Consider the following 103,008-nt stretch of genomic DNA (forward strand, 5'->3'; position numbering starts at 1 on the left):
AGACATTTTTCAGTGGTCTAAATTACACTTCTTCTTAATGCCCCAAATCATAAATTACTCGAAACAACCTGGTACCTGAAGTGCCATCCTCAGGCCTGGACCTCCGGCATTCGAAATCTTCCCGCAGTAGAAGTAGCTTCTTTCCATGGTATTTCCCCCCTTCTTCTACGAACTGCCCTCAGTTTTCACTTGTGTAGGGAAGGTAGGACCGAGGCCTGTCCAAGACCGCTGCTAGAGTCGCAGAGAGTGGCTGCGAAGTACGTCTGCCAGCGGAGCCAGTCCAGGAAGGAGATTCCCTCTGCTGGACCGAGTCAGGAGGGGCAGGATTGCCGCTGGAGCTGCGTTCACGAATGTCGTCTGGAGCCATATGCGCAGCCTGGGAATAACGACAATGGAGACAGAAAATCCAAGTCCCAAGCCCTGATTACAGCTCTGTAGACTACAGCTTTGGTGCCAGAAGATTTCATTTTTAAGCCACCTTGATTTTCAGTCAACTTGTTTTAAAGAATACTAAATAACTATTTCTAGCACATTTCTTACGAAAATTTTTCCCAGAGCAGAAAGCCCAATATTCCCATTCATTATGGGCCCAGAGGATGGCAGATAATGAACAAACCTGCCACTTAGTTTAGGCATTAACATCTCCACATTAAAACCAGGTTTCCAGTATTCACCATCATTTACCCCCAAACAGGCCTGTGTCAAATGTGTATTATTAATAAACTGAGAATTATAAAATGTCTCTCCCCAAACCAGCACCAGATAATGACCTAAGATGTTTTCAAAACAAAAAATATCTTTGCAAAATTGGAAACACAAAACATTCTAAAGTTCTGAATTTGGATTTCAACCAGAAGTTAAGCAAAATAAAAGTCTGCACAAAATCACCGTGTGCTCAAATTAAGTCTAAAACCAAGCAAATGCTGTCCCAACAGGTCTTTTATGGACAACGGACGAGATCCAGTTGGGGGGAAAAAATTAGTAAAAGAATTTCCTTCCAAAAGGACCACGTAATTTCTGTAGGCTTCTTTCGGCATGTGTCTCCAAGGCCTGATCAGTAAACACTGTCTAGTCGCCTCTCAAGGAAGATACAGATACAAGCAAATGGTTACGTGTGTTTATTTTCAACTTTTAAAAAGATATGTCATTTTATATGCAAAGTAGGCGTGATTCCTAGCACCAGAAGAAAAGCAGGGTACCTTCTCTATGTTTTACCTCCAGACACTTCCCCTTCACATAGGAGTTGTCCAAATCACTTAAATGTATTCTTTGGAATTTCTCTGACCATGGCGAACCTTTACAAAAAAAGGTTCCCTTCCATTAACACTGGTACCTTCATTATAAGTTAACACTAGAACAAAACATATTTCATAATTTTTTATTGATGGCATTTATCCCATGGTTTAACATGTTAATTATACTGTAATAAACATGGCTTTAATATTAAACTTTTCCTTATTATCCAAAGTCACCACAGTCCATTTCAGTAAATATAAAAATATATGCTTAATACTTTGTACAATACTGGTTTTTGGTCCAAACAAAACTGGATCAGAAAAGCCAATAAATTCACTTTAAGAATCCCCAATTTTTTTTTTAAAGATTTCTAAATGGATTTAGGCAACTTTGAATAATGGGATTTACATAATAAAATCTGAGACAAGACTAAACAAAGAACAAACAAATTTTCTAACACAAAATTAAAATTTCAAGTTCACAGATTTATGTTATGCCAAAAAAGTACAGAAACAAAATTGTATTTACACCAGTTTCATAATAAAATAATGAAAAAGGCAAGACAGGTGATAGGAGAATGAAAATATAGAAATAGCATATAATTATTAAATGGAGAACGCACTAGATCTAATAAGTCCTTAGCATGGACCATTCTTTAATCAGGCTTCCTCTATCAGAAAATTTTAGTGCACAATACACCCGACTCACTCACTTCACACATACACCAGCACAAACTCAGCATAGAAATCATTCACTTCCACATTCTCTAATCTATACAGAATTCCTCCCATATAATTACAACGACGCATCCCCCGGCGCGCACCCGCGAGCGCAGCGCAGCGCGCACACGGAGAATCCCTACAAAGCCACCCACCCCGGCGCGGCAGCGGCGCCCAATCAGGGGTCATGTGCTGGATCCTATTTCTGGGGCCAAATCAGCCGCCGATCTAGCGATTATTGTTTCTTGAACGGGGGAGGAGGGGGGGAGGGGCGGGGCGGGGGAGGGGGCGAACTCAGGAAATCGTCAGGCAGGTCTGACCACAGCCAGCCCCACGCACAGTACGGCCGGGATCTGAGAAGCAGGGCACCAGCAGTTGCCAACGTGGTGTGGGACACACCGCGACCTTTATTTCCTGCGCCTGACCGCAGTCTTTATCTTGCGACCAGGAACCGAAGTTCCGGAAGAAGAGAACATATTTTTCCCGTTTGACCTGTGAAAAAGAGGGACTGCGTTACATCACCCGGCGCTCCGGGACACTTCAGCGTCCGCATAAGGCGACCTGCGACTGGGGGCGGGCAGGCGGGGGCGGGCGTGTCACTGAAGGAAACGCGCTCTCTGTACCCGTCTGTCCCCGCGTACCGCACAGCGGCCAACACTCGCGTCTCGCGGAACGAACGCAGCGCCCGCCCCGGGGCCGCGCCGAGCACCCCAACCCCGCTCCGCGCAGGCGCGCGCCCGCCACGCCGCAGCGCCCCCACCACCCCCAGTCCCCGCCGCGCGGCCTTACCCCACGGTGAACGCGGCCGAAGACTGGCTGAACGCGAAGGCCGCGGAGCCGGAGGGCTGCGCCGAGGCGGCGGGGGTGCCGGGGTTCGCCCCGAACGTGAACACACCCGACGGGTTGTTGTTCGCGAAGTTGAAATTGGTGGTGCTGCTGCTGCCGAACTGGAAAACTGAAGAACCTGCGGCGGTTAAAGCAGAAACACTTCACTAAGGTCAAAATGCTAGTTTTCTGGTAAGGACTCGGACCTTGACATAGAAACACACGGGAAGGACTAAGCGGTCTTACCGTCACTCGACAAAGTTCAAGTGAGCCGTTCGCTGCACCGACACACGGAACATACTCCGACACCCTCGGACGAGGGACCCAACTGAGCCGTGCCCAAGGAGAACAGGGTAGAAGAGACTTCCGGTGAAGGACAGCCGAATCAACACACGCATTTAGCACTAACTTCTTCAAAAATTATGTTAAAATAAGAGTAAAGGGAGTTTTACGAAGATGGGGGACAGAGAGGAGACAACAGCAACAAAATGGAGACGCCGGAGGGCTGACTGGAGCCAAGTACTAAGCTGGCAGCCGGGAAAGCACAGGCGCAGTTCATTTACACTAGGCATACCCAAAGGCTTGGGTGCCAGGGGCCTCTGGAAGGGAGCATGAAGGTGGGACTATAAAAAAAGAAAAAGGAGGAGGAGGAGGATGGGAGAATATCTGTGTGAGGAGCAGGAACCCAGGTCACTCCTCCCCAATACCACGGAGACTTTTCTCCTCTACCCCAACAGGACAGAACTTCAGTCTCTGGACTAGGCGGCCACACACAAAGGCCCGAACATCCTACTGAACACAGAAGGATTAAAAGTAAGCTGACGTTCCGACTACGGAGAGCTGCAGCCTTCCTCCCTGACTCAGCTCCCAGAGCACAGGCCATCGGGAGTTTGCACACTGGCAGGACACTGGGAGTAACCTCCGGGGAGTCTGACCTTCTGAAGGAAAGACCTACTGATACCAAGATCCAGGTCTTCCTAAGGAAGCAGGCCCATCAGATGAACCTACAGTGAGATTCAAGATCTATGAGCTTCTCCATGCACAAAGAATTATCAAGTGGTACTGAGGTATCTCACACTTGTAAAATTATGAGTTGGACAGGAAAAGATGTTTGCAAACCATGTATCTGATGAAGAGCTGATATCCAAAATATATAACTTCTACAACTTGGTAGTCAAAAAGCCCAAATAACCTGATTTTAAAAATGGACAAAGGACGTGAACAGACATTTCTCCAAAGATGACACATACAGCCAAGAGACGTGCAAAGATGCTCAACATCACTCATCGTCAGGGACGTGCGCATCAGAACCACAGTGAGGTGCCACCTCACACCTGTCAGAAGGGCTAAAATCAGCAACACAAGAAACAACAGGTGCTGGTGAGCGCGTGAAGGAAAACAACCCTGTGCTCTGCTGGTGGGGATGCAAACTGGGGCAGCCACCGTGGAGAACAGTGCGGAGGCGCCTCAGAAAATAACTAAAAATAGAAATTACCCTATGATCCAGCAACCCTGTTCTGGGTATTTCTCCCAAACATTTAAATCAGGGCCTCAAGGAGACATCCAAACTCCCGAGTTCACCGCACCATTATTTACTAGAGCCAAGATGTGGACGCAACCTAAATGTCCGCCGACTGAGGAGATGAAACAACAGGCGGTTCGTACACAGGAACACTGTTCAGCCTTTAAACAATATGCAAGCGCCTGGCTGAAGCGGGAGGACGTCATGCTAAGTGGAATAAGCCGGACCCACGACGGGTACTGCATGACTTCTCTTACATGAGGAATCCAAACTGCCAAACCACAGAAGCAGAGAGAAGGGTGGTTGCGGGGTGGGGGGGTGGGGGAGGTGGGTTTGGGGTGTGTGTGGTGGGGAGGGGGGGACTGAAAGAATGGAGAGGGGCTCGCCAACGGGTGCGGAGCGCAGTTACACCAGAGGCGGGGTGCAGCCGTTAGCAGTACGACAGGGGCCTGTAGTTAACACTGCATCGTGCACTTAATTTGCTGAAATGATGGATCTCGTGTTAATTATTCCTACTACCATTTAAAAAAACAACTGTTGAGTGGATAGCCAAGAAGCCCCAGACAGTTGAGGAAAGTATTTCATAAGAAACACCAAGAGCCAAAGAATAAGAGAAAAACAATTTGTAGAAATGGATTGAACCACAATGTAAAGGGAAGAAAAGGAAACCCCACATCTCATCATTAATATCCTAAAGAGGTAACAGGTAACAATTCTGAAATAAGAACATTAAGAATATAAAAAGGACACACCCACAGGATAAAAAAGAACATCTGAAATTAGGAAAGTAAAATCCTGACCAAAGGGGAAATAAAAGATAAATGGAAGAAATCTTTCCAGAAAGGACAGAAGGGACAAAAAGGAAAAAAGAACAGAAGTAAAAGAATGTGGCAGAAAAATCTTCAAAGAAGTAATTCCAGAAAGTTCCCAAGAATGGACATTCACAAAAAGACAAACTAAATTCTTCACACAGTCAATGGATAAAAATGGATCCAGATTAAGGAACATCCACCTGGTTAAGTCAGAACACCGAAGCCAAAGAAAAGATCCAGTGAGATTCAGAAAGAAGAAATGGGTCAAAAAGCAAAGATCAAGCGCTTACTTCAGCAGCACACATACAAAAGCAAACATCAAGAAAGACTTCCAGAGCAACTCTGAGAGATCCAGAAAGTCCAGCATGGAGAAATCCTTTCACAACTATGAAAATTATTTCCAATGAAACTTGCATTCAACCAAAATCTTACCAAACACAGGCACAGAATAAAGATACTTCCAGAAATGTAAGGTCTCAAAATTCTCTTCCCTGAGGACTTAAGAAATCACTGGAAGATCTGCTCTCTCAAAACAAAGGATTAAGAAAGAACAAGACACTGACATCCTCCAGCAAAGAGAGGAAGCGAAGGGCAATCTCCAGAACGGTGAAGAGAGATACCAAGACCACAGTTCAACAGCAAGCCTAGAAAGCCTGGTAGAAGGAACGGGTGAGAAGATTCTGTGAAAAATTTCCTTCCAATACTAAACAACAAGCAGCCAACATATATGGAAAGATTGAGAAGCAATCTGTATGACTGGGAGAAGAGCTAAAATTATAACTAATGACAGGTACAAAGAAATTCCTAACACAAACCGGGATCACTGGTGCTGGAGAAAACAAAATTTTGTATAGAAAAGCAAAGCGCACTGTACCATACGGCCCCTGCATACTCAGAACTGATCTAAGCACACGGCGGTCCCTGGCAGAGGAGGACTGCGGGGAAGGGCACCGGCGTGGAGGGAGGCTGCACTACGCCACCCCACATTCTGAGAAGAACCCATACGTCCTGATTAAAATGGCTAACACAGGTCCCAGCGGAAATTCTGCTACCTGTACTAACTGGCCAAGTACTAATATCCAAGATACATAAAAAATTCCTGCAAATCACTAAGCAAAAGTGAAAAAAAAAGGCCAAAAAAACAATTCACAGGGGCACCTGGGTGGCTCAGTGGGTTAAGCCTCTGCCTTCAGCTCGGGTCATGGTCTCAGAGTCCTGGGATCGAGCCCCACAGCAGGGAGCCTGCTTCCCCCTTTCTCTCTGCCTGCCTCTCTGCCTACTTTGCGATTTTTCTGTCAAATAAATAAATAAAATCTTAAAAAAAAAAAATTCACAGAAAATGAAATCCGGTAGACTCAAAATATGAGAATCTTCATACAATGTAGTAGGATGCGAACGGGCACACTCCGTCAGGATATGCCTGCATTATTTTCTGAAGTCTAAGATTTGCACGCATACCTTTTAGTTTGGCCATCCCTCTCCCGGGTATGTACCCTTGAAAAGTATGCACGTGTGCCTCCAGGCACATATACAAGAATAAGCAGAAGCGCATTTCCCGACTGGTAATAGAAACAACTCGGACACACTCAGCAGCAGCGTATGGATGAACTGTGCCACGTTCACAACCTGACGGACGGTGCGGCAGTGACTGAGCACAACACACGCGCCAGCACGGGTGAGCTCTGCCAGAGTGAAAGCCACACGAATCCGGAGATTGAACACAGTGTGGATTCCATTACACAGAGTTAAAAATAAGGCAAAATGATATTCTGTAGAGCCTCACAGGTCAGCAGTTAGCTTTAAATAAAACCCCAGGAAAGGGATCGCCACGAAAGCCCAGACAAGTCAGAGCAAAGGAAAGAGGTGCGTGAACGAGCAGGGAGCCGGGGGCGCGGGCGGGGGCTGCTGGCAGAGGGCGAGCTGCTCGTTTCTGTCCCAGGCTTTTCTGTATGAAGTCGTATTCCACGGTCAGAAAACCACACATCCTACAGTTTTGAGGAAATATATCCTCAGAGTACAATGTGATTAGCCGTATTAAGCAGGTGTGTGCATGCACACGTGCGCACGCGCACACACACACACACACACACACACACGGGAATGTTCGTTTAAATATGCAAGTCAAGGATCATCAAGCAGTGTCCTGGGCACCTGGGGGGTTCTGTTCCAGGAGAGAGCTGCAGCCGCGGGGAGGACTTCCCGAAGGAAATCCAATCACAATGAGGACTAGAAAATGCGGCTGAAATCTAGGCTGGGGTGCCCCTAAGCTCAGATGGGAGAAATGGGACAGAACCGATACCGCACCTCAAAGAATAAGAAATAACTACATTTTAACTGCATGGTTAATGCCTTAAAGTGCTTCACTGTATGAAAGTTGGGAATGTTGTTTCTAGGGAAGTCCCAACACATACTTTTCTATTCTGCCAAGTACAAGAGACATTTAAAGAAATACGACAGGGGTGCCTGGTAGCTCAGTCGCTGAAGTGTCTGCCCTCAGCCCGGGCCACGATCCGAGTCCTGAGATCAAGCCCCGTGCTGGGCTCCCTCGGCTCCCCTCTCTCCCCTCCCCCCGCTTATGCACATTAGCTCTCTCTCAACTAAAATCCTTAAAAAAGAAAAAGACATAAAAATAAAAATAAAAAAAGAAAGAAGACACAGGCACAGTTTCAGAATTGAGAAACCATTCTGTCTGAAGACACGCAGAGCCCAGGGGCAGAGCAGACACAGGCCCCATGAGCGGGGCGCACTCACCGGAACTCGGAGCTGCTGCGGAGCCAAAGGCGGACTGACCCGGCTGCTGTCCGAACACCGGAGGCTGGCTGCTGCTGGACACGGTCCCGAAAGTAGGTGGTGTGGGCTGAGGGGCAGCAGAAAACAACGCTGCTGACGAGGACAGAGCTCCAAAGCCTGGGGGAGTGGGCTGGCTGGCACCTTGACTCTGTCCAAATGTCGGGGTTTGGTTAACACCAAATGCTGGACTGGCAGATGGCGCCGAAGGTCCCGTGCCAAATACAAAGGAGGATCCTAGAAGCCCAGAGAAACACCGATGTCACCTGAGAGCCACCTCGAGATAATCCTCAAGAAACTGCTAGCAAGTCAGCAGCAAACTTGAAGCTTCCTATCAGACACTTGTCTTGGAGCAAACCCCAGCAAGGCCAGTTTTGATAATCACGAAGAGCACAGTCCTCGCCCATTACTCAGGGAGACCATACAGAATTCGCATCAGCAAAGTGGCTGACGAGCCAGCGTCCCCACCTTCGCAGCCACATTTTTTGTCAGGCAGAGAGAGCGATCCAGGACAAGCGATCTCTCGCCCGACTACCTAACCTGCAGCAGAGGCCACTAGCGCTGTCCCCCGTACGTGCTACCAACCGCGGGCTCACGCCGAATGAGAGAGTCCCCAGTTTCTGGTTACTCAACCACCCAACGTTTCAAAAAGAACACCTGGAAAATCTAAAGCGGACACTGAAACTAGAAAGCTCCCCGCCACGAGTTCATGATATTAAACCGAACCACCAAATGGACGTGATTCCAGGCAGCGAACGGCGACAGCACGCTGGGGGCAGCCGGCCTAGCGGCACCTGTCTCTTCTCGGGTCCCCGCCAGTTACCTGCCGGGAGAGGACAGTCCCAGCCCGGCCGGCTACAACACGTCCGCTTTCCTCGCGTCACCGTACCTGCAGCGCTGGATGTGGTCGTGGCTCCGAAGCTAAAGCCGGAGCTGGCGGTGCTGTGGCTGCCGGCTCCCGGCCCAAAGACAAACGGGGTGACGGCCGCGGCCGCGCTCGAGGTGGTTGCGGGTTTACTCTCTTGAGAAAACAGCAACGACTGAGACGCGCCCGACTCGGCCGAGCTCCCGAAGGCAGGGCCGCTCCCAGGGTTGCCGGCCTGTCCGAACACAAAGGCAGTCCCAGGCGTGCTGGAGGCGGCGGCAGAGCTCCCGAACATGCCCCCCGCGGCGGCCGGGGCCGGCGCGCTGGACGTGGGGGCGCTGCTGTTCAAGAAGGTGAACGACGGCTTCGCGGCCCCCGGATCTGCAGACACGGGTGACGGGACACACAAAACTCTGAGGACACGGAACCACAGAAAGGCACTTCTTCCTACCGTGCAGTCTAGCCAGTCACTGGAACACAGAACCACTAAGGTTTTTTTTACATAAATTCATCAAATGGACGTGCTATATTGAATTTTGATGTAAGCAAGTATGTCCATCTTTTCTTTTACGGCTTTTGGACTACGTCTTAGATCAGATAACTTTCAGCATTCAGATTAGTAAGAATAAAAAATATCCCTTCAATCCCACACTGGAGGCTACCTCTGGACACCTGTTCAGACAGCGGGAGACAGCTCTCCTCTCGATTTTGCAAGAGATGTTAGCAAGACCCTCATCTGTCCAACTGCATCATTTACTGACCAGGTCGTCCTCACTCACTCGTTTATAACTCCCCCCTTAGGACACACTAAATTTCCAAGTACATGTGCATTTCTTCCCTCTGCAGTTACCTCTCCTAGACTGTTTCAATTCCTGCGGCTTCACAGTATGGTCTGATACGAGTGGAGCAAACCTGTCTGCGTGCCTGCCCTGTTCTCCAAAATCTCTCGTGCATTCTCCCTTCCAGGTGAATTTTAAAATGAGCTTAGCTTGTGACACTCCATCGAAATTCCTCTCAGAACTGAAACGAAGGCTTCCAGCTCTGGAAGGAGTCCGTCACAGCTGACACGGCCCAGCACCAGAAGACAGTCTACAGTGCTGTCCCGGCACCGTGTGGGGACAGATGGCGCGGCGCTGGGCACGGACTACCACATGCAGCCGCCCGATCGCTATGCTACACACCTGCAACTCATGTGACAGGTGTGTCAACCACAGTCAACTACACACAGAGCGAGAGGACACCGAGGACACTGCGAGGGACAGTGCTCTCACTCGGGAACAGGTCTGAAATAGGTCATTTGCGCAGCTATTTCTTGCTGATTTAGAGGAAAGCTACTGGTTGTATATGAGCCTGAAATCACCCACCTTCCTGAAGATTTTTTTTTTTTTTTTTAAACTCTCCCAATGAGGTCTCAGTTCCAATACTGTCTCTGTACAGGCCAGCCGCGATATGGTATGGGTGTTAGTGTGATTTACAGAAAGTGGAGCACACTGGCTCACTTTCAAGTTCATTACTGGGAGGTTAAGAGTGTCTGTTTCAGTGGAAAAAGTACAGTGATACCACAATTACATCTAATTAGACCTAATCGTGTTTTTACTCCTTTCCAAATTGTATATAATGGAGTATTTACTTTCTTTTTTGGAGAGTGTTTTGAATGTCCAGACAATGGACCCAAAAAAAAAAAAAAAATCCACTGATTTCCTTTTTTTTTTCAAGGTAAATTTTTCATTTCGTGTTTCCAGTGTATGTTCAGAAGTGTTCACAGGCATTCTATTTTTTGGCCTGTCTGAAAACATCTCTATTTTGCCCTTCAGCTGGATATAAAATTGTAAGATCAAGACCATTTTCACTTTTAGGACGCTGCTCTGTTTCAAGCACGTGGTCTTACAAATTCAAAGTCTGATGGCAAAGAGCTTTCCTCTCTCTGAAAGCATTCAAGATTTTGGCTTTAGTGTCCTACAACCTCACTGGTCCTGGCTAATGAGTGGGCCGTTTTCATTTTTAAGGAGAGGTTTTCTCTGCACAAAGGAAATGTTCTTCTGTCACTGCTTTCATACTTCTCCCGTCCTGTTCTCATCTGCTAAGCAGCCCTCCTGCAATGGCACTTGAGGGCTGGCTGGACCCAGTCTCTCTGCACATCTGTGAAACTGAGTTCTATGAAATCCTAGTTCACTAATCTATCATCTAAGGTTTTTCTGCTGCTCAGCCCACAGAAGGATTTCATTTCACCAAGCACGTTTTCTCAAAGTTTTTAAAATACTCTTTCATTTTTCCTTCAGGATACTAGTTTTCATAATCCCCTGTTTAGAGACAAATTATATTTGTTGTCTATGCTCCTTAAATGCCTGATGACGACTCGTTAACTGTATCTGTGAATGAAGGCCTGTACATAAAGAATGAGTTAGAAATATTTCATGAGCTTACGAAGGCAGGCCTACGCTCCTGAACAGGAGGCCAATCCCAACTGTCAAAGCTCAAACAGAAGGGAGGAGCATGGACAGACGTGCAACCCTGCGGGCTTGCCATCACAGCTGCAGAAACCTCTTCACCTCTTGGGGTATGGAGCAGTGAAAACTGAAAATCCTATGCTCCTTTCCAGAGAGCTGTTCCTGGTCTCGCTCAGCTCTGTTCAGTGTAAACCACTCCCTGACCTGCTGCATTTGTCCAGAGATCAGAGACGCCTCGTTGTTTTAAAAAAAAAAAAAAAAAAAAGTTTAATACTTACCAGCCGTAGTATTGGTTGGTGTTCCAAATGTGAAAGCGGCCTTTGTTGGCTGTTCCGATTCCTTCTCAGCTGGTTTCACCACGCTGAAACTAAAGGTGGACTTTGAAGAACTCTCCTCTTTGGTCTGCTCTGAATTTCCAAAGGAAAACACTGATGGACACTTTGGCTCTTCACTGTCAGCTTTCTTCCCAAACACCAGAGAAGTGGAAGTGACCTGTTCCTGCTGCTTCTCTTCTGTCCTTCCCGGCACGAACAACGAGGCAGACGGCGGAGGGGCAGGCTCTATGCTGCCAAACGTGAACCCTCCTTTGGCGGCAGGCGTTTCTTCTTTTTTGGCTTCTGACGTCTTACACGTGAAAGGAGCCACGGAAACACTCTTGGTTTCTAGGGTTCCAAAGCTGAAGCTGCTCTTGCTCTCAGCGGTCACTGCGGTGTTGGCAGCAGCAGGGGTGGGGTTAATAACACCGGGACCAAAGCTGAAGCCCGCAGCCGAAGACTTAGGTAGTTCCTCTTTCTTCTCCTGCTGCCCGAGATTAGACACGCCAAACTGAAATGGAGCTAATGAAGCCGTGTTACTTACGCCCGAAGGAAGTCCAAACTTAAAATCGTTCTCACTCTTACTGTCTTTTTTAGCTTCCTCAGGTTTAGTTTCAGACGAAACTCCAAATTTAAAATCTCCTAATGGTTTAGGAAATTTAAAGCCTTCACTCACGGAGTTTGGAGACTCAGACTCTGAGGACACTCCGATTTTGAAGCCTCCCTGATCTCCAAACTTAAAATTTCCAGTGCTTGTTAAGGTCTGAGAAGGTCCAGAAGAGGATGATGGGATACCAAATTTGAAGGATGAGGATGCTGGGTTTGAAGATGAGGAAGATGTGCCAAAGCCTTCAAAATATAAAACACAAGTCACTGAGTTAACGCCATCCTCGCAAACAAAATGTCCCCCTGAAAAACAAACGAGTACCTCTGGAGGGGCACCGGGGTGGCTTCAGTTGGTTAAGCGTCTGCCTTCAGCTCAGGTCATGATCCCAGGGGTCCTGGGATTGAGCCCTGCATTGGGCTCCCTGCTCAGAGGGGGTTTGTCTCTCCTTCTCCCTCTGCTCGTGCGTGCCCACTCTCTAATACATAAATAAAATCTTAAAAAAAAAAAAAAAAAAAGAACTAACTCTGGAAAGGCCTCCTTTGAAGAGTGAAAGGCAGTGAACACGAAGCAGCAGCCCAATGTTCGGCAAGAGAATTCCATCTCGCTCCTCCCAACTATACGGACACGCCACCTTTCATCCGTGATACCGGCAGGGATCCAACAAACCTGGTAAGGCAGTGTTGGTGAGGAGTCGAGGAGGAACAGACACTTTCTACAGGACAAGTGGATGGGTAAATTAGCACACAATCCATGGAAGACAACTGTATTTACTAGAAATTACGAACACATGTGTCCTTTGACCCAACAATTCTACAGCTAAGTATTTATTTATTTATTCTGTAAAGAAAGGCAGACTGACGCATGCAGCACGTCACTTGGATGCATCTGGAGTCTTGAAGCTTCACTACCCTACACGCTCCTAAGAATGGACCTTGAGAGCTTGCCTGGAGGTTCTAGCAGGGGAGCGCAGCTGCTCTATATACACGCTTGAGTTGAGAAGGGCCCTCCTCTATCTGGGAAGGTCGTCCTCTTTGACCAGAGCACGCAGCTTTCGGACGGATGTACGTGGAGCCGTAGGGAGGAAGGGAGCGCCAGCCAGCCAGATCAGGGGAAGCCACCCCGGTGATCAATGGGGTGACAGCACAGCCAGATCACCTTCACATCCTAGGTCTTTATTTTACTTTCTTTTTTTCCCCTAAGTCTTTATTTTTATTTTTATTTTTTTTTTAGATTTTTTATTTATTTATTTGACAGAGAGAGATCACAAGTAGGCAGAGAGGCAGGCAGAGAGAGAGGAGGAAGCAGGCTCCCTGCTGAGCAGAGACCTGGATGTGGGACTCGATCCCAGGACCCGGAGATCATGACCTGAGCCGAAGGCAGCGGCTTAACCCACTGAGCCACCCAGGCGCCCCTAAGTCTTTATTTTTAAAGATAAACTCACAGACATGCAAAATGTCATATGCAATCCCAGGCAGCTATGAACCAAGAGAAAAGATGTGTCCAAGCTAATCCAGGATAAAATCAAGGGGGCAGAAAGACAGTATGGTACACAACATTTTCTAACAAAATAGAGGGAAATAAGAACACACAGAATAAGAGTATATTTGCTTATCATGTGTATGAAGAAACTCTGGAAGAATTCTGAGGAACTAACCACCAGTTATTCCCTCTGGTGGGTGAGGAAGGATGGAAAATGAAGCAACGGGGACAAAAGACAGACTTTTCACTAGGAATCCTGTTATAGCCAGAGTTTGACATCTTGTGAATAAATTCATTATCAAACATTAAAAAAAAACATTAAAAAAGTTCAACCTCAGAACACCAGAAGACCTGCATAAGCAGAAGCAGTGCTTACAAACAAATAGTACCATGTTGACAAGATCAAAGTCTTGGTTTCATAATGCTTTTCTGTAGCTTAGAAACTAGAAATGAACAGGAATCACTGGCGTGCCAAGATATTTATCCATCAACCCGGCTTACCCACGTATAGAGACAAAGCCCTCTTATCTTCAAATCTACCTTTAATGATGACCCATTCCTTTCTTTCGCTAAGAAACTTACCTTAAAAATTATCAAAATCTGAGAAGCAAGCAGCATTCCACATGGTCTGTAAATACCTCAAGTGATATTAGACGGAAAGCTAAAACTTGAGGTGCTAAAGACAATAATGAACTCGTTCTCACTTCTGCCTCACAGGCACAGACTTGAAGGTTTGATGATTACAGCACAACAGGGAGAGGGCACGGAAAGAGGACCACAAGGTTCACAGCTACACAACAACCTCAAGTGGACTGGAAAATAGGGACCTCAAACACCCAAATGCAGAGTTTGGGATTTTATTTATTTGATCTATTTGAGAGATAGCGAGTAGGGGTGGGGCAGAGAGAAAGAGAGAAAGAGGGAGAGAGACGAAGTTTCAAGCAAACTCCACACTGACTGTGGAGCCCAACACTGGGATCGATCTCCCGACCCTGAGCCAAACCAAGAGTCAGATCAACTGAGCCACCCAGGTGCCCCCCAAAGGCAGTGTTTTTCAAACCAGCTGCATCCCTTTAACCATGTAATTAGTTGGGTGGGTTGCAACCAGCATTTTTCTTCTAAAATGAAAAAGAATAGAAATAGGGCAACTTAAACAAACTAAAGAGTAAGTACTGGTTTGTGACACTTTCAATCAATCATACAAATATGCGATACATGTGGTGGGTCACACTGTAAAAGCTTCCTGCTTGGTTTCCAGTCAAGAGAGTCTGGAAGTCGTTAGTCCAAGACACGGTACAAGCTGATTCAACTTGGCATTCTTTCTTTAATGCCCTCATGGTCTCGCCTTTGAGGCCCTCTCCCTTATTGGTAACAATCTTTCTCAACTCTCCCTGACTGCTATTTCAGATCTAAAATTTCTGCTCTTTCCCAGCTTTATCAACCTTTTTACTGAAATGTATCTCATATGAAATATTAAGTCACAAAGGATAATAAAGACTTGAAAAATGAGGCCTTCAGTGACAGTTCAGCATAAACTGTTTTTAGAGGTTCTTCCTTTGTATTTACAAAACAAAATTATTAAGAGACTCCTTTCTCTGGAACATTCTCTGGGAAACCAAAGCCCAAATCCAGATTACTTGGTTCTCAGGGTGTAAATCGCCAGAGTCAGGAAACTCATCTAAATCCCAAAGGGCTGTTAACAGTTAGAAACAAGTATCTGCAATTCTCTCAGACTCAACGCAAGATAGAATAGTCAGTCCCTTAACAGTTGCAGGAAAAAAAAAAAAAAAGATAAAGCAAAACAAAAAAACAAACAAACAAACCAAAACAAACCCTCACTGCTGACCAGGCAGTCACCCAGCTTTACAGTAACTCAGATGTGAGACTGAAGTTATCTGCAAATATTTCACTTTAAAATGGCAGTACAAGGAGGCACTGCACCGATGCCTTACCTTTAAACTCAGATTTTGTGCCTGGCTTTGCACTTTCGCACGCCACACATTTAGTAGCATCTGCTTTATTCTGTACCAGGCACACTTCACAGTCCCAGCTGCCCTCGGGTTTCTTGAACTTGTCTAACCCCAAGCAGCTTCCAGAAGACAGAGAGGTGGGGACAGTGCTGCTACTTGAAGCAGGTACCGAACTTCCTAAAAAACAGTAAGGAAACAAATTCTAATTCACATTATGTGAATATCTTAAGATACCACTAAGTCTAAATGTTCAATTAGTGTAAAGTGCCAGAAATATAGACTTTACACTCTTAAAAACAATATAGACATATCAGAATTCTTTTAATCTTACAAACAAGCAGCTCACACTCACCTTGCCCAGTGATGAGCTCTCTTAACCCGAGTTTTGAATAATCATGGTTTAAAAAAAAAACACGTGCTCAGAAATCAGAGACTGAAAGACTAAAATGTCCTTAAGAATCTTTATCAAATCTCTTCGAACAGCATAGCATTTTGAAATCTAAGATATAAACTGTAGGCAATAGTCTCACACATAAAATACATAGCCACAGACCACATCAACTGCACGATTTCAAAACCCAGGCCTCTGCCTTTGAAATGACCATTTTTACACAGAAGTTCATGGCATTGGTTAGAACCTAGCTATTTAACAGACATTTATTAAGTACCATAATATACCACAGTTCTAAGGACGTGGGGATGAATGAAACGCCGCTTAACTTCTCAAAGTGCTAACGGTCTACAAGGGGAAAAAGTACAACATAATGCGTAGTAGCACCATCGCCAAGATGGAAAGTGATGAATGAAGGAAGAGCTGACTAAGGAGCAGGAGAAGAACGGATTCAGAAGGGTCATTTAAATCTTCAGCAGAACTGGCAAGTCCGTGGGGAGCAGAGGGGGCCCGGGAAGGATGGCCCCGCGAAGCCGTCGTGAAGCAAGTGTGTGATGAGGGGTCATTCACTCCCACGTCTCCACCTGCTGTCCTGTCGCCTCTCCCAGGCACCTGGTGTCTGTTCTCCCATTAGGTTCCCCTCCATCTTGCCACGAAAACTGCTCCCCGAGGCTGCATCGTCGGTCCACCGTCCTCAAAAGTCTCAGGAGCAACCAAGCAGTACCTGCAGTCCGCAGCTCTGCGGTCTCCTTTGCGGGGGCAGTGCCCCCGGCCAGCAGCGTCTTCCTGTTTCTCCTGTTTCCTTCACTTGTTCTGAGCCTCCTACTGCTCCCCCGAGTCAAGCAGCCCTCAGCTCTTGCTTGAGTAACGGTCTTCTTACTGCGACCTCTGCCCTTGTTCCCCAAAGTCCATTCTTCTAAGAAGCAACCAGTGCCATGTAGTTTGGGGATTTCCTCCTCTCTGGCTCCTCCTCTAGAAGATTAACTGTTCCAGGGGCACCTGAGTGGCTCAGTGGGTTAGCCTCTGCCTTCGGCTCAGGTCATGATCCCAGGGTCCTGGGATCGAGCCCCGCATCGGGCTCTCTGCTTGGCAGGGAGCCAGAACCCCCACCCCCTGCCCCGCCTGCCTCTCTGCCTACTTCTGCTCTCTGTGTCAAATAAATAAAATCTTAATAAATAAATAAATAAAGATTAACTGTTCCAAAATTTCGTTCCTGCCCCTCCCTTAAGTTAACAGAGTTCAGTTTTGAGCCATCTTCTCTATTCCCACCAACCCCTCAGTTTATGTAGCCTCTACTCCCATGCCTTATTGGAAAACTATAACCTAATGACTCCCAAATCTGTATTTCCAGCCTGGAGCGCCCATTCTAGGATATCCAAAGTCCTCACATTATTTGTCAACTTCACAGCTTTAACTTCACAACTTCAAAACCCACAGGGCTTCAACCATACATTATTAGACATCCTGGTTTGACTCCATTAGTATCCGTCGCCGTTACCTTTGCCCACATGTACTACTGATACAACATTCTCATCTGTCCTCCGGTATCCCTCCAACTTTTGCTGTCTTCAGATCTACCCTCCAAAAAGCCACCAAGCAATCTGTCAAACACACAACTTTAACTGTATCACTCCTCTGCTTAAAATGATGGCTCATCATTTACAGGATGAAGCTGGGATTTCTTTAATAAATGTACGAGCTTCCTTCATTCATGGCTGACATTACTTTTACTTCCTAACATTACTTTACTTCCTAACTCAGTTTTACTCTCCTAATCAACTCAGAATTAATTCTGGTTTCTTGTTTGATCAAAGACTTGCCTTTTTTTTCTTTTTCCCCCTTAGGGGAGAAGGAGGAATGACAGATGGAAAAGGAAAGTTATTTCAGAATGAAGACTCTGAAATCTTATTCTTGCGGAGATGTGCAGTAAGTATGAGAAATACGGCTCACTCCTTATGTTCAGACATAGGGCAGAGGCTAACAAATAAAGAACTTGCAGTTGTAGACCTAAAACTTCATACCCATGAATAATGCAATAAAAAGGGAAGCATAATTCCCAGGGCATCCATAAAAGGTTTTACTTAGTACCCAGGCTGCCATATACCTAGACCAAACAATTCTATAACATTATTACAAAAACAGCAAGGAGTCATTTCCAGTTGTGAATCTCAGTAACTTTTTCAAATTTGAACAGAGACACAGGAAAAACTCAAACCTGACTCCTTTTTTCTCACTGCCAGGTTAGAATTTTTTTCATTCATGATTCAGTAATTTACTCTCACTGCAGTCTCTCTGGCAGAGAACAGAGAGGTACAGGTATCACCATTAACAGTCAGCCTCTCATAAAGTGATACTGACTACCCTCTGTGAAAAATTCTCTGGAAATGACCAATTGCCATCCTCACTTCTAAGAGGGAAAAAGACGAAGTGCTGTTTCGTTCTGGAGAACAGTCTGAGAAAGGCTGCCCCTTCTAAGATCTTTCAGCATCTGTACTAGTCAACTTCGAAAATGACCGTGACGAGCAGGAAGGTTCTGATACAAATGGATGCAAAGAAAGCGTCTAAGCATGTACTGGGCTGGTTAACGCACCGCCCCGGGGAAGACGCAGACCCAGCCCCAGGCAAGTCACTGTACCTCAAGACGGCTCAGAGAAATGAAGGTGCACGAGGAAAGGCTCAACCAGCCGCATTACACGGAGGTGGTTGTTAGCACACAATGAATTTAAATGTCCTACTCAAACAATGAACAAAATTTTCCCAAAGAGCCACACACGTACCTGGTTTCTCAGACACACAGGACACACATTTACTGTCTTCGCCATTATTAAAAACACAGCATACTGGACACTCCCAAGAGCCCACGGGCCTTTTAAACTGCTCTGCAAACCCTAAGGCGGCAGTGGTCACAGTGCACGTGGCAGAGGCAGCAGCCGCAGCCGCAGTCACCGCGCTCTCCGGAGCCGTGGGCAGCGTAAGGACTCGCTTCACACCGGTCCCGGGCTTCGGGGTTTCACAGGCCACGCATTTTATCGCCTCAGGTTTATTCTGCACTAGGCAGGTATCACAATCCCAAGTGCCTGCTGCCGGTTTAAATTTGTCTCCGAACCCCGTCCCTGAAGAGGGAAGAGCTGATCTGTCACTTTTACTCGGTGTTCCAATTCCAGTTTGTTTCGCAGTCTCTTTGGGCGGCAGCTTTGCCGCCTGACAGGCGGTGCACTTGCTGTCTGTAAGTTTGTTCTGGAGTAGACAAGTATCGCACTGCCACGACGGTCCAGCTTTTAAACTTTCCCCAAACCCGATGCCACTAGAAGAAAAGCTACTTATTGCTGGTCTTGTATAAACAACTGGGCTTGTGGTAGGAGGCTGAGCAGCAAGAGAATCTGCCTTCGGTGATGCAAAACCTATAATGAGGGAAAGAGGAAAGTGTTAAGCAAAAAAAAACAAAACAAAACCAATGAACAAAAAACCAAACCATCTGGTAAGGTCTAGAACTACAGAAAGGAAGACCCAGTCTACCCTCGTGGAGGATGAGCTCATGCTACTCAAAGACGCCTGTGGAACGTTACCAAATCCTAATTCAAATAAATTGCCTCACATAGTTCTCCAATATAATCACAGAACCTTTCCCATTTTAAGTATACCTTTTCCGTAACCAATGAATGTACTCAGACAATTAAGTTATTCACATAGAACCATGGAGTAACAGGAGTTGAGAAAGTCTTGGTACTACCAAAACTGCTGTCATTGAATTGAATCGATTCATTCCAGCTTTACTCATGGGAATGACCTTCCAATCCTTTACTTTGGACCAATTAACCTTTGTTGTACATGTACCAACAAACCCAGTGACCTGTTTTTCCAGCTTTTAACACAAAAGGAAAATAAAATTGGAGGGTAAGAGGATACAGAAGACTGTTTAGAGATTTTCTAAGGCTATGATTAATCCAACCTCGAGCTAGTTTTAGCAAAAAGGCAACCATACTTTAGTTCCTCCCGGTGGTCTAAAATGTACCATCTTGTTAATGATTAATCTGAGTCACTAAGTTTGGTGCAATTTTAACAGTAACCATCTTAAGGTGTTCTAGATTTCCTTTCCTTCCTCTTTCTCAGGTTTTCCTAATTTCCCTCAAAGAACATAGGACTCTTCCAAATCTTGCTAAAGAAAACTGAAAGGGAGTAGGGCTGGGCACCACGAATGCGGAGCATAAGCTACGTGAGGATGGAGTGTAGGAACGCGACGCCGCTCTACCACCCCTCAGCTGATTCTAGCCCAGGCGCTCTGCAGCTCCCCCAACTGTGCCACATCGTCTAAGTCACCAGGACTCCTGAAGGCAGTACCCTCATCTCTAAAAATGACAAAGCCAGACCAAAAAAACCTAATCCTCCTAAATCTTGCTGTGGAAGCCCACCTTATCTGCAAATTCTTATTCAATTAGACATGTCTATCTGCTCAGTAAAACCAAATTCTCTCTGAGCAACCACATCATGTTATAAACATGTTTACATCGCTATAGCAGACATCCTAATCGCAGTCGTAGATGTCCTGATTCCCAAACTGAAAACTTACTGAGGACTTCTAGTCACTGCCTTCAAGTTACTTCTATGAGCTCTCGAATTTCTTTTCAAGTGAGCACAGTCCCTTACATATACCTATGTTGGGATCAGCAAATGTTTTCTTTCTTTCATTGCCCAGAAAGAACTAGGCAATGATCTGAGAACGAGGCAATTCAACATTACCATCAGAGAAAGATATGCCCAGGTGTATAATCAGGTTTATTTACTCTTTTCCCCCTCATATTGGCCTATCGCTACTAAAAGGCAATTCATTTTCTCCTTCTACACTTCCCTCTTCTTCTCCTGCTATACTTGCCTCTTAAGAGATCTGAATTCTAGGGCGCCTGGGTAGCTCAGTGGGTTAAAGCCTCTGCCTTCGGCTCAGGTCATGATCCCAGGTCCCTGGGATCGAGCCCCGCATCAGGTTCTCTGCTCAACAGGAAGCCTGCTTCCTCCTCTCTCTCTGCCTGCCTCTCTGCCTACTTGTGATCTCTGTCTCTGTCAAATAAATAAATAAAATTTAAAAAAAAGAGAGAGATCTGAATTCTAAAGGAGAGTTTCTAAGATACTTACTTTAAAAGACTTTCATCTGACTATGACTACTTTCAAGTCAATCTCCTATCAAACTAGCCATAATTTTTTAAACACCTAAAGCATACCATAGACAGCATTAAAATAAGACCACAAATTTGTACTTAAGATTTTAGAGTATTTTCAAAAGCAGCTGTTAACTTACCGGGGCTTTTGAGAATATCTAGGACACTTCCCTCTTTCAGGGTTTTTGCAGGTCTAAAAGCGCCCTCACAATCTTCATCTGGCTTCTTCTTACAGCTTGTACTATTCACTGCACTGATATCTTGAGCTGTAATTTTTTTAAATGTAAAAGACATTATGGCAAGCAAAAGCACTGGATTGAGTTAAATGTATTAAAAAGATCTCTCAAAGCCAATTTGGACTAACTTCTAAAGTATCATGAAAAAATCACTGCAACTCAAAGGTAATGAATAAATTTAAATGAATAAATTTACTTAAAATTTAAGGGTTAACCATTATAAGACAGTAGAGACAGTATATCCCATTCTATACTCTGTGTATTTTTCTCCTCCAAAAGGGCAGAGAGTATACACTGTACATAAGATCATCCCTCACCCAGGGAACTAACTGGTAATCAAGAAAACCGCACTGAAACACTGAAAAAGAGATGGCAATGGGAGCAAGCTCAGAAACTGCATGAAATATGTTTCTGATTACACAACAATTTACAAGATTGATCAAAAAACCTTAACAATAAATTCCCAAACTGAGCCAGTTCTTTCATCTCTAGAAATTCATCCTATGATTCAAAGTATCCTTCAGTTTTCCGGCGCCTGGGGGGCTCAGTCAGTTAAGCATCTGCCTTCAGCTCAGGTCATGATCTCAGGGTCCCAGGATCCAGTCCTATACTGGCCTCCCCGCTCAACAGGGAGTCTGCTTCTCCCTCTGCTCCTGCTCACTCTCTCAAATAAATAAATAAATAAAATCTTTAAAAAGAAAAAAAGAAAGGATCCTTCAGTTTTCATACTGAAAACCTGGATAACAGATGCTAATTGTCTGAGAACATCAATCACAGAACAGTGATCACAGAGCAGCAGGGTGCCATGCTGTGTGGCCACAAAAATCATCCTTAAATGCAGTTATAGGTAAAGACTATAAAGTCCAAGAGACTTTGAATGATACATCAAAAGACTAATAGTGGCTGATAGTGATGACTGCCTTTTATTGCTGCTTCTTTTTAGGTTTCCTAAACTTTCCAAAATAAACATATTCTTATACTTAAAATAAGAAATCTGTATTTTCAGTACGATACTGGCTTTGTGGTTCTATTTCTAAGGGAGAAAGTTTTACAAATGAAGTATGTGTGGGATTGTTTCAATACAACTAATAGGTGTGTTTCCAGGCAGGAGAGGGAGGAATTAGAGAAAAGAGAAACAAGACTGGTTATAAAATGCTGGGTGCCAAAGTTGGGTAAAAAGTACATGGGAATTAAGTCTACTACTTCTGAAAATGTTTGAAATTTTCCGTAATAAAATATAAATAACCAGGTTTTTCATAAGCATTTGCCAATTTAAAAGGAGTGGATCAAGTAGTTTAAAAAAATCCTACCACATGTCATAAAACAAAAATTAACCCAAAATGGATCAATGATCTAAATGTGAGAACTAAAACGATAAAACTCTTAAGACGAAAACCAAGAAGGTATTTTCAGGACAATGGATTTGGCAATGAATTCTTAGATATGCCATAAAAAGCATAAGCAAAGAAAAAAACTGACCACCACCACCACATTAAAACCTTTGTGGAGGACATTATCAAAAAAGTGAAAAGACAATCTACTTAATGGGAGAAATTACTTGCAAATCATGTATCTGATAAGGATCTAGTATCCAGACCATATAAAAATGGTTACATCTTAGCAACAGAAAGGTAAACCAACTTAGAAATGGGGAAAGGACTTGAATAGACATTTCTCCCAAGAGGAAAAAGGACCAAGAAGCACATGAAAATATGCTTGACACCATTAGTCATTAGAGAAATGCAAATCAAAACCACAACGAAGAAAAAAAAAAACCACAACGAAGCATCACTTCAAATTCGCTAAGGATGGGTATGAACAAATGAAAAAGCAGCACAGTGAGAATGTGGAGAAATCCGAAGCCTCATACACTGCTAGGAGGAGTGTAAAAGGAGTCAGAGGCTGAGAAAAACAGCGTCATGGTTCCTCAAAAAATTACACATAGAACTTCCATTTGGGTATATATCCCAGAGCACGGAAACCAGAATTCAAACAAATACATGCGTACGAATATTCACACTAGCGCTATGTACAACAGCCCAAAGCTGCAAATAGCCCAAATATCCATCAATGGATGAAGAGAAAACTATAGTATACCCAGACAACGAATATCGTTCAGCCACAAAAGGAGTGAAGTACTGGGGCGCCTGGCTGGCTCAGTCGGGAGAGCATGTGACTCAAACTCAGTATCATAAGTTTAAGCCCCACATTGGGCATGGAACCCACTTAAGGTAAGAAGCAAATAAATAAATAATAAATTCTAAAAATAAATAAAAAAGGAAAAAAAAAGGAGCGTAGTTCTGATACATACTGTCATACACATAAACCCTGAAAACAGTAAGTAAAAGAAGCTAGACACAAAAAGTCGTATTATAGGACTCCAGAATGGGCACATGCAACGAAACACAACAGCGACTGGCGGTGGAGAGATGCGGAAGGGCTGTTTAGCAGGTACAGGTCTCTTCTGCGGGAGCAGGGATAAAACTATTTGTAACGAGACAGACTGCAGTGACTCGCTGCACACAGCCAGCGTACTAAACACAACTGAGTCTGTTCCCTTTAAAAGGATTCATTTTACCTTATCTCAATTTCACCTCAGGAACAAAAATATACAACAAAACATTGTGCCTACCTCATAACTGTGTCAAAACAAAACATGCAGGCACCTGAGAGAAAGCAGTAAGCCACTGCCTTCAGCTCAAGTTATGATCCCAGGGTCCTGGGATGGAGCACCGCATTGGGCTCCCTGCTCCCTGCTCAGCGGGAAGCCTGTTTCTCCCTCTCCACCCTGCTTGTAGTCTCTGCTGCTCTCTCTCTAATAAATAAAATATTAAAAAAAAAAAAAAAGGCGGGGGAGGGCTAAACAAAACATATGCTTGTAGCACTTAGTCACAGTCTATCTTCCTTTAGAATCAAAACTGACATGCTTTTAGTAACTTAAGGCAATTTTAAAGATACCCTGTAGTGTACTCAAATTGATTGGAAAAATCAGCTCCTGCCACAAAGTAATTAATCATGACTTATACATTTTCAATCAGCTTCTTAATAATGAGAGAAGTGGTGAGAATCACTCTCAATTCTAGGATGCCAGTCCTAAAAAAATGCCCTAAAAATCTGGATAATTCCCCCAAATGTAATGACATGAAAGCTGTTTTAACAAATTACTGCTCATCCAGTTACCATTAGTATTGCATTAATAAAAACGGCATAAAAAATTAACCAGGCATGATAATGGTAATTTGCAAAAGTTTATTCCTCAATGAATTCTTAGTAACATTAAAGAAAGAAATCTTGTGGTAGAAAGTACACCTGAAATGTGCTTGTTACTTCTTTCTCTTACACAAGGCTGTTTTAATCAATAACACAGGACTGCACATACAAATCCCTATGCTGTGCCACTCTCCCTATCTTTACTCTTATCTTCCAGCTCCACCAAAGCTAGAACATCCAGCTTCTATGTCCTAGCTCTTTTGCTTTGTTGATTTTTTTACTCTATCCTTTGAGGGAGGATCTAGTTTGTTTTAATTCCAAAACTATGAGATTAAAAAAAAAAAAACAAAAAACAACTGAGAGAGTCAAATAAATACTTCTGCATAGGGCAAAAGAACTTAACTGGTATTTCAGCCTATAAAACCCCACTCCCAACCATGCCCCCCTGCAATGGGCACTGCTGTCAGTCCATGACACCCAGCTCACCCCATTCATTTATTTATTTATTTTTAAAGATTTTATTTATTTATTTGACAGAGATCATAAGTAGGCAGAGAGCTGAAACAGAGAGGAAGAAGCAGGCTCCTTGCTGAGCAGAGAGCCCGATGCAGGACTTGATCCCAGGACCTTGGGATCATGACCTGAGCTGAAGGCAGAGGCCCAACCCACTGAGCCACCCAGGCGCCCTGAGCTCACCCCATTTAAAATCACTCAACGTCTTCCTACTACATTCAGATTAAAATCCAATTCCTTAGTGTAAATTCAAGAATTTTTATAGTTTAAAGCTATTTTTTAACTGCATGACAAATTACCTACAGATTTCAAAGACCATCATGTTTTTTTCTCTAATTCCTACACCCTCACATTTGCTGTTCATCTCTTGAGTAAAATGCCCTTGCTTAAAAATTCTTGACCTGAGTATCTTTAGCCCAGATGATTCCCCACTTCCTAAACAGCAAACACTTGCAAGGAAAACCACCACTACCACAACAAAAGGCTAGGATTTAATTTTCTGATGACTCATTTCTTTCCCTCAATTACACCCATTCCTTGAAATTATGAATCACTATCGCCACAGGCCGGCATAACCCTTAACACATAAAAATGTTTGTGAACTGAACACTAAACCTAGAGATAGAATCCACTGCCAATTATACTTCACCTCAATAACAATGCAGACAACTCTTCAATTTCTTAATACTTCATTTATACTAAACTATCACCTTATTTTAATTAAACAAAGACAATGAATATATGTGCTGACATAAAAACCCCTGTAACATTTCCATTTAGTGAGCTAAGTATTTCTGAAAATAGAGACTAAAAATATTGTCAAGGGTTGGTATTAGCTCCTGTTTGCTTTTTACAGCTAACTTCATTCAAATAAAACCATTTATAAGAATTGCTAAAGATGGGGCGCCTGGGTGGCTCAGTGGTTAAGGCCTCTGCCTTCAGCTCAGGTCATGATCCCAGGGTCCGGGGATTGAGCCTCACATCGGGCTCTCTGCTCAGCAGGGAGCCTGCCTCCTCCTCTTTCTCTGCCTGCCTCTCTGCCTACTTGTGATCTGTCAAATAAATAAAAATCTAAAAAAAAAAAAAATTGCTAAAGATTAAAGAATTTAAAATACTAATGTAATGTGATTCAACTATTTTTACATAAAAACTTAGAAATTCTTACTTACCTGAACTACTACTTGTAATTGATTCTGAATTACTACTAGAGCCAGAAAGTTCTGTTGTTTTTGCAACAGGCACACTGAATATAAATCCAAACTGTAAAGAAGAAAACATATCCTTTAAGAGTCTATTTAGTTTTAAATGAATATCAAGTAGCTTCTTCTTATCCCAAGTCAAAAAAAACAAACAAACAACAACAAAAAAAAAACACTGAATTTCATGTATTCCAGGTTTTCATATTTTACAATCTCTAAAATTGAGATGCTTCTTAGGATGAATGGTATGTTCTATCAAACAGCATTTTTCATTTCTTAGGCATTTTTTTTTCCTTCAAAGCAGTACATAAAATAATTATGTGCTCTAAAGCTCATTTCTGGATTTCTAAATACCATTTTCTAATAAAAAGCAGGAGACTTTATGGACAATGGAACAGGTCTCAGGCATGCGAGGGGGAAATTTACACAATGATCTGGAACATCCGGCTGTGACAGAAAATGAGAGCATAGTGAAAAAGAGAAGGCAACATGTAAAAATGATATGCATGCCAAAGATGTATGGGGCAACTCAAACATTAAACTTATTATCTCCCCAAAATATTTAACTACAAAGAAACAAACAAATACATACTCTGAGGCATAAAAACCCAAAACTTCTCCAGATTAAAGGCAATTCAAGAAACAGGTTTACCAAATGCAATCGCAATTAGTTGATTAGGTCTGATCTTAATTGGATGTAGGCCCAAGAGAAACAAAATAGTAATTAAAGGACAGTACAGGGCAATGGGGGAAAATCTGAATATGGCCTATGTTGTTGTTATTCTATCATGTTAACTGTCATGGATATGATAATTGTACTGCAGGTATGCAGAGGAATGTCCTTTTTCTTAGGGGACATATGGAAGAGCTGTAAGAGTGTCAAGAAGTTCGTATCTTAACCTTCAAATGGTCTGAGAAAACATATATGCTTATGTGTACATATAGGTAGTGGAAAATAAATAGGTATTCATTCAAGTTCTCTGTACACTGATTTTTTTTTAAGTTTAAAGAAAAACAGTGTTATTTCTTACCCCAATGGCATCTCGGTTTTGATAAAAAATAAATATGAAACATTCCTTGCTTGCTACTTACAGATGATGGAGGTAGTAGATCTGCCTCAGTAGACTTTACAATTGGAGATGAAAATCGAAACAAGGGGCTGCCAGTGCTGTTTGGAGAGGTCATTTGTACCTGGTTTTCCAAATTATTAAAATACAAAAAGCTTTTTATTTTTTAGAGAAATTGACAACAAAATAACTGTAAATTAATTATTTTAAAGAACCCAAACACAACTTCCTTTTAGATTTAAAAATCAGTTGTTAAGGGGTGCCTGGCTGGCTCAGTCAGTAGAGCAAGCAAGTCTTGATCTTGGGGTTCTGAGTTCTAGCCCTATGTTGGCCATAGAGATTACTTTAAAATAAAATCTTCTAAAAAAATGAATAAAAATAAAAATCGGGGTGCCTGGGTGGCTCAGTGGGTTAAGCCGCTGCCTTCGGCTCAGGTCATGATCTCAGGGTCCTGGGATCGAGTCCCGCATCGGGCTCTCTGCTCAGCAGGGAGCCTGCTTCCTCCTCTCTCTCTCTGCCTGCCTCTCTGCCTGCTTGTGATCTCTCTCTGTCAAATAAATAAATAAAATCTTTTAAAAAAAAATGAATAAAAATAAAAATCAATTGTAAAAATTTCTGAAAAATAAACTGTAACTGCTAGAAAATCTGGCTTCTCCTTGGGAAAGGAATATACTCTATCTCAGAAATGAGTACCTGCCTAAGGAAAAAAAAACATCTATAAGAATACTTTCAGAAAAAAAAGTCAAGGCAAAAGCATGAAACATTTCAGGAGCAGTTAATCCTACCAGAGAAATAAAAACAATAACCTCATTCTTACCCAAAAAAAAGCATCTTAATTGAAAACAATGTTTGGAAACAAACTTAAAATCATCAGTCTCTAAGGCATGAAATCAGAATTAAAAAACACTCCATTATAATGTATCCTTTTATAACATACATTTAAAAAAACAAAGCATCGTTTCCATTTTTCTCTTCTTAGTCTGAGTTATTAATTTCTAGAGTGGGAACTTAACATTGCTTTTAACAGAATATTAATTTTTTTTTAAATAAAGAACAAAAATCACCTCTACTTGTATAATGGTTCTGTACCTTGTTTGTTAATGATTGTGAAGGACTAATGGGTGATGGAGAGGACGTCGTGATCACAGAGGAACTAAAATTGAAGGTAGGCAGTGAAGAACTGGTGATGGGTAGAGAGATTTTCGGCAATACTGGTACTTCCATTTCCTAAAACACAACAGATTTCATAATGATAGATTTCAACTTTCATGTCACTGTTCTATCCCTACCTATTTTCAGGAAGAACTGCTATAGTTAACAGGTAAACTGGGAATGGGGGGGAAGGTAGAACCATACAGGGTTACCAGTGTGGGCTCCTGAATCAAAAGAATTGAAAAGATCTGAATCCCAGCTGTGCTACCAGATATGCTGGCTTTGTAAACCTAACTGCCCTCAGTACCAATTTCCTGATGGCGCAAACTGAGAAAAAAAGCAAAAAAAAACAAAAACAAACAAAAACAAAAACCACACACATACACAAAAAAACCACATAGTTGTAGTATTAATTTAAAACATCAAGTTATATATGGGCTCAGCACAGAGAATAAACATTTAATAAACATCAGTACTGGTGAGTTTGGTGAAATGCCTTGGTTTTTTTACTCCAATATAATAAAGACCACCCCAAATCTCAAACAACCCAGGTTAAGGGCAAACAAAGAGAACTCTGCTTTTGCTAATGGTGGAATAGTTTGTTATCTGACCAATGACCTGACATTTTAAATGGCCTGACAATTTTAAAATCTGAACAGAATAAAAAGAAACAACCATGTGGAAACACTGGAGGGCAACCAGAAGCAGCAGGAACTATAGAGATAAAAAGAAAACTTGGGGGGCCCCTGGGTGGCTCAGTGGGTTAAAGCCTCTGCCTTCGGCTGAGGTCGATCCCAGAGTCCTGGGATCGAGCCCCGCATCGGGCTCTCTGCTCCGCAGGGAGCCTTCTTCCTCCCCTCTCTCTCTCTGCCTGCCTCTCTGCCTACTTGTGACTTCTCTCTCTGTGTCAAATAAATAAAATCTTTAAAAAATAATAATAATTTAAAAAAAAAAAAACACTTGGAAGAAGAGCGGGCCACTGAGTGAGTTTCCTGTACTGTGACTTGGTGCCACTGCATAGTTGAAATTCTGAGAGAAAAGCAAATCTGTTCATGGAGGAATTAGAGGACGGAATAAGTGACCATAGATAGAGAAAATGAGGGAGAAATGCAGTAATGAGGAGCATATAAATCTGCATGTAAACTGTCCAAATTTCTAGCAGACGTGTAAGTTGCTCGCATGTAAGGCACACACCAAGCAGCCAACTGAGACTGAAGAGTTCCAGCTGCCACCCACCACAACTGGGAGAGAGTGTGACTTGAAAAAAGTTCCTGCTCGCTAAAACTATCTGAGTATTTCAAATGGATGTCTTTTACAGTACATCAATCACACCCCTGTAAAGTCAAGCCCTCCTCTCCCCAAAGGAATAATAAAGATGCTTTCAGATAAAAGAAAACTAAGATAATCTTTTGCCATAAAACCTGTTCTACAAGTTCTCCAGGGTAAAGGGATAGGATACCAAATGGATCTCAGGTTTCTGGAAGAAATGAATGGTATGTGAGCAAACACAAAAAACTTGTATTCCTCTTAATTTTGTGAAAATACATACAACCAAAGAAAGTGAAAATTAGATGCTGTGAGTTTATAGCCTATCTAATTTTAATACAGATGACAAGTATAATCTAAAATACCAAAGAAGAGGGGAGGCAAATCATACTATGTAAAGTTGCAAGATTCCTAAAATATTACGGGAAGTGGTACAGTATGAACACAAAGCAGAATGTGAAAGTTAAGGACATAATATAATCTCAAAAGGAACCACTAAGTAACATGAAGAGGTAAAGATCAAAGTAATTAAAATATAATTCTAACAAATAGTCAACTAACCAAAAGGACAGCTTTCAAAAGGAACAAAAGACAAATGGGAAAACCAGAGAAAAATGGGAGACATAATCCAACCATATAAATAATGACATTATAAATATTCCAAGGCGCCTGGGTGGCTCAGTGGGTTGGGGCTTCGGCTTGGGTCGTGATCCCGGGCTCCTGGGATCGAGCTCTGCATCGGGCTCTCTGCTCCGCAGGGAGCCTGCTCCCCCCGCCCCCTCTCTCTCTGCCTCTGCCTCTCTGCCTACTTGTGATCTCTGTCTGTTAAAAAAAAAAGCAAAAAAATACATAAAAGGCAAGATACCCATATATCATTTTCAAGAAACTCACTTAAAAAGATATAGGTTAAAAGCAAATGGATGGAAAAAGATACAACCTACAATTCATAAGCTTAAGAAACCTTATTCTACTAACAGAGTGGCTGGCTATAGTAATACCAGATATAGGAGATTTTCTAGACAAAGAATACTTGCACAGTCTTTTTTTTTTTTTTTTTAAGGAACATTTAGTAATATTAAGAGGAAACTGAGGAACCACAACGCATAAGGCACACACTTTAACGAGGGCTTCAAAACATGTAAAGTAAAAATGGACATAACAGGAAAAGACAAGTTCACCAAATGGAAGTGGACAATTTTAACTCCTATCTCTCAACAACTTGATAGACTAAAACAACACACCCCACACGCTGAAAAAACCTTCAGCAAAGACAAAGAAGATCTAAGAAATACGATCAGTCATTGGACGCCTTCTATAACACTGTACCCGAAAACCTAAAATACAGGCTTCAAGGTTCATCAGGCAGACCATATGCTGGGCTACAAAACAAGTGTCAATACATTTGAAAACATTAATATCACAGCTAAACCCAGTTCTAAATAACCCACAGATCATATAAGAAATCAAAAAGGAGGGACGCCTGGGTGGCTCAGTTGGTTAAGCAGCTGCCTTCGGCTCAGGTCATGATCCCAGCGTCCTGGGATTGAGTATCGGGCTCCTTGCTCGGCAGGGAGCCTGCTTCTGCCTCTGCCTGCCATTCTGTCTGCCTGTGCTCGCTCTCTCTCCCTCTCTCTCTCTGATAAATAAAATCCTTAAAAAAAAAAAAAGGAAATCAGAAAGATACATAAAAACACTACTATAAGTCCTTTAGAACACAGAATTACTTCGCAGCCTGGAGATAGACAAAGGTTTCTTAGGACAGAAAGAACAGTAAAAATAACGCGGCACGTGGCTGGCTCAGCGGGAGAACGTGGAACTCTTAATCTCAGGGTTGTGAGTTTGAGCCCCACATTGGAGGTAGAGATAACTTAAAAATAAAATCTTTAAAAAATGATTTTTTTAAAAAAGGATAAATTCAGAACACCTGCTTATCAAAAGATACTGTTAAAAAAAATGAATATGCAAGCCAGACTGAGAGAAAATATAAGACATGTATCTGACAAAGTATTTGGATCCAAATTTATAAAGAACTCCCACAACTCAGTAAGAAAACCCAATTTTTAAAAGGGCAAAAGGGGGCGCCTGGGTGGCTCAGTGGGTTAAAGCCTCTGCTTTCGGCTCAGGTCATGATCCCAGGGTCCTGGGATCGAGCCCCGCATCGGGCTCTCTGCTCAGCAGGAGCCTGCCTCCCCCCCTCTCTCTGCCTGCCTCTCTGCCTACTTGTGATCTCTGTCTGTCAAATAAATAAATAAAAAACCTTTAAAAATTTTAAAATAAATAAATATATAAATAAAAGGGCAAAAGACCTGAAGACACCTCGGAAAGGATTGGTAATAAGCACACAGCCCATAAGCACATAAACTGGAATACAACATTATTGCATCAGGGAAATGCAAATTAAAATTACAATGAAACAGCACCATATACAAAGCAGAATGGATAATATTAAAAAGATGACAACTTAATAAGGATGACAAGTGAAAGAAATGTTCATACATTGTTGGAGAGAGTAAAATATTATTCATCTTGGAAAACAGTTTGGCAGTTTCAAGTTAAACACATATTGGGGGGAGCTGGCTGGCTCAGCTGAAAAAGGATGCAACTCTTGATCTTGGGGCTGTGAGTTCAAGCTCCACGTTGGGCTTGGGGATTACTTAAACAAATAAATAAACCTTTTTATAAAAAAGTGAAACACGTATCATACAACCTAGCACCTCCACTTTTAGGTTATTTACCCCAAGAAAAATACACACATGTCTAAAAAACCCTGTAAGAATGTTCACAGCAGCTTTATTCGTAACAGCCAGGCACAAAAGCACACACATACTGGACAACTGTACTGATACAAAGTTCTAGAACAAGCAACACCAACACAGGATAGAAAAAATGAGAGGAGTGATTGCCTCTCGAGTAGGAGGTGATGAGTACTGCCTGGGAAGGAGCACGAGTGAAGTTTCTGGAGCAACAGAAATGTGTGACACTTTGAAAAGGGTTAGGGTTACACAGGCATAACCATTTGTAAAATTCATTAAATGGTATACCTAAGAATTTAACATTTTACTACATAGAAATTTTTGCTAAATTACAAAACAACAAATATTTGACTGTAGTTTGTGCTGAAGTATGTATCAAAATTGGGAGAGGGGAGAAGAAGCAAACAAAGACGCATTTGGCTCTTTCCATAGGGAAGTTTCATCTGATCTTCCTTTCAGACCCATACAACACCTGGGCACATCAACTGAATAACCTGTGTCTTACTTATGCCAACTCATTAAGCCACAGACTTGGCTATACTGGTTCTTTATATCACCGACCTTGAATAAATTCTAAATTTTATTCCTATTCACCAAAATTTTGACTCAGTTTATCAGAAGTGGGGCCCCCAAGTCTACAAGACAGTTAAAAATTATAATTAGATGCTTCCAGGTACTTCAAGTTGAACACAACAATCACCAAATATGTGACTTACTATGAATTACCTTTGTAGTATCTTTACACGGGTTATCTCCCCTGAGGAAGTTTCTACTGGGAGATGTATGGTCTAAGCTCATATAGCCATTAAATGGCACACATCCCATAGACACAAACTCAATCTACTTATTTTTCTTATCCCCATTTTACAGATAAGCTGATGTACAAAAGAATTAATTTGACCAACATCATTCACAGTCAGTCAGTAGCAGGCCTGTACCTGACATGACGATATTAAGCAATTAAATCTCCGCAGCTCAGCAGTATTACATACTCATTGCTCTGTATCAATAAGCTTTTTCATTACAAAAATCAAACCGGTATCACAATAGAGGCAAAATGCCAAAATGTTCAGTGACTAACACACAACCCTTACACATTTTGAGATCTAACAAGAAATGAGAGCAAAACCATACTTCTACTATCTCATAATGCAAAATGGGTTATTTACAATATAAAGTTCTGTTTAACCTGGTTGTTGAAGTGAATCAAAATGTACCAGCACTCTCTGTTACATACCAACAGTACCTCAAATTAGCATAGTTTGTTTATACTTCACTAAAAATAAAATTTCTTTCATTTGACCTATCCCAAAAGCCCATTAAAATAGCCATAAAAAATGAGTGTTCTGGGGCGCCTGGGTGGCTCAGTGGGTTAAAGCCTCTGCTTTCAGCTCAGGTCATGATCTCAGGGTCCTGGGATCAAGCCCCACATCGGGCTCTCTGTTCAGCAGGGAGCCTGCTTCCCCTTCTCTCTCTGCCTGCCTCTCTGCCTACTTGTGATCTCTCTCTCTCTCTGTGTCAAATAAATAAATAAAATCTTAAAAAAAAAAAAAAGTGTTCCATCCTTAATCAAAAGTTCCTATTAACTCTGAATTAAGAACAACTAGTGGTCTAAACATATTCGTTATGTGAAACAAAACCAGCACTGAAAACAAAGTAAAAAGCATCCACCCCAAACCCCTTCTACCTAGATTAAAAAAACACAGGGTGGGCAGAAATTTGGGGCAGCCACCCACTGGTACCTCTTTCCTCAGAAACGTGGAGACTCTAACTCCAGTGTAGAACAGAACCAGAACTAGGGACAGGAGTTGGGTGAGGCATCCTGGGATGCAAAGTTGGCAGTTGGCAGTTGGCCGGAATGGAGAGGGGGCAGAGAAGGGAGGAGGTGATAAAGAGGTCTGCAGGGTTAGACTTTCCTAAAGCTCCTCACAGTATACCAAGTAACAAGAGTAAAAGTGAATCAATAAATTTTCATCCCCCTCCCAACATCTTGATATAGCAAAGTCACATAAACACACACCTGTAAGACAGCCAAAACCGAACTACAGATAGCAACCTGAACTTCAGCTAAAGATCGTGGGAATATATTCTTAAGAAGCTGAAACTGGGGGCGCCTGGCTGGCTCAGTGGGTTAAGCCGCTGCCTTCGGCTCAGGTCATGATCTCAGGGTCCTGGGATCGAGTCCCGCATCGGGCTCTCTGCTTGGCGGGGAGCCTGCTTCTCTCTCTCTCTCTCTCTGCCTGCCTCTCCATCTACTTGTGATTTCTCTCTGTCAAATAAATAAATAAAATCTTTAAAAAAAAAAAAAAGAAGTTGAAACTGAACAGAAATAAGCAAAATTCACAAATCCGTTATCTGGCAAACACCAAACCAAGATGTTTTCCTCATCAAGGGATAAACTTTAGAAAGCTAGAAACACAAATTCTACTGAGAAATATAAAAGCTCATGTAAAGAACAGGCTATATAATGAGCTATATTATCCTCGGATACTAATTTCCTTATGTACATAAAGCAAGACAACCCATTTCTTAAAGGTAAGTTTACATAAAGAGCTTCAATTAAAAGAAAATCGGTTAAGAAAGCTACAAATTTGTTATACTGTGTCATTAATGGCATTCAATACTTTTGCTCTCAAAATAAGAGAATACATTAATACATTCCTTCCCTTCACAACACTCCAGCAGGAGAGCAACACGTAGAACCCCTAGACCAGTCCAGGAGCCGAGCCCCCAGCATAATGCCATATACCGTGAGACAGCCCAGGGGGCAGAAAGTCCAAGTGACCAAAGCAGTCACAGTTCTGATACCTTCAGAGAGGCACAACTACCAAACTGCCCATTGGGAAAAGGGATGATGAAGGAAATGAAAACAAAATAGACCGCCTACTCTAAATAACCTTGGAAAACACACCAAGAGACAAGAAGGAAAGCAATACTGACTTGTACAGTTTCAAACAAAACATGACTTTAGAGTCAACAGAAACTGTTATAGAAGATCTCCTGTTTAAAAATTCCTTAAAAACTCATGAGTCAATGAAGAAGTTACAAATGAAATTTTAATTAGAAACAAACAAAAAATAAAGCATTATGTGTGAAAACTTAAATGTTAAATGTTAGGCTGAAATTCACTTGTAAAAAGTTGAAAGAAGGCCTGCATTCAACTCCAAGTAGTTAGAAAATACAGCCTGTAGAAAGATTAATTTACCCAGTCTTCAACTAGTCCTTATCTTTTTCTAACTTTCATTTGCAGAATATATACAGAAATCTTTCCCAAAAAAATCTTCCCAATAAATAAATAATAAATAAATAATCCAATAAAAAGTGAATAAAGAGAAACCCCAAATGACCAAGAGACTCACAAGAGGGTTCCCTCCCTTGTAAACAGGAAATGCAAAATGAAAGTCCAATGGCATAACACTTCAAACCCATCACCTTGGCAAAGACTTTAAAAAAAAAAAAAGTGCCCATAAGAGAGAAGAAAAAGCATATCCACCAACTGTCATGTGCAAGGAAGTATTTAAACTACCTTCAGGAGCAACAGGGCAACATCTAACACGTGTGAAGATGTGTATCATCCCCTAGAACCCAACGAGGCCATTCTAGAAAAAGCCTAGAGAATACACTACACGTGCCGAAGCAGAAGTGCATACACATTCACCTCAGCACATATCAGGAATCAACCCACAGGCACCCTGCAAAACAGGGTGGGGTAAATTTTCAGATTGGATAAATCTGTAACAATGAAATTACACAACTTGAATTGCCTTTCACAACACTGATAAGCTTCACAAATAATATGAAGAAAATGACAAGAGAGCAGAGCACAGTTAATCCATTTATGAAACAGGCAAAACCTACCTAATGATACAATAATATTCCCAAGGTCAAATAATTTCAATTGTATTCTCTTATATGGCTTTTTAGCGGCATCCATGGGGTTTAAGGTCCCAGGTTAGGTTTTCTGTGTCGTCACAGTAAAGGGGGTACTGAACACACGTACGTGCATGCACACTCACACTGGGAAGGGAGTGCTCCAATGGCAGAGCAGTCATTCTTGTGCTGGGTCTCTCCCCAACCCCACCCCTTAGGGTCTCCCCACACCACCACACCAGAGTTTCCCATATACTTCAAGAATATGAAGGACAGAACCTTACCTCCTCCTCCGGAGGCTTAGATGCAACAAAGCGCGTTCTCTCTCGTCTCATCTTGCCGCCTCCACTACCTACTCCAGAAGATAAACCATTGGCTGCAGACATACTGAAATTTGGATAAGAAAAGCCACTAGGCAAAGAAAAAGAAAATTAAAACAAATGATATATTACTCTGGTTCATAACTTATTAACTAATTGAATACCTAAAAATTAGAACTGCTAATAAGAAAAGAAATATACAGCTGAATGTGATTTTAGAAGGTGACAGATTTCTGTGCATGAAGTTAGTTTTTTAACCTTCTTAAATGTCAAAGAAGAAAAACACATTAAAACAGGCCTTACAAATGAAATATAAAGAAGCTTTAGCTAAAAGACGACATTACCTTTCTCGCTGTTCTCTAGTTTGTCCTGGCGTCACAGGTTTTTCATACCCGGTCTAGAACAAAATGAGCACACCAAATTTATATGCCTGCTTCTTCATTTTAATTTTATGAATACTTCCCTTTTGTCCGTCCATTTTAATGTTTGCAATCAGGAATTTGATGGGTTTTTAGTTAGTGAATCCTAAAACTTGTGACCTATACTCTGCTTTCTGAATGGTAACTGAATTACAACAGGATTACACACATAAAAGGTCACTGCCCTTTCAACAAAAAGGTAGTAAGTGTACAAAGTTAATATACTTAGAAACCACAGAAATACTTTTACTCCCCATCTCTCATGATGGCCTATTAAAGGTATAAGCAAGTTTATAAGGATATTCTCTATGAAATGATTCTCTACAATTTAAGTTCCTCCATTGAAAGGATATCATGGCTCTTTGTAGAAACAGCAAAATATAAGGCAGGGACCTGAAACTTATAAGATGAACTTGAATTTTTTCTTCAACATTTTTGAGAGCGAGGTGGGGGGTAGAGGGAAAGAACCTCAGGCAGACCCCCCCTAATGGCTCAATCCCACGAGGCCGAGGATCACGACTTGAGCCAAAACCAAGAGTTGGATACTTAATTGACGGAACCACTCAGATACCTGGAGCCTTGATTCTTTTATATCAAAAGCAACTAACTGTTCAAAAACTTAAGGGAAATACAAAAAGGACATAGGAGCCAGTTCAAAGGCCAAATGGCACGATATGAACATCATAATAATACCAATAAAGAACTATAATCTATAGAATGTGAGAAATAAGGCTGACTTAAACACATACACAGATAGGCACATAAATGAGAAAAAAGAAAAACTTCTTCTCCAGGAGGATGTCAACTAATAAATGTAGAAAGAATGAGGGAGTTAGAAAACCACCCTTTGGTAATCTATAAACAATAGATTTAGGCAAAAATCACCAATAATATTAACTACTAAAAGGATATTTATCCTTTCAAAGTTATCTACCCACAATATACCTATTAATTACAAAAGATAAAAAAAAAATAGTAACTCTACACTGGAGAAATCCTACTACCATCACCTTAATAATAACCCTGCTGGTACTGAGATCAACTGATAGCACGTGCTTTTTGAGAGGACAGCTGAGAAGAGCTCAGCATTTATTCTTTGATATTATTACCAAAAGTACATAACTGGGGGACCTCTGGGCGGCTCAGCTTGTTAAGCACCTGACTCTTGGTTTCAGCTCATGTCATAATCTCAGGGTCACTGAGATCAATCCCCACGTCAAGCTCCGCACTCCGTGCGTAGTCTGCTTGAGATTCTCTCCCTCACCCTCGGCCCCTCCCCATGCTTGCACATACTCTAAAATAAAAAATAAAATAAAAAGGATGTAACTGGAATCTAATTACGAGGAAACATTACACATTCTGCAGGACATTCTACACAGTAACTTATTTGTACTTTAGAAATACCAATGTTGGGGCGCCTGGCTGGCTCAGTGGGTTAAAGCCTCTGCCTTCAGCTCAGGTCATGATCCCAGGGTCCTGGGATTGAGCCCCGCATCGGTCTCTCTGCTCCGCAGGGAGCCTGCTTCCTCCTCTCTCTCTCTCTCTCTCTCTCTCTCGGAGCCTGCTTCCTCCTCTCTCTCTCTCTCTCTCTCTCTCTCTGCCTGCCTCTCTGCCTACTTGTGATCTCTGTCTGTCAAATAAATAAATAAAATATTAAAAATAAATAAATAAATAAAAATAAAAGTAGAAATACCGATGTTACAAAATACAAAAAACAAATTAAAAACCTAAGGAACTATTCTAGACTAAAGGAGATGAAGAGATACGAAAACTAAATGCAGGGGTACCTTGGGGGCTCAGTGGGTTATGCATCTGCCTTTATCTCAGGTCATGATCCCAGAGTCCTGGGATCAAGCCCCATGTCAGGCTCCCTGCTCATCTCCGAGTCTGCTTGTCCCTCTCCCTTTGCCCTGCTCGTGCTCTCTCTCTCACTCTCTCTGTCTCTCAAATTTAAAAAAAAAAAAAAAAAAAAAGTTTATTTTCTAAGAAATGAAAGAAGGAAGGAAAGAAAAAGAAAAAAGAAAGGAAGAAAGAAAACTAAATGCATACATAATCTTGAATTTTTTTCCTCTGGGACACTAGCAACATCTAAATAAAATCTGTACATTAGATAATAGTATCGTAAAATATTAAGTTCCTGGTTTTGATAATTATTCTGTATTTATTACATTAAGGGAATTTCCTATCTATAAGAAATACACAGTAAAGGAAGAACAAATATAGTAAACTGTGAAGTCTTATAATTGTTCTTACAGAGTCTATAAGTTCAAAATTATATTCAAAACATTTTAAAAATTTTAATACAGCAAATATGACAAAGTGTTAATGACTGGTGAATGCAGGAGTAATCAGTAAACAGTGTACTCTTCTCTCGACTTCAGTTTGAAAATTTTTAATGAATTAGGTTATGAAGACCAAATGAAACTAAAGTAAAGGCATGAACATAAGATACTATGTAAATACAATAAATATAAAAAATACACTCTAGCTAAACAGCCCAAGAAAACAAACCCAAACACAGGACATTTTAGGTAACTGTCCTGGTCTCTTCAAAAACCAATTTTGCCTAGCAATTCCACTCTTAGGTATGAACCCCAGAAAAATGACAACATAGGACTACAGAATACCTGTCGACAAACATTCACAGCAGTATTATTCATCACAATCAAAAAATAAAAAGAACCCAAGGTCCCTCAACTGAAGTAAGGATAAACAAAATCTAGTATATCCAAACAAGGAAGTATTATTCAGCCACATAAAAAGGAATAAAGTTCTGATGACATGGATGAACCTTTGAAACATTATGCTGAGTGAAATCCGTCAGTCACAAAGGACCACTTATTTTAAAACTCCACTTTTACAAAATGTCCGGAAGAAGCAAATCCAGAGACACATCAGTGGTTGCTTGGGGCTGGCGAGGAGGGGTTGGGGAGTGACTACAAACAGGTGTAGATTTGGAGAGGGGAGGGGGAACAGGGAGGACAAGGGTCTAAAATCGACTGTGCTGATGACTGAACAACTCTGACTATACTAAAAAACCACTGCACCACAGTACTCTTCGAACAGGTGAAGGGTACAGTATGTGAATCGCATCTCAATAAAGCAGTTATTTTCAAACAAAAACAATGTGGTGAGGGTCAAGGCCTGAGATCTAGAAAGACCAAACCAGAGTGATGTGTGAAATCTGCTTAGCTTCTGATTCAAAAAACTACAAACAACACTGGAGTGTGGTCTGCATTTTATATAATATTAGGAAGGAACGGACATCAATTTCTTCAGATATGATAAATATAGAAAAAAGTACTTGGGAAATGCACATCAAAGTACTTTTAGGGATGAAGAGATATATGACATTTTATTTTCAAACAGTTCAACAACAGTCCAAACAAAACACACAGATAAAGCAATTCTGAGCAAAATTATTTAATCTAAATCTTAAGTACATAATAGTGTTACTAGTAAATACTAATCGGATTTGATCAAGGTGCTAGCCATCTGAAAGGCATACCAATCTGTAATCACTAACACACAGACTTTATGCATTATCTAGTTGTTACAGGGCAATGGTAGAGTACTTGTATCTTATTCTTACTCATTTTAATCAATATTCAAAGACGAGTGAAAATAAACACATACTCACACTGTGCTTTTTATCTATTCTTTGATTAGTCTTCCTTAATTCACCAGACGGAGTCAGAGATGGTTTAAAATAAACAGTTCGATTTGCTATGGAAACTGGCTTTGGGGTCAAGAGTCTCTGAACAGGAGGATACGGAGAGTCCACCTAATAGGTAATCAGAAATCAAAGACAAACCTTTATTTTCAAATATGTATCCGCACATATCTAAAACTTATCTGGCAATAGCTAATGTCACCTAGAGACTACGAGTATTTCTTAGAGAAATACCCAGAGAATGCAAACAAACACTAAAAGGAAAAACTGACAGTAACAGAACCAAAGGTATATATATTTATAAGCCTATATAAAAAATTCCAAATGGGTTTCACAGACCATTTTTTTCTAGACTGAATGACTTTTCACATATATGTGCACACGCACAAAACTATATTCAAGACTAAAACAAACTATATTCAAGACTATTCTACAAATCTAAGCTTGAATTTTGAATACAGAAACTAAAACTGCTTTTTGCCATGTTTTCCCCAAATTACTTTTTAAATATCCTTCAACTGGAAATAAGATTATTTTTAAACTAGCTATGAAAATAGTTGCCCAAAAAATGAGAAACCTCTCTCCAAGTTTATTTTACTCTATTATCAAAAAACTAAAGCAAACAGAGTATAAAACTCTGTTAAGAATTTCAAATCCTAAAATAAACTGGCATTATTATCTAAGCACACAAGTGTTTTGTCAACAGTCCTTTGCAAAAAGGAAACACAGTAAAAGTCCTATTGGTGTAAGATGACTATAAAGCCAAGAACTTCTACTCTGTCCAAACACTATGATGCTATGAATACAGTCCTTTCACTCTGAAGCAGCTGTGAGCAACATTGGTTTCTAAGGCAAAGCCTCTGTATTCTAGCTCTTCCCTAAATCCTCATCACAACTGTGATCTTACAACTCAATAAGAGAGTCTATTCTTCAGACTGCTCTGATCACATCTGTGAAACATGAACTACGATATTATATTCTGGCCTTTATATATCCTAACACCCATTAATAAAATTCTATTGCTACTATACTCAACCTTTACTAAAATTTTAATCAATGAGAACTTGTATTACAGCACAGTTTTTTTACATTTACTTCTTTTTAGACAATCTGCTATAAACCAGGAGTTTGAGAAAAGCAGCTAATACCATAAATTAATCCTATCACAATGGCTAATAATGGATTCCCTCTTGCTTGATTACAGACATCTAAAACCTGTAAAGCAACACTATTCGCCCAATACCCCTCAATTTTACCCCTTCTCTGCAAAGTTTCAGTGAAAATAATTATAATTTACCAATATCTTATACACAGTTCCCACAGTTAAGTCAGAAAACTATGATTCTTGCTATCAGTTACTTCTGGGGGAAACTGGTGTTGCAATAAATGCTTTCACAAATAAGATCTGGGAATCTGCTTTCTTGAAGGATACTTAACTAGCCACAAGTATAACTAACAAAAAATACACCTCTTTAACTCTATTAAGCATTTCATTTTCCCCCAGAGTAACCTCCAAAGCTAATTTTTACCAAATAGAACACAAGAAGTGTTATCAAGATACTAACTTACATTTTGTAGTAGTTCCCATACCTTGAAATAGTGTTTTGGGCTAACTAATGAAAGATCTAGCAATCTGAAATTCTATTACACACCACAGATTTGATTTGTTTGTTAATGAGGAAAGTTTACAAAGCTAACTATGCTCAATGTGGGTTTTAGTTCACTGAACTTCTATGATTATTGAACACTTCATGCACTGTTTACTCCTACTTTTATTTATCGGAAGGTAGACTACCAAGATGCTGAAAACGGAAATGCCAATTAACCAAAAAATTAAGACTGAGCATTTACTGCACTTACAGATCTGTACTAAGGCAGGCCCTCATAAGAAGCTACAATGTCCAAGCACAACAGTCTTATCTTTCAAACATGTTCCCTAATGACTATCAAATTCAATTTGGATATTTACTAACTTAAATATAACAAAATCGCTGAAACTTTAATAAATGCAGAAGAAGGTTTACCCTTTCCCTTTTGGCCTGAAAGTCTGCAGTGGTATCTATTCCACTCCTATCCAGAGGCTGAAAAAGTAAAAATACTATTAGAATAAGTTGGAAATTTGAAAAGTATGACTTTCATCACCAATATATAAAAATATATCTATAAAAGAGGTTTAAAAGTCAACTTACAGAATTCAGGGGAGAAGAAACAACAGATGGAATTCTTTTTGCATCCTGTTAATATTGAAACAGTAACAAAATTTAAGATTTTTCACGAAACTCAAATTGTCACACACCCGCGTTTAATTGTGATTCTAAAAATTTACCGCTAGAGGGCTTGACATCTTCTCTAAAGACTGCAATATTCGCCGAGCTGTTGAACTGGTCACACCATAGGATTGTGCATTGAGCTGCTTAGCTTTCATCTGTCTTCTGACTGGTGCCTATAAAGTGAACACTGTATTATTTTTCTGGATCCTTAACTCTAAAGCCCATATTTCAGGAGATGAAAATATTTACAAAACAGAATGGATATTCAAAGAGAAACGGAATTAATGTGGTAAAAGCAATTTACCTCTGGGTGGTGTCATCAAGCATGAAGTTCAACTTTTTTTTTTATACCTTTACTGAAAAGCCAATTACTTTTACAATCAGAAACAAATAAGCACGCACCACACCTATGTTAATTTAATAAGGAAAAGTGAGATCATTGTTATAAAGTTTTACCATTACCTTGAGCCATTTATCCCTGATATCAAAGAACACTTCCTATTCAATCACTATGCCATCACTATGCTGTACACCTAAAACTGACACAACATTGTGGCAACTGTAATCCAATAAAAAATACATAAATAAGTGAAAGAGAGAACTAAATTAATGAGAACTGTATTGAAATATTACTCTAGGTATTAGTTAATTAAATTCCAAGATAACTAAACGAGGCTACGGTATCTATTGTAAAGGAAATTAAAATTTTTTAAACTAACTTTTTCAAATTTTGACATAAGAAAAATTTTAAACACTCGGGCTATTTCTTCATGATCTTTAACCTTCTTAAAATTGGGGTTAAAGGGAAGCCTGGGTGGCTCAGTGGGTTAAGCCTCTGCCTTTGGCTCAGGTCATGATCTCAGCTCTCTGCTCGGCGGGGAGCGTGCTTCCCTCTCTCTCTCTCTCTGCTTGCCTGTCTGCCTGCTTGTGATCTGTCAAATAAATAAATAAAATCTTTTAAAAAAAATAACTGGAGTTAAGGAAAACCCCTTATAAAGAATAGATAAGTATCCGTTAATGTACAATGTTTAAAAATTCCAACTAAAACAGTTTCTTTGCTCAAGAATCCATTACAACAATTCAATAACCAAGTGACTGCCACAAAACAATTTGGCAATGCTTGATATAAAGATATTATCACAATCGAAACATAACGCAGTTTCTACAAATAGCTATAACATCCGAAAAATTGAGTCATAATAACTATTTATAAATAATGTTTCTCTGATACCAAACATTTAATGACATTTTCAGAGTAGCTGCAAGTATTCTTTAACAGTTTTATTAAGAACTGGATGCCCATTAAAGACTGCTGTTCAGGCCAAAATCTTTGGCAAACACGAGGTCAACATTAAAGTCCTCTAGGAAATTATGATAGTCTGTCCTGTCACTGGATTCTACTTGCCACGGGCCACTCAAGGCCTCGATTCGCTAATCAATAAAACAGAACTGAGTTAGAGAATCTTTAATGTATCTCCCAGATCTAACACTCTAGGGAAAGGAGTAATAGACTCATCCCAAATATCAATGATAGAACATTTGGAAGCCTGTGCTGAGAAGGATTTTAAAGGTTCGTCACAACTTAGCATTAAAAAGTGTTAAGATTTAATACTGTTTTTCTGAAAATAAATAAATTGGAAAAAAAAAAAGTGTTAAGATTCAATGTAAGAAAGGAAGAAATAGCAAGAGGACACTCTGACTCGGACTATTCTATGAATCATAGGCTTGCATCATCCTATCTTCCAAGACGCTTAATTATTCTTTTAACTTAAAAAAAAAAAATGTTTAAAGGAGTACTATCTATGATCCAGTTAAGCTCTAGAAAAAGCTCCCCATGTAACTCTAACATTCAGTTAACACTTCCTAAAATAACAAAATATTGCCCTTCATGAACACTTTCAGATATAAAACTCCTAATTACTGTTAACTATATACATGAAATCATCCTCCAATTAGGAAAGCAAGAAACTAAAGACAAAAAAAATCTTGGAGGGCACGTACTGCGTGGAACACTGCGTGTTGTGCATAAACAATGAATCCTGGAACACTGAAAAAATTAAATTTAAAAATATATATATATGTATATATATATACTTGTTTCTATCCCATTGCTGTGTTTGTTATGGACTGTCATCTTCACATAGACTCCCTTCTCGAAAAGCCTACACACTGCAAGTATAATTACTTCTCCATCTTTAAAATGTCAAAATCTGTAAAAGCAAGCACAGTAATATACACAATAAAACCATTTTTATGAGCTTCAAAAAACTCTTAAGGGCAACACAGAATCATGGAATTCACCTTGAATTTATTTTTTTTAAAGTTATCAATTTCCACTTGTTCTTTGATAATACTTATGTAAATACAAGTGATTTTGTATGTTGACCTTGTCTTCTGTGATCTTGCTAAACTCAATTATAAGTTCTGTTAATTGTTTTTTTATTTCTTGGGCTTGTCTATGTAGCTCAGCACAATGTCTATGCCTTGCATTTCTTCTTCCTGCGTTGGCTAGACCTGCAGCATGGCATTAAATATCCTCGTTCTCTTCCTGACCTGATGAGAAGAGTACTCAGTCTTTCACCACTAGTATGATGCTAACTGAAGATTTCCTATATATATACCCTTTAACAGGTTGAGGAGATCTCCATTTACTCCCCAGGCTACAGAAAATTTTTATCACGTCTAGACACTGAATTTTGTCTAACGTGTTTTATGCATCTGTGGAGATGTTCATGGTTGTTTTTTTTTTTTTTTAAAGATTTTATTTATTTATTTGACAGAGAGAAATCACAAGTAGGCAGAGAGGCAGGCAGAGATAGAGAGGAGGAAGCAGGCTCCCTGCTGAGCAGAGAGCCCGATGTGGGACTCGATCCCAGGACCCTGAGATCATGACCTGAGCCGAAGGCAGCGGCTTAACCCACTGAGCCACCCAGGCGCCCGATGTTCATGGTTTTTATTCTTCAGTTTGTTTCAGTATTAGAGTAATGCTGCTCTCACAAATACGATGGGAAGGGTGCCCTATTATATAAAAAGTTTGTGTAGAATTGGTATTCTTTCTTTCTTGAAATATTTGGTAGAATTCACCAAGGAAGTTATCTGAGCCTGAAGTTTTCTTTGCTGGAAGATATCTTTACATATTCAATTTACTAAATAGACTATTTGGGCTATTATATCTCAACTAATACCAAACAACATGAAAACTTAAGTATAAATCTAACAAAATATGTGCAAGTTCTCTATGATGCATACTATAAAACACTGATAAAAGAAATTTCAAAAAGACAAGCAAATGGAGAGCCATGCTATGTTCAAGGATTGGGAGATTCAAGTTTATTAAGATGTATATTCTCCCCTAAATTGACCTTTAGATTCAATGCAATCCTAATCAATATTCAGATTGCAGAAACTAGTAATGTGATTCTAAAATTACGAAAAAGCAAAAGATCTAGGAAACCCAAAAAAACTTGTAAAAGAGTAAAGCTGGAGGACTCACATTAGTGATTTCAAGATTACTGTAAGGCTACAGTAGTCCAGAGAATTTCGAGTTGGCCAAAGGATACAGGAAATGAAAATAATAGAAAGTCAAGAAACAGAGCCACATATATGGTCAACTGATTTTCAAATAAAGAGGCCAAGCCAAGGGAAGCCTGGGTGGCGCAGTTGTTAAGCGTCCGCCTTCGGCTCAGGTTGTGATCTCAGAATCCTGGGATCGAGTCCCACATCAGGTTCCCTGCCCCTGCTTCTGTCTCTCTTCTTCCCTCTCTCGCTGTGTCTCTCTGTCAAATAAATAAAAAAATTTAAAAAAAAAAAAAAAAGAGGCCAAGGCAAAGCAGTGTAGACTGTATAAACTTTTTAGCAAATGGTACTAGAAAAACTGGACATCCCTTATGTCAAAAAAAAAAATCTTGATCCCTGACATGATACATACCACAGAAAAAAATTAACTCAAAACAGATCAGAAGTCTAAATTAAAACCTCAAACTATAAAGCCTCTAGAAAACACAGAAGAAAATCTGTGACCCTAGCTTAGACAAAAATGTCTTACATACTACACCAAAAGCATGAACCATATAAGAAAATTTTTTTAAAAAATCCAATATACTAAATGCCATCAAAAGTAAAAACCTTCTCTTCAAAAGACTTAAGCCAGGTTTCCACAGCATATAACTAACAAAGGACTTAATAAAGGAATAACATACTCTCAAAACTCAATAAGAAAACAACCCTATTAAATAACAGGCAAGGGGAGCATGGGTTATTCAGCTGGTTGAGAGTCTGACTCTTGATGCTGGCTCAGGACATGATCTCCGGGTCATGGGATGGAAGCCCACTTGGGCTCCCAGCTCAGCTGGCAGTCTGCTTGACTGCCCCTCGCCCGTTTCACATGTGTGCACACACACACTCTAAAAATAAATAAATAAATCTTTAAAACAAAAAAACGGGCAAAAGATCTGAACAGATGTTTCACCAAAGATGATACATTTATGGCAATTAAGCACACAAAATGATGCTCAGTTTCATAATTAAAAACCAGAGCAATGTGGAGTTACCACCACATGCCTATCAGAATGACTAAAATTAACAAAAAGAAAAGGAAAGAAAAAAAAACCAAAGAAACAAGATGAACTGAATGCAAAGTGGTGCCAGTCATTCTGGAAAACAGTCTGGCAATTTATTATAAAGTTTAATGTATACTTAACATAAGACCCAGCAGCCAACTTCTAGTATTTACTCAAGAGAAATGAAAATTAATGTTCACACAAAATGTTCATAACCACTTTAATCAGAAATGCCCCAAATCAGAAGCAACCCAAGTGTCCTTTCACTAGGGAACGGATAAACAAATTACACCTCAGCAATAAAAGAACTACTGGTACAGGCAAAAATATATATTAATCTCAGATGCATTACACTGAGTAGAATGAGCCATATTCAAAAGGCTAGAAATTATACTGATCAAATTTAAATGACATTCTGGAAATATCAAAACTACAGGGAAAGAAAACAGATCAGTGGTTGCCAAAGGGTGGAAAGCAGAAAGAGGGGTCAACTATAGAGAGGCATAAGGTAACATTTGGGGTGATGGAAGTGTTTATTCAATACTTTGCAGAGTGGGCACATGACTGTAAATATTCTGTTAAAATTCAATTACTCTAATAAGGGGAAGTTTCACTAAACATAATTTACACCTCAATTTTTTTTGAAAGGAATATTAACTCCTAAATTAATTCCTAAAGCACAGATGCATAGAACGCACTCACAAATGTAACGAATAAATATTCACTTGGGTCAAAATAATGTTCAGACAGTCCCTAAATAAAAAGAATGTTTCTAACCCACAGCTCTATCGCTTTACCAAAACAAATAGCCAAACCGCAACTCCACTTGAGGTCCATGAGTTACTTGTCAATTATTACTACTCTTTTTAAGTTCTCAGTCCTCCTCCTATTCAAACCAACCTGATACGCGGTGTTTCGTAGTTTAGGCTGTCTTACAGCAGCTGCTGCCCCACCATACACGGTTTTTCCAGGATAAAACGGAGAATCTCCAAGTTGACTTGTTTTAAGGACTGAAGAATTCCCAAGTGACTGCACAGAAACACAACAATAAATTATGAGCAATAAACACTCAAAACTAAGGTGATTAAATCAAATCCTATTAGTACACTCACAGGGGAAAGTGTTCCAAAGGCAGCCAAGTTGAATGCTGGTTTTTTCGAGCTGGTGGCAGTGTGCTGTGAGAGAGAAGGAGTACGTTCAGCCTCTGGGGACCACAGAGGTGGCACTGAAGTGTTCTTCGTAACAGCTATATCTGAAACAAAAATATGCACTGCATAGTAAGAGCACTAATTACAAGAAAATGGAAATTACAAGTCAGAAGAAAACCTATCCCACGAAATTTAACTTTACTACCAAATGCCAAGAATACCTTTATCAGAAGCTCTTGAAGAAAAACCACTGGTAGTTGAGATGTTATCATCATCATGCTGAGAGGTAGAATCTTTAATTTCCTTTACAAGGGAAAATCCAGAACTGCCAATTGGGAATGCCGAGGATGTGGAGGGCTGACAGTGTAACGTAGGAGATTCCAACATGGAGAAATTCATATGGCTCCGATGAAGAGAAGGCCTTGTTAATACATCTGGGTAATTTGAAGAAGTACTAGTTGTTGAGGGTTCTTTAAAAAATATATATATATATTATGAATACACGGCTTAGAAAAAAGCAATACAGTATCACAACAAATGGAGTCTTAAAAAAAAAAAAATACTATATAATAAATATAGGTTCAATGCAAGTCACTGAAGCCTCCCATGATAAGCCCAATTTAGGCAATTCTTTAGCCAAACAAGATTTCATCTCACTGCAATGAATTTACTTAACTGAGTATCAAACCATGTTTCAGGGTTCACATACAACTTCTAAAAGTGCACGGTCCTTTTCTTTTCCTTGAATTGCTATTATAAAACTTGCTTGTAAAAAGTAAAATCAAAGAAGCTATTAAGAAAGTCATGAAACAAAAAGGATGTCTTCCTCCGGGCACAACCACTATTAAATTTGTGTATCCCTCCCAGATATTTTATATGCACACATAAATGTCCCTAATTACATAATCACACGATGTATCCAGTTCTAGGACTTGTTTTTCTGTTTACCAATATAACTATCTCTATATACAAAGCAATCGCTTTAAAGACCACGTTGTATTTTATCACAGGCATTGATTATATTTATGTGATTATTTCCCCAATGCTCCATCAAACATATGCATTGATATCTGCATACTTTTCAGAATATTCTTTTGGATTAATCCACAGTTCTCTAAAACTATAACAAAAACATGAAATTATTTAACAAATACTCTTAAGCTACTCAAAAGAAATATCTGATTCTGTAAGCCTGGGTTGAGCCCCTAGAGCTGCCTGAGGAACCAAGGTATGAGATTCCGTGGGATAAACAGTTCCACTGGTACTGCTCTGGAGACTGATCAGAGTGTGTGCTCGTTTCTGCTTATGAGACATTCTGTAATCTTGTCAAGCTAAAGTCCCACAAAGAGCAAATGACAAAGTACATTTCCACCATCCTAACCCTGGGTATTAACCTTTTTTGATTTCCGTCAATCTACTACGTCAAATGGCATCATTATCTTACTTACATTTACTTAAATGAGAGGGCTACTGAGCATCCTTCTCTATATTCATTGGTCATTTACATTTCTTCTATTAACTGCTTACTGATATAGTCCCTCTTACTAATAAAATAAGTTAAAATCTAATTTCTGATCAGTAAGATCCTGTGATATGATCTGAAATAATTTTTCACCATTGGTTGAACCTATTCATTTTGTTGATGGGTGTCTTTTACAGTACAGAAAATAACCTGCACCTTATTTACAAAGACTTTTACCATTCCAAGACTGTAAGAAATTAAAAATTTTACTCTTTTTTTTTTTTTTTTGGTACTGCACTGTCACTTTTATTTCAATATAATCTTTAATCCTGAGTCCATCTGGAATCAGTTATGATGTAGTAGTGAAAGAATGATTCAGGCTTCATTGTTTTCCAAATGGTTAGCCTGTTCATATTCTAAAATAACCTTCTTAAACAAGCTATCTTTTAATCACTGATTGAAAAGCCACCACTACCACAATACTAAGTTCCAAAAGGCTTTTCACTCCTTTCCCCAGTGATACATCTGTACTAGCAGGATAATGTTTTACTTACTCTAACTTTAGAACACATTTAATAACTGTAGAAGTTACTCCAACCTACCCCCCACATTCCCCTTATTCTTTTTCAGAATCTCTCTATTCATCTTCAGGTATATTTTCAAGAACTTTAAAATCACTTTTCAAGGGGCGCCTGGGTGGCTCAGTGGGTTAAAGCCTCTGCCTTCAACTCAGGTCATGATCGAGCCCCACATCGGGCTCTCTGCTCAGCAGGGAGCCTGCTTTCTCCTCTCTCTGCCTGCCTGCCTCTCTGCCTACTTGTGATCTCTGTCTATCAAATAAATAAATAAAATCTTTTAAAAAAAATTTTTTTTTAAATCGTTTTTCAAGTTTACAAAAAGACAGGCTAGAATAACTAGGCCTCCAGACTAGCCCTTCTACTACAATTTAAATAATTATTAAACTAGAACAAATGGACGTCTTTCAGACAATAAAAAAATCACTCAAAAATAGAAAAACTCAAAATAAATAGAAAACTCAAAAAGTGAGCCCTCTCGTTATCCCGCTCTCTACCTAGCACATTTCTGGACCTGGAAGAGAAAACTGGAGTCCAAGCAGAACATGCAGGCAGAAACCAGAATTAAGGGCACTGGACAGCAGAAAGTAAGTAAGAGTTATTGGATTTTTTCCTGTATTAATTTTGTGATTAATTTCTCTTCTACAATTCTCTTAGTCTAACAAGTTTTGTTTTGTTTAATCAATTGGCTTAGGTTTTCTGGCTATTACTGGCAGGCAAGGATCATTTTGCCTCCTTCTTCCCAATACTTACACATATACAGACATCCTCTATAATTATATCTTTAATATCTAGAAGTATAACAATGGGCTTCCATTTTATATCTGATTTTAATGGGAATGTTTCTAATGTTTCACATTACACGTGATTGTGGCCTTTGGTCGACTGACTAACATGTTATAGAAGTGGTGGAATCCAACTTCTAAATGAAATAAAGAAGAATGGATTTTAAGTTTTTGTTTTTTTTTAAAGATTTTATTTATTTATTTGACAGAGAGAGAGAGAGAGCACAAGGAGGGGGAAAGGCTGAGGGAGAAGGAGAAGCAGGCTCCCCGCAGAGCAGAGGAAGCCCCATGTGGGACTCGATCCCAGGACCCTGGGACCATGACCTGAGCCAAAGGCAGTGGCTTAACCAGCTGAGCCACCCAGGTGCCCCTGGATTTTAAGTTTTAGTAAATGCCTATTAAATATCTACCAGAAAGAAAAAAATTGTAAGATCACTTCACCTATAAATATGCTGATTATGTTAAAACCCTCACGATGAATGATTCCTAACATCCCAAGATTAACTCTTCCCAGTAAGAAGATTCTACTATTCTTTAATGTACTGCTGAACCGTATTTGCTATGCTGTAATTTTCTTCCCAAAAGCAGGTCTTCAAAAATACTTAACAGCATAGGCAATACAAAACAATTCTGGATTAGTTTCAGAATACTATTATGCAAAAAATAAGATGCAGAAAAAACCACTTAACTAGGACTAGAAAGAAACATCAACTTAATAAAAGCCACATATGAAAAACTCACAGCTAATATCAAACCCGGTGGTAAAAGAGATTTTCCTCTAAAATCAGGAACAAGACAAGGACACCTGCTCTACCGACTTCTATTTAACCAGTACTGGAAGCTCTATACAGAGTTGTAAGGCAAGCAGAAGAAAGATATCCAAATTGGAAAAGAAGTAGTAAAATATCTCTATTCACAAATGATACAGCTTATATGCAGAAACTCCTAAATAGGGACGCCTGGGTGGCTCAGTTGGTTGGACGACTGCCTTCGGCTCAGGGCGTGATCCTGGAGTCCCGGGATCGAGTCCCACATCGGGCTCCCAGCTCCATGGGAAGTCTGCTTCGCTCTCTGACCTTCTCCTCGCTCATGCTCTCTCTCACTGTCTCTCTCTCTCAAATAAATAAATAAAAAATCTTTAAAAAAAAAAAAAAAAAAAAAAAGAAACTCCTAAATATTGCAAACATACATAAACACACACACACACCCCCTGCTGGAATAAACAAATTCAGCAAAATAGCAGATTACACAAAAGTGACCTGTTTCTACACACTAACAATGCACATTCTGAAAAGAAAATAAGAAAACAATTCCAGAGGTGCCTGGGTGGCCTAGTGGGTTAAGCGTCTGCCTTTGGCTCAGGTCATGATCCCGGAGACCCAGGATCAAGCCCTGCATTAAACTCCCTGCTCAGTGGGGAGTCGGCTTCTCCCTCACCCCCACTCTCTTGCTCTCTCTCAAATAAATAACTAAAATCAAAAAGAAAAAGAAAGAAAAAAAGAAAAGTAAAGAAAACAAAAAACTCAATTAACAATGGCATCAGAAAGAATTGGTTAGAATTTAACCAAAAGAGGGACGGGACGTCTGGGTGGCTCAGTCAGTTAAGCATTTGCCTTCGGCTCTGGTCATGATCCCAGGGTCCTGGGATCGAAGCCCATGTTGGGCTCCTTGCTCAAAGGACAGCCTGCTTTTCCCTCTCCCTCCACTGCTCCCACTGCTTGTGCTGTCTCACTCGCTCTCTTTCTCTGTCAAATAAATAAATAAAATCTTTTAAAAAACCACTATTCACAAAAAGCCTTATTTTAAAAATCCAATAGAACATTCAAATTGTTTTATATGTAATAATTTCTTATCAAGTTCACTCAAGCTAGATACTGGCTAGAGTCTGAAAATCTACTGGTACGGACAGTTAAACCTTTTGGCATTTACACATTATTTCAATTTTTCTGCAGTCAGGATGCACATACATAAAGGCTGAAATGTTTCTTGGGGTATTTAGTATTCTCATTTTGTAGTATACTATACCATGAAACTGTTTATTACTTATCTCATTCTCTCATCCCCGCATCAGTTTATCCTATAGGATAAAAGCAAGGGGACAATTTTCTAGCTAACGGGAGACATCTGCTAAATCTAGTCTACACAGAAACTATAAAGGAAAAAGAAATCTACTATGACCTATGTCTACTTGAAGGCATGATGCTAAAAGCAGTGTTACTTTTTTTTGAAGATTTTATTTATTTATTTGACAGACAGAGATCACGAGTAGGCAGAGAGGCAGGCAGAGAGAGAGAGGAGGAAGCAGGCTCCCTGCTGAGCAGAGAACCCGATGCGGGATTCGATCCCAGGACCCTGAGATCCTGACCTGAGCCGAAGGCAGCGGCTTAACCCACTGAGCCACCCAGGCGCCCCAGCAGTGTTACTTTTTAATACCTACAGGACTTCTTTACCCCCAAAACCAAGCCCAAAGACAGTTTGGGATAATGTGAGTAAATAAGGCAATGTCATCTATAGATTTCGATCAGCCACAAATGCTCAGTTTCTAAGAATATACCTATAATCACATGGTATCGATTAGACAAAGCAGTCCACAACTTCAATCTACTGCTGACTAGTGTACTAGATATGCCATTGTGGAGTCTTTCGGAGGCCTGAACTCATAACTAACTCAATGAAACCTGTACATTATTTCAGATTCCACTAACCTAGCAGAAGAAATCCAGACACCCAAAGGCTCACCATCATTAAGATGGTCAACACGACAAAGTACACAGGCAGAAAGCAGCAGAGAACAGATTTTAAACAGATTCTATAACTGTTCGTACTGCCCTGTACTATTTGAAGAATGCACAATCCCCTCCAGCTCCAGTTACTATTAATACAAAAGTTACACTGGCAAAATTAATATTGAGTAAACAACATTCAGGACTGCTTTAAGCTTTCCATTATTTTAAGCTTCGAATAATCTGACACCACTTTAAGAGCAGAGAGGTCTAAGTTGTTTTTTGAGAATGCACTGTCAAATTTAAATGCAGTGTTTCAGAGTAAACAGTTCTTTCTCTAGTAAGAGCTATATTCATCACACTGGGGAGTTATCAATGGTATTTTAAATTACGTATTATGTGATTACAACTACTGAATAATCCAATATTCAGTAGTTATAATCAATACCCAGAAAAGAACTATCTGGGACTAAAAGTTTAAGATAAGAGCAGGACTGGGGCAGATGGGTGGCTCCGTTGGTTAAGCGTCTGCATTTGGCTCAGGTCATGATCCAACAACCTCTCATTGGGCTCCCTGCTCAGTGGGGAGACTGCTTTCCCCTCACCCTCTGCCCCTCCCAACACTCATGCTCACTCTCAAATAAATACATAAAATCTTAAAAAAAAAAAAAGGAAAGAAAAAGATAGGAGCAGGATTCAGATTTAAGGTAAGAATGAGGTGGGAAATGCTATCAAGTTCCTGAAATTACTATAAAGAAGCAGCTCACAATTTGCTTCTACATAATTAGAGAAGTTAGGGTGAGTAAGTGTGCAAACAGAGAAAACAAGATCAGCCATCAGTGGGTTGTCTTTGAAGCCGGGTAATGGGTACGTGGGAGTTTCACTGCACTATCCTCCTTACCTGTGCAGTTTGAAATCTTCCGTGGTAATTTTAGACACTAAGTCACGAAGGTATGTATACTATACATGTAACAGAAAAGCTATGATATAACCTTAGTGACATAATGCATAAAATCCAAGTTGGAAATGACCTCGGCAAACAACCAAATTAATTCCATTATTTTACTGAAAATACAAACACACGCAAAAAAGAACTTTACAGATGTGAAATAAGAAACACTCCATTTATCTCACCCCTGAACTAAATTAAATCTTCAAGATAGTTAATCCTCAAAAGCATGCTCATTAAGATGGGAAATAGTGTCAGTCACTGTGGATATTGGCCGGGGAACACTGGAAGTCTCTAACGGAAAAGAGAAGCCAGGGTCCACCTTAAGTGCCCAGGAAAAAAAATGACATGAAGTCAGTCAGCACAGACCTACTAGATAAAGCCTCAAGGCGGTTGTTGGTAATGTATCTGAAAGAAATCTGTCCAAAGTATAGATAATAGAACTTCCCAAGTTATTCTAACAAAAAATAAGCAAACATTTAAAGACTAAGCCAAACTGAGAATTACTAAGAAAATTTAGGTAAGCCATTTGTCCACACTGGGAATCATTTTTTCAGGCCCACTTCACTCTCACTGGGCTTCATGACAAGCAATCAGGCAGGAAAAGATGTTACTATATTCAACAAAATTAACAGGCCATACACCCACCTCAATTATTTAGGCAAGACAAGACTTCAACACATAGTCAGAAAACTTTTATAAGCTAAAACATATAGTGAAAGAAAATAAATATAAAGAAACATATGGAGAGATAAACAGGACTTCATCAAAATTAAAAACTTTTAGGGCGCGTGCATGGCTTGGTGGGTTAAGTCTTTGCCTTTGGCTCAGGTCATGGTCTTAGGGTCCTGGGATTGAGTCCTGCATTGCATCCGGCTCAGCAGGGAGCCTGCTCCCCTCCCCACCCGTTTCTCTGCCTACTTGCGATCTCTCTCTCTGTCAAATAAATAAATAAAATCTTTTAAAAAAATTTAAGAACTTTTGTGCTTCAAAGAACACTATCAAGAAAGTAAAAAAGACAATCCACAGAAGAGGGAAAATATTTGTAAACCCTATACTCATAAGGGACTTACATCCAGAATACACAAAGACCTCATCCAATGCAACAACAGAAAGACAAATAATCCAATTAAAAATGGAAAAAGAAGATGAGAATAGTTATTTCTCCAAAGATATACAAATAGCCAATGAGCATATGGTAAGATGCTCAGTATTACTGGTCATCATGGAAATGCAAATCAGGGCGCCTGGGTGGCTCAGTGGGTTAAGCCGCTGCCTTCGGCTCAGGTCATGATCTCAGGGTCCTGGGATCGAGTCCCATATCGGGCTCTCTGCTCAGCAGGGAGCCTGCTTCCCTCTCTCTCTCTCTGCCTGCCTCTCCATCTACTTGTGATTTCTCTCTGTCAAATAAATAAATAAAATCTTTAAAAAAAAAAAAGGAAATGCAAATCAAAACCACAAGATGCCACTTCGACCCACTAAAAGAGCTATAATAAAAAAATTAAAAGGATGCCTGGCTGGGTCAGCCCGGGCTCTTGATCTCATGGTCATGAGTTCAAGCCCCATGCTGGGTGTAGAGATTACAAATAAAAAACAAAAAATTAACTTTAAAAAAAACATTTAGAGATGGAAAAGGCTGGTGAGGATTAAAGAAACTGTAATCTTCGGGACGCCTGGGTGGCTCAGTTGGTTGGACAACTGCCTTCGGCTCAGGGCGTGATCCTGGAGTCCTGGGATCGAGTCCCACATCAGGCTCCCAGCTCCATGGGGAGTCTGCTTCGCTCTCTGACCTTCTCCTCGCTCATGCTCTCTCTCACTGTCTCTCTCTCTCAAATAAATAAATAAATAATCTTTAAAATAAAAAAAAAAAAAAAAAGAAACTGTAATCTTCATACACTGTGGGTGAGAAGGCAAGATGATATATCCGCTCTGGAAAACATCTATTCCTCAAAATGTCAGAATTACTATGTGCCCTAGCAATTCTACTCCTAGGTATACACACAAGAAAAAACATAGACACACAAAACCTTGCACACATGAATATTCAGGGCGGCAGTATTCATAATGTTCAAGAAGTGGAAAAACCCAAATGTCCAGTAACTAATGAATGGATAAACAGAATGGAGTTTTATCCCTACCATGGAATATTGCCTGGCAATAAAAAGAAGCTCTGATGCATGCCACGACCTGGATGAACCTTGAAAACATGCTAAGTGAAGTAAGCCAGTCAACAAAGGACCATATATTCTGTGACTCCATTTATATGAAATGTCCAGTCTCGGCAAATCTACAGAGAGACAAAGACAAATCAGTGGTTGCCTGGGATGGGGAATGACTACTAATGGGTCTAGGGTTTGGGGGTGGTGACAGGGATGGTGATGAAAATGCCCTAAAACAGACTGTGGTGACGGTTTAAGAACGCTGTGAATATATTTAAAACCACTGAATTGGACACTTTATCTTTTTAAATTTGGAAGTACAGGTTCACACACAACATGACATTAGTTTCAGGTGTACAACATATGATTCAACAAGTTTACACATTACGGGATGCTCTCAAGTGCGGCTTCCATCTGTCGCCACACAACACCACGACAACAACACTGTCTCTATGCTGTGCCTTTCACGCCAGTGACTTCTTTTCTCCATAATTAGAGCCTGTATCTCCGGCCCACCCTCACCTATTTGCCCACCTCCATACACCCTCCCCTCTGGTAACCATCAGTTTGTTCACTCTAGTTATCATTCTGATTCTGCTTTCTGTTTATTCATCTGGTTTTTTTAGATTCCACGTGACTGAAATCATATGGCTGTGTCTTTACTTCTCTGACTTATTTTAGCTTAGCACAATACCCTCTAGGTCCATGCATGTTGTCGCAAATGGCATGATCTTATCTTTTCTTATGGTCACATACTATTCGTGTGTGTGTGTGTGTGTGTGTGTGTGTGTGTTCCGCATCTTCTTCACCCATTCTCTATCGATGGACAATTGTATTGCTTCCGTAACTTGGCTGTTATAAATAGTGCTATAATAAACACAGCAGTGCATTTATCTTTTTAGATTAGTGTTTTCTTTTTCTTTAAATACCCAGTAGTGGACCTGCTGGATCCTATGGTAATTCTACTTTTAATTACTGAGGAACTTCCCCCCCCACAATGTTTTCCACAGTGGCTGTACCAATTTACACTCCCACCAACAGTATACAAGGGTTCCTTTATCTCCAAATTCTTGCCAACACTTATTATTTGTCTTTTTGATTTTAGTCATTCTGACAGGTGTGATGTGATATCTCATAGTGGTTTTGATTTTCATTTTTCTGGTGATGACTGATAATGAGAATCTTTTCATATGTCTGTTGGCTACCCTTAAGTCTTCTTTGGAAAAGTGTCTACTCAGGTCCTACGTCCATGTTTTAGGCAGAATGTTTGTGGAGATTTTTGATGTTGAGTTGCTAAAGTTCTTTACATATTTTGGACATTAACCCCTTATCGGATATATCATTTGCAAATATCTTCTCCCATTCAAGTAGGTTACCTTTTTGTTTTGTTAAGGTTTCCTTTGCTGTGCAAAGGCTTTTTATTTTGATGTAGCCCTAACAGTTTATTTTTGCTTTTGTTTCCCCTGCCTTAGGGGACATAGCTAGAAAAATGTAGCTATGGCCAATGTCAGAGAAATTATTGCCTATGCTCTCTTCTATGATTTTTATGGTTGTAAATCTCACATCTCGATCTTTAATCGACTTTGAGTTTATTTTTGTGTATGGTGTAAGTGGTCTGGTTTCATTCTTTTGCGTTGAACTGTACACTTTAAATGGGTATGTGAAACAGTATATCTCAATAAAGCTGTAAAAACTATATACAGTGAAATAACAGAAAAATATTTCCAAATATGCCATGTTCATGGATTATCTGAAGCTACTGAATATTTGTAAACCCCATCAAAATGCTGTAAGAGGATCCAAAAACGTTCAAGCCATTAAAATGCAGGCTCACTTAATTCTAAGACTAATGAAATGACCCAGCTGAGCTGAAAGGACAGGCGGAAAGGACAGGCACCAACTGCGGTTATACTACACCTAAATTCTAGTGTTGGGGGAGGCATTATCACAGTTTCACTCTAAGAGTTCACACTTATATAGTGTTGCCTTAGTGCCACGACCTATATCAAAACAATTATGAGGATACGGAGGGGAAAACACACTCTCCTGTCCAAAAAGCCACATGGCAGTTGATGGTCTGAAAATTCAAAACCCAAGTCTAATCCCAGAGCTTGCATTCCTAACTGATATATCAACTTACTAAACAAAAAGCTGATAAAGAACTCATTTGAACCTGATCACCATCCTCCTATACGGCTTATGTACTACCCAATGAGATTTAACTACAGCAAGGGAATGTGAAAAGATTTATGAAAACCTATCACACCTAACAAAATATTCACATTCTACATACCTTCTGTATTACTGACTGTTGGCTCAGGAGTGATTCTCCCATCATGAATATTAGAGTTCTCCTCATCAGCATAGACCAGATGATCATCTTCTCTATTTTCTGGCCATTGTGGAACCTCTCTTGTGTCTGATGAGCAGCCACATACATCTTCATTCTTGTTGAAGTATCTTTGTAACCATCCTGGCACAATATTCTTAACAGATTCTGTAACCCTGCTAAGAATGCCCTATTGGAGGAAGAAACACATAAGACAGTTTTAGAAATTTATCTCTTTAAATATGTACCTAATTACAGAAATCATTTCAAGCAAATCATGACTACTTGCAACAAAGTTTCCTAAAGTTCAGTTATTTGAGTTAATGCTGACATGAAGGTATTTTACTTCTGTAGACATTATGAAATACCTACTTTCTTTCTTCCATATGCACACATCCATGAGTCAATAACTGCCCCAAATGGCCTATGTTCTAACCCTCAAAAACTCCAACAGACCATCCAATAAGCCATATACTTTTTTGATTGAATAATAAAATAATGCACTAAAATACTATAATATCAAAGAAAAGGTGTCTCTATTTTGATTCTAGAATATTAAAAGAAGCAACATTTCCTTTCCAACCAGGACCCAGCAGAATGGCTCCTACAAAGAAGAGTGGCAAGAAGAAGGCCCTTTCTGCCATCAACGAGATAGTGACTGGAGAATACGTTACCCACATTCACAAGCACAACCATGGAGTGGGTTTCAGGAAGCATGTGTGCCCCTCAGGCACTCCATGAGATCCAGAAATTTCCCATAAAGGAGATGGGGACTCCAGATGTACACACTGACACCAGGCTCAAAAAAGCTGTCTGGACCAAAGGAATAAGGAATGTTCCATTCCATACCCATGCACCACTGCCCAGAAAGCTGTAACGGGGATGAAGATTCACCAGACATGCTCTACACGTTGGTTCCCTATGTACCCGTCGCCACTTTCAAAAAAATCTACTTAATATGGATGAGAACCAATCGCTGATTGTCAAATAAAGGCATAAAACTGCAAAATAAAAAAAGCAATATAAATAATACCTTCAACAGCTTCCTTAAACAATTATTTTACTGCACACTAATAAAGAAAAAAACCTGGACAATTAAAAATGAGGTTTTTTAAGACAGATAACAATTAATCCAACATAATAAACTCAATAAATAACCTAAGTTTTTTTGATGGGAAAATTTTGTTACATCACATGTTGTCTGAAAATCCAAGGAATTAATTTTATTATGACAACTGTTAAGGGGAGGAAAAAAAATGTGGTACAGCTATCAGTGCTCTTAACATTTATTGTAGCTTTGCTATGTGCCAGGCACTGTTCTAAGTAGTTTATACATATTAAATTGAATCCTCACAATAACTTTACGAAATTGATATTAATAATGTCACTTTATGGATGAAGAGAGACAGTGAAGTTTTAAGTAATCTGTCTAAGGTACAAACACAACTACTGTGGTTTACCTAGGGACAGAGTTAAGGGAAGGGCTTTGGGATTGGTAGGATCTAGGAAAAGTTTGAGTACCTCCCTGTACTTTGATTTACTCTAGGTAAAACAGTAACACCCACTCCAACCTGAGAGAACCATAATGAAGACCAAATGAAATAAGGTGAAAGCACCTCACAATTTCCAAAATATAACAGAATCATACCGATTATTTTATTACTAATGAGAAAAAAAAATTAGCAGAAACAAACTGGGGTGAGATACCCAAGTTTAGGGAATGATTTCCTTCATAAAGTAGCATTAGTAGTATTTCAAAGAAAGAATCACAGGAGGAAAAACATGAACTGACAGGTACAAAAAACAACAGATAAAAATCAAGACACTGGGGAGCCTGGGTGGCTCAGTCGGTTAAGCGTCTGCCTTCGGCTCAGGTCATGATCCCAGGGTCCTGGGATGGAGCCCCACATCGGGCTCCCTGCTCAGCAAGAAGCCTGCTTCTCTCTCTCCCATGCCCCCTGCTTGTGTTCCCTCTCTCAATATCTCTTTGTCAAATAAACAGAATATTAAAAAAAAAAAAAAATCAAGGCAGAATATATAAACCTACTCCAAAAGCTATCCCAAGACAGAGAGGCCCTTGAAATACCCTGTCAACAGAAAAGATAGAACACACTTCTGATACTGGCACTTGAGTAGTTTTTTCTCCGCTATGTGAAAGGTGTAGGTATCAATTGGGAAATATGTAGTTATTTTTCCACCTATTCTCCAAACAGAAACTTTGAACCACACTATAAGGATGTGAGCTCTCCAGCAACATAGGAAGCCAGCAGGCCTATAAAAAAGACTCCCTACTGAAAAGCACAAATTCACTGTTCCCCTCCTCAATGCTAATGTTACACAGTATTAGTTCCTCTGGAAAGAAAGATTATATAACTATATCCATAATTTAGCATTTATAAAATATACTTATAATATTCATTACTTTTACTTATTATTTAGACTTAAAGATTTATTTACCCCTTCCTATATATTTCAAAAAAGATTGGAAAGTGCTTATAAGATATAACATTATTTAAATAAGACTTGAAAAAAAGTAACTTGCTAGGAAGCAATAAGTTAGCTAAAGCAGGACAGCAAGAATTTAAGGTAAAATAAATTCTTTGGTGAACTTCTAAGGTGTTAGGCTACGAAAAGTATCAGAGATTCCCTGGGATCCCTACTCACTTAAGGGGGCAAGTCCAGGGCACCCGGGTGGCTCAGGTCATGATCCCAGGGTTCTGGGATTGAGCCCCACATGGGGCAGGGGGGCTGCTCAGCAGGGAGTCTGCTTCTCCCTCTCTGTTTGCCTCTTCCCCTTGCTTTCACTTGCTTGCTCTCTCTCAAACGAATAAATAAAAAATCTCTAAGGATGCCTAGGTAGCTCAGTCAGTTAAGCGTCTGCCTTTGGCTCAAGTCATGATCCCAGGACCCTGGGATTGAACCCTGCATCAGGCTCCCTGCTCAGAGGGGAGCCAGCTTCTCCCTCTGCCCCCCTCACAGCTTGTACTTTCTCTCTTTAATAAATAAATCTTAAGGGGCGCCTGGGTGGCTCAGTGGGTTAAAGCCTCTGCCTTCGGCTCAGGTCATGATCCCAGGGTCCTGGGATCGAGCCCCGCATCGGGCTCTCTGCTCAGCGGGGGGCCTGCTTCCTCCTCTCTCCGTGCCTGCCTCTCTGCCTCCTTGTGATTTCTGTCTGTAAAATAAATAAATAAATCTTAAAAAATAAATAAATAAATCTTAAAAAACAAAAAAAGAAAGAAAAAAAGGAGAGGTCAGGGGGAAATTGGAGAAGCGGGGGTGGGGGGGAGGTTGGGTGAGCCTGGTGGTGGGTATTATGGAGGGCACATATTGTATGGAGCACTGGGTGTGGAACATAAACAATGAATTCTCGAACACTGAAAAGAAATTTTAAAAATAAATAAAAATTATTAAAAAAAAAAAAAAAGGAGGAGGCAAGTACAGAACAACTTAAAAGTAATACCATACTTCACCAAAAGTCACTTATGGGGCAGCATTAGGTATAATGGAGAATAATCAGTGAACAAAACTGAACAGTCAAAATGGATAAAATAAAGCTCACTCTAGTTCTAAAGTTCATGAACTTTGCTTGGATCCTTCTCTTTTCTCAACTAAAATTTAACCAATGTATCTGATCATGGCCCACAGCTGCTCTAGCACAAGAAAAGGACAGTGAGAGAAGAGTTGCTGGGGGCACATGGAAGGGCAGCATGAAGATCTTGACAGTAAAAAGAAACACAGGTGTTTAAACTGACCTGTAACCATTATAAAAAACCAACATCCCTAACTTCAGGATACCTCTGGACGGTAAATGATCCTAAGGCAACAACAAAAATTAAGCTCAGTGGACTCTCATGTAATGGTTCCCAAAGTGTGATCCCTTTACTGGTAATGTCAGCTTCCCCTCAAGTCCTCTCCCAGCCCTACTAGACTCAGAAAAACAGGGCTCACCTGTTTTAACAAATCTTCTCATGTGAGTCCTATGTAAGCTAAAGTTTGAGAACGACCATTCTAGTAAAAGATATTAGGAAATTAAATACATTTCAGGAAATTACAATACATTTCAGGGAAAAGGTCCCTCTGAAAGAGGCAAATAAAAATTATACTTAAGTTCTAAGAGTTTTCTGGAAAACATATATATGTGGAACATTAGTCAGACAGTAATTAAAATATATGTAAGATACTCTACAATTAATCAGAAAAACAAATCTTACAGTGGACCGTGCTGAATATAATGCAGCTTACAGAAATACCTTCCCGTGATCCCACACTTTAGCCATGGTTTTTACCTGTACTATATTATTAATGGTTTTCTTTTATTCATTTCTCTCAATAAATTCAGCTCTTCCTACAGAATGAAATCTACGAAATCACAGATTTGATGCCGTCTTGGTCTTCACTTGCTCTTCCCTCATTCCATCCTAGGCAGGCCATCCCACCAAACTGCCTTTTTTTTTTTTTGTAAAGATTTTATTTATTTATTTGACAGAGAGAGATTACAAGTAGGCAGAGAGGCAGGCAGAGAGAGAGAGGAGGAAGCAGGCTTCCTGCTGAGCAGAGAGCCCCATGCGGGACTCGATCCCAGGACCCTGAGATCATGACCTGAGCCGAAGGCAGCGGCTTAACCCACTGAGCCACCCAGGCACCCATCCCACCAAACTGAATTCTTACCAGAAGGTAGGATTGGCCCATAAGATACCAGGGGATACTAGAGATCATGGAAGGGAGGAAAGAGAAGTTGTTCCTGGGCTTCCTCTCTGATCAAGGATCCCACCTCTAAAACCCTGCTCCAGCCAGGCAGCCATTCCTCCACTCCAACTAGACCATTTCTTCCTTATCCTTCCAGTCCTAGAAGAATAGCAGCTTCCCACTACTACTAATTTCTGGGCATCCAGTATTTACTATCCAGTATTTACTCCTTTAACCACCAGCATATTTCTATGTAGACCCTTTCTTATAGATAATTTCAGATGAACCATCTCAAGCGAACGGGTTTCTTGCAGGGTCCCTAGCTGATAAAGCAGTGCTGCATGTTAGTTTTTTTTTCTAATTAACATGAAAATTAAAGAGTCAGTCCGTAGCTTTATCAACAAAGGAAAACACATACAAGCGGTAGGGAAGCACTCATGTTACTCAGAAGCTACATCCAATCTTTATCTCTGTAAAGTATTTTAGAATCTTGTCTAACTTATAAAGGTAAACACAGACATTATTTTGTCCATTCAAGTCATTCAATCCACACTTACTGATCACACACATGTCAGGCAAGGAACAGTGGGAGACAGCAGAAACAAGTTCCTGCTCTCTGGGAGCAAACACACCAGTAAATATAATAGGAACACATAACATGGTGATTCAATGCTATGAACAAAAATAAAGCAGCAGAGCAAAATGGGATAGTTATTTTATATAAGCAAAGACCTAGCCATGCAAATTTCTACTGATTATAGACTGAGGGAACAAAAAGTGCAAAGTCTTAAATACAGGACTGTCCTTGGCACATGCTGTCTAAGGTTCTGTAACCTAATTAATAAATACAAAATCTAATAAGCTTTAAATAACTACTTATAGCTTTCAAAATTCCTCTTTAATCATGTGTGTGCATGTGTGTGAATCTGTGTGTAATCTTTTGTTCTATACCTATCTCGCCGCTATTATAGGACTAAACCGGTGATCTCAAATTAAAGTCTTCAAATCAGCAGCATTGATGTCACCTTTGAGCAAGTGAGAAATGCAAATTTGTTTTAACAAGAGCTCATGAGGTGATTCTCATGCAAATTAAAGTTTGAGAACCAGTGCACTAAACTCATCTAAAACTCAAGAGACCCGTTTCCTGATTAAGGCCATCATAAACGTTAACTGTCGTACAAGTTTAACTACAACATAAACTTTTGCCTAAAAAAACTACCCTATTTCCATGATTATCTTATTATCGAATACATCATTCCATTTTATCAATTTCGTAAATACCTACTTTATAATATCAACTCTGAAAATGAAACCAGCAGTAAACATAAAAGCCTACTTTTGAACCTATTTCCAGTGTAAAAGACTTAGTTAACACACTTCATTACAGTAAATAACTACCAGATGTTAGAATTTTTTTTTAATTTATTTATTAGACAGACAGAGATCACAAGTAGGCAGAGAGGCAGGCAGAGGGAGGAAGGGAAGCAGGCTCCTTGCTGAGCAGAGAGCCCGATGCAGGGCTTGATCCCAGGACCCTGGGATCATGACCTGAGCCGAAGGCAGAGGCTTTAACCCACTGAGCCACCCAGGAGCCCCAGATGTTAGAATTTTTAAAAATTGCTAGGGAAAATAGAAATCTGATTATGCACAGAACTGGATAGACTATAACCAGGGAAGGGACTCTGTCTATCTAGTATACTTGGGAGAGTTACTTGTTACCAAAGGATACTTCAGCCACTAAATGGAGAAGTGAGAGTGAGGAAACTAGAAAAGGGGAAAAGCAGTTTTCTTATGAAAGAGAAAGCTCTTCTGATGCTAATACTAAAGAAGGTCTACGTTTTCAGTTCTTTAGAGACAATGTTTCAGGTCTTTATGGGAATGAGACAAACCAGCCTCCTATATGGACCTGAAGAAAAACCACTTTATGATATTAAGTTGGGGGGGGGATACCTCTGACAGGAAAAGAGAGGTACATGGAGTAAAGGTCTACTACGGTGTGAATACTGAAGTCCTACTTTACACAAGATTAACTTCTCTACTTTCAGAGGCTTCTGTGGTAAGCCAAACTGCCACCATTGTAACTTGATGTCAGTTTTCCAAAGAAGACATTCTCTGATCCTCCAGTCTGACACAAGCACCCCCTGTACTTCCTACACGATGGCACACTGTCAAGCAGGATGACAGGCAACCTGTACATCAGCTCTACTAGGGCATCACCTCTGTGAGGACAGGCACCGAACTGTACTGTGCACAGATAAGTTAGACGCACTCTTAATTTATCTAAAACTGCAATAAAAGAAAAAAAATGTATCCACAACTGCGCCGCTCAACCAATCTCTTATGTCCACATAAAAATATTCTGTGACAAATTGCTAAAAAGGACTTCGGCAAATCTAGAATTCAAAAATAAACCATGTATTTTCTTGATGTAATACTTTCACCTTAAGAAAAAATAATTTCTGGAAAAAAAAAAAAAGAAAAAAGAATTTTTGTTGTCACACTAATACCCCTTCCTCCAAAAAAACAACTTGTGAAAGCAGTCCAAGAATATGGGAAAACGGAACCATCCTCTGGAATGACAAATAAAGTCAACTAAATGAAGAAAGGTGGCCAAAGAAAGCAAATTAATGAAGGGCTTAGAAAAATCAACAAAACAAATGCGGCATTAAAATTTTTTAACCCTAAAGCAAAATCTACACTAGGTAATCATAAACAACGATGTTAATTTTAAGGATTAAGAGTGAATCTTTAAATGTGGATGAGTTAAACTGAGTCTTTTTTCTTCCTTTCCAAGACTCAGGGTTCTTCATTTGGCCAAACATGGCAAAGTATCAGAAATACCACTGATATTTACAATAAATAATCTGGGACCGGAAGTAAATCCAATTCAAACTAAATAGATATTAAGCACAATGAGTGTGTAAGACACTGTGACTATATTAGCTTTTCAAATTACTTTTAATCAGAATTCAATGATTAATGAAAGAGGGTGGAGGAGGGGCAAGGCTTTTCCACAATCCTAACTCAGAACTCTTTTGTAATGAAAAAGTCATTCTTTTCTTGTGTATCTTTTCACCAATTCGTAATCTCAGAATTACCGAAGACATCTCTCCCACATGGCCAACTCCTTACCAAGGGTATTGGTCTTCCCTCTCCTTATGTAACTCTCTATTTCTATTAGTTTTTCGTTTTCTTGACTTCTGTTCAACTCTCTTTTCTCCACATTATCCTCTATTAAACAGTAGTATTCAGATTATAAAATCTCCTCTCTCAAATAACTTCACTGGATCTCTAACTACAAATATCAAATATAATCCATCTTCAGTTCTTTTTTTAGTTCTTTTTTGATTTTTTAAGAGAGAGCGAGTGAGCGCACGCAGGAGCCGGAGAGCACAAGCAAAAAAAGGGGGGCAGAGGGAGAAGGAGAAGCAGTCTCTGCACTGAGCAGGGAGCCCGAAAGGGGGCTTGATCCCAGGACCCTGAAATCATGACCTGAATCAAAGGCAGATGCTTAACCGACTGAGACACCCAGTCATCCCAATTCATCTTCTGTTTTGACTTCTATCTGCTCTTTGGATGCCTTTATTTTGTTGAGACCTGTCACTTCCTTTTCTTCCAATGTTCTGTGCAACACTCTCCTTAGCCACTGAACTCCTGTGTCACTAGGTTCTCCTTTCCAAACTTTTTTTGAAAGTCTTTTTTTTTTTTTAAGATTTTTATTTATTTGACAGACAGAGATCACGAGTAGGCAGAGAGGCAGGCAGAGAGAGAGGAAGGGAAGCAGGCTCCCCGAAGAGCAGAGAGCCCGAGAGCGGGGCTTGATACCAGGACCCCGAGATCATGACCTGAGCCAAAGGCAGAGGCTTAACCCACTGAGCCACCCAGGCACCCCTTTTTTTGGAAGTCTTACTTCAGAGTTTCCCTAATGAGTTTTCCTCCTGGCTCCCTCCAAGCCCAAGCGAAGAATAAGGGCTAAGAACCCAAGACTTCACATGAGACTTAAAGAATATCCAATTATAAAAAATCTTAAATGCTAAATAATAAAAATCAAGATGCCATCATAACCTTTCAGTTATTTCCAGTTTTAAAATATATCTATTCTACCATTGATTTTAATAGGGCATCTCTATTAACTTTAACTCACAGTTATTTCCATGAGTGAAAAAAGTAATGAAGTATTCAAATTCTAATGTGGTCATACTGAATCTGTTTTCAATCATCTGAATTTAACTTCCAAACCGAAGCTACTTTGTCTTATTTTACAACCTACCAATAGTCATTCAGCAGCCAAGGTTCCCCTATCCACATTCCAAATCCTGCTAGCCACTTAAAATCCGTAATTTTTATTGCTCTGCTCCACCTCAAGAGATGAAGAAAAAGAAAAAAAAAAAAAACTTATACAAATTATGCTGGCTAAAAAAAATTTAAACTACAACTGGCCACAAATTTCAACATCCCTCAAAACTCTGCCCTAATGCAGTAAGGAGAAACATGACCTGGCTTAGTCTCTTATTTTTAGTTATCCATATTATACAGCCAGTATTAATAGACAATTAGAAGTAATCAAACAAGGACAAGAAATCCCTAAATCCTTTCAAACTAGCCATAGGGGACCAAATAAAGCCCAAAGCAGTTTTTAACCTACAAAAAGTTACCTGCAAGATACTGTCACTTTTCTTAAATAATCTATTTGAAAACTGGATTTAAGAGTTTATTTTTCAAATCACACTATGAAGAAGAGCAGCAAAATCAAGCAAACTGAAACATGTATACACAGGAAAGGCATTCTACCATCCTGTTTCTGATAGCAAACAAAGTAAATTGTATCTTGTGGCAAGATTTTATATCAGGGTTCCTAACATGAAGAATCTTAAAAATAAATATATTACACCAGGACAAGCTAAGTAGCTACAAATAAAACATTTCTAAAAACATGAGGTCATTACATTGTCCTAATAATATTCTGTGCCTAAAGAAAACGGTTTTAATTAATGACCTCAGACCAAAGTCTTGATTTTATTTCAAACTAATATATACTGGCCTCATCACGGGACTTTCTGGGATATGGAGACAATCCTTGGGCCTTGTTGTCATTTATTTTATTAAAAACATTGGTAAGGGAATTGCTAAAATATCACATACAAGGGCCTCTTGTCACAAACAAAAAAAACTACTATGTACTGAACTTAAAATCTGATTTATTTTCCTCGATACACTCAATAACTGACATTTCTATGAAGACAATGTGTTTGAAAATAAGTACTTAAGAGGGTAATAGTTTAAAGTCCCACCTCATCACCCAGTTAAACAAGTCCCTAAATCCAATACAGGCCTATAATAGATTGAGCTTGAGTACATAAAGGGAAAGAAATCTCTAAGAGGCAGCAAAATTCAGAGACAAACATGTAAATCAAAAGGCTGTATTTAGGGACGCCTGGGTGGCTCAGTTGGTTGAGCAGCTGCCTTCGGCTCAGGTCATGATCCCAGCGTCCTGGGATCGAGTCCCACGTCGGGCTCCTTGCTCAGCGGGGAGCCTGCTTCTCCCTCTGCCTCTGCCTGCCTCTCTATCTGCCTATGCTCGCTCTCCCTCCCTCTCTCTCTGACAAATAAATAAATAAAAAATCTTTTAAAAAAAAGGCTGTATTTAGGGCACCTGGGTAGCAACTGCCTTCCACTCAGGTTGTGATCCCAACATCCTGGGATCAAGTCCCACATTGAACTCCCCCTGCTCTGCAGGAAGCCTGCTTCTCCCTCTCCCTTAGCATGCTGCTCTTCCCTGCTTGTCCGTGTACTCACTCTCTCTCGTTCTCTCTCTCTCTCTTTCAAATAAATAAATAAATAAATAAATAACATCTTGGAACACCTGGATGGCTCAGTGGGTTAAAGCCTCTGCCTTCAGCTCAGGTCATGATCCCAGGGTCCTGGGATGGAGTCCCGCATCGGGCTCTCTGCTCAGCAAGGAGCCTGCTTCCCTTCCTATCTCTGCCTGCCTCTCTGCCTACTTGTGATCTCAGTCAAATAAATAAATAAAATCTTTTTTAAAAAAATTTTTAAATAAATAAATAAAATCTTTAAAAACAAACAGGGGTGCCTGGGTGGCTCAGTCAGTTAAGCCTCTGCTTAGGCTCAGGTCATGATTCCAGGGTCTTGACATGGAGCCCTGCACAGGGGCAAGGAGCCTACTTCTCCCTTCCTCTCCCACTCCCTCTGCTTGTTCTCCCCCTCTTGCTGTGTCTGTCAAATAAATAAAATCTTTAAAAAAAAATTCAAAAAAATAAAAAATAAAAATAAATAAAAACAAACAAAAGGTTGTATTTAATCCAACAATTTCAAATGAGTTCTTACTATACATATGCCAGGTCCTGTTGTAAGAGATTTACTCATCTCATTCAACTCTCCCAACCATTCCCATTTCACAGATGCATAAATTAAGCAGAGAGAATTTAAATAGCTTTCCTAAGTGCTGGCAGAACAGGATTCAAACCTGGATGCTCTAACCGCATTATAGTACATTTTTTCCCTACCAACTATTTCCAGTTCTGTTTCCACTGATAGTATTTAACACCTAAAATAAAACAAATAGCGACCCTGCATGGCTCAGTCGACTGAGTACCTGACTTTTGGTTTCAGCTCAGGTCCTGATCTCAGGGTCATCAGATCAAGACACAAGTTGGGCTCCTTGCACAGCACAGAACCTGCTTGACATTCGCTCTCTCCCTCTCCATGTGCCCCTCCTGCCCGTGCTCACTTGCTCTCTAAAATAAATAAACCTTTTAAAAATAATAAAATAAGATAAAATAAAGCAAAAAAAGGTAAAAATAAAGACAAAACTACTTAGTGACCTCTGGAATGGCTTAAATATTCCATGTCTGAATATCATTACTTTACAACACTGAGAACAGCTTTTCCCCATCAGATCCCAAGTGGGGCATATTGGGAGACAGTATCATATAGAAACCACCAAAGCAAAAACAAAACAAAAAAAATCCTAAACTAACATATAAACCAGGGTTAGGCAAATCATGGCCTGTGGGCCAATTTTAGCCCTCAGCCTGTTTTTATAAAAGCCTCAGGCTAAAAACGATTTTTACATTTTTTTAAAGGGTTGTAAAAACATAACAACAAACTTGCAGCAACAAAGCCTGAAATATTTCTTATCCGGCCCGCTACAAAAAAAGTGTGCAGATTCCTGATCTAATATGGCTACTCAAAAAAGGGGTTCCCTCCTTTTTCTAAAATAGCTAAATGCAAAAACTGACTTGGTGTAAGATAAACTACAATCAGGCAGATAAAATGAGTGGATTCCCTCAGCTCCAAGCCAGAAGACAAAAATCTCTTAAACACACCCCCCCAAAAAAGGACAAAAATGAGTAATTCCCTTTCACCAGGAGGTGGCAGTAGACTCTTTCCCAGGCAAGGTTTTGGTTTCCCCACGGACTCAAGTTTTTTGTGTTGACTATTAAGAAAAGCTTAAGAGCCAGAGCTGACTTCCTGGACCTGACAATCTGCGTAAGAAATGGGAAAGGAAACTGAAACAGCGACAAAAACCACATCTTCTTTAGTGTCCTGTTCACTACCAGCTAGGAAAATGATACCATTCCCTAAAGGCATCTGGGCTGAGTTAGGGGGTAATACAGAAGGCAAGGGAAAATGATCAACTTACATTATTCAGGGCTGTTCTTCATTTTTGCTTCTATAATTCTTTAAGTTACTACCCCCTTCAGTTAGTTGAATAAGACAATGGATTTGTCTCCAAACTTCCAAGCAAGATGACATTTTAAAGATCAGAAGTTAAAAGAAAAAATGTAATCTTTAAATGTATCTCAGCAGAGCTAATCCAGAAGTCAAAACAGGAAATTACAAGTCCGAGGAACACATGCAAAAATTGCAGGTACTGCATGACTGCCCAAGCTAACTGGCCTGACAGGCAATGGCAAACACCCATGAACAGTGCCAGACCGCTCATTCTTATTCCAACCCTCTACCACACAACCAAAAAACTTCATTTTTGCCCAGAAACCCTTGGAAACTTAATCAAATAACATTAGTCTCAAACATGCTATGTCATGAAGCTCCTTGCTATTCATGATGACTCAGCAGCTGCTGCAAAACATAGAGGTGACAGCATAAGACCGTAGAGAGCAAGTAGGTAGTCTACAAGTCCACAAAAGTTCCAGCCAGGACGAAAGACAGTCTTTATTTTAAGATTTTAAAAATTGAACATTTTTTTGGTATAGTCCTGGACACTTTAGTAGCTTCTGCCAATATTAAGTAACACTGGCAGTGTTTATCAAGAAACCCCAAACCCCTTTAATCACAGTCCAAAAGCTAAAATGTATTTTCTTCTTCAGTTAAATGCCTAGGACAATAAGCTAAAACTATTTTAAATAGGGAGAAATGATAAATTATCAAACTCTAAAACAAAACTAAACAGCCCAAAATCTTATCAGCTCTAAGACAACTTGATCATAGGTACTATGATGTTAAAGCATCATCTCCCTAAAATTAGATTTTTAGGTAAGTACATTTAAAAATAAGCTGTGATTGTACCTTTTGTCACCTGGAATATATTAGGTGTTTTCTAAACACCGTCCAGACCATCCAATACATGTATTTAAAACATTTCACTTTTTATATAGTAACTTTCTTTTAAGATCTAAGAAAGCACTTAAAGACATTTATTCTTCAGGGGAAACAGAAAGCATGTGTGTCTAACCTTCCCCTCTACAAAAGGATTAGGTTAAATGGCCAGGCGTGTGACCTGAATTCTAATCTTAAACTAGCCTGCAAGTACCCCTGGTTTCTCACAAAGAAACCTGGAAAACAATCATTTTCTGTATATATCTGGGGGAAAACTAGGGAGAGGTGAAAGTAATGTCAAGACTTCCAACCATTAGCAGAGAGCTACTTAATACTGTAAATCACCATTTTTACTATTAAAAAAAAATCCCCCCAAATTTTCACTTTAGAAGTTTTGTTTTTAATGATACAATTTAACACCATCACCAAACATGTTATTCAAAAACCATCACCATCCAGAATAAAGTAATCTAGGAATTCTACCTTTAACAGGATGCAACAAGTTATCAGACCCTTTTGCTATACTTTTGTTTTTTTAACAAGTTTAAGACACACACATACCTGCACCTTAGTCTCACTGAGAAGTTTTGTAAGTGACTTTATTAAAATAAATTTTTAACAGTTTCCTACTCAATTCCCATAACAAAAAAATTTTTTTAAATCGGATTTTCTCAAAATGTCTCATTTACAGTCAGGATAAACTCCTTTTCATAATTTTAAACACCCCTAAGTAGGCAAGGTGGTTCATTATTTAAGACCTCCCCTCAGGGGCGCCTGGGTGGCTCAGGTCATGATCCCAGGGTCCTGGGATCGAGCCTCGCATCGGGCTCTCTGCTCAGCGGGGAGCCTGCTTCCCTTGCTCTCTCTCTCTGCCTGCCTCTCTGCCTCCTTGTGATCCCCGTCTGTCAAATAAATAAATAAAAATATTTAAAAAAAAAAAAAAAGACCTCCTCTCCAACATTCCTGGGTGTCAAAAGTACCTAAACGTCTAGAATACGTCCCGTAAAATTAAAATATTTCGTGCATGAGATCAGGACTGGAGTCCCGGTCAACTGTACTGAATAGCCAGTTCTAGCCTCCAAAATAAGATGGGGGTGGGGGGAGGATAGAGGAAGGGAGGATAGAGTCTCGCAGCGGAGAAAAGACGTAAGGGTGGAGAGGGACTTTCAAAATGCCCCAGGGCCTAGGTAACTACAACCAGGTTACGGGGGTTTCGGGGGAAAAAAAAAATCAAAGCAGATGCTCTCAGATCGAAAGACACCGGCGGGGGAGACGCGGAATGAACAGGATGAAAACAAAGTTATTCCACTTTCTGTTTAACAGCGCCCCATCCCCACCCCCGGGCGCCTCGGAAGCGGACTGCCTAGGACAGGCCCCTCCCCACACAAACTGAAACGCGGGAGAGTAGAAAACAGCAAGCATACGAACCACCAGCCACATCTTCTCCTTTCTCCCTCGAGAGAAGGTTGAGTAATACGCTCAAACCTCCCAGTCCCCGCCAAAAACGAAAGAAATACGCATCGTAGGCCTAGAATTTCCGTTCCCGCCCTACGCCAGTCTGGGGAAGCCCCTGGCCCAGAGGCGGGGGGGCTGGGGGGGAGGGAGGCGGCCTGAACCACACGTGTGTGCCGCAAAGATGGGCCTGTCTCAGCCCACTTCCCGTCGCCACCCCAGCGGCCTGAGATCCCGCCGCCTGGCTCGGGCCTTTCCTCAGGCCCTACCGTCCGCTCCACGTGGGGCGCCAGGGCCCCTCACCGCCTGTTCCCTCCCGCTGAGTTCCCGACCCGCTGAGACGCCACCGCGTCGGGGTCCCATACCTGGTGCTGTTGTCGCCCCTGCTGGTAAGGCTTAATTGGCCCCTGGTGGCAACGCCGCGTCCGGATCTTGCCGCCACCGCCCCCTCCTATTCCTCCGGCTCCCGAGGCCATGGCGGAGCCTCCGCGGCTTCCCGCTTCGGGGCGGGTAAGGGGGCGGGAGAGGCAGAGGTGGAGGCCTTAGAGCCCCCCCCCCGCCCGGCCCCGGCCCAAAAGTCCGCCTTCGCTGCCCACACACGGGAGCACGGCCACACCAGGAGGCGCGAGGTTTCGAGCAGGAGTGAAGAGAAAATGCGCGCTGGCACCAGGGACGGCGGTGGCGGCGACAGAGGCCGAGGAGCTGGCTCCGGTCCGGCAGCCTCCCGCGGACCCCCGCCTCTGTGTATGTCACGGTCTCTATGGAGATCCCCCGCAGAGGACAGAGCGAGCCGCTCCAGGCGCTGCTTAGGCCTAACTCGACCGCCGGCTGATGGGGATTCTTCCGTCGCCCTAGCCGTAGCTGCCGCAGTTGAAGCCGCCGGCGCCGCCCGCCTACCCCTCCCCTCTGCGCACAGCGCCCGCCCCGCCGTCGTCGTCGTCCCTGCAGTCGCCGCCGCTATTGCGCCTATTGCCGCTGCTAAGGCCGCCGCCGCGGTCGCGAGCCAGAACGCCGTCACTCGTCAGCGCCCGACGCGCTTGCATCATCATACTGCGACCGAGTGATAGGCCAAGAGGAAGGGAGGGCCGGTCGAGCCCGCGCTCTCGGCGCGCGGCACGCTGGGAAGAGTAGTTCAGCGAAAGAACGCGAGTTCTCAGAAAGGAGGACGCGGAAGGAGATCCACGCACCCGCGCAGAGGCACAAAGCCAGGAGCTCCATTCTTTTCACTGCGCTTAGCGGTAAACTTAGACTTTGGAAGAGGCGTTCAACGTAAAAACTAACCTCCGTTCGCTCTGCTTCGCCATCGGTTGGTAAAACGGATAGATACTGAAATCAAAAACAGAAGCTAATATATAACAGTTTTGGTTTTTTTTTTTTTAATGGTTAAAAAACAAGGTCCGAGATCTTGAAGCCCAAAGCGGAATTAGAAAATGCATACAGTTTCATTAATGTCCCATTAACATGTAAGGGCTTTGCTGTCAGACGAGGGGATGGGATTCTGGTTCCACCACTCTCTAGCTTGACCTTGCACAAGTCAAAACTTTCTGAGACTTGGCTTTTTCCTCTCTCAAATGGGAACCATAAAATCCATGGGACAGAGCTGTTGTGCTCATTTCGGTAGAGTACTTAGTACCTGTCCTGGTAGACAAAAAATGCACTAAGTAACTACAATTATTACCCACGCAGTCAGCTCCCATTAGAGGTAAGTGGTAGGTTGCCAGTCATTAAAGTGTAAATATATTTGCTCTGAATAGAATAGAAAACATTATATTTAGGAAAGTAAGTAAGCTGGGATCAAACACTGAACCCACAAAGTACAGAGGTTGTAGGCATTGACCGTTAGAAAGGGGTTGGTGGTCTCATGGTCCTGCCTTTCCATTCAATGGACCGGAGAGGGGTTCAGAGAATTCAGGTGGCGCCTTCACGCCAGGCAGTCAAAGCCACGGCTATAACCCAATTTTTCTTTAAGAGTAGAAACAAGTTCCCAAATGAGTAGGGGCGAAAGCCTGCTGGAAAACAAAAACAAAAAACACTACACATAGGCTTAGTGTTCCATTTGAGACAATTGATTTTAAAGCTTAATAGTATCTTTGCACTCAGACTTAATTTCAGATCTATCACTTACTAGCTGTGTGGCCTTGGGGAAGTTACTGATCCTCTTTCTAAGCTTCAGCTTCCTCATCTGCAAATAGAATGAATATTTACCTCAACAGGGTGTTGGTTCCGATGAAAGCATGAATAAATGTATAGCTCATAAGAACTGCTCAGAGGGAAAGCATGTATCAGATACAAATGAACTCTTAAGACATTCATACCATCTCTACCACCAAACTGCGCCATGCAAAGCACTCTATAAATCATGTAAGTCAAATTGTGAAACCAAATGTACAGTACCTCGGATTTTGTAAGGCCTTTCAGCACCTAAGGAAACATCAGGCATTGGTTTACAGAGCAAAGGGCTTTCCGTGGTGCCTCTTGACAATAATCACCAAGATTATAAGGAGTTGCCAACTATGACAGACAAAATTAATCTACTTCCTCCTCTGTTTTCCTGGTCTTCCTACCTCCATGCCCAGGCTCCACCAACAGTGCCCCACTAGACCCCTCCGGTGTACATACTTTCCCTCATCCTTTTTAAATACAATTGTTTCTCTTTCACAGCTCTTATGTTTTTGACAAGCAGAGCAAAGTAGTTCCTAATAAGCTAACTTGTGGGGAAGATCTCTACCTGAATCTTTCACTGGGCTGCATACATGGAAGATGGAACTGTAGCCCTATCTCATTTTCCCTTTTCACCCTACCAGATTCAGAATTTCCGGCACAGGAGAGTGAACTGGCTGGGACTCAAAAAATCATCCCTTTCTTGGTGATTTGTTATTTGATGTGTGTGGAGGACAACCTTCATATTCAGGCTTTGAAATGAACATGTAAAAAAGAGCTAAGCCAACCTAAGACAACATTTCAGAACAGAAAACTGGTAAGAACTGGGGCACCTGGGTGGCTCAGCCAGTTAAGCATCTGCATTTGGCTCAGGTCATGGTCCCAGGGTCCTGGGTTGGAGCCCCATGTCAGGTTCCCTGCCTGCGTCTGCGTCCCTCAGTCTGTGTCTCCCTCTGCCACTTGCTCGTGCTATTGCTCTCTCACTCTCAAATAAATCTTTTTTTTTTTTTTAAAGTGGTAGGAATTGAGGAAGTAGGGAAAAATCCACATCCCCCTTTAGCCTTGATCTCAATTATTTACCCCTTTTTACAGTTATTTCTTTGAAGTGAAACAGTATTTGCGAGAAAAATAATACATTAGTCCCACATTCATGTTACTGTGTTATTGGAAATGTTACCAGGCTTAACAGCAGAGAAGAAATAAAAGGCAAGAAGAAATTCGCATTCAAAACTTCCTACAGCCTAATTTTACCCTGAAATAGTATCAGCCTTACTGTGGGATGAAATTACTTCTTGTGCATAGTTTGGGATTCAAAAATAACATTGTTTCTATGCTGAAATTCAGTTTGGAGTTACAAATCACCAAACCTAGAGTTCCTCATACATTTTTGGTACAGGACTCATTCTTCAGTTAGGAATTACTAGTAATAGAATGAATTTTAACCAAGTTATTCTGATTATAAAATTTAAAGAATCTTCCTACATTCAAACATACAATGAACATTTCTCTAACAGATACCATATATAAATTAGAAAAAAAAAGTATCAAATGACATGGAGCGATAATAGGGATTCTTGAAATCATCCTTGCCGTATTAGGAATTAACAGGTTCTTGAGGAAGGGAATAATTATTATTTAGTGCTTATAAATAGCCAATTCCTATAGATGATGAATTTAATCCCTTAAAAACTAGTAAGATTCTGTAGTTCACAGAATTGGAGGATATCCCTTAGAAATTTTGTGTTATGAACTAGCTATCTTTTTTATTCATTCTTTTCCTTATTAATTTCTCTTCCCATCAATCTTTAGACCTTTAAGAAGTTATCTTAAGTTTTGGGTTGTTTCATTGAGTGTATTTTAATAGAAACTCATTTCTCCCTTACTCCATGAAGACAGGATTTTTCCCCCTCACTTCCATATCCTGAACACACAGAAAAGCGTTACATAGCAATCAGTTTGTATATACTACAGCTAATCACTACCAATTTTGGCTGTTTCTATTTTATTATAGTAAGTAATACACTCATGAATACAGCTAAACTGCTTTATATAAGCTTTCTGAGTCTGTGCATTTGTTTTCTATATTGTGTAACAAGTTATTTCTCAAATTCATTTATTTATTCGATGATGAAGCATTCCGGAATACCATGAACAAACCCCTATGATAGTATACTAGAGAGACTCTTGTGTAATCCTAACAATCCTTAGAGAAACTATTATCATTTTACAAATAAGGAAACTGGGTATTAAGGGGATAAAAAAATCTTTAAAAAATACTTTTAGGGGCGCCTGGGTGGCTCATTTTACAAATAAGGAAACTGGGTATTAAGGGGATAAAAAAAAATCTTTAAAAAATACTTCTGGGGCGCCTGGGTGGCTCAGTGGGTTAAAGCCTCTGCCTTCAGCTCAGGTCATGATCCCAGGGTCCTGGGATGGAGCCCCACATCGGGCTCTCTGCTCAGCAGGGAGACTACTTCCTCCTCTCTCTCTGCCTCCTTGTGATCTCTGTCAAATAAATTAATTAAAAATCTTTTTTTTTTTAAGATTTATTTATTTATTTGACAGAGAGAGAGAGGGAGAAATCACAAGTAGGCAGAGAGGCAGGCAGAGAGAGAGAGGAAGGGAAGCAGGCTCCCTGCTGAGCAGAGAGCCCGACGTGGGACTCGATCCCAGGACCCTGAGATCATGACCCGAGCCGAAGGCAACGGCTTAACCCACTGAGCCACCCAGGCGCCCCAATTAAAAATCTTTTTAAAAAAATTTTTTTAAATAATGGCCGAGCCAATATTTGAGTGATTTCTCCTCCTCCTCCTAACTGCAAAGCCCATGCTGTTGCCCTCACTTTGTCATTTTTTAAGCCAATTTAGAGACTCATCTACCATTTAAAACATTTTTCTTTGAAAGATGATTTTCCACTTTAATGGAGACTAGCGTACCTTAGAAACCTCTCCCTTTCTCTTGCTCTCTCTCTCTCTCCGATGGCCTCTACACCAACTAAAATGTTTAGATATTTGTTCTGTCTTACAGAACAAATTCATTCTTACAGAATGGATGTTTGCCAACTTTAAGGTATGATAGCACTGGAAAGACCAGACTCAAATATCTGGCTTAGGATCACATGGGAATGCACTGACCCTCACCATGGCATAGGGACAGGAGGATATGGAGTAGGATGGAAGCGTATTATATCAGCTGGGCCATTTGGGTGGAAGGGATGTCATATATCAGGCTTCCAAATTCAGAGAGAAGCCACATAAGCAAGATCAACAGAATTCAAAATATATTATAAAAACAAAAGATTACCGTGAAGGATGAGTAGAAAAACTAAAAGCTATTTATATTCAGACCAAATAGCAGAACCTCAGAAAAAACACGGGAATTCCTTCCCAATAACCAAGTTTCCAACAAAGATTAGCCCAACTTCACTTTTCTTAAACCTGGACCCAGTTTTATCAGCCAGAATGGTTGGTTATATTGGGAGAGATGGCAATTTATGAAAAGCCTTTTCCTACCAGGGCCCCTGCCCCACCCCCCAAAAAACTTATCTCCCCCCCCCCATACGATATGGTAACTGTCTGCCCATTACAAGAACACACAGGGAGGCTGCTGACCCTGCTCTAAGAGATAAGAAATACCCACTCATTTCAAATGAAATACAATTTAGTCTAAGCCCAATCCGGATTGAAAACAGTCTTTGTATATTCTTCAAAAGGTAGTCAATTCTGGCCAAGGGAGTATTTAGAGATGACAATTATAAGAAGTTAGAAAACTATGTGTTTATTTTATCTTAACATAAAATGAAGTATCCACTGTGATGTCTATTGAAACAAATTATTATTTTTTGAGAATTTTGGATAGATCTCCACACACATTTTCATGTGCTAATTATTATCAGGCATTTCATTGTGTAGGAAAATAAGGTGAAATTCATTTCTTTTTTTTAATTCACTATACACTTAACTGGAGAAAATCTTAACTGGAGAAAATCCAATGTGGGGCTGAGATTCTAGAAAGTTAACTGGGTTTTTGTTTGTTTATATTTAAGGAAGAAGGGCAGTAACATTGGGAGACTATTTCAAGATGCATCTCATTATTGCTCTCATTAACTTACTGTGTTCTCTCTCTCTGGGGAATAAAGTTATACTTAAGACTAAATGAACCAAAAAAAAAAAAAAAGACTAAATGAACCAACTAATATCAAATTTTGATTAGCTACATATATCACTTAATTCTAACATCTCATATAAAATTTTTTCCTCTTCCTACTTATGTCAATGTAGTCTAGCCTTTGGCATATATGTGTTTACGTATATCCTTTTACAGTTTAAGGCATGTTTTAAACTTAGCAATTCTAAATAGAAGTTCAGCTCTATTGGATGGAATAAGAACCAAATTCAGGAAGACTAGTTCAATCCTAACAAGACAGTTAATGAATCAACAAGGATTAAACATTTTTGTCTAATATTCAAATATACACTCGTATTAAGTATAAACAATTGAGACCAGGGCTAAAGGAAGATATGGATAGTTATAAGCCATTTATAAACATAATCTAAATATTAAAAAGCATTTATTGAGGACATACTATATGGTAGTTTCTAGTATATGTCAGTATGCCAAATAATAAAACAACCTCTGTTCATAGAGGGCATTACACTTTACTATTTTCCTGAGTTCTCTTAAAGTTTAGTGCATTATGGTCTATTAACCACTAGAACTTCACACTAATAACTCATCCCCAAAATTCTACATTCTAAATTCTAAACACATGCTACGAAATTCATTTATTGAATATAAATCTACTGGCTTAGTTTCATTTTTAAAATATAATTAACCAGTTACATTAAAAAAACTAAACTCATCATTAAGGTTGCAAGCTGTGTACAACTATAATGTCTGCAAAACTCAATTTGCTTGGACTAAAGTTTTTCGTTTTTTCTCTTTTTTAAAGCATTTGTAGAGAATGCTTGGATTTATCAGATCCTGATTCATGATGATGTTTCTTTTCAAGAGCATTCTGTGAATTGACATGTTAACAGCTCTAATGTACACATCCTCTCACCACCAACACAAGAAAGGCATAACCTACCTGGGTGAAATGTGTCTTTGGGCCCCTTGCTACTCATGGACTAGCAGCACTGGCCCCCGGCAGCTGGTAAAGGATTTCTGCCCATCCCAGGCCTACTCAGCCAGAATCTGCATTTTAACAAGGTACCAGGTGACTCGTACGCACATCTCATTTGAGAATTAACCATGCACTGGAATTTATAAAGCACATCTGAAATGTTAAGTGTCTGAAACTAAACCTTAGTTAGGAAATACACTTGTGCATAGATATTTAAAGAACATTTTGCTAATTCCCAAATATCCTTATCTGTACACGTTTTCTTTCTAGAGTTAACTCATGAGAAACAAGGGATGTGGATGCAGAATAAATCCACTCATAATCCAAGAAGCTAGGAGCCAAGAAAAGAAATACCAGACTACTTCCCTTAGAGTTGCTGACTTTACTCTTCCCAAAGCACTCACAAAATCACTATTAAGGTAGAAAAGCAAGCAGGAATAAACCCGAAGAGCAAAGATTCACAGTACTGCATTGGCATCCAGTATCTAAAATGCAGGCAAAGAAGTCAGGCAACTTGGAGTAAAATGTATAGCTTTCACCTTTCCTAAACTGTAACAGAAATAACAGCTTTCCACTTGACCAATCACAAAAACAATTCAGGAGATTACCTACTTCTAATAGCTTGAGCCCTTATGTAAGTGCTATGAAATCAATACAATATTCAGATGCAGGAATTTCCCCAAAAATTACTTCTGGAAAAAAATTAATCATAACGGATCCTTTAGTCTAAAGATTTTCGGCAGCTGGTCATCAAAAATTCTCTCCTCCTCCCCCACACCTAGAGTTATTTCCTCCTACAATAAGGAAGGCATAAAACATGAAATACAAGAAATAAATCATTTTTAAAAGACTCACATACACCTTCCGTCCTGGAAGCCAAACATGAACACATTTGCTCCTTTGAACATTTATGGATCAAGGCATCAAGGCAATGAGCTATCCAAGGTTTCTTTAAGGAGCAGGCTTAGGAATTCCCCTTCGTCGTTAGTCTACAACAACCAACAATTTTAAGAGTTGATGAACCAGCAGCTTATAGAGCATGTAGATCTTTTCCTCCCTTATTTAATATTTGGTACGTTTCACCTTACTCCACAGCAAAACAGAATTACACATTTTTTTTTCTTTTTATTTTCATTGGCTTCTTTTTCCAAAGGAATCTAGATGCTACCTGAAATGATGTTCTAGATTTAATACATCCTTATTCTCCAGTATCCTGGGTAGCCGAGTTGATCTAACAGAGAGAATGCTTGGTTAACAAGATGAATTGGAAGCTGGTAGGTGTAACCCATGGCCTCTGTCCTCAACGTATCTCACCTTGTCTGGATCCATTACAGAGACAATAGAATATCGTGGGCTACCAAACATACAGTCCTTCAAATCCAAAAGCCAAAAAAGAACTTTTCAAATATTCTCCAGTGCAAATGCAAGTGATGTTCACTATACTACTACATTCAATACTAAGTAGGCAGTATTACCATACAAACAAAAACCAACCCCGCAGACATGGAGCAAAGTCTGCTTAAACACGCCACCCCCGGGGAAGGAAAACCACCTCGCACCGGAAGGTTTAAGTTCAGCACGTATACCGTGCACAGAATTAAAACATCAAAGCAGAACCTAGATCTCCACACGGCCCGGAACCAAGCAACAAACAGCTTCTGCCAGCCACAATTAAATCCAAGCCCTAACTTAGATGCTTTAAATTAGTAACAGTTAAACCAGCTCTCTCTCACTTGTTTGCTCATAAAATCTTGCCCCCGCTGTGAGTCAGCGGTGACTCATAAGCACTTCCTACAAGAAGCACCTGTTTTTAGGCCCATCCCTTGCAACCGAAGTGCTGAGATCTTAGCTTAATGCTTGCTAACAAGGGAGTATAATCCCTGTCTCTCTGCAACCAGACCGGGCCAGGCAGAGCTGCAGGGACTGCAAACAGGTAAGGTCTGCAGCTGGGTGGTAAGGAGACAATCTATAGAGGGGCACTGGGAGTTGATGAGATCGGGAAGGAAAGGCCCTTTTTCTGTTTTTACTATTGGCCATTCTGAGTATGCCTCTCCCTTAATTCCTCATCCCATGGGCTGACCCTTCTGGAGCTAGGCATCCTTGGGGACCAGCATCTTCCTTCTCTTAAGGACTGGGTTGGGTTTACAAACAAAAGGGAGCAGACTTCTCCCCTTCGTTTGTTCCATCACTAACTTTAGAACTGGATCCTTTGAAAAGTATTAAAAACGGAGATGGAAAAAGGAAATCCAATAGTTCTTAGAAGCTATCTGTCCTCTTTTCAAGCGAAGGAAAAGAAACGCCCCGTGGCCGTTTCCATGTCAGATCGTTTGTTTGGATTTTTCAGCAACCTTTACTCAACACTTGTATCCACGTGAGCAATAAGAAAACGGGGAGCTGTTTAATGAGTGTGTAAGAGAGAAGGGGGCGCTGAGAGGAGGAAGGGGAGAGAAAGTGCTCAATTCTGACAAATAGTTACAACTAGCCATTCCGGAGAACTCGGTCGAAATTTCCGCCGGGTCCACAGCTGACCGGGACTCACCTCTGGTGTGTTCACTCTCCATAGGTCAGTCTTCCCAGTCCAGATTGGCTCCTTGTTGACTGAACTTAAAAAGCTGTGAAAATAAACGAAGGGAAGATGACGGACACCTTGCAGGAATCGCGGTGCAGAAGGGACGAGTATCACTTACTAATGCCCTAAATAATGAATGACGGATGAATAATGCATTCGAAAGAAAAGACCCTCCTTATGGCCACTTCACGGTTTCCTAACCTCTCCTCTCCGGGCACAAATTGGAGAAGTGTTTTACTGATTGGATGAGGGCATATTCATAGGTTTTGCATTTTGTTATTCCTCTCAACAACTTTTATGTTATGGAATTTTTTTTTCTGTGTGTTTCAAAAATACTTTAAAATGAATTTGTTTTTAAATACTCTTATATGGTTAGACCACCTTTAATCTCCCTCTTTTCCTTCTACATACAACTCACCACAGACCGTGGACTAATTGCAGTGTCGGAGGGAAAGAGAAAAAAAATCGCATTTCCACAATTTCCACAATCTGATGCAAATGGTGTCTCCCCTGAGGGGTTATACCAAAACAGGAAGTGTGAACCAAAGGGACAAAGATATATACCCTAAACTTCAGGATGCTATTCGACACATTTATTTTATCCTGGGCCACACATTCGGCAGGTAGGAACGTGGTGATGATTTATGTCCAGCCATTAGGGATGACGGCTGTACTGTTACTTATTTTTAAGTATTTTGAATATGTACTGATGCGGATAAATTTCCTTTGGAAAATGTACACTACCTAAATCGTTTTAAGTTTATGTTCTACATTTTTTTATGTTTTGTTGTACTTTTATTTTTTTTTTTAAAGATTTTATTTATTTATTTGACAGAGAGAAATCACAAGTAGACAGAGAGGCAGGCAGAGAGAGAGAGAGGGAAGCAGGCTCCCTGCTGAGCAGAGAGCCCAATGCAGGACTCGATCCCAGGACCCCGAGATCATGACCGGAGCCGAAGGCAGCAGCTTAAGCCACTGAGCCTCCCAGGCGCCCCTGTACTTTTATTTTTTTAATTTTATTCTTTTCTCAGTGTTCCAAGATTTCCTTGTTTATGCACCACACCCAGGGCTCCATGCAATCCGTGCCCTCCTTAATACCCACCAGGCTCTCCCAATCCCCCACCCCCTTCCCCTCCAAAACCCTCCGTTTGTTTCTCAGAGTCCGCAGTCTCTCGTGGTTTGTCTCCCCGCTCCGATTTTAAACACCTTGCCAGGCAGATGAAAGTTGAACATTGACCAGCCTTGTCCCCCAACCCTGGCTCAGTGGAACAGTGATCAGGACATTCAACCAGGGGACTGGAATACAACTTGAGGGTTTAATTGCTTTCTTTAGATGTAAATAAATTCTAAAAAGTTTAAATGAAGGTACTGTAGGGGCACCTGGCTGGCTCAGTTAAAGCATGTATGTGACTCTTGATCTTAGGCATGTGAGTTCAAGCCCCACGTTGGGTGTAGAGACTACTTAAAGTCTTAAAAAAAAATGTATACTCTAGGGATGTCTGGGTGGTTCCTTCAGTTAAGCGTCTGCCTCTAGCTCAGGTCATGATCCCGGGGTCCTGGGATCAAGTCGTGTATTGGGCTCCTGACTCGGCAGGAAGCCTGCTTCTCCCTCTGCCTGCCACTCCCCCGTTAGTGCACACACTCTCTGTCAAAATAGGTGGGTAAGGGCGCCTGGGTGGCTCAGTAGGTTAAAGCCTCTGCCTTCAGCTCAGGTCATGAGATCGAGTCCTGCATCAGGCTCTCTGCTCAGCAGGGAGCCTGCTTCCCCCTCTCTCTCTCTGCCTGCTGCTCTGCCTACTTGTGATCTCTCTCTCTCTCTGTCAAATGAATAAATAAAATCTTTAAAAAAAATTAAAAATGTATACTTTAGACAGAGATACATAGACTGAAATTTGCTATAGGACCAACAGTGTCCCCAAGTAACTGCAGTATCAAAGTGGGGCCTTCTGGAAGCAAGGAAGACAGCAAGGAAGAGGATTTCAAGTCTCCTACACTCGTATTTATAACTAAGTACATGAAATGATAGCGCTCTGGAGTACCCATGGCCCTCGCTGGCCTCATTACCGTTCATCCTCGTAAGTCTTCGAGGGAGTAGTCTGAAAGAGAAAGGTTAAGTGATTCCCTCAAAGTCATGCACCAGGGACAAGATCTGAACACAGGTCCTACTGATTTCCAAACCTGTGCCTTTTTCATTAAGCCAAGAGGCGTTCTAGAACTTCCCACAGGCAGGGCAAATGGAAGGAGTGGGGTGCGAGATGTTCCAGGAAGCTACTGAGCCCACTGACATCCTGTCTCTTCTCACAAAGCTATGTCCAGCTGCTTCTCAGCAAGGCCTTGGCAAAGATTTCCGTGGTAGCCTGGGATTCTGCTAACCAGATCGGGGTACTTGGTCCGATGTCTTAGTGGGCCCCAGACTCCAGTAAGTGAATTCCCTTCTTTGTAGCATTGCTGGAGAACATATAAGATACCCAGTTAAATTTGGATTTCAGATAAACAATGAATGATTTTTTAATACAAGTATGTCCCCAATGCTGCAAATATTGCATGGGACAACTAATTTGCTAAATCTGGTCATCCTATTTCTTTGCCCTATTTCGAGATGTCTTAAATTAGAACCAGAGATAGTACGTGTATCCTGGAGTGACTTACAACTCTACACAAGATCTTCAGCCTGGAATGAAGATACCCTGGCCATTGGCTGCATCTCAGAACCTCAGCTGCGAGCACATCACACCTCCCCCTCCAGCACACACACCTACTCCAAGCTGTTAAATGGTTTATCATGGGATGCCCCCATAATTCCCTTGATGAGTAACATCTAGGGCAGCCGACTTGAATCTTCTGTCCACACCTCAGGGATACCAAAAAATGTAAATTTATACTTAATTCAACAGAATTTGTTTCAAAATCACATTCTTCAGAGAGAGCAAAAACAAACCCCGTCAAGTCAGGTCTTACCATGCCCCCCATCCTTTCCCCAGAGCTGTTTCTAGGGCTCCATAATGCTGTGGGGAGTGGTGGGGGCAACTATTTCTTGATGTTGTCCACCCACGCAAATTCTGGCCCCTTCGATTCACGTGCTTTCTTCCCTGTTCTCCTCAGATGCAGTGTCTGTACCATCCTAAGGCTTCAGACACTTTCTGCAGCCCTTGAAGGCCTCGTCTACCTCGGTACCCAGTGTAGCCTTTCCTCTCTGTGTCCTGCTACACCACTGGACTTCTGACTTTGGAGAGTGAAACGCGATACACTTTGCCATTAAATCTTATGGACTGGCTCTGGATTTGCTGTCTCCCCAGGGCCCCTCCCCCTAGGGGATGCAAAGGCACCTGTGTCCTCTTGTCTCTGTGCCCCAGATCCTCTCTGCCTAGACAGTCTTTCTCAGTTTTTTTCTAGGGAAGGTTCCACCCTCCTCAACAGCCCCATCTTCCAGCTCTCCAACCTTTCTCCTGTGCGTCTAATCCCCTTTAGGATTTTAGGTTTTTGGAAGATTCTGGACGGTTGCTTCCTTTTCACCCCGGCTTATTTTTCCCCCGAGGCAATGAATACAAGAGATTAGGTGCTTGAAGAGGAGAGAGGGTAGGAGAACATAGATTAATTAATTTAATTAATTTAAAACATCCCTGGGACTTTTTTTTTTTCCCTCCAAAGCCAGGCTAACAAATTGGATCCTGATTTGTTCAGGTGTAAGCTTTGCCTTGCCACAGTAGTCCACAAATTCTGACCATCAGTGTCAGATGGGAAACATGTAAAACAAGGATTGTCAAGGCCCTACCCCAGACCTACAGAATCTCTGGGGTGGAACTAGGAACATGTATTTGAACAAACTCTTGTCACTTTTCTTACATACTCAGTTGCGCTGGTTCTCTGACCGCTTCTTTCTTACACCTTCTGCCTTCTTTCCTTTTCGTCCTTACCCCTAGAATACGATAGCTGCTTAAAGATTCCCTGCACAGAACCAAAATCTAGTGCAGGGTTCTGGATCCATCTTTCAAAGGGGAGGTCACCTGGGGGCCGAGAGGATGCTCATGTGTCCTGTCATCTCTCCTCGAGTCTTTATCTTACTTTTCTCCGACATTGGTGTCCTGTCCAGGTTCCAAGAAAACCTGAGTCTAACACACCAAATGGGCCGGTGCCAAAATTGTATCTCCATCCTGTGTCAAATGCAAAGCTGTTTCCCGAGACCTCAATGCTGCTTGGCTCTTATAAAGATCATCTAGTTTTTCATAGCTTGGGGATACTTCCAGAAGAATTACCCAAGTGATTAAGATAATAGTCCCAGGGGCGCCTGGGTGGCTCAGTGGGTTAAGCCGCTGCCTTCAGCTCAGGTCATGATCTCAGGGTCCTGGGATCGAGTCCCGCATCGGGCTCTCTGCTCAGCGGGGAGCCTGCTTCCCCCTCTCTCTCTCTCTGCCTGCCTCTCCCAAAGTAGATATATTATGAAGTAAGATTTTTTTTTTTTATTAAGTCATCTCTATCCCCAGTATGGAGCTCAAACTCAGCCCCGTGACCGAGAGTCACACGCTCTACAGACTGAGCCCATGAAGTAGGATTTTTAAAATTGCTTGCATTGATTTGTTTAAACACCTTAATTCCTTTGAGAGAACAGTTCACTTTTTTTTTTTTTTTTTTTTTTTTAGAAAGAAAAGTGACTATGGCTAGGTAGGTAGGAGACATTAGGCTGGCAATATCATTGGCCTATTTTACTCCAAAATGAGGTTAGGAGTGCTGACTTAAATTGCCTTTCTTAAAGGATTATGTCCTAGAGAGTGATAACAGACACACCAGCAGAAAATCACTCACAAGTGATGGCAGGAAAGACCCTCTGGGATGGTTGATGACAATTTATAAAAATCAGCTAGGCTCACTGACTTGTCTCAACAAAAAGTCATGTGTGTTATTATGACATCAGAATACTACTCCACATCAAATAACAGAGCAAAGGACCTGAAGAATGAGGGAGGGGAGTAGCCTGGACGGGAGGCAGAGTAGCCTGGACGGGAGGCAGAGAAGGGAGTGTAGCCTAAGCTACTCCCAATAATTTTTTTTTTTTTTTTTGTCAAGAAAGTAAACTTATACTTACTATCTCACTCCAGATTTCCATCCTGGAGAAATACACTTTTCATTTTTTTTTTTTAAAGATTTTATTTATTTATTTGACAGAGAGAGACCACAAGTAGACAGAGAGGCAGGCAGAGAGAGAGAGGAGGAAGCAGGCTCCCTGCTGAGCAGAGAGCCCGATGCGGGACTCGATCCCAGAACCCTGAGATCATGACCTGAGCTGAAGGCAGCAGCTTAACCCACTGAGCCACCCAGGCGCCCCACTTTTCGTTTTAAAGATGGTTAAGCAGGGACGTCTGGGTGACTCAAAGTTGGTTGAGTGTCTGCCTTTGGCTTGGGTCACGATCCCGGGGGCTTGGGATCGAGTCCCACATCAGGGGGAGCCGGCTTCTTCCTCTCCCTCTGCTGCTCCTCCTGCTTGTAAGCTCTCTTTCTCCCTGACAAATAAATAAATAAAATTTTTTTAAAAAGATAGTTGAGCAGAAGTATCTCTTCTAAGTTGATCGATCGGGAAATATCGTAACATGTCAAGTGCCCATAGAGCACTCGGCCAGCTACTGTAAATGAAGGGACCCACCGGCGCCTGGCTGGCTCAGTCAGTGGAGTGCGGCTCTTGATCTTGGGGTTGTGAGTTTGAGCCCCATGTTGGGTGTAGAGATTCCCTAAAAACTAAATCTTTAAAAAAAATTAATTGGTAAAGGAAATGAGTTTTCTTCCACACGATGTCCTTTTTCCCTTGAAAGGCTGACCCAGAGAAGGAATTTGGGAGCAGAGAAATCAGATTCCACAGGTTGAAAGGAACAACAGAATCCTGCCAGACCAGTCCCACAACGAAGGGGTGTCAGGGGTGTCGTTTCTTCAACTCCTGCAAGCTGCCCGCAGTGTTTGGGCTTTCTCCTCTCCGGGGGTGGAGGCCGTGCTTCCTGAGGGGTGGATAGTGGTCCTGCTGGCCACAGCTGTTCTCTCTGAGGGGGAGCTGAGCTGCTGGCTCCTCCTGGGTGAGCTCCAGGAACTGGGCAGACCTGCTCCTGAGGGAAACTTCTCAACAAGTCCTGCCCACAGGGCTCTCTTGCCCAAAGAGGTGATCTCCCCACAACATGCGTGGGCCATTTTATCTGTTTCTGAACAAAGACTGTGTTCTTTGGGGTGGCTTGAAGAGTGGCAAGTCGCTTATTTCCATTGTTGTTAACTCACTCATCTAACACATTTTCTGGAGTTGGCGCATTGTGTTTCATTCCAGGAAACCAAGGCCTACAGAGCACAGGCTCTATACTCTGCTTTGTGACTCAGTCAAAGAGTAGATATTTCCTGACTTCGAGTCTAGGGCGTTTTGCACTTCTGTTCAGGGTTTTTATTTTGTCTTCATTGAATGATTTTTTTTTAAGATTTTATTTATTCATTTGAGATAGAGGGAGAGAGAGCGTGCGCACAAGTGAGCAGGGACAGGGAGGGGGATGGAGTGGGACCAAGAATCTGAGGCAAACTGAGCCCAGAGCTCAACGCAGGGCTCGATTCCACAACCCAGAGACCACAACCTGAGCTGAAACCAGGAGTCGGATGCCCAACCGACTGAGTCACCCAGGTGCTCGCACTGAATGATTTTTAAAAATCTTATTATTCTTTTTTTTGAAGATTTTATTTATTTGACAGTGATCACAAGTAGGAAGAGCAGCAGGCAGGGGGTGGGGGGGCAGTCTCCCTGCTGAGCAGAGAACCCAATGAGGGGCTCGATCCCAGGACCCTGAGACCATGACCTGAGCCGAAGGCAGAGGCTTAACAACTGAGCCACCCAGGCGCCACTTATTATTCCTTCCTAATGTTCATCTCTTAGTTCTCTCTTATGAGGGGCAACAAATGATTGGTAGGACCAGGATGATGGCAGTGTGGAGAGAACAAAACAGAGACAACGTGTATTGAAATTTGACAATGTACTAGGCTCATGAGGTTCACTGGTGGCATCTCATTACTTTTCACAACCATCCTGTGAAGTATGTGGCATTGCTCCCATTTTGCAGATAAGGAAATTGAGGCTTAGAGAGGTCGGGTGTCTTGTGTAAGTTCCTTTGATGAGTTGTCAAATATTTGACACTGTTTTGAATCCAATTCTTTCTGACTCCAAAGCCATTAAATTATAGTGCTTCCCATGCCTCAAGCAGAAGAAATTTGATGTCTAAATGGCTGCTTAGCTCCAATTAGCTCTGCCCAGATTTCTCACATATCTTAAGGAAGAACCTTTCTATTGGCCCTTGATCCTGAGTTTAACTGACCAGAAGACACTGGTGTTACTATGTAAAAATTTACTCATTCAAGTAACTCAGAATAGCCACATGCATTACTACCTAGCTCCAAAAATACCTGAAGGCAATTACTTGAACAAAGGTGTTACTGTGCTTTCAAAACAAGTGATGGGAAGAGATGACTAGACTTCCCGTGGTCTCTGACCTCCTGGGACAGCTCTGATTGTTTCAAAATTTATGTTGTGAAAGTTAAATATTTTTCCCTGAGCTCTTTCATTCAATGGTCTCTACACTGAGGGTTGTATACAATTCAAATTCCTTTTCTATGACAATGCTTCCAATTATTGGAAGTTTTCCTAGGGTTGGAAGTGTGGTATAGGGAGTGCTGAGTCAAGGACTTCAGGTTAAACAAGGCAGATTAATCATTCTCTCCTGGGTCCTCTTGCGCCCCAAACCCAACACACATGACAATGAACTAACAAACTTATTAAACCTCAACCTCTCCTGAAATCACTGATTTACACCACAAAGAGAAAAAGTTGTCTCAGTTCCTATTAACTGATAAATAACTATTTTGGCCCAATGATTGATTTTGTTATTTATTTTTATCCTGATTCTTTAATGGATTGACTGAATGGAAATACATTCTGTTATAACATTTCTAGGACCCTTTCCTCCACTGAACCTTGGTTAAAGAGCAAACCAGTAGCGTAAATAGAAAATCGACACCGGCTCTTTTCTTAAAATTAAGAATGTCAAAATTTGACATACATCCAACATCTTTACAAAACCCTGTAGTGAATGTGGGGCGCAGGAAGGGTAATGGTGTGTGAATATGGAAAAGGAACCAAAAGTTTAATTGGCGAGCTAAGCATGCAAATACGATTATGATGCAACATCCACTAAAAACATTAGAGAATAAATCTGAATCCTAAAAAAAAGCACAAAGAGAGATAGGTGAAGGGGATAAGGGAATGCTTCTCTGAGTTGATTTTGAACTAGTCCTTAAAAACTAAGGACAATCTTGGAGTAAGAGGGCAAGCACCTGATCTGATGAAGACCAGAGAGTCTGAAAAGATGCGCAAACTAGAGCAGTGAGCCTGGAGCAAGGGTGTGATTGTACGAAGCAGAGCCAAGAAGGTGGTCTGAAGTCAGATCAAGCAGGATTAGCCTGGGTCCGCAGGAGGAGCTGAGCTGGGGGTCGGACAAACTTGGGACGGCCATTCCCATCCACTCTGCTCTTGAGACGTTTTCTCAAATCTCTTTTCTTCCGTTTCTTCATCTGTAAAATGGGTGTGATGATGTTTATCATAGGGATTGTTCCAGGGATTAAAATGGGATGATATAATAAAAGACGTGCTACAGAGTGGGTATTTAATATTCTTTGAGCAGAAGTGCTAATCTGCTGTCTATATGATGAGTGGGAGAAGTACGAGGTTAGAAGTAGGGAGATCGGTATTTTAAAAATTTTTATTTTCTTTTCTCCTGCTTCACTACAATATGATTGACATATCATAGTGAATAAGTGTAAGGTGTACAACGTAATGATTTGATATATGTATATATTGCAAAATGGTTACCACAATAAGTTAACACATCCATCCCATTACGTGCATTGTTTAAGAACTTTAAAAATCTGCTCTCTTGGCAACTTCCAGATATAAAAATATAGTGTTGTTAACTACAGTCACCATACTGTATATTACATCTCCAGAATTCACTTATCTTCCAACTAGAACTTTGTACCTTTTGACTATGTCCACTCATTTGAGTTTGGATTTCTCGGATTCCTCATATAAGTGAGATCATACAGAATTTGTTTTTCTTTGTCTGACTTACTTCACTTAGCATAATGTCCTCAAGATCCATCCATGTTGTTGCAAATGGCAAGATTTCTTTTTTATGGCTGAATAACATTCTATTTTATTTATACACCACACTGTCTTTTGTTTTCTTTCCTTCCTTCTTTCCCTCCTTTCTTTTTTCACATTTTTTTTTAATCCATTCTCCCACTGATAGGCACTGAGCTTGTTTTTGTGTCTTGGTTATTGTAAACAACGCTACAATGGCCACAGGGGTACAGATACCTCTTCAAGACAGTGATTTCACTTCCTTCTGATAAATATACCCAGAAGCAGTGCTGCTGAATCATATGGCAGTTCTACCTTTAATTTTTTGAGGAAATTCTATACTGTTTTCCATATTGGTGATACCAATTTCCATTCCCACCAGAAGCACACCAGGGTTCCCTTTTCTCTACATCCTTGCCAGCATTTGTTATTTCTTTTTTTTTTTTAAGATATTTATTTATTTATTTATTTGACAGAGAGGGATCACAAGTAGGCAGAGAGGCAGGCAGAGAGAGAAGGAAGCAGGCTCCCTGCTGAGCAGAGAGCCCGATGCGGGACTCAATCCCAGGACCCTGAGATCATGACCCGAGCCGAAGGCAGCGGCTTAACCCACTGAGCCACCCAGGCACCCTATTTCTTGTTTTTTTAACAAGATGTGAGGTGATATCTTACTGTGGTTTTGGTTTTGTTTTTTTTTTTTTTTTTTAGATTTTATTTATTTATTTGACAGAGAGAAATCACAAGTAGATGGAGAGGCAGGCAGAGAGAGAGAGAGAGGGAAGCAGGCTCCCTGCTGAGCAGAGAGCCCGATGCGGGACTCGATCCCAGGACCCTGAGATCATGACCCGAGCCGAAGGCAGCGGCTTAACCCACTAGCCACCCAGGCGCCCCTGTGGTTTTGGTTTTAATTTTCCTGATAATTAGTGATGTTGGGCGCCTTTTCATGAACCTATGGGCCTTGTGTATATCTTTGGAAAAATGTCTTCTCAGGTCCTTTTTTGGTCCATTTTTTTTTTAGATTTCTATGTATTTATTTGATAGACAGAGATCACAAGTAGGCAGAGAGGCAGGCAGAGAGAGAGGGGAAAGCAGGCTTCCTGCTGAGCAGAGAGCCCGACGTGGGGCTCGATCCCAGGACTCTGAGATCATGACCTGAGCCCAAGGCAGAGGCTTAAACCACTGAGCCACCCAGGCGCCCCCTTGGTCCATTTTTTATTCAGATTATTTTGCTGTTGGATTGTATGAATTCCTCATAAGTTTGGGCAATTAATTCCTTCCTAGATATGTGGTTTGCAAATATTTTCTTTCATGCTATTTCATTTTGCTGATCATTTCTTTTGCTTTACGGAAGCATTTCAGTTTGATGTAGTCCCACTTGTTTAATTTTCGTTTTGTTGCCTGTGATTTGGGTGCTTCCTGGTCCATAAGAGGGGATCCAGCCCCCCATGTCTTGGGGTAAGACATCAGCAAAGCCATTAGAAGCTAAGGGAGCTGGAGAGAGAATTTGAGATTGCCTAGGCCAGTGCTCTGCTTCTCCCTGTTGGTGCCCTCCCAGCCTCGTTTTGGTGGCACAGAGAGATTGGAGAGACGCGCTGCAGAAAGCCTGCAGCTTTTCCTTCTTTTGGCCGGGATGACTTCCTGAAAAACCCCATGAGTGATGCGGAAGAGAGCCTAGAGTTAAAAGTCACTTCACTATGGTGAAGTTCAGGCTTCACCATACAAAGGCACAGTCCGGGGTGCCATTGCAGGGACTGTGTGGTGGACAGCCCAGGTCTGTGTGTAGGAAAAGCTGAGTCTCAAAAGTACTGGTGCCAGGCCAGCAGGGAAACCTGGTCAACCCAGGGAGCTTGCCAGTTTCCTGGGAGAACCTTCCCTGCAGTTCAGTTTCTCAAGAGACTGACCATGACTGACAGCAATGGTGGATGAAGCCAGGACAGAGGTCTGTGCCCCAAAATTAGGTGGGGGAAAGTACTCCCTAGTCAGGGGTCAGCAGGAGGCAGCAGAGGACAACCAATTAGAAGTGCCTACTCCAGCTCACAGAATAAGAGCCATCTTGAGGAGACCCATCCTGGGAGCTTGGGTGACAGACCACAGGGAGGTGGAAAGAGCCCCAGTGCTGAGTTTGAGCTGACGGAAGACCAAAACAGGAAGAAGCTATCCAGGAATCCTTTTCTCTATACCTGTACCATTTTTTGGTTAGCTAATTTTAAATTTTTGTTAACCTGTTTTCCTTTTTAAACTGTTCTTTAAAAATTATTTTATTTTTATTTTTTATTAGTTTCAGGTGTAGAATTTAGTGACTCACCAGTTACCTACAACACCCCGTGCCCATCTCAGCGGGTAATTAGCTCTCCTTAATGCGCATCACCCATTTAACCCATTCCCCTGCAACTCGCACGTTGTTCTCTATAAAGAGTCTGTTTTATGTTGGCCTCTTCTTTCCCTTCCCCCTTCATCTGTTTTGTTTCTTAAATTCCACATACGAGCAAAATCATGCAGTATTTGTCTTTCTCTGACTGACTGATTTGGCTTAGCGTAATACTCTCTAGCTCCATCCACATCATTGCAAACGACAAGACTTTATTCTTTTAGATGGCTGAGTAGTTTTCCATTGTCTATATACCACGTCTTCTTTATCCATTCATCCGTTGATGGACGTCTGGACTCTCTTCATAGTTTGGCTATTGTTGATAATGCTGCTATGAACACTGGGTAAATTCCTAGTAGTGCAATTGCTGGGTCGTCAGGTAGCTCTATTTTCAACTTTTTGAGGAGCCTCTATACTGCTCTCCAGAGTGGCTGCACCAGCTGGCATTCCCACCAACAGTGTAAGAGGGTTCCCCTTCCTCCACAACCTTGCCAGTATGTCATTTCCTGTTTGTTAATGTTGGCCATTCTAGCAGATATGAGGTAATATCTCAATGTAGTTTTGATTGGTACTTCTCTAGTGATCATTGATGCTGAACATTTTTTCTTGTGTCTGTTGGCCATCTTCTTTCAAAAATGTCTGTTCATGTCTTCTGCCCACTTTTTTAAGGGGTTTATTTGTTTTTTGGGGTGTTGAGTTTTACATATGCTTTATATATTTTGGATACTGACCCTTTATTATATATGTCCTTTGCAAATTTCTCCATTTAGAAGGTTGCCTTTTAGTTTTGTTGTCTGTTTCGCTTGCTGTGCAGAAGCTTTTTATCTTGATGAGGTCCCACTAGTTCATTTTTGCTTTCGCTACCTTTGCTTCCATAGACATATCTAGTAAGAAGTTAATATGGCCAATATCAAAGAGGTTACAGCCTGTCCTCTAAGATTTTGATGGTCTACTGTCTCATATTTAGGTCTTTTGCCCATTTTGAGTTTATTCTTGTGTATGATTTAAGAAAGTGGTCCAGTATCATTTTTTTGCAGGTCTTTTGCCCATTTTGAGTTTATTCTTGTGTATGATTTAAGAAAGTGGTCCAGTATCCTCAGCACCACTTGCAAAGAGACTGTCTTTTTTCCATTGGACGTTCTTTCTTGTTTTGTCAAAGATTAGTTGACCATAGAGTTGTGGGTCTATTTCTGGGTTTTTAAATTCTGCTCCACTAATCTATGTGTCTGTTTTTGTGCTAGTACTATACAGTCTTTTTTTTTTGTTTTTGAGTTTTTTTTTTTAAGATTTTATTTATTTATTTGACACAGAGAGATCACAAATAGACAGAGAGGCAGGCAGAGAGAGAGAGGGAAGCAGGCTCCCTGTTGAGCAGAGAGCCTGATGCGGGCCTCGATCCCAGGACCCTGAGATCATGACCTGAGCCGAAGACAGCGGCTTAACGCACTGAGCCACCCAGGCGCCCTTTGTTTTTGTTTTTAAAGATTTTATTTATTTGACAGACAGAGATCACAAGTAGGCAGAGAGGCAGGCGGAGAGATAGGAGGAAGCGGGCTCCCCGCAGAGCAGAGAGCCCGATGGAGGGCTCCATCCCAGGACCCGGGGATCATGACCTGAGCCAAAGGCAGAGGCTTCAACCCACTGAGCCACCCAGGCGCCCCTAGTACCATACAGTCTTGATAACCACAGCTTTGTAATATATGAAGTCTGGAATTGTGATGCTTCAAGATTTCCTTTTCCTTTTCAAGACCACTTTGGCTCTGCAGGATCTTTTGTGGTACAAATTTTTACAAATCACACCAATTTTAAGATTGCTTGTTCTAGCTCTGTGAAAAATGCTGATAGTATTTTATTTTATTTTTTTAAAGATTTTATTTATTTATTTGACAGAGGGAGATTACAAGTAGGCAGAGAGGCAGGCAGAGAGAGAAGGAGGAGGAAGCAGGCTCCCTGCTGAGCAGAGAGCCCGATGCGGGACTCGATCCCAGGACCCCGAGATCATGACCTGAGCCGAAGGCAGCAGCTTAACCCACTGAGCCACCCAGGCGCCCTGCTGATGGTATTTTAATATGGACTGCATTAAATGTGTAGATTGCTTTGGGTAGTCTGGACATTTTAGCAATATTTGTTTTTCCAATCAATTAGCATGGGGTGTTTCTCCATCTCTTTTTATCATCTTCAATTTCTTTCATAAGTGTTTTATAGTTTTCAGAGTATAGGTCTTTTGCTTCTTTGGTTAGGTTTATTTCTAGGTATCTTATGAGGTTTGGTGCAATTGTAAAGGGGACTGATTCCTTGATTTCTCTTTCTACTGCTTTATTGGTGTATAGAAATGCAACTGATTTTTGTACATTGATTTTGCATCCTCTAACTTTACTGAATTTGTCTATCAGTTTTAGAAATTTTTTCTGTGGAGTGTTTTGGGTTTTCTACACGGACTAATATGTTGTCTGCAAGGAGTAAAAACTTGACTTTGTTCTTGCTAATTTGGATGTCTTTTACTTTTTTTTGTTGTCTGATTGTTATGGCTGTTTCCAGTCCTATGTTAACAGTGTTGAGAGCAGACATCCTTGTCTTGTTCCTGACCATAGAGGAAAAGTTCTCAGTTTTTCCCCACTGAGTGTATTAGCTGTGAGTTTCTTGTATATGGCCTTTATAATGTTGAGGTATATTCTCTCTCTCTCTACTTTGTTGAAGGTTTTTTTTTTTTTTTTTAAATTTTATTTATTTATTTGACAAAGAGAGACACTGAGAGAAGGAGCTCAAGCAGGGAAAGTGGGAGAGGGAGAAGCAGGCTTCTCGCCGAATAGGGAACTGATGTGGGCCTCAATCCCAGGACCCTGTGACCCTGTGACCAGAGTTGAAGGCAGACACTTAACAGCTGAGCCACCCAGGTGCCCCTTATTGAAGGTTTTTATCAAGAATGGATGATGTACTTTGTCAAATGCTTTTCCTGCATCTATTAAGAGGACCATAGGTTCTTATACTTTCTTTAATCAAGATGGTGTATCATGTTGATTGATTTGCAAATATCGAACCACCCTTGTAACCCAGGAATAAATCCCACTTGATCATGGTGAATGATTCTTTTTTTTTTTTTTTTTAACAGTAGCACTAGGATTTATTGAACTGTGCCTTAGTACAGGCGCTGGGGCGTGCCCATGGTGCTCTTGATGTACAATGCCCGGACGTTCTGCCAGTTCTTCTTGAGCAAGGACACCAGGAAATTGACTGCTCAGTGGATGTTGTACACGAGCTCATCATCTGTCATCTTCACGTGGCCAACAGCCACTGCCAGACACAGCACCTTCTTCATCTGGAATTTGATGGTAGACTTCACTTCATCCACTTTGGCCACCATGTTCTCATTGTGGGTCAGCAAGGAAGGAAACTTGCCAGCCTTATTCAGGCCTGGGCCCAGGATTCGTGGGATCTGCTTGATCAGAGATTCTGAAGCCAAAAAGGCATCAGACTTCTTGGCCAGCTTCTTGACTAACTTCTTATTCTTGTTGAGTTTCTTCAGCGCCTCAATGTCCATGTGGGGAATATCCACTGCCTTGGCCTCATCACAGTGTTGCTGGTCCCCCAAAACACACACGGAGAACTTGGGGCGGGGAGTGGACTTAAGCCTGACGGTGCCCGAGAAGCGTTTGTCCTTCTGAGGGTCGTAGTTCTTCAGGCTGATCTGCAGCTCCACCATCTCCAAAAACTTCCGGCGCTTGCGCTGGTTCCCATGCAGGACTTCCCACACCGCCTCGTACAGGGTGTCGTGGGACACTTTGCTGCTCATGATTCTCGCGCCGCAGTCGTGAATGATTCTTTTAATATAGCTTTGGATTTGATATGCTAGTATTTTGTTAGAAATTTTGCATCTGCAATGTCCATAATAGCCAAACTATGGAAAGAACCTAGATGTCCATCAACAGATGAATGAATAAAGGAGATGTGGTATATATATACAATGGAATACTATGCAGCCATCAAGAGAAATGAAATCTTGCTGTTTGCAGCAACATGGGTGGAACTAGAGGGTATTGTGCTAAGCGAAATAAGTCAACCAGAGAAAGATAATTATCATATGATCTCCCTGATATGAGGAAGTTGAGAGGCAATGTGGGAGGTTTGGGGGGTAGGAAAGGAATAAATGAAACAAGATGGGATCAGGAGAGAGACAAACCATAAGAGACTCTTAATCTCACAAAACAAACTGAGGGTTGCATGGGGGGTGGGGAGGAGGGGTAGGAAGAGGGTAGTGGGGTTATGGACAATGGGGAGGGTTTGTGCTATGGTGAGTGCTGTGAAGGTGTAAACCTGGCGATTCACAGACCTGTACCCCTGGACTAATAATACATTATATGTTAATTTAAAAATTAAAAAAATTAAACATTTAAAAAAAGATTTTATTTATTTATTTGTCAGAGAGAGAGAGCACAAGCAGGCAAAGTGGCAGGCAGAGGCAGAAAGAGAAGCAGGCCCCCCACTGAGCAAGGAGCCTGATGCAGGACTCGATCCCAGGAGCCTGGGATCATGACCTGAGCCCAAGGCAGCGGCTTAACCAACCAAGCCACCAAGCATCCCCCAAAATTAAAAAATTTAAAAAAAAGAAATTTTGCATCCTTTTTCATCAAAGATATTGATTTGTGGTTCTCTTTTTAGTGGCATCTTTATCTGGTTTTTATATGAGGGTAACACTGGTTGTACAGAAGGAAACTGGAAGTCTTCCTTCCTTTCCTATTTTTTTGGAATAGTTTGAGAAGAATACGTATTAGCTCTTCTTTAAATGTTTGGTAGAATTCTCCTGTGAGGCCATCTGGCCTTGGACTTTTGTTCGTTGGGAGATTTCTCATTACAGATTCAATTTCTTTGCTGGTTATCAGTCTGTTCAAAGTTTCTGTTTCTTCCTGTTTCAATTTTGGTAGTTTCTATCTTTCGAGGAATTTATCCATTTCTACCAGATTGCCCAACTTGTTGGCATATAATTTTTAAAATAATATTTTAATTGTATTTCTGTGATGTTGCTTGTGATTTCTTCTCTCTCCTTTCTGGTTTTATTTATTTGGGTCCTTTCTCCTTTCTTTTTGATAAGTCTGGCTGGGGTTTACCAATTTTATTAATTTTTTCAAAGAACCAGCTCCTGGCTTCATTGATCTGTTCTAGGGGGTTTTGTTTGTTTTTAAATCATTTATTTCTGCTCTAATTTTTATTACATTTCTTTTCTTCTGCTGGCTTTAAAGTTCATTTGTTGTTCTTTTTCTCACTCCTTTAGGTGTAAGCTTATGTTGCATATTTGAGATTTTTCTTGCTTCTTGAGGTAGGTCTGAACTGCATATACTTCCCTCTTATGACCGCTTTTGCTGCATCCTGAAGGTTTTGGACTGTTGTGTTTTAATTTTCCTTTGTTTCCATGTGTTTTTTAATTCTTTAATTTTCTGGTTGACCCATTCATTCTGTAGTAGGATGTTCTTTAACCTCCAAGCTTTTTCTTATGGTTGACTTCAGGTTTCATAGGGTTGTGGTTAGAAAATACGCATGGTATCATCTCAGTCTTTTTGTACTTGTTGAGGCCTGATCTGGGACCTTGTATGTGATCTATTCCAGATAATGCCCTATGTACGCTTGAAAAGAATGTATCCTGCTATTTTAGGATAGAATGTTCTGAATATACCTGTTAAGTCCATCTGGTCTAGTGTGTCATTTAAAGCCATGGTTTCCTTTTGATTTTCTGCCTAGGTCATCTGTCCATTGATCTAAGTGGCATGTTCAAGTCCCTTACTATTATTGTATTACTATTATTATCAATGACTTCCTTTTTGTTATTGTTTACAATTGTTAGATCTTTTTATTGGATAGACCCCTTTATTATGATAGAATGCCCTTCTTCATCTTTTGTTATAGTCGTGGTTTAAAATCTGGTTTGTCTGACACAAGTATTTCTACTCCAGCTTTCTTTTGATGTCCACTTGCATGGTAAATGTTTCTCCATCCCCCCACTTTCAATCTGCCGTCCCTTTATTTATTTTTTTAAAAAGATTTTTATTTATTTATTTATTTGAGAGAGAGACAGTGAGAGAGAGCATGAGCAAGGAGAAGGTCAGAGGGAGAAGCAGACTCCCCATGGAGCTGGGAGCCCGATGTGGGACTCGATCCCGGGACTCCGGGATCATGACCTGAGCCGAAAGCAGTCGTCCAACCAACTGAGCCACTCAGGCGTCCCTCTGCCGTCCCTTTAGGGTGAAAATGAGTCTCATTTAGATGATGAGCAGCATATGATGCACATATGATGCACCATATAGATGTATCATTTTTAAAATCCATTCTAACATACTATGTCTTTTGATTGGAGCATTTAGTCCATTTATATTCAGAGTAATTACTGATAAATATGAATTTAGTGCCATTTAATACTGTTTTGTCACTGCTTCTGAAAATTTTTCTCTGTTCCTTTCTAGTCAGTTGCTTTTAGTCTTTCTTTCCCAGAGTCCCCTTTAATAGTTCTTGTAGGGCTGGTGGAATGGCCACAAACTCCTTTTTAGTTTTTGTCTGGGACATTTTTTCTCTCTCCTTCCATGCTGAATGACAGCTTTGCTGGGTAAAGTATTCTTGGCTACAGATGTTTCCCATTCAGCATGTTGACTGTATCACGCCACTAGTTTCTGTGGAGAGATCTGCTGCTAACCTTACTTGTCTTCCCTTGTAAGTCAGAGACTTCTTTTGTCTTGCTGCTTTTAGGATTTTTTCTGTATCTCTAAATTTTTGCAAATTTAACTACAGTATATGTCTTGGTGTTGACCTGCTTTTGTTGATTTTGATGGAAGTTCTCTGTGCCTTCTGGTTTTGGATGTCTGTTTCCTTCCCCAAATTAGGGAGATCTTCAGCTATAATTTCCCCAAATAAACCTTCTGCCCCCCTTTCCCTCTTCTTCTTCTTCAACTCCTTTGATACCAATAGTTATTGTTTCATGGAGTCCCTGAGTTCCCTAAGTCTACTTCCGTGATACATAGTTTTTCTTTTCCTCTTTTGCTCAGCTTCATTATTTCCCATAATTCTATTTTCTTTATCACCTATTTCTTCCTCTGCCTCTTCCGTCGTTGTGGTCATTGCATCCAATTGGTTCTGAATCTCGGTTACTGCATTTTCACTTTGGCTTGCTTGGTGTTTTGCT

The 103,008-nt window shown here is 40.9% G+C and overlaps 2 protein-coding genes and 1 pseudogene across 5 annotated transcripts; 1 reads left to right on the forward strand and 2 right to left on the reverse strand.

Annotated features, from left to right (window-relative positions):
* Positions 1–1,362: 1,362 nt before the first annotated feature.
* Positions 1,363–75,028, reverse strand: NUP153 (nucleoporin 153). Of its 4 annotated transcripts, none has more exons than XM_044259425.1 (22): positions 74,845–75,028; positions 59,726–59,951; positions 49,001–49,213; positions 48,744–48,883; positions 48,532–48,660; positions 43,129–43,245; positions 42,992–43,036; positions 42,827–42,883; positions 40,770–40,913; positions 37,055–37,107; positions 36,675–36,801; positions 28,439–28,576; positions 27,375–27,473; positions 26,253–26,343; positions 21,265–21,390; positions 18,752–19,375; positions 15,566–15,760; positions 11,492–12,376; positions 8,791–9,147; positions 7,866–8,138; positions 2,745–2,919; positions 1,363–2,447 (listed from the first exon to the last, which is right to left on the reverse strand). In XM_044259425.1, exons 1-22 carry the CDS (start codon positions 74,953–74,955, stop codon positions 2,363–2,365), a joined length of 4,410 nt encoding a protein of 1,469 aa, XP_044115360.1. In that variant the 5' UTR covers positions 74,956–75,028; the 3' UTR covers positions 1,363–2,362. The 4 variants fall into 4 exon arrangements, with proteins under 4 accessions (XP_044115360.1, XP_044115351.1, XP_044115378.1 ...); XM_044259416.1 differs by having other exon boundaries at positions 49,001–49,249; XM_044259443.1 differs by lacking the exon at positions 74,845–75,028 and adding an exon at positions 74,456–74,513 and having other exon boundaries at positions 49,001–49,249.
* Positions 60,359–60,741, forward strand: LOC122895293 (annotated as a pseudogene).
* A 23,980-nt stretch (positions 75,029–99,008) lies between the features above and the next one.
* LOC122913007 (60S ribosomal protein L10a-like) lies at positions 99,009–99,651 on the reverse strand. Its single transcript, XM_044259466.1, has one exon. It carries the CDS (start codon positions 99,634–99,636, stop codon positions 99,082–99,084), a length of 555 nt encoding a protein of 184 aa, XP_044115401.1. The 5' UTR covers positions 99,637–99,651; the 3' UTR covers positions 99,009–99,081.
* Between the last annotated feature and the right edge of the window lie 3,357 nt (positions 99,652–103,008).

Source organism: Neovison vison, chromosome 1 (genome assembly GCF_020171115.1).
Source record: "Neovison vison isolate M4711 chromosome 1, ASM_NN_V1, whole genome shotgun sequence".
Taxonomy (NCBI): Eukaryota; Metazoa; Chordata; class Mammalia; order Carnivora; family Mustelidae; genus Neogale; species Neogale vison.

What these genes read in the sequence shown, in the direction of transcription:
- NUP153 (XM_044259416.1), bottom strand. Translation starts at nt 74,955, where the DNA reads ATGGCCTCGGGAGCCGGAGGAATAGGAGGGGGCGGTGGCGGCAAGATC. An exon ending in TACGAAACACCGCGTATCAG is followed by an intron (nt 43,246 to 48,531) that starts GTTGGTTTGAAT and finishes TTCACTTTATAG; the next exon opens with GCACCAGTCAGAAGACAGAT. An exon ending in ACTAGAGAACAGCGAGAAAG is followed by an intron (nt 36,802 to 37,054) that starts GTAATGTCGTCT and finishes TTCTTTGCCTAG; the next exon opens with TGGCTTTTCTTATCCAAATT.
- LOC122913007 (XM_044259466.1), bottom strand. Translation starts at nt 99,636, where the DNA reads ATGAGCAGCAAAGTGTCCCACGACACCCTGTACGAGGCGGTGTGGGAA.